The 144,179-nt window shown below is 39.8% G+C and overlaps 1 protein-coding gene across 3 annotated transcripts; it reads right to left on the reverse strand.

The window, feature by feature from the left end:
- Nucleotides 1-19,925: 19,925 nt before the first annotated feature.
- Nucleotides 19,926-63,244, reverse strand: RAB11FIP2 (RAB11 family interacting protein 2). 3 transcript variants are annotated; one of them, XM_040255084.1, is made up of 7 exons: nt 62,300-62,945; nt 59,890-60,033; nt 56,343-56,785; nt 55,169-55,634; nt 35,703-35,764; nt 30,546-30,591; nt 19,926-24,281 (listed from the first exon to the last, which is right to left on the reverse strand). In XM_040255084.1, the coding sequence occupies exons 1-6, from the start codon at nt 62,650-62,652 to the stop codon at nt 30,581-30,583; spliced, it is 1,479 nt and encodes a 492-aa protein (XP_040111018.1). In that variant the 5' UTR covers nt 62,653-62,945; the 3' UTR covers nt 19,926-24,281; nt 30,546-30,580. The 3 variants fall into 3 exon arrangements, with proteins under 3 accessions (XP_040111018.1, XP_040111016.1, XP_040111017.1); XM_040255082.1 differs by lacking the exon at nt 35,703-35,764 and having other exon boundaries at nt 62,300-62,941; XM_040255083.1 differs by lacking the exons at nt 35,703-35,764; nt 59,890-60,033 and having other exon boundaries at nt 62,300-63,244.
- Between the last annotated feature and the right edge of the window lie 80,935 nt (nt 63,245-144,179).

Below are 144,179 nucleotides of genomic sequence, written 5' to 3' on the forward strand. Positions count from 1 at the left end.
CAGGAGAGTGGACGGGGTGGGCAGCTGATGTCTGTGTCAGTCAGCACCAACTCAAGGCCCGGGCACAAACAAAGTGGGAGCAGCAGCTGGTTTGGCACAAAATGCCAGGTAAGTGAGAGCTGAGCCTCATCCTCTGTCAGAGATGGGGTGGGATGAGGGCTGTACATGCTTATTTAGATAGCGCATTTGCCAGGCACAGCTGGGTGGTCAGCCCAAGCTGGCTAGGTCTTCTAAAAGTAGTTGAAAAACTGGATTTTTAAATCTTGACAACTTTGCATAGGCCAAACAAAATATAACTGAGGACCTGATTTGACCCATCTGTCACCACCTTGCAATCCTGTGTGTGTGTGTGGTGTGCGTGCATGTGTGTGTGTGTGCACGCACACACTGTAGTTAGGGGAAGGCCAATACTTGAAATGCAATGATCTGAGTTCATCACTCTCAGTTAATAGTACACCATTACGCCATACGTTATTTATTGTTCCATGTGTAACCAATTATTTCATATTTTTAAGTTACATTGTTTATTCTTTATTCCCTGCTCCCACTGTCCACAACTACCACATCCAGTCCCTCCAACTGACTTAAAACTTTTGTTTGTAGGTATTCTTGTAAAATGCATACTGTTTTGCATGTAAATACTGCTGATTTAAATAAATAGTGCTATTATATAGATGTTACTCTGTGCCTCGCTTTTTATCAGGACTATGTTTTTCAAGTCGATCCATGATACAGTGCAGACATCTATTCTGTTATTCACAACCACTGCATAGCATCTGTGGTCCTCCCACCCCCGTACCCCCTTTCTCCAGTGGCTTCATAGTTCTACTATCAGAAACAATGCTGCAGTAAACGTCCTTGTACCAGTCTCGTGAGAAACCTGTGTGAGCATCTGCTTGGAATACACTCTGAAAGGCAGAACTGCTGAGTCATAACTAAAAAGCCTCTTGTTGAGGGTGAAAGAAGAGAGTGGAAAAGCTGGCTTAAAACTCAACATTCAAAAAGCTAAGATCATGGCATCCGGTCCCATTATTTCATGGCAAATAGAAAGGGACAAAGTGGAAGCAGTGACAGATTTTATTTTCTTGGGCTCCAAAATCACTGCAGACAGTGCTTGCAGCCGTGAAATTAAAAGATGTGTGCTCCTTGGAAGGAAAGTTAGGACAAACCTAGACAATATATTAAAAAGCAAAGACATCACTTTGCCCGACAGGGTCTGTATAGTCAAAGCTATGGTTTCCCAGTAGTCATGTATGGATGTGAGAGATGGACTCTTAAGAAGGCTGAGAGCTGAAGAATTGATGCTTTCAAATTGTGGTGCTGGAGAAGACTCTTGAGAATCCCTTGGACAGCAAGGAGATCAAATCAGTCAATCCTAAAGGATATCAACCCTAAATATTCATTGGAAGGACTGACGCTGAAGCTGAAATTGCAATACTTTGGCCACCTGATGTGAAGAGCCGACTCATTGGAAAAGACTCTGATGCTGGGAAAGATTGAAGACAAAAGGAGAAGAGAGTGGCAGAAGATAAGATGATTAGATAGCATCACCAACTCAGTGGACATGAATTTGAGCAAACTCCAGGAGATAGTGAACGACAGGGAAGCCTGATGTGTTGTAGTCTATGGGGTCGCAGAGTTGGACACGATTTAGTGACTGAAAAAGAGCAAGATGTGCAGGCTTACTATGTACTGTCCTGCCTTCCAGTCTCACAGGCAGGGTAGGAAGGTGCATATATTCCTACATCCTCACCAACACTTGGCATCATCCAACTTTCTTCTTTCCAGCCTAATGGAAAATGAAACTTCATGGCTCTGAGTCCAGTGGGTACTTCCAGAATTAACACAGTTTATCTTGGGAAGCTCAACAGACTTTAAAACTCTTGTGTTCATCCTCAGACCCACAAGGTAAGTGATTCTCCTCCACTTTATAGTTGACTCACTACACAACAAAAGGCAAAGTCAGAATCTGTACCTCTGAAACTGTGAATTCCACCTACTGCCAAGGAGGGATGGATGAGAACTGCCTTTCTAGCCATTGTATTCCCCCATCTATTTAGTTCTGTATTCTAATCACTAGAATGTACTTCTTGGGTGGGAATAATAAGACATATTTGCTACTATGATGTTTTGTCAAATTCAAAGAATAATGAAAGTTACATAAGTAGAAGTCCAAAGCATAGTCTCTAAAATGAACTTTTTCAAGGGACTTAAAAAAAAAGTCAGTCCCAATTTGGAGATGAAATGCACTATGGTCACAGAGAAGTTACTCTAATAAGAGCATATTATCATCTAGTCCAGAGTCTTGACTGATGCTGTCTTGTCATTATAGAAGTTGCTTTTTTCCCCCCTCCTTTTTGTGTGGCATAATATATTCCCCAATAGTTTGGTACTTAAAAACATTTTTCCCTAAAGCAGCAGGAGTGATTATCATGAATGATAAGTAAATTTGTCAGCATTAGAGCAGCAAAGTAACTTTCATCAGTCAATGCGAGACTTGTCTGAAGGCTGGCGGGCGTTGCTGACACACAGGCTGTCAGTTCCGGAGCTGGGCTTTCGAGTGTATGCTGTATTTTATTTTCCATTCTGCCGTTGTGAGAATATTATGGGTAATTTAATATTTTCTAAAATATTGAAAGTCCTTTTAATTGAATAAATTTACTGAAAAGCTTCACAGATTTAAATGGTCTTATGAGTCATTTTCTAGGAAAGATTGATTTCTTTAAGAGGATCCAGCTGTAACTTGCCTGAAGCATTGTACAAATTCTTCAGGAGAACTGATGACTTTTTCCTTGTCAGCCTAGTTGAAAATGATACTCAATAGTTCTATTTATCAGTGGGGAAAACTTGTTTAAACACATTCAGAATGCTGCTCCTGTTTTTATTAAATCTAATCCTTCTGTTTTCTTTGTTAAGAAGGTTTAAATATAAACACAATCAAATTTGTTCTGTGAGCTGTTAAAACCCAACAGTAATACAAAAAGGACCGAAATAGCTGAATCATAATTCACATTAGAAACACAACTGCCATTTTCTTATTTACAGGACAGAATGATAACACCCAAAGAGATTAAAAAAAAAAAAAAAAAAGAATGAGGAAAGACCCTGGCCGCAGTTAAAACGAATGAAATTGACTTTGGTAATCCTAGACTCTAGGTTTCTCAGGACAGAGACCAAGACTTAGCCTTCTTTATAGACTCAGTTCCTGGAAACGAGCCTGTCTGCCAGGAGGTAACTTACTGCAATTGCAGCCACCACAATAAATAACATCTTCTTCCTCCCTACCTGAGATGCACAGAAGAGTCAGACAGCTGGAGAGAAAAATACCAGCTTTGTTCAAGATAAAGCTAAATTAGAGGGCATGGCAGCATTGTGAATACAGAGTGGACTTCTGAATCCTTCACCCTGAATTAGATGGAGTTGGCCAGTCAGCTCCTGCCAACTGGAGGTCCCCCTACAACTGGGAGCCTGTAAGTTCACTGCCCCCCAGAAACTCGCTGGAGCTGGAGCTGAGGAGGTGCGGCTCCTTTCCCAAACCCTCAATCAGGTAAGCCACGCCCATTTTTTGGTGGGGGATGGGGTGGAGAGAAGCTGGAAGTTTTCCAAAGGCCTTTATCGTTCTGGAAGCAGAGTGGGAATTGTTACCCCTCTACAGAGACATACAGGCTTTCCTGGTGGCTCACTGGTAAGGAATGCATCCGCCAATGCTCGTGACTCAGGTTTGATCCCTGGGTCAGGAAGATCCCCTGGAGAAGAAAACAGCAACCCACTCCATTATTCTTGCCTGGGAAATCTCATAGACAGAGAGGCCTGGAGGGCTGCAATCCATGGGGTCTCAAAAAGAGTCAAACACTACTTGGTGACTAAACAACAAATACAGACATACACTGTGGAAGTGAATGCCTTGTTGTTTAGTAGCTAAAGACCAGCTCTTTTTTGAGACCCCATGGACCAGACCGCACCCACGGGGCTTTGTGGTTTTAAAACTATATGGGCTTCACTACTCAACTCTATTCTTGTTGTGGTAACTGGAATATGTATTAGCAAATACCCCTCCAAATTTAAAATTCATCTCATTCTTTAGATCCATTTTTAAAATCTGCCTTCTATTGAGATTGAATCACGTTATTGTCACAGGAACTGCTTGGTCATCTTTCATTTATATGTTTTCATTTTCCTTCGGTTCTGTATTATGACTTGGTCTACTCTTTCTCTAAGCTGTTGCTAGGGAAACTCGGGAGCTCTAAGCATAGCTACTTGAATCAGGACAATGTTCTTAATGACCTTAATTGGCTAGGAAGAAGAAGTGTTTTCTATTCTGTTTGGGGTTTTAGAATTTCCGGATTGTGACAAATATTAAACAAACGATCACTTTGATTTGGGATTTCCTGCTCAGATCAAAGTCACCATTGTCAAACACTTAAGGAGAGGTGATGACACCAGGGAGGGCTCTGTGGTATAGAATGCAGACATGCAGGCATGGGCATCCAAGGGCATATTTTGCAGAGTGGCTCCCCAGAGGTTCAGATCAGTACGGAAGACACCTGGGTGTCAGTGCTCTGCAGGTGTCTCCCCAACACTGTGGTCTTTAATTTTCACACAGTTCTTTTTGTATCATCTTAGCCCTGGGTTCGGATCAGGATTGATGGCTCAAAACTGAGCTACTCGAATTACATCCAGCTACTCCTCTGGATGTTTAGAAGGCATTTTGTGATAAATAGAGGCGAAGAATGTAAAACTTTAGATGTGCCGTTTTAGAGCTGGAGGATCATCAAACCTACTAGCCCTGCAACCCACATCCTTGATCTATGAAATGGGGAGACAGAAGCAATCAAGGTTAGGAACTTGAACAAAATTACAAAGCTCATCAGTGACCAGGTCAGAGCTAGAACTCAGTTTTTCAGATCCTCTGTCCATCTTTCATCATCTCTGCTTCTCAACTGTAGGGAACTTCCGGGAAGAATAGGCCAAGAGTCAAGAGAAGAAGGCAGTGACTGCTACCTTGTTACCTGTACTCTGTGTTTAGTGCTGAAGTATTTCACCAAGGTCAGCAGGAAGTTGTAGATTGCACATTCTGGTCCAAAGCATGGCTGTCTCTTGGTTCTCACATTTTTCAGCTTTTATTTCTCTTCACAATACACTTTATACTAAAATCCAACCCCCCTCAGAGAAAGCAATGGCACCCCACTCCAGTACTCTTGCCTGGAAAATCCCATGGACGGAGGAGCCTTGTTGGCTGCAGTCTATGGGGTCGTGAAGAGTCGGACACGACTGAGCGACTTCACTTTCACTTTTCACTTTCATGCATTGGAGAAGGAAATGGCAACCCACTCCAGTGTTCTCGCCCAGAGAATCCCAGTGACGGGGGAGCCTGGTGGGCTGCCATCTATGGGGTTGCATAGAGTCGGACACGACTGAAGTGACCTAGCAGCAGCCAACCCCACTGGCCAGATCAGAACTCAAATCTGTGAAATACAGGTAAGCGGTGATCCCTAAGTGTGCTTCCTTGCTTTAATGGACCCAGAATGTAAGTCATTAAGTTAGCCTTGACTATTTAAGATTTATTTGTTTGGGGTATTGTTTGGAGGATCCTTGGGATTCCAGCAGAATAACAGAAAAGTTTTGGTATTACATTTCAAAGTGTGAAAGTGATAAGGTCAACACCATGGTGAGAAAGGGCAGGAGGGCCCCCAGGGAAGAAGAGGCAAAGACACATTTACACACATACCCACACACACATACCCCCCCCAGGGAAGAAGAGGCAAAGCCACCATTTACACACACACACACACACACACACACACACACCCCAGCTCCAGGGATCAGACTGATTACAATCATCCGCCAGGCACTCCTGTTTGGAATCTCTGTCTGGAAAGGCACAGGGCAGGCCCAATTGGGTCCTTCTGATTTCTGAAAAGGCCATCAGCACGTTCCATCACAGCTAAGAACTGGACACCTTGGGGCAGCCACAGAGCCAACTCAGGGGAAAGGAGGGTGGGAAAGGCCAAGGATGCTGACAAGAAATTCATGACAGCCCCCGAGGGGGGAAAAGGAAAAACCCACCCGAAGAGGCCCAGGAAGGAAGGCTTGACCAGGTGGCACGGCTTCAGTTTAATTAGACAAAGGGAGGGGAGAGGGAGGGGTCTGAAAGCAAAGACACCTGGGGAGCCAAGGGGGGACGGGGCCAAGGCTGAGAAAAACAGGCCACCTGGGACCCTGATGGACACACTCTCCAGGGGGATGAGGTGTAAAGCAGGCAGGTCAAGGAGGCTGGCAGAAACCGGAGGGCAGAAATGGAGGCCGCGGAGGGGCGGGCACTGCCCATCAGGCAGTCTGCCGTCAGTCAAGAGAGGTCAAAGGAACTAGGAAGGACAGGGATGTTACTAAGAGAATGTCCTCAACTGGGAATAAGAAGGGATAAACGTCAGGTCAGCAGATGGCACAAAGTACAGGAGTCTAACCTAAAAATGTCTTTTTTTTTCTCTCTCTCTCTCTCTTTTTCTGGCTATAACTATCTGTTTACGAACAGTATGATTTTTAAAAAATTGAGATATCGTTGATTTACAATGTATACATTTCTACTGTACAGCAAAATGATTTAGTTTTGTATATGTATATACATATACATTCTTTTATGTTCTTTTCCATTATGACTTATCTAGTACTCTTGCCTGGAAAATCCCATGGGCAGAGGAGCCTGGTAGGCTGCAGTCCATGTGGTCGCAAAGAGTCAGACACAGACCCGACTGACCGACTTCACTTTCACTTTTCACTTTCATGCATTGGAGAAGGAAATGGCAACGCACTCCAGTGTTCTTGCCTGGAGAACCCCAGGGACGGGGGAGCCTGGTGGGCCGCCATCTACGGGGTCGCACAGAGTCGGACACGACTGAAGCGACTTAGCAGCAGCAGCAGCAGCAGCAGCAGCAGAAACAGATTGAACATAGTTCCCTGTACTATACAGGGGGACTTTGCTGTTTATCCATTCTCTATATATAATAGTTTGCATCTGCTAACCCCAAACTCGCATTCTATCCCCTCTCCTCCCACCCTCCGCCTTGACAAACACTAGTCTGTTCTTTCTGTGAATGTTTCTCATACAGTATAATTTTATGAAAGTCAAATTAGATTTTTTGGTCTCCATTATTTTTTTCATTGCAAAATTTCAAACTCTCTCAGAAGAATTGAAAAAAAAATGCACTTTTTACTTATATATCCTTCACCTAGATTTACAATTGTCAGCATCTTACTCCATTTACTTTTAGCTGTCTAACTGTAACCTTTTCCCTGTCATTTGAAAATAAGTTGCAAACACCAAAATGCTTTAAATTTTTTAACATGCATCTCCTAATAATAGGCCATAACTATCAATATACCTGGGAAAATTAACATTCATTTTATTTAATATATAGTTCATATTTAATTTTCTCAATTGTCCCTCAAATATCTTTTTTTGGCCATTCTTTCCTAATCCAGAATCTAATATTTGGGCAGTAATATTGTCCAATACATTTGGTTTTATTTCAAGAGCAAGTTTTAATTTGGAGCAAGTTTGTTGTTGTTATCTATTGTTTTCATAACACTGAGGTTTTAAAAGATAACTGACTAGAATAAACTATGTTGTGGATTTGTCTGATTGCTTTATCATGATCAGATTAAAATTAAATTATCTTTGGCAAGAATTCTATGCAGGAGATACTGTCTTTCCTTGAAGGAAAACACACCTTAAAAGTTTCATCTCACCTACAGGACAGAAAAGATTCTAGTCAGAGTAGCATTAAGCCTGTTCATTTCTTTACAACCTACATTGATGCCATGGTTTCACCAAAAAAAGGATTTTCAATAATTATCTTAGTCATAAGCAGATCTTTAAAATAGTTGTTAAAAAGCCAGCTATGAATGGAACACTGATTTTGATGCTAAAATTCCAGGCAAAGAAAGCAACGTGGTAAAGAAAGGCAATTCTAGAACTTCACAGTCCATCTCCTATAGAAAATTAAAAAAGAGATTCCTGGACTGAATTCTACCAGAAATGTATCATAAGAAACATGATGAGCAGCATTTTCCTGTGGTTCTCCAGCAGAAGCAGCATCAATCTTCACAGAGAGCCTGGGTCACAGGGATTCTGTGCTTTGACAGGAAAGGCCCCATGTGTTCTGGATGCCAGATGTGAGTGAGAAAGCTGGTGGCTCTGCAACTGGAGGAGTCTGACTCCTCTTCTTGACCAGATGGTGAACCACTCACTTCAGCAGGGCAGTGGTTTATCTCGGGCTCTGATACAGACCCCCAAATTATATAAGGGTGGCTAAAGTCTACAATCAGGCTAAATAGTCAAATATTCCTAAATTAATCAAAAGATGTATCTTATTTAATTCTGAAAATGGCACATGCATAGAAAACTAAAGGCAAAAAGGATTTGTGAGAGACTAATCTGTCTCCTATGTAAACCCAATTGTATTCTTCAGAAGTAACCACCATCTCAATATTCTTCCAGAAATGTTCCTACATATGCATACCTACCCATACATATTTTAAAATGCAGATTACTAGTGCTCTCTACAATTTTCTGTTGCTTTTTTCTTACCACTTCACAAAGTAATTGGGTATTTTGGCACACCAGCTTATGCAAGGATCTCATGCTTTTTACTTGCTGCATAGTATTCCATTAGACACCATCATGTTTGACTAGCAGCCAATTTCTAGTATTTTGTCATTATCAAGAGTGTTGCAGTCAACATCCTGAAAAATTCATGTTGGTATATACTTTCCAGGATATTTGTAAGATAAATTCCTGGAATAAAATTGCCGGACATCAAAAGGGATGTGCATTTAAGATACTCATGATAAAATTGGCCTTCAAAGAGTTTGTTTCAAGTTACACCTCAAATAACCCCTTCTCTTGGCAAGCCTGTGCTTTAACACAGCTGAGTCACCTGACAGGTGAAACATGGCATCTTCCTTTCTTTTCTAATTTGCAGATGTTCATAAGGCTATTTGGATTTTTCTTCTGCCTGCCTTCTGAGTATTTTCTGAATGGTCTTCTTATGGGTATATGAAGGCTTTTTATATTATAGAAAAATCAAAACTTGTCTGTCATTTGTGCTGCAATGTATTCCCCTCTTTTCTGCCTTCTGATTTTGTTTGTTGGATTTTTTGGTGTTGTTCAAATGTTTCAAAAGTCGTCTGTGGTCAAATATATCTATCTTTTCCTTTATAGCTTTAGATATTGTGACGTGAATACAGAGGCCATCTCCACTGTAAACCAAACAAGACAGAAAAAAATTCTCACACTGTTTTGATACATCTCATATTTTATGTTTAAAATTTTAATCTATATAGAATTAATTTTGGTATAAAGAATGAGGTATGGATTTGAGCTTGCATTTTTTTTTCCCAAATGGAATTCAGGTGCCTTAAGTCTATTTACTGACTGACCCACCTCTTTCCCATTACTTTGATGTTTGTTTTTCATCTTTTGAAGGTAATTATTCTCAATTAAAAGGCTAGATCAGACTCATTAGATCCTGGGTATGAAAAATTTTCAGTTAGTTTATTCAATTTAGAAGCTACTGGCAAAAAAATTCCTTTTATATACAATTCTAAATCCATTCAGCAGATGGTACTTATTTTTTCTCCAAGCCAAAAATTCATGTGTCATAAATGTTGATGAAGTTTTCTTAAATGAAATTTACTCCCATTCATCTTTCATTTCTTAGCAATAAGGCTGCAGTCCAAGTGGAGAAGGAAAATGAATTCTCTGCAATGCAGAAAAGGATAACAGACTATTTGCATCATTACCTTTAATTACCCAAGAATTGGTCCGTTACTGGAGATTATGCTGTGTTTTTTTGTGTGTTCCAGTCTTGCTTGGGATACCTTCCAGGTTTCAACTACATTAAAAAAAAAAAAAGTTAATCTCATGGGTTAAAAAAGAGTGTCATGGAAAAACTGCACATGAGCTCATCATTAGTTCTTTATGTTACCAGATACCTCTACTGTTAACTCACTTCTAGGATCTGTATTTGTCAGATGACTTGAATTCTACCCTCACGAGAAGGTAATATTCAAGTGCAATCAGTTGGTACTGCTAAGATAAACTTGAGAATACTTTGCAGGCTGCTTCAGCTTGACCAGTCCTTAAAAAGATTCAAAAATTGCTCCTTAAAAAATGGCGGTGGGGAGGGCCTATGGACTTCATGAGCCCTAGGTACACATCACTGATGGAACAGAATCCTATTTCCACTTGTCCATCTCGTTCACCTCTGTGTTACCATTTAGAACAGTCCTCTGCACGTAGCAGATATTCAGTTGGTTGAGTGGAAGGATGGAAGGAAGGATGGATCAACAGGTGGATGGGAGAGTCCAGATGTAGGACTCACCAACTTCCTCGACACAGCAGCAACTGTTGATGGAGCAATTAAACACTCAAGATGAAATCTATTTTCCGTACTACACTGAAGTTTTATTCTTGACTCATTTTTCCTGACTATTCAATGAAAGACATGTATATTAAAGAAAGTATTTCTCAGAAAAGCCTACCTTGCTTGGTGTTCTCATCGAATTGCATCATGCTCATTTTTGCATCATGATATAATTAAGAAAACTTTTTATATCTCAAGTTGCCATAAGTCTCCTAAACAGAAGTGGATAGATGTACTCCCTGTTTCAATTAGGGACCACTCAAGGTTTCTTTCTTTCTCATTAATTACAAATATAAGCCAAATGAGAATGGGAGCTCCTCCTTTCATCAAGGACAATGGAAAGTGTTTTTATAATAGCCATGGTTGCAGTATTTTAAAGTACAGATAATTAAAATCTCAGCATGCTGCCATCCAAATCATATACAACAAAAAAGTAAAATCTTCTTACACCATATTTCAAAGCACCAGCCACTTGGCTCCTTCCTCCCCTTCCTCCTCTAACAGGCTCTTCTTACTCGGGACCTGGAATGTGACACATGACCTGTAAGTGGGAGCCGGCACCAAAGGTGAGCAGCCATTTGGTTCTGTTGGGCTTGCATACAGATAAGCAGGGCGTGTACACAAGCAAACAGACAGTGAGAGTGGCTGATGACAAGCTCTTACTAAAGTCAGGGAAGGACAGAAGAAGCTGCTTCTTACATTTTGTTAGACTGCCTGTAATTTAAAATGAACATTTATTTCTGCCTGTTTCCAGTTTACACTGTCAAGCTTTTGGTAGTAATCATTTCTCCTCTAGATTCAACTTTCACTGCTTGTTAAAAACCCTTGCTTTTATTCATTTCAAAGGAGTTGGCTTCCTTAGGAGATAACATTACTGTTTATAACAGATATTCATAACAACCATATGGACCTTAACAAATCATCTGATCACTCACTCAAAAAATATTTATTGAGTACCGACTAAATACCAGGCACTGTGCTACATCAATGTCAGGGCTACAATGGCTAGAGGCTCAAACTCTTTGCCAGGAATTCTTTGTATATATTTTTAAAATTACTAGTAGACTTAAAAACATAGACAAATAAATGCACAAGACTGCGGATTGCTGGAGGTCAGCAAAGCTCAGATAGAGCACTTTGCATGCAGTAGAAGAAATGCCAGGAAAAAAAAAATCATTCATATGATGTCTCATCCCACAAGAGGTTTGAGGTGATTTACAAAGATATATGAGCTTCCCTGGTAGCTTGGCTGGTAAAGAATCCACCTGCAATGCAAAAGACCCCAGTTCGAGTCCTCAGTCAGGAAGATCCCCTGGAGAAGGGGTAGACTACCCATTCCAGTATTCTTGGGCTTCCCTGGTGGTTCAGGCAGTAAAGAATCCACCTGCATTGTGGGAGACCTGGGTTCAGTGACTTGGTTGAGAAGATCTCCTGGAGGAAGGCATGGCAACCCACTTCAGTATTCTTGCCTGGAGAATCCCCATGAACAGAGGAGCCTGGTGGGCTGCAGTCCACAGGGTTAAGAGTTGGACACGGTTGAGCAACTAAGCACAGAACAGCACAAAGATAGATACAATTCAAAACGATGAAATAAATGAGTCAGTACAAAGAAATATGGATATTAAAATAATAAAGGTGGGAATAAATTTACCATTTAGATATGCTTCTGAAATTCATTTAGTTACTCAGGAAGCCAACCACTGCTGCTGCTGCGGCTGCTAAGTCGCTTCAGTTGTGTCCGACTCTGTGCGACCCCATAGACAGCAGCCCACTAGACTCCTCTGTCCCTGGGATTCTCCAGGCAAGAATACTGGAGTGCGTTGCCATTTCCTTCTCCAATGCATGAAAGTGAAAAGGGAAAGGGAAGTCGCCCAGTCATGCCCGACTCTTAGCAACCCCATGGACTGCAGCCTACCAGGCTCCTCTGTCCACGGGATTTTCCAGGCAAGAGTGATTGCCAAATGGAAGAGAAATGTAGGTGAAGCCTATTTAACACTATTTCTTCTGCAAATAGGAAGAATTTAATGCACAAATAAAAGGCATTTGTAAGACGATTGACTGTACTACATAATGGTCATGCTCAGCAAGAACACATGGAAAAGGTATTGTTATTGAAAGAACTGAAAAATTATGTTTTTTTAAAGAAACATTCTTTTATGTGTGAACAGATGTATTTTCTACTGCAGGACACGACAACATGCTTTTTAATTAAAGCATGCATCAAACTAAAAAAAAAATGAATAAAATGATTAGCCAGTCTGTGGAAATCAACAGAAGGGATAGTCCCAACCTACTTTAGGTGGATAATAATAAATACCTAGGTGTCTGAAATCATGTTGAAAAGAGTAAGGATCAGACAAAAGGTGGAACTAAGCTAGTATCTAAAAATAGTGAGTTCTATGCCATCAGTTCAGTTTAGTTCAGTCACTCAGTCGTGTCCGACTCTTTGCGACCCCATGAATTGCAGCATGCCAGGCCTCCCTGTTCATCACCAACTCCCGGAGTTCACTCAAACTCACATCCATCATGTCAGTGATGCCATCCAGCCATCTCATCCTCTGTCGTCCCCTTCTCCTTCTGCCCCCAATCCCTCCCAGCATCAGAGTCTTTTCCAATGAGTCAACTCTTCGCATGAGGTGGCCAAAGTACTGGAGTTTCAGCTTCAGCATCATTCCTTCCAAAGAACACCCAGGACTGATCACCTTTAGAATGGACTGGTTGGATCTCCTTGCAGTCCAAGGGACTCTCCAGAGTCTTCTCCAACACCACAGTTCAAAAGCACCAATTCTTCGGTGCTCAGCTTTCTTCACAGTCCAACTCTCACATCCATACATGACCACTGGAAAAACCATAACCTTGACTAGACAGACCTTTGTTGGCAAAGTAATGTCTCTGCATTTTAATATGCTATCTAGGTTGGTCATAACTTTCCTTCAAAGGAGTAAGCATCTTTTAATTTCATGGCTGCAATCACCATCTGCAGTGATTTTGGAGCCCCCCAAAATAAAGTCTGACACTGTTTCCACTGTTTTCAGAAATTAAGATGTGGTCGATTGCTATGGTCTTATTAAGGCTTTGACAATTGTGTTTGGGGGACACCCATGAGTGAGGTCACTCCTACTATTGTGACACCAAAAGATAACAGTCACTAAACAAAGAGAAGGGTTAATTTTGAGGACATCTGCTTTAGACATTAGAACACAAAAGCTGAAAGCAGAGAAGGCAGGGCTGAAGGGTGAGCACCAGGATTAAGATTTACCATTGGCAAGGCACTCCTGTGGCCTGGGGTGGGGGACTAAATTTTGTCCCATAAAGATATCATTCTAGCACATTTTAGAGGCAAGCAGCATCATGACAGGTGTCTAGGCTAGATAGTTCATCAGATGGTGTGATCCTTAAATAACAAGAAGCCTCCTTGAGTGGGTGAACCTCCTTAGAACCACTCCTGGCTAACAGGTGGGTTGACTAAGAATCCAGGTATCTACAGGCAGCTGAGTGGCTGAGAAAAGCTTTCAATCCTTCATAAGCTCTCTTGCTCTGGGGAGACCCACCCATGGTGCCAACCTGCCCCCATCCTTCACCAATTCAGAGGAAAGAAACAAATAGCTTCAACCGGATTAAAGTTTCCTCCAGCACCCAGCTCATTGTTTCCAAGACTACCAAACTTAACCTGATGCTCCTCCCGAACCTGTCCTCCAGGGATGACCCCAAGACACCCAGGTTGTCCTAGTCATGGTTTCCCTCTCTGGTACACTTCACAAAGCAGCCTGCTTGTCCTGGTTCTCACACGGCTGCCACTGGTACTCTGCAGTAGCTTCTCACACTTAGTGAAGGAAGCACAGAAGCACAATTCTAATCAGTACTAATGCCAATATTTTTATTTAAAATCTATTCACTTAAGGTCAAAGTGACATCTTAATGCCATTCACAGTACTGATGAAAATGCCACTCAGCATTGATTCACTTGATGAAAGTGAAAGACGAGAGTGAAAAAGCTGGCTTAAAACTCAACATTCAGAAAACTAAGATCATGCCATCCAGTCCCATCACTTCATGGCAAATAGATGGGGAAACAGTGGAAACAGAGACAGACTTTATTTTCTTGGGCTTCAAAATCACTGCAGATGGTGACTGCAGCCGTGAAATTAAAAGATGCTTCCTCCTTGGAAGAAAAGCTATGACCAGGCTAGACAGCATATTAAAAAGCAGAGACATGGCTGACAAAGGTCCATCTAGTTAAAGCTATGGTTGTTCCAGTGGTCATGTATGGATGTGAGAGTTGGACTGTGAAGAATGCTGAGCACTGAAGAACTGATGTTTTTGAACTGTGGTGCTGGAGAACACTCTTGAGAGTGCCTTGGACTGCAAAGAGATCCAACTAGTCAATCCTAAAGGAAATCAGTCCTGAATATTCATTAGGACTGATGCTGAAGCTGAAGCTCCAATACATTGGCCACCTGATGAAAAGAACTGACTCACTGGAAAAGACCGTAATGCTGGGAAAGATTGAAGGCAGAAGGGGATGACAGAGGATGAGATGGTTGGATGGCATTACTGACTCGATGGACATGAGTTTGAGCAAGCTCCAGGAGTTGCTGATGGACAGGAAAGCCTGGCATCCTGCAGTCCATGGGGTCACAAAGAGTCAGACACAACTGAGCGACTGAACTGAGAATTGAGAATGCCACTCAGCAAAGTAATTTGCCCAGAATAAGAAAAGAGCTTCATTTTTGGAAAGACATCCTGCTAAATTTCCGACATTTTTAAAATTAAAATACAAGGATTGTCCTCACAAACTCTTCCTGAATATTTCATGTGTTTTCTGCTTTATTTGCTGTGCATATCTTCACAGTGAGCATATTATTTTTAAGTATTCCTAACAGATGGCTTCAAGTGCTACATATTATATAGCATTAAGTGAAGAGCTTGGTAAACAAATGAGTCAAGGATTAAAATATTTTACAGCTTACAAATCATGAAAGATGTTCAATAACAGTATACTAATAAAAAATCTTTAAATGTAAACATAAAACATTCAATACTGCTATTGGATCGGTCAACTGTTTATGACGAATTATTTCTTAAAAGAAGTGCTAGACCTATATGGTCTCAGATTATAACCTAAATTAATCTGAGGTTGGCAACTAGTTTTCCTATGAGCTTGGCCTACTCCTGCTTTCTCCATCCAATTCCCCAGGCTTCTCTGCCATTTCCCCCTCATTAATGCCTCCTTCCTAACTAGGAAAGGAAATGAAATTTGTAAGTCAATTTGTTACCATTTGCCCAAGTTTAGCAAAATTTTGCTGAAAGAAGTTGAAAGTGCAGCTTCAAGTTGAGAATTCAAAATAATCAGCTGTGATTTTAATGACCTATGCTAATTCCTTTTCTGCAAGAGACTAATCTAGTGGTTGGCACTAGTTTCCACTGAGGGTTTGTGTGATGATTGAAACAAAGAAGACCAAAAAACCAGATAACTTTTGCCAGTGTACAGATGTCTTTGAATCCATTTTACACTGTTAACTTTCTAGCCATTATTCCACCGAGGGATAAAAACCAATGAAATATTCTGCTACTGAATGTTTCTCTCTTATGTGTGAAAGAAAGCGTTAGTCGCTCAGTCTTATCCAACTTTCGCGATCAGGTGAACTGTAGCTCCCCCCAGGCTCCTCTGTCCGTGGAATTCTCCAGGCAGGAATACTGCAGTGGGTAGCCATTCCCTTCTTCAGGGGATCTGCCCGACCCAGGGATGAACCTGGGCCTCCAGCATTGCTGAAGCAACTTAGCAGCAGCAGCTCCAAATTGCAGGCAGATTTACCACTGAGCCACCTGGGAAGTCCTCCTCTCTCACACTACCCTTATTTTAAATTGTTATTTTCAACCTAGTATATAATGGTCTTTTCCTAATTATCCAGTGTTTCCAGAATCTGATGCAAGATCTAACAAGACTCTTACATTTCATCCTTGATTTCCCCAGAAATGAGAACTGGACTCAGTTTTGATTGTGAATATAATGTAAGCTTTTTATGAACGATTTAACAAAACGATTGTAACTAGCAAAGTTACAAAGTGCCTGTTAAATAAAACCTCCCACCTTCAGGTCACAAGCTGGCTTCACTGGTATCAAGGTTCACTGCACAATTTCATACGTAACTTCAAAAACTTTATTCTACTGCATTCCATATGTGGCTGCATTGTTTCCTTTCTACGCTAATATCTTGTACCTCACTTTTCCAGACCTCTGTGAGGCTGAGAAGGATGCCCTCCTGAATCTAGCTTAGCCACCACATCAGAACAAAGGAAGACACTCTGGCAGTTTCACATTAAGGCCTGTGCACATTTTTGCCTTCCCCATCACAGCAGCAACTCTTACTGCACAACAATCATTTAGAAGCATCAGCAGTATGAACTATGGATTCTGCATAATGTATTGTGCATATCTTATAAGCAAGCTATCTATATGAAGTTTAGTCAGAGAAGTTTCTTTAAAACACAAAATATTCACATCATAAAAAAAAAACTAGGAAAAAAAAAAAAAAGAAAACCAACCAAAACATGTTCATAAATAAATTCAGGACTGGCAAGAAAAGTTGCTTAAAGTTTCAAAAAAAAAAATTCTCTAAAATACATTAAGAAGAAAGGGAGTGGGTCTCTATCTCAGTGGTACTCAGATTTGAATATGCATTTGAACCACCTGCAGTTCTTGTTAATAGAGCTTTCTGGGTCCTGTCCCTGGAGTTTTTAATGAAGTGGGTGTGGAACTGGGCCTGAGACTCTGCATTCTTCCAAGTTCCCAGGTGCTACTGCCATTGCTGCTCTGGGGACACCACTTTGAGAACTAGTGATGTCACCAAGCAGCTTTCCAGATCTGGTTGGCCAACTCCTTTAAAAGTACAGCAGAATTTTAAACGGCTGATGTACAAAATCAAAGAGACTATGGAATCAAGGACCACTGTATTTCAACAGAAAAGTGTATTTTACATCCCCAAAACACATCACACACAACCACACTGACTTTAGATGACTGGAAGCTGTCACATACCACATGCGACATGACCTTAACACAGGACAGTATTATGTGCTAAACTGACCGTTGGGATACTTAGTTTTTACCAAAAAGCAAGACCATCATAAATGACATTGAAGAGTCACAGTTACCACAAAGGGGTGTGTATCAGCTCCTAGGTAACATTCTGGAAGGCTCTAATCACCTGAGCAGCAGTCCGTGGACTGTAAGTCCAATTACCTGTACTGCCAGGCTCAGGGGCAGGTGTACCTGAGAAAGGCTTTTTCTTTATTGCTGTAAGAACATCTCACATAAGCTCTGCCTTCTTAACAGATTCTACGTGCACAATACTGTTAACTGTAGGTACCATGCTCCATAGCAGATCTCTAGGACTGATTCATCTTGTGTAACTGAAACTTTATAGTTATTGAAAGTTACCTCCCGCCTCCCGCCCAAGAGTCTTGAGCTGTGGTTCCACATCACACGGGCCCAGCATGCTCCTTGGCCAAGTCAGGTTTTGATTAAACACAAGATCATCTGTGCATGAAGTAAACAAGTACACTCTGCACTGTTCTGCTGATAATAATGATAGTGGTATATCAGAAATAGGGACACATTGGACTTCCCCGGAAATCCAGTGATTAAGACTGTATGCTTCTAACGCAGGGGGCACCAGATCAATTCCAGGTAGGGGAACTAAGAGTTCACTCATGCTGGTGCAGTAAATTTAAAAAAAAAATTAAGAGATTCACTTAGGAAGAGACTGTGTACTAGTGGCCTGCAGTTTTCTTAGAAACCAGTTACTAACATTTGGACATCATATTTCACATAAAAATGTGTATTGTCAGTCACTGAGATACCAGGTTTAGCAACTCTGGCCTCATGTTCATTTCTATTTGGCCACCATGAGCTGGAGCTGAGCAGTTCAGCTCTCCCACATCGCCACTGTCCCCAGTAACCCCTCCTCTCCTGCCCCTGGCCTGCCTTTTCCTCCACTGCACCTAACCGGCTCTATAAACATTTCAGTTTACAAGCCCTGCCCCAAGCTTGTGGTATAAATGAAAAAGTTTGCTGAGAACTGTAAATAACCATAATCTCTGTCATTCACCAGAGCACAAGAGAATGCGCTTTAAGGTAATTGCAATAGTGACCATCTTTACTCTCTTTTTTTTTTTTTTAATCACTTTCAAACTTTAGTTCTAATATTAAAAAAGTGGACCATATCTCACACTTGACAACACACCCCTGAATACCTCTGAGAGAGAAATTAGATTTCATGCTTCCTAGCATACATTCCAACTTTTGAGTATGTCTAACAGATGATGAAACCCTTGAAATTTCAAGAATCAAATTTTAGGGGTATAAGAACAGAATCAAGCACTTCTAGTTCATGTAATTATAGGTATATAAGAATGTGGCTTGTAAACATTTGTACAATCATAAAAATGTGAAAATATGACCTTTGTTTTATCATGTAAAATCATTTAGGGGGAAATGTCGAATGCTGGGCATCCTACAAGCTTATTACTTGAAAAGCTGAACAAAAACATTTCTAAGAGGCACTGCCATAGAGCAAACCTACATGGAAAATAGCCACTTTAACAGAACAACAACTCTCTACTCCAATATCTTTGTCTCAGTAGACTAAGGAAAATAAATGTGAGTGCTAGGGACAGGCAGAAAGGGGAACAACCTAGAGAAACACTAGAGGAGGTGATGAGATACATTAAGTGGACCTCTAAAACTGAGGACAACTAGGGGTGAGGAAGGTATGCTGTCTGCAGAGAACTCCCTTGTTGCAAGTGTGTATTCCTTACCTTCACAACGACGACGTGTGGATCACGTGTCATCTAGAATTCAACCACTGAACATACTGCCACACCCCCCCATCATCCCACGCCCTTCAATTCCTGCTGCCCTCGGATGGCATCTGGGATGGACAGGAGTTGTATACCTGCACTGCAGGCTGAGAGGGCTGGAAGTGGGCAGGAGCTAGTGGTCTTTGCCAAGACCTAGACCAGAAACAGTGGTGAGAAGTGCTAACTCTAGTCTACTGTTGAGTTCCAGAAGTAGATATTCCGTTAATCGTCTTCTATTTCCTCTGAAAGCTTGTACAGTCCTTACCTTAGAAGGCTGTTGTGAAGTATAATAAGATAATGCATAAAGAGAAGGCACTCAGTACAGGTCTCAAGATTCTATACAAACACTTAAGATGTAATTTTCCACCAAATTGTTAGATTCTGTCCCTGTGAGGGGATGATGTATTTATATATGAAGGGCTGCTAAACAGTGTCCATGCTGAGGTATAAGCCACTCTCTCAATGACTTTTCAAAACTATTTTCACAGTGAAATGAGTCTGCAGGTATTATAGAATCCTTGTTGCGACACATCAAATGATAAGGCAGCCAAGTACTGCATTTTTAGAAGACAAGGAGGGCTCACGGACAAATGCATATTCATGCTGTGCTATCTACAATAAGAAATTATGACAACCAGATCAAGATTAAACACTTTAATCAACTACAATAAACCAATAATCATATATAAAAATTCTGATTCATGCATCAGATTACATGAATTACACAACTGCACATTATGTAATGCTTACATACTTTTGAGTTTGTACCTGCAAAAATGTATACAAGTTACTAGAGCATTTTCCTTAGTAATTGTAATACTCCTCAGTTATAAATAATGCTTGTATCTTTCAAATACCTGCTAAATATATACATTTCTAGATCTGCAGCATTTTTTTGTACCTCAAAATACAAACCACCTAGAAGACTTCAGATTATAAGCCCATTGTATCATTTGTTACAGACTTCAGTTCCATTATAAGAGTGGATTTTTTGACATGGAAAATAAATGAAATAAAATGTCAACTCTAGTTTAATGCTTGAAGAGCTTCTACACTTCTTATTAAATACATCAGAAAACCCTTCATATGCAGATTAATTAGTTAAGGTGCTACCTATTGCATATTAAATACTTCCAATGAGTGCATCTGGATTATTAAAGTTATAAATCTGTGAAAATGGGGGCTTTCGGTGTGGGCTGACAGACCCTTCCAACTACAATCATGAGCCAGCAGCACTGCGATCCTTTTCCTTTTACTTCAAAGAGATTGAGGAAATGAGCATGCTTCGTATTTCACTTACACACACGAATGACACCAACCATATCTATAAGACATACGAGCACACAGACATCAGAAAGTTTCACCCTGTTTTGCAAATCCAGGGTAGGCTGCTTTTTCTAAAAAGCAACAGAGGAAAATAAAAGCTCTAGTGTTAACAATAAATACATTAAAGGCAGCAATTTTTTTCTTTCTTTCTTTTTTTTTTGAGCTCTCTTTGCTGAAGAATAAGCACTCTTACGAGGGTGGAGGAGTTGGTGAAGGATGAGAAGAAAGCAAGTCTGTCACTAACAAGCTGAGTTTTACTTTAGGTTTCCATTCATGAAACCCCTTTAAATACAGGGCAACATTTTCACAGCTGGAAAATTACAACAAAATCTTCATTTGCTGTTAAAAGCAACAGACATAGTTATGTATAATCTATGGATAATACTACATTCATGGGAGGATGGCAGAACTAGGCTCAAAGCAGAATACAGCAGCAAAAAGCAATACTTGAAAGAGTTGTGAATGGGTGACACGTTATTTTATATACAATTCTAAGATTTACTCCCTGGTATTCAATAACTGAACCTGAAGCCTAAATGGTAGGAGTGTATGTTCAATACTTTGAAGCTGAATTTTAGAATTTGGAGGGGAGCTGGTTGTATAACTACACTATTTAAAAAATATTAGCAGAGGCATTTTTAATTACATAACAGAACTGCATTAGCTTAAGACAGGTTTGAGACTATCACAAACCAATTAAAAAAAAATCCTCTTTTTTGTGGAAATATTTTTGAGCATGCCTTTTTTAAGCATAAAAGCAGAAGGAATCTCTGTCTATAAGTCTATTGTGCTGTGCATTAATGAATATATATGTTTTATTTCCATGTCTAAGTTACTAAAAAAACATACCATTATAATACTTAAAAGTTACAGTTTGGAAAAATAAACCAATGTGATCCTTTGGCCTTTTTTCTACAATGCTAGAAATTAATACTACTTCACTTGCACTTCCACTCACAAACACAGGAAACACTGGTATGTTTACTTAGGAACTCATTTTTACTTTTCATTTTTAGTTCATTATATTGACGAATTGATTATGAAAATACAGAGTAAGTCTGACTCTAGGTCATGAATGAAAGAAAGTTCATAAACATCAGAAAAGAACATTTCAGGCAGTGATAAATGCAGATTCAGTTTTCAATACAGTTCTTGTCTCAGAATAAAAGATAAAAATATTGATGCAGTTATAGCCAAATCATTCACCAAGGATAAGTCTAATCCTTAACAGTTTTCATACAGGCCAAGATTCTCTCCTTAAAAATGAATTTCCTCATTAAAAAAATAGTAGTCCCTGAATCATACTTTTTCATGAGCTTTGTTTATATAAAACATATCCCCAGTATAACACTGGTATCGTGCGTCATTCTATAGAAAGTAAATTTGGCCAAAGCATATTAAAATATCTGCAGATAATGTCATAATACTGAAAACACATGGATTCTAATACTTTTAAAAGTGTAAGAAGAGCCTCAATTATACTAATAGAAAAACTAAGAATTGTGCAACATTTAACAAATGTTAACTAAAAATGGCACCATGTTAAAAAATAAGAACTACTAAGACCTCAAATGAGAAAATAAAATTTTACACCAGACTGTGAGGTTTACTACAGAAATTTAGAAGTGAAGGAAAAAGTTGGCAAGAGCTATTTTTCCTTCTCTATTTCCTCATATTAAAAATTATTTTTGTATTAATATTTGGGATTTTTTTTTCAGAATTTCAAAATTTGTGCTCTCATAGGAAAACTTAACGCAACTCAGAAAAATACAAATAATAAGGAATTTTAGCTTATGAATATAAATTTGGCCAAGTATTATCTGACTCAAAATATTAAACTGAGCAGAACAATTACATGTGCTTTGTTATTTAACTCTCAATGAAGTCTTAGTAGAGACAAATATTAGACAAAAATGTATTTGGTAAAAGATTGGGGAATATATGTCTCTGTATACAGGTGAACTTTTCACTGCAAATTTCCTTTAGAAGAAACAGATTTCAGTATTACACAGTATGTATTTCAGACTTTTAAAGTTAAAAAATGAGCAGCAGACGATTAGTAATATTTTAATATCACTATTTTTCACTTTAAAGACTAATTTTGTACACATATATAAATAAAATTCATGAAAGCAGTCAACATTTTGGGGGAGCAGACTTTAAAAAAAGTTGACATACAGTTTTGTGATACTGATTTATTTTTAAAGGGTTTTGAGTATGTAGAACAGTATAAATTGTCATCCTAGTCAAGATCTGTTCTAAGAACTCACCCCTCCTTTAGTAAATCTTATTGTGGCTAAGAACCCAAATGCAACCATCTGTTCCACTATTTATGTAACTTGAAACCAAGCCTAATTCATCATTCCTAGAATTTGCTCATTGCTCTGGGTTACCAGGCACCAGAATGATCACCTACTCCTCCCTAAATTATCTTCGGATATAACTTCCTAGTATTTTCTTTGCTAGTATTTTAAAGACATTCAAAATCTCAACAAAACAAATCATATTTGCTTATCTTCTGCTTAAAGCTTAAACAAAGCTCAGATATTAAGACAAAAAACTAATTTAAAAAACTCATGCTGTTGTGAAGTTAACGAAGTTTCCTAAAATACATCATTCTTTAAAAAGGGACTTTGGGTCATTACTTTGGAAAAAGAGAAAGGATCTGATGGTAAAATAATATATAGTAGCAGCTTATTTTGAAACCAAGGTTCATATAGTCAAGAGTGATTTGAAGCAGCTTCTCTATAACAAACCATTTAGACTATTAATAGCAATGCTGATTTGTTTTGCATCGATAGAGCACACATGTATTTCCAGATTAAGAAACCCTAATTGGTATCCTATCATTTTAGAGGCAACCAGTTGTTTTTAAATGTTCTAAAAACACGCGTATATATGAGGTATATGCACGTATTTTACATACAAAGATACATGAACATCTAGATATTCATGTACACATATATGTATATAAAATGTGAACCAGTAGTGTTTATAATGATCAGTACTCCTGCAGCTAAATGTCTATAAATTGACTTCTGAGAAACCAACCAGTTTCAATTTTGCTTTACGAGAAACCTGTTCCTGAGGAATACGTCATGTACTTCTGAAGATACTTCTAGGCCTAAGGGAGATTAGTGGGCCAGCACCAGCACCTAAGTGAATCCTAAGGAACGGCTTATTCACGAGGATCTGGCCCACTTTCACTTTAAAGGTTTAAATTATTGAGCTCACTTCAAAGGTCACTCTTGATAGTCCCTGCTAATATTTACAGGTGAAACGATTTTTCACAATGAAGGAGAGTACGTAATGAAACCTGATAGCGTGGTCTCTTTTTCAGTACCACGCTTTTCTTCTACTTTTCGTCCTTTCGTCCTTTCTTTCTCCTCCTCTCCCCAGCCCCGCCCCGCCCCTGATTATAAGCGCAGTACCACGGGCTTGTTAAGTGTTGGAGAACTTGCCAGCCTTCCTGGACGGCTCGTAGGGCACTCTGAGAATACTGGGCGTCTCCTCCATCACCCTGACCAGGAGGTTGTCGATGTAGTCCTCCAGCTCCCGGATGTGCGAGTCCTTCCTCCTCAGGAGCTCCTTGTGCTTCACCAGCTCCTGCAGCACCTCCTCGTAGGTCAGACTGCGATAGCCTGCAGTGGCGTCAAAGGGGTTGCTCTCCTAGGACAGGATGAAGACGGTCACTTCAACAGAGTATCAGGGGCAGGTGATGAACTATTTTGAACTTCAACTTTTTTCAACCCGCGTCCCTATCCTTGGCGAGAACCTGTGCGACAGTTCACAGCGTGGCTAGCCAGTTCTCCAGAGAGGGCGATGACACCCGACTCCAGTACTCTTGACTAGGAAATCCCATGGACGGAGGAGCCTGGTGGGCTGCAGTCCATGGGGTCGCCAAGAGTCGGACACGACTGGGTGACTTCACTTTCACTTTCCACTTTCATGCACTGGAGAAGGAAATGGCAACCCACTCCAGTGTTCTTGCCTAGAGAATCCCAGGAACGGGGGAGCCTGGTGGGCTGCGGTCTATGGGGTTGCAGAGTCGGACACGACTGAAGCGACTTAGCAGCAGCCAGTTCTCAGGAAAGGACTAGAGCAGATGTACCCACGCCTTGATTACAACTCTAAATTCTTCTAAAACCACTTTTTACACTGTGTACAAATATCTTAGTGTTAAGAAATTGACCATATAACTTAAGATTAGATTAACAGATAAAATGTTCTATAATAAATATAATTTAAGAAGATGAAACCAAAAGACCTGTAGGAATCAACTGTAGGAAATATAAGAAGCTATTGAAAACTAGACCTTTGGACATTAATTTAGTTCTCATGGAATTGCTTCCATCAAATTAGAGTTTAATGTTATACCTTTGCCTCTTTACTGAAGATGGTTATAAGAAACAGCATTATCAAGTCTGCTTCAGATATTTGTTATGAAATGTTGCTGGCATTCAGAACTACTATATACTATTATATAATATTATTATGTAATAATAGTATATAATAATAATAAATCCATGGGCAATCCTTCCAAGAAGCTCCATGGAAATAACTACTATTTTAACTTATAGGCAAATAGACCTTTTCCTCCTCTGGGAAACGAGTCTATTTTTCTCCTCCTAGTGCTAATACCTGTATAATTTATTTCCCTTTTTGCCCTGGTTGTCAGGAAACTCAAGAGTTCCACTACTATCATGCTAACAAGATTAGTATATCTGCACTGTCTCCCACTTATTTTGTTTAATCTTATTCCGTTGGTGAAAATTCTTTTAACACAAAGGCAAAACATAAGCCAAAAAGGCAATGATTAACGTTTATTATAAAGCATCCTAATGGAAAATATTTCTCAGGAATTTCATCAAAAAAGCACTGTATCATCATCTATTTAAAGTGTGTAATATTGAGATTTTTCATTATGCAAAATGTAAAGTAGCAATCTTTATGGCATTTTATATATACTTCTATCACTACATTCAACGACTGGAATTGGTGTTCATCACTTTCTTTTCAAACATTTCCTTTGGGCTTTAAAGAAAATACACTAAAATCCTGAGGAAACGGACCTTGCTCTTAAGGACTAACAGGACCTAATCTATTCAGTAGAGGACTGAGAACCAGGACTGATAAATATAGACAGGTCTTTTTCTTTTTTTCTTGTCATAGAAATTAAATTTGTATTCATTTTTTAGGATCTATTTTAATTTGCTATGCATCCAGGAGTTTTCATCGGTAAAGTCAAAGTGTAACTTTTCATCCCCTTCTCCCCCAGACCTTGTGACTGTGCTGCATCAAAGTGATAAGCAAGAACACAGATACCAGTATGTTTGTGTTAGCCAAGCACACTCCCTTCTCTAGCTAGGATAAAGGCAAAAAAATATTCTGGGCTGAAAACTTCTCCAAGCCACAAAATCCCTAAGGTGTTTTAGAGAAGACATAGCTTGCACTAGACCTTCAAAGATTCTGGAAGGTACAAATGTGTACGGGAACCTCAAGCAGCGGGCTCTGCTTATTTAAAGGAGGAAACAAAGTTCAAGGCCCGGTGGTCAATAAAGGTGATCAACAGAGTATGGCTGGGAAAGAAGGTTCAGGACAGGGCACACACAGAGAGAGAGAGAGGCTGAAATGGTGGGTTCCAAACAGGCCATCAAGGATGTCTAATGCTATCAGACTTAGCGCTATGGGAAACAGAGCCTACTGAAGGTTTTGGAAGAGAGGAAAGATGAGTAAAGCTAAGTTCTAGCAAAATGGTATAGCAGTGGGTAAGACCATTTGGAGGAACCAATATTAGTTACAAGGTTATTTAATAGTATGTGGTACACACATCCTCAGTTGTGTCTGATTCTTTGTGACCCCATGGATTGTAGCCCACCAGGCTCCTCCGTCCATGGAATATTCCAGGCAAGAATACTGGAGGGGGTTGCCATTTTCCTAACCTAGGGGATCTTTCCAAGCCAGGGATCAAACTCGAGTCTCCTGCCTTGGCAGGTGGATAATACTGCGCCACCTAAGAAGACCTCACTTAATAGTACAGACAAGTTAATAAGAGCCTCTACTAGGTTAACAGAATAGAAAGGATGCTAAGAGGAAGTAAGTTTAAATTCTGTTGGACATATTAAAAATAATGTATTTTGCCATTAGAAACTGGCACAGATACAACTTTATGAGCTGTGCTATCTTTGTCCCACAAACATTTCAAAATACTGTTTTACTACAACTAAAGGACAATTCTGGAGATATGCTGGTTTACTTTGTAAACCGGAGCAATTAACCTTTTGTTAGAGTAAGTACACACACATAAGTTTATCTAATTGCTCATAAGTAGTCTAGAGATATAAAAGTTATCATTTTCTAAACACATTCTTACTGACATTTATTACACTAAGCATGTTTCTGAAAAAAAAAAAAAAAAGTAAGAAATACCGTATAGGTAAGTATATTTAAAACATTAATTGAAAATAAGCTACTCTCTTACTTTAACCAAAATAATTCTGTACAAATTTGAGACAGAAATGCACATAGGTCTCACTTTTCCTTCTCTCATAAATGAGATGTTCTCCAACTTCCCTTTCAACTCTAACATCTCCTGGTCTACAAAGTGATTTTTCTGAACTGCATTTAAAAAAAAAATAATAATGTTCAACTAATGTGATTTCATTTTTCTAATACAACATTTACTGAAAAATAGCAGTTCTTCTGAGAACTGCAGGGATTAATGAAATTAAACTAAATGAGATTCATTATCAATTGATTGTTTTACTTTTTTTCTTAATTTAACATAATAATAGTGTTAGATTGAGACTCTCTTAATCAAATTATACATTTATGAACTGATTTCTCCAAATTAATTAAGTGATAATATACACTTAGAAAATCATTTATATTGTTACATTTAACACTATACCAGCACTACCAGAGAATGTAGCTTAATTTTTAACATTTCTCTAAAATGGGGATTAAAAATATCAGTAAATTCTTTTATTTTGACATAAGTAGCTTAAATCATGCCATGATACAAGTCAATCTAAAATTTAATCTCTCAAAATAATCAATTATTAACCCACAATATTGTTCAGTACTTTACCATAATCTAGAATATACAAATCCACTAACTGGCATATTTTTCTCTTCATAATCATCTAATAATTATGGGGAAATAGATTTCTTGGAAATACACTTCTGAGCTTTTCAATAAATTTTCCATTTGTCCTTTTATGTGAAAATTTTACCCCAAATTTCTTTATCAAGTTTCTATGCCAAAAAAAGAAAAATCTTAGAAACACACATACTATAAACTATGTTCTGGAAAATAATAAAAAATAATTAAAAACAGTTTTATGCATAGCTCCTGATTTATCTCGTATTTGACAATCATATAAACCTAATTTTAAGCATAAGATTCTTAACTGACTATACTCAATAAATACAACTATCTGTTTTTTATACAATTCCAAATTAAATAAAGATTAATACATACAATAGGAAATAAAAAATATTTTCTAGTTTCAAAAATTATTTTGCTTATTAACTCTCAGGCAAATATAAAAATGAATTATTTTTTCAAAAGACATTTTCAATACTATTTTTGGAAAAGCTAAAATTGAGAAATCTCCAAACTGGTAAAGATTCAAATAACTAAACACAGGCCTCCTAAGTACTCAATATTTTTCCTCTAGCACTCCATATAGATGGCACATATGTTTTTAAGATGTCTTCTTATATTGAAATTTAATGTAAATTTTTCTCCTCTATTCCTCTTTCATAACCAATCTTTTTTATTACTACCCGACCTCTGTTAAAAATTTCCATACACAGATATAAGAAAATAAGTATTGGGTGAGAGAAAAGAATTACTACACGAAGCTTTCTAACTGGAATTTTAAATAACTGTTGTGCAAACGACTTTGAGAATTACTAGTGATTTATTTTTACTTTACTCATAGTCTAGCCTTTTAAACTAGGAAACGTATATTTTTTACAATATTTAAATTTCAACAAAAGCAAATTATCAAGACTCAAAATAACTGAAGATTTAAAGAAAGGTTGTCCTGGTAACCAAATATTGGTGGGGTACTAACTGACATCCAAAGCAACTAGAGGAGAGAGAGAGAGATAAGATGAAGGCTTGGCATTCTCTGATCATCTCATTATTGTTCTAATGAGCAACTTTGCTCTGGGAATATCATCTCAGCTACTTTCACATCTTTTGTCCTACTCTCTTCATCTCCCTTTCAGTTCTTAATTAGGCCTTAAAGAGCTCACACTGCCCTTTCAACTGGCTACTGCTCCTGTTTAAACACTGTGCTTTCACAGACAGGTGTTGGCACTAGCATATAAGACATACAAACTTAATTACAAAATACTGCATCCAGAAGGGGGAGAAAATATAACTTAGTGCATTGCTATTATTGGAGAACTTAATGTAAATTACTTCAAACATCTTATAATCTTCAACATAAAACTTGTTCAAATACTTTTTTTCAATAACGATCAGTAGGAGGATGAGCTTTCTCCTCTTAATTGTATCTTGCAGTAAATTAACAACACCTAGTAATCCTTTAACTGTCATTTAGAATAGTTAGTATTCCAGAGAAAAATAATCACACATCAAGGATTCTTTTATCACCTTTAAATCCCTTAACTAAAACAATTTTCACATTTTATTTCTTTAAAGAATTCTAAGGATGCTTTTGCAGCAATAAATTACAAGATTTGGAAAAGTACATTTACAAGCACACAGAAGTTGTAATTAAGGTTACTTAATAAACAATAGCTGCACATTAAATAGATTTTTTGATGTTGCATTTTGTTTGAGATTAAGTAACTGCCTGATAGAATTCATTTTACTATCTGATCAAAGGCTGACTTCATATATTCTGACGTTTCTTGCCAGAGTGCCATAATATAAAGACTTGAGTATTTATGAAACATCAAAACGTACAAATCATTTACATAAAACAGTGAAAACACAGTACAAAGTCCTCTGCGTCTATAATGTTTCCTACCATTTTAAAGGCAACTCTGTTTAGAGTGGTTTACACACCACCATGGTTTCTTCTAGGCCCATCACATCACAGAAAATTGTGATATGTTACTGCTTTGAAAAATTCTTATTATACATCTGGATCACACACATTAAGGACAGATGGTTCAAACAGCAACCACCAGCCTCTTGGAATAAAGGCTCTATTTCTGTTACTCAGTGAGAATGTAGTTTCCTACCAAGACATGTGCCCATATTTTATAAAGTAACTTATTCTCTAGGTTTAATATGGTATTTAGAATTGACTGAAGATGTTACTGAACCTCTGAACAGAGACAGAAAACTGAACTTGAAATAACAATGAAATGAAGTTAAAATATCTGAATAATCCTTGCAAAATATGCGAGTTAATTTAGCAGGTTGCTACCAAGTCTGTTAACATATTTGGTTTCATTCTGACTTAGAAGGTAAATGTCCTACAGGTTCTTTCAAACACACTTTTCTGATTAAATGGATCTCTTGCCAGGAAGCGTTTCCTATTGTTAAATATTAACAAGCAGTTTTATTTTTCCTTCAATCTTTGTCACAACAACAACAACAACAAAATGCTAGTTTTCTCCACATGCTCTTATTTCCTATTATAATGTTGACTTTGACACATAGCTTTCTTATTCATATTTAAAGAACCTGCAAACAAAATCTGTATATTCTAAATGAACTTCAATTCTAACTAAAACTGTTTGCTTATACTTCCATAGATCATACTTAAGTCATACCCTATGGTATATTTTGTATTTCTTCTTTCTCTGCAGATTACTACACTAGACCATAACCTGTAGGTAACGGAGGGATTCACGGAGATGGAGGCCTTTTTAAGAATGTGCCGAAGACAGAGAGCGTGCGGCTTGGTTTTTGGTAATTCTCGAACTGTCGATACAACTTACCGGAATCTTCCTGAGGTCCTCATGACTTGTCGGATTCACATGAAAACTGAGCAATAAAAGACAAGCATAAATGTTAAAAGCTTATCACAGTCCATGTGGGAGGAAACATAAAAGCAGAACATTTCAACCAGCACTGCAACAACAATTTCTAAACTCCTACACCACCTGGGTGACTGACATTTAATCCAGGATGTAAAAGAAAAACAAGATTTATGCAACATTCTATACTTTTAAACTTTGAGGGAAAACCCTTCAGTTAATACTAGAATTAAAGAATTGTATCTTTAAATACGTAGTTTCTAAATATGTTTAAATATAAGCAAATTTACCTAGTCAGCTACTTTATAAAATTAAAGTTTGTAATATTATTGTTCATTTAACACACACACACACATACCTTAGGCCTTCTGAGATAAAACTAAGGAGGATTAAATAAATTTAGGGTGGGAAGCGTGTAGAATGAAAGAGTTGAAGCCATCTTGTAAAACAATTATTCCTATAGGTGTTAGAAAAATTAACCTTTAAACATTTTCCTATCAAGGAGAATGAATTCAGAGCTGTGTGAACCATTTCTGTCATTAATGGATTTCTAAGTAGCTGGTCTTCAAAATTTAAATACCCAAATGGACCAAAACAAAATGGATTTCTTCCATGCAGAGGACGAAAACATCACAGCTGAATGTTATAATCATTTTCCTCTTTAACACGTGTCCATTAGGAAGCAGACTGCAACCAAAAAGAAGCTAAACTTCAAAGCCATCTGCTGAGTAAATATTTCATCGTTGCTATTCAAGTTTAATTTTTACCCAGCACTTAACGACTATTAGCCGTCAGAACCTCTACAAAGCATTAATGCCCTAGGAACCTTTTTAATCCCCACAGCCCCCTCAAAAAGACTTCACTGTAAAAGATACATATATATTTTTTTTTTTTTTGTTATCTGTGCAAGTAACTGGAATCCTTTGAAGAAATTCACTTTGAAAACTTTTGACTGCATGCATGAAAAGTCTGGACACTGAAAAATACCTATTTTCACAAGTGTATGTCCCAGGCTGTAAATCCACAGGGCACGTGGTGCATGTATGACCACCTTGAGACAGTTTCTCATATATCCAAGGTTTCACTTGTTATGACTAAAGGTTTGTGGTAGTAGCTACCAGAACTGGTTGTTGAACTATTCCGCCTAGAACTCCTGTGGATAAATGTGACATCTCAGTAAGGCCTGGTGACATGGTAGGGAAGATTGAGACATATTTTAAATACCAACGATGCACCATTTACAGGCCAGTTTGGCTGACACATTTTCTCATTCCCGGTACCTCACTGTCTTTATGGTGTCCTGTGTGGTCCCAGACTAGTCACTGTCCTGGCAAAGCCGCGAAAGTCTGACAAAAAAGTGGCTTAGAAGAAAACAAAAACAAATCCAAAATACATCATCATGTGGTACCCCTAGGCCTACAGTGCCTCGGGAGCAGCTGATAACACGCGCGGTTCCCATCCTCCCCGGTTTTTGGTCCAAGGACGTCAACATCAGGGACCACAGGACTCTTTCTCCTTGCCCATTATCTCAGTGTGCTGTTCTCTAATAGGTCAAGAAACACATTCTACGGTGGCTTTCTCCATTTGACTGTGATACTCTCGAGGACACAACTGATGGGCTGACAGCACACCGCAGCGGTTGCAGGCAGAGAGGTGGTGGTGTGAACTCAAATCCTGCTTCTTCCCACTACACACTTGCCTTTGAGTGTGTCTGGGTTCCCTCATCTGTGAAACGGGAATGCTAACAGGAGGAGTGCTAACAGTCCCATGTAGGACTCCTGGAAGATCAAATGAGATGATCCCAGGTAAAACACTCAGCACGGTGGCTAGCAGACAGCACAGGTTCAGTAAATTAATTTATTGAACGAATATTTGCATATCGCTTATACTGTGCCAGACACTGTGCTAATAAACACTTTAACCAAAATTAACTCATTTCATCTTCATAACCCTGAAGGGAGGCATGATATTCATTTTCTAAAGAAGGAAATGAGTCACAGAGAGGTTAGGCAGCTTCTGGGAGGTGGTACAGGAGGCAGGTGGTGGAAGTGACACAGGCCTAGCCCTGTTTTCTGCTCATGGATCCACCTAGTGAGCACCGGCTACACCGCTGAGCCCTGAACACACAGGGCATGAGGCATGAGACACACAAGGTTCTGAGTAAGCACACAGGAGATGTGCCCTTGCAGGGGGAAGAGAGCACTCCCAAGTTAAATTCTTAGACCACCTACAGGAAGGAGGCATTCTAGCACAGCAAATTAGCCAAGGAGAGTCCAAGTCCAGGAAAAAGTAGGACTTAACACTGCATGAAAGATAGGCTTGGCAGGCCAGAGAAAGAGCACAGGGAGGCCCTATATCGTCTGCTACGGCAGGACATCAAGGAGACCGGCGCACAGGCAGCAGGGTGGGAGGGAGCCCTTGAAGGGTAGTCATGAGGCCCCTGGAGCTGATCCACAGAGCAGTAGGTCACTTCCGACAGATTTCATCTTTCATAAATGCTACTCGATGTTTCACAGGCGCTTCCCTGGAGGCTCAGATGGTAAACAGTCTGCCTACAATGCAGGGGACCAGGATTCGATCCCTGGGTCAGGAAGATCCCCTGGAGAAGAGAATAGCAACCCACTCCAGTATTCTTGCCTGGAGAATTCCAGAGAGAGAGGAGCCTGGCGGAATACATCGATCCCATCACATCCTTAAAGAATAAACAGTATTACAGCTGTATAAATCTCACTACATGTCTCAGGAATGCATTATTATACTAAGAAACAGAAATGCTCATATTATACTTATTGTAAGAAGAGTTTTAAAGGAACAAGACATTTAGGACAAAAATTTTACCAAAATCACAATGCTAACAGTAGGTACAATCCACTGGCATTCGCCTGTGGGATGAAAGTGAAACTCACAGACAACCTGCAAATGGTCTGTGAATTGTCAAGAAGGGTCACAAGTGGAAGGGAAGGAGGCGTGGCACACAGAGCGCCCTGGTCTTCGCCACTGGACCTGCGTGTAACCTGAGTGCGCCCACACTTGCAGCCCAGGCAGCCATCTGAGGCCAGAGCTCTGGGACTGGCCATTGTCTGAAATCCGTAGGCAGAACCCGTCCCCCGTGGTCGGCTTTATATTCACAAACTGACGTGTCAAACACACGACCAACCCAGTCATTCACAGCTGCCTTTTTTGGTCTGTCCTTGAGGGGGGAAAAAGAGTTAACTGAACTGGATTGAATTAGCTTGGGGAGAAATAAAATGTCTCCATTCACTGACGTGTGGCGATGATTCGTGATGCCTTTCCCCCGCACTGCTGTCCTCGTGCCAGACAAGACACTGAGGAATACAGGCTGACTGCTCCACTGAGTTGTTGACAGGTTAAGGAAAATGTTTTTTAAATCAGGTGTAAAAATAAACAGACATGCTCATACTGAAAAGGTCTTATACAACTTTGAACTTCACAATTCAAAAAAAATTATTTTTCAAAATCAGGACTAAAAGAGTAAGGTGGCAGCAGGAGATTTTAAAGTACCTTTAGACTGATAAAAACATTTTTTAAATTCATATTTTTAAAAATATTTTAAACTAATAAAATGCTTTAAGTTAACATTCTGAGGTTTTTAAGTTTAATAAAAGCTTATTTTTTTATCTTGTGGTATTCCCAAATTTTAAAGAATTTTTAATTAACAGTACTCAAATATATTTCAAGGGATCATTAGTAAAAAAATTTACTTTGCAGTTAGGATAAATACGGAGTAAGTAAATTAGTGAAACTTAAAACTGTCCTTCAATTTCTGCTATGGACTAGCTTCCCACAGATAAGCCAGAAAAGCAAACCAACATTTATAAAGTGATAAAACTACAGAAATCACTAAGGCATTTGGCAGTGACCTAGTTTTTTTCTTTGTCATTCCTTTTCTCTTTTTAAAACTCCTTTTGTTCTCTTTTGGAGTGAGAATACCTAAGAAAGGGCAGATACAGTTAACAGTGAAAAAGTTTATCAAGACAAAAAAAAAAAAAAAACCCACAGAAGAACAAAGATCTATTAAAACTGATTAACTAGCTGCCTTCTCAGTATAAGACAATACAAACTGGAAATTCCTGGCTCTACGATTTTATATCTTTCAAGGAGAAGTCATATAACAACACTTGAAGCTCTTTTGAAGGCATTTAAAAAAACAAGTATTATTACATCTTCCACGATACATCTTTCCAAGATCTGTTACTCTGGAATTATAAAGCTAAGTCCATTTTAGCCTACAACTTGACCACTTTTGTATTTAAGAAGTGAATTCAAGTTATCTGCAAAATTCAGGAGGTGTCCTGCTTGTCTGGGAGGCGGGGTCAAAGAGAGGAACAGGAGTAGAGTAACTTTCTTAAAAACACCATTTAGTTCCTTACGGTGTACAGAAGTAAGTACCACTTTAACTATTGCAGAACCCCTGACATGAATTCTCTTCAAGGGAGGGTACCCTAATATTGATCTTCCTGTCTAGTTGAGAGAGGGGGCTCTGCAGACCTGGAGCTTCATTTGTGGGAGAGATGTAGTTCTGGGGGAGAGGTGTAAACTGAGAATTATAATACAAAACCTTTAATGAGTGTGAAAAGAGGAAAAGTAAAACATGCCCTTTACAGAGAAGCAAGGGCAGGAAGTAACGACACTGGTCAAGCCACAACTGATATTATTGGACTTTAACCATGATACCGGGTACCTCGGTGAGCACTTTACATGCTGCCCCACTTAATCCTGAACATTACAGAGGAGGAAACAGGCACAGCAGAGTCAAGGTAACAACAGTGCTCAAGGTAACACGGTTACTAAGGAGCAGAGTCAGGATTCAGACGAAAACAGCCAAAGGTCACCATCCAAGCTCTTAGTCACAAACTGCACCTCCCACTCAGGGTTCCACTGGGAGCTCAGAGAGGCGGGTCTCAAGGCAGCCAACACAATTCCTGAGCATTCTTCCAATCAGGATGACTGAGAAAAGTGCAAGACCCAGACATTCTTACAGACAGAACAAAGGCTGAACATTAACAGGTACTGAACTTCTTTGTCCCCTCCGAACTCCCCCGCTCCATCCTGCCCATCTCTGCACCCAAGATGGCTGATTGCTGGAAAGTACATCACCTGGGCCCCCTTGCCCACTGGTTTCCAGTTGTGCTTGACCACTGGGAGATACTTGCAAGAGACTAGAGGACAGAAAGAAGGGGATACAGTATTTACTTCAGCGCCCCAGTCCCAGCCTACCACCTTCTCAGCCCCGTGGCACTACAGCTTTGCCAGTAGCTTCTGTACAAACAGCCACAGCTGTTCCTTCACACCTCTCTGTGGCAGTCCCTTCCAGACACGGCAGGTCCCTAGCACTGTAATACCCCTTCCTTGGTGTCCTAACCCCGGCCAGCCCTCCATATGTGGTCTCCTCATTCAACTTTCGTCGATTATTCACTTTGAGTGTGTCATCTGTTTCCTGCTAGAACTGATGTAAGAATACACAATAAACGCCATACACTGTTCACTCAATAATTTAAAATAGGAGAGAAAGAAAGAAAACCAAACTGCAGTTCTGAAATGGTATAACTGAAGTGACTGGGATCTGAATACTACTACTATACTTTATTATGGGGCCTTCCAATTTATAGCACATTTTCACAAACAGAATTCCTTTAAACATGTTTCCCGAGGAACAGGAATCAACACACTGGAATACAGTCTCCCACAGTAAGATCTCATAGTTGAACTCCCGTCTGATCCACCGCACCTTTGGATTCTCCCACTCCCTTGCTCCTATCGGACCTGCTTTGTGGACCCCCACTAACATCCCAATTGTTTCCTAATCCATCTGTATTTACTCCCCCCCCTCACCAGAGCATACTCACAGCCCATCATCCTGCAGACGTTCCCCCACTTTTATTTTGCCAATTTCTAACTCCTCCCAAGCCCCTCCTGCTGTCTTTGTTACTTTACTGACTCACCTTTATAACTAACCTGAAACACATCCTCACCACCCATCCTCACCGCCGCTTTTATGAAGGTTAACAACAAATCATTTTTATTTACGGCAACAGCCTCATTCTCTTTAACTTCTCAGTTCTCTATGAAGAGTATTCTCTCTTTCTAAGATCTGTGATCTGTGATTGCCTAAATTTTCTTCTATGTTTCTGATTACCTGTCATTTTCCTCATTCTGCCCTAGGTGGAAGACACTAGCTATTTCTAAAGGTTCTGCTTTCAAACTTCTTTTTCCACTCTACCCTGGTGATTTCGTATCTTCCCATTTCTTCAGCTGCCACCACTATATGGACTGATAATGGCTACATCTTTAATCTTCAACCACAACTGCTTTATCCTTTGTAACAATACCTCCTCCTTTACAAAAGTCTGTTCAGTCTCAGACTGGGTTTCTTACTTGCACCTCAAAGTTGTCCCTAGCCAATCATCACCTTGACTCTTCTATCAGTTGTGTCTGACTATCCTCTTCTAGTACAAAAAGGTGAAGCCTCAGAGGCACCCGTGACTCCAGCCTTCAGCTTGCATGCCTCATCAGTAAGTAGCCAGCTTCTCCCCACTCAGCTTCTGGACGTGGATCTCTCATTGTTTCCTTGCTACTCATTTCCAATGCTGGTTACTCATGGGACCACATGACGACCTACACTAAAACAGCCTGGACCACAGTAACAGCCTCCTCTCAGGCTCTACCACCCTCCCTCCATGCCATCTAGCTATGCAACAGGCGTGGGTAGGATATTCTAAAGCTCAAGTCTAACCCATCATCCTTCTTTCAAAAAACTGGCCTCCCACCTCCTCCAGGACAATAACAAAATTTCTTAGCCTGGCTTTCAAAGCCTATTGTACTTAATTATATCTTTTCAAACTTACTGCCCACCACTCAGCAATAGGTACAACCTATTACATTGCCCTACATTTTGTATTTTATTTTTAATTAGGAAACAAAAATGTCATCACCTATTTCAAAAAATTAGGATTAAAAGAGATTTTAAATGGAACTTATTTTTAATGACAAAGTGCTAAATCCAATGTAAAGTGTATGAACCAAATACAGACCTTACATCCTTCATAAAAATTAACTCAAAATCTATCACAGACCCAAATGTAAAGCACAAAATTACAAAACTCCTAGAAGATAACACAGAGAAAATGTAGATGATCTTGGGTATGGTAATCATTTTTCAGATACTACACCAAAGACATGATCCATGAAGAAAGAAAAATTTTACAAGTTGAACTTAATTAAAATTAAAAACTTCTGCTGTACAAAAAAAAAAAAACCCCACAGTTAATAGAATGAAAAGTCAAGTCACAGACTGAGAGAAGATATATGAAAAAGATATTTGATAAAGGACTGTTATCAAAATATACAAAGAACTCTTAAAAGTCAACAACAATAATCCAATTTAAAAATAGGCCAAAGATTCCAACAGATCTCATCAAAGAAGACATACAGATGGCATTAGGCATAAAAAGATGTTTGACATATGCTACTGAGGAAAAACAAGTGAAAACAATGAGATAGCATCACACACCTACTGGGACGGCCAAAATCTGCAACGCTGACACCACCTAAGGCGGACAAAGGGGTGGAGCAACAGGAACATTTACCCTACAGTCCAGCCACTGCGCTCCACGGTGTCTACCCAGAGAAGCTGAAAATCATGCCCACAGAAAAACCTGCACACAAACGCTTACAGAAACTTTATTCCTAATTGCCAAAACTTGGAGGCACTCAAGATATCCTCCAGTAGCTAAGTGGATAAACTGGTGCATCCAGACAACGGAATATTATTTGGTGCTAAAATAAATAAATAAGTAAATAAACTCTCAAGTCAGGGAAAGAAGGTGGAGAAACCTTAAATGCATGTCACTAAGTGAAAGCAGCCAATTTGGAAAGTCTACAGACTGTACGATTCTGACTAGGTGACCTTATGGAAAAGGCAAAAACTATAGAAACAGCAAAAAGATCAGTAGTTTCCAGGAGTCTGGGAGGAGGGACCAGTCAATAGGTAGAGCACAAAAGATTTTTACAGCAGTGGAAATACTCCATATGATACTATAAAGATGGACGTGTATCACTGTAACACTCTATATGATACTATAAGGATGGAGGCATATCATTACACATTTGTCAAAAGCCACAGAATATACCACACCAAGAATGAACCCTAATGTAAATCATGGACTATGTATAGTTCTGATGTGTCAATGTAGGTCCCTCAATTTTAACAAACCACTCTAGTGGGGAATGCTGATAATGGAAGAAGCTGCATCTGTGTGATGGTAGGATGTATATGGGAAATCTCTGTACCTTCTGCTCAATTCTGCTGTGATCTCAAGCTGCTCTATAAGTAACTGTTTCTTAAGTCTGCATTTTGGGTGGCTATCTTAATCCCTGAACTCTCTACTCCTTTCTACTACAGGCTGCTTGAAGAAAGGAACAATATCTCAATCTTTTCAGTCCAAACATCTGACACAGTACCTAGGGTATGGCAGATGCTTAACAAATGTATGCTGAATTAATTAACAGCCCGTGCTTAATAAAAATTGAGCTAATAATTGACTGAATAAATAGTTGATCAATAAAGGCTTCGACAGGAAATAATCAAGTCCCCAAAGAGCAGAGGAAATCAATTTTCTCAGTAATGAAGATCACTTTAATCTAGACCTGACAGCCTATTACTGGGGGGGACCGGGGCAGGGGGGGTCATTCTTTTTAAGATAGAATTACTCTGATACTTAAAATTGCCAATATGAATTGAAATAAGTTTCAAACTGGTGACTTTAATAAAATCCATTCCACTAGCCAGTTTACCAACCAGGTCTACTGCTTTGGGTATTTGATCCCAATACAGATTAAATTGAAAATTCTCTGGTAAATCCTGAAAACAATTTATAGAGGTTCAATGTTAAAAGAGTTCAAAGAAATGTTAACAATTCCTTTTATAAAAGCCTTTAAAAATGAAGTGCTGGTAGAGAGATTCTACTAAAAAACAAAACCTTTGGCACATTTCAATTATGTCTATTACACATGCAAACAGGGCTTAAGAGTCAAGGTGCAACTCAATACTGCTTTTTTTCCTTTCTTTTGAAGGGGGAGTTGGGGGAAGTGAGTACCAAATCAAATTAATGTTACTAGAGATTAAAATACTCCATTATCTCTCCCGGGACTGGGCATGCACACTGATACCTGGATGGCAAAACAGAACCTAACACATAAATGTCCATGGGGACTAACAGTAATTTACTTATTATTATTCTCACAGGGTATCTTTTATGAGATCTCATAGGCAAGATAATTAAGAAATTGTGGTCAGTGACACCACAGATCATGGACAGCAAGCTCAGACCTAGCTGCTTCTCTATCGTGATATGGTAATCACTATGTTATTGACGAAGTCCTAAAACATTGAGGACTGAAGGATATCCATGAAATTAAGGCATGTTTCATCAAGAATATTATGTTTGATCAAGTTTAACTTACTGTTTTTTCCTGGTGAAAAAAGAATTAGTTATAAATAAAATGTAGTTAAACTGAATAGCAGAAAACAAAATAAAAAAATAATCAATTTACAAATTTTCAAACACAAGCCCTATGAATTCTGAGAGTTTGCCATTTCTTTAAAACTAAGCTTCTCAAACTTTCTTCTCATTAGTACTCTGCCTGATGCACGAGAATAAATCTGACAACAAGCACAGAATTGCCTTGACATCTCAAATTTAACTTAAAAATTCAGGTAGATTTTTACATTTTATTCCATACCATAATCATGTTTGTCTTAATACAAAAAAATCTTTTCTCCTTAAAGTTTTGGGAACCTTGTCACTCTGGGAAGTTGTGTTGTGATTATCCTGTTGCTCTGAATAGACCGTGGCCCACTGTCTGTCATATATTCACTGGAGTCTCTTTGAGGGTATGGGGAACGGGTAGGAAGCAAGTTCTGTTTACTCCGGAAGCCCAATAGTGAAACCGGGCAGGAGTGATGGAACAAGGCACCAGGGCCCTTCACAGGGCCAGACCCAGCACAGGCTCTCTCTGTGATCAAGACCAACCCAGCCTTGATCAGCCTTTCCCTCTGACAGGCTGAAGACAATCTAGGCAGAAGTAACTCTTCCATGAAGGAGGGGACAAAAGCAAGTTGGCCCACAGTGCCCTTGGCCAAAAGTACCAAAAACTGGCCCTGCACCTAGGACAAAGCCAAAAACAAAGTGAAAAGCTGCTTAGTCGCGTCTGACTCTTCAACTCTATGGACTGTAGCCCACCAGGATCCTCTGTCTATGGGATCACTCAGGCAAGAGTGGGTTGCCATTTCCTTCTCCAGGGATCAAACCTGGGGTCTCCTGCATTGCAGGCAGATTCTTGACCATCTGAGCCACCAGGAAGCCCAAGTGCTGAAAAGACGGCCTCCAAAGTTCAAGAACATCCTGCAAGAGGTTGTGGCCAGAAAGCACCTGCTTCCTTAAACCATCATCTCTGCAGAGCTTTCAAGACGAGGTACGTGAGGCCACCAGGCTTCCTGTGGCCTCTCCACAGGGTGACACAAACCCCAGGCTTTGTGTATGTATGTATCCTGCTTGGAAGCAGAGCTGCTAGGGTGACTGGGAGATTTCTGGCTATGCTATACCTTAGGCTGAAAAGCCCAGCCTTAAGAAGTCTTGGCAAGTTAAGAGCTGGTTTTCTAGGACTCTAACATTGTGCAATTTTGCCAGAAAAAAAATTATTGTTCCATGTAAAAATACACTTTCTAGCCTCTTCTTCCAAACAACAACTTTTAAAAGAAAATAACATTTATAAGACAAGTACCCACTTATTTGGTTAGAAGGGATACACTACTACCTGTGTGAATTTCCTAAGGCAGGAACCCTTTTCCCAAAGCAGACTCAAACTTTGAGGAGTTTTCCATAAGCAGCAGTTATCCTTCTTACTGTGATAGCTTTGAACAATTTAATTTGAACTCAGTCATGTGAGTTTAGAAAAACTCATCAAGCTTTAAGGTAAAGCCACAGCTTAGATATTTACCCTGCACTGTTCTTATTAGTGTTATGTAATAATTTCTGAACACAGGATTATACACTGCCTTCAAAGTCATAAATTTTCTACTTAAATAGGGAATACTTTTACTTAATTTCAATGTGGTATACAGTTTATTTCATCAAAGATTATTACTGAACATACACATTGAAAAGAATTTTTATGTCTATTTCTTTTTACCAAATGTATGTTCTTTATCAGTCAGTGAAAAGCATGAGCTCCTAAGTTCTTTTATTTATGATTTATGATTTTTAAAGCTGAGAATATTGTTACTTGTAAATAATTTAACTTATTTAAAGCAATTGTTACTGATTCTATAGATGCTTTGACCATAGCAAGAGCTACCATTTCCAGCTTACCATGTGGCAAACCTACCTTTAGCACTTTATGGTGCCTTACATAATATAATTTCTTCCACAACACCAAGGCTGCTATCCCATTTTACAATGAGGCTTAAAAGGCTAAGTAAGGTCAGACAGATATTCAACAGACTCAAATCCAGACCTGAGTCCTAAACCTGAATTCTTGATACATATCCTATACTTGCTTTAGGATATTCTACTATGACTATATTTATACTTTTATATAACACTGAAAAGTCCTCTGGTAGAAGTAGTTAATCAAATATATCTTCTGAATCAAACATGAAGTTATATCGGGTATGATCTCCACTTTTAACTTATTTGGGGAATCTAATTTCTTTGAAAGTGAAAAAATCTACATGAAACAATATATTGTACACCTCAAGTAAACAAAACATGTGATTAACCTGAATATCCCCATTCCCACACCAGGCTCCATAACAAAGAGGCTGTTACCCTTAACGCAGAGCTGCTGCAGGGCACTCACTAATTGGCTCCTGGAAGCCTAAAGGAGCAAACCCACTTCCTCAGGAGCCTACCAGGCAGGGAATGACAGACTGAGACCACGACTCCAACTGGAAAAGCAACGGTAAACTTACTGAGTAGTCAGCAGACAATTAAAGATAAAACAGTATATGGTCACTGTTATCAAACATTCTTTCAAAACGCATCTCTTAATTTTTAAAATAAGCTTCCTTGCTATGTACTAAAAACTACTTTGTCTACTCATTCCCCGAGGTGAAAAATCTCGTTCAATGTTGAAGAACAAAAGTTCAAAGGCCTCTTCCTTGAAGAAGCATTTACCAATCTTAAGCAAGCTCTGCCTCTCCCTTCTCATAACAAACCGTATTCAACACAATTCACTCGGCCTGGATTACTGGTCACTGCTTACACGTCCCTCTCCCTAGCTTAGGAGGCTACTTGTAACCTATGAATCTCATCTTCACTTATCCACCTCCAGCCCCCGTAGAGTTTTACAAACATGTTTGTTGAAATGACCTTTAAAAATTGGCAATTTGAATTAAGTTTTATTCTGGGTAAACTGACCCATGTAATTGCTATTAAGTAGTATTAGCATTTTTGTCAGAAAGATATCTAAGCTTAAAATAAATATATAAAATACATAAAACATTTTTATTTGCTGTATACTATATTTAACATAGTTACATAATACTGTACTTTAATATTTATATTGACTTGTATACATTTACATTATAATTATTATGTGTTATATGATGTGTGTGTGCATGCTCAGTCCACTAAGTCACACTGGACTCTCTGCGATCCCATGGACTACAGCCCGCCAAGCTCCTCTGTCCATGCAATTGTCCAGGCAAGAATACTGCAGTCGGTTGCCATTTCCTCCTCCAGAGGATCTTCCTCACCCAGGATCAAACCAGCATCTCCTGCATTGTCAGGCAGATTCTTTTCCACTCAGCCACCTGGGAAGCCTCTGTTATATAATACTGAATTGTATTTAGCATATCCAATCAAAGATAAATAATTTATCTTTAAAATGTAAGTTCAAGGAGACAAATGTCAAATGTCTGAATCCTAATATTCTTAGAAATTAGCTAAATGCATATAAGGAAGATGATTTCCAAATCAAATTAATTGCTTTCTATCAATTCCAAATCAAATTAATTAATTTCTATCACCAGCAGCTATTTAAAACACTCTGGCCACAGGTAACACTACCATCACATCTTAAATATATAGAAACAGCACCTGTATTTAAAAAATTAAAGCTTTATTATTATGAAGGGTAACCACAGGTGATGTGGACACAGCAGTCCAAAAAGAAATGCTCTAAACATCAAAGCAGGAGGCCTACAAAAGTGGTGCCCAAAGAAGGGAAAAGCGTAAAAGAAAGAAAAGTTATTCTCTTAGTGAGAAACTGACAAAGGGATCCCAAGGGGGCAAGATTGGTAAAGCCAAAGCCACTGGAGAGAAACGCATGTAGTAGTAACAGTGTTAAGGTGAATACACTTTAAAGGCATCGAGTCCGTAAGCAGTCACAGAAATGTGCATTCCTGAGTTCAAAGAAGCCAAAGTATTTTCCAGGGTTCAAAAACAAACTCTCATGAACTGTTATTAGGCTGATACTAACTTCCTTGTCTCCAATAACTCAAAATATGTAATTCCTATTCTCCAAAAACAAAATTCTAAAATAAACAGCATCCCATTAAAAACACAAAAAACTCAAACCTCTTCATCAAGACTGGAATGCCACGTTTGATTCAAAGACTAAAGATCTGACATTGCTACCATACAGTTTTTACAGTACTGTGATTCATCAAATTTAAGACACTGATTAAAGACACATCACTGAAATGATCCGCCTCGTTTTTTCTTTACCAGTCCCCCAGCATCCCTCCCCTAGACACACACACGCACGCACGCACGCACGCACGCACGCACGCGCGCGCGCGCGCAGAATGGTCAAATCCCATCTATGTTAGTCCAGAAATGTATCTCAGAGATATTCCCTTCTTTCCATCTTCACTGCCAAGTGACCTCTATCAAATTCATCAAACTCTCACCTCAACAATCATGGTAACTTCCTAACTTGTTCTCTTGTTCCAAGGCCTCCTCCCTGCTGTCACTCCTGGCCCCAGGAAATCTCCATACTACAGAATACCGAAGATATTACTCTGATGGTATCACAACCCAATTTAAAAATCTTTCATAGTACCCCAATGCTGATACAATGTCCAGTTCTTAGCATGGAATTTAGACCTAATTTTTATGTGCCTGTTTTGATGAGCTCTTAGAGCAGGATTTGTATCTTAATAACCTCTGCTATCCTTATATACAGCAAATATGAAAGTGAAAGTGTAGTTGCTCAGTCATGTCCGACTCTTTGCAACCCCATGGACTGTAGCCCACCAGGCTCCTCCTATATCCCAGGACGAGACATAGTTCTAGCTTATTCATCCAAAAATAATGAAAACTGAAAACACCATTTGATTATGAGATCTGAAATTCGGAAAAAGTCATCCTGATGGACTTGAGCAGACAACAGAGGAAGCAATGGAATGAATCAGAAGACCTGCAAGGGCTTTCTTCATATTCTTAATCTTTAGAGTATAGCATGTTTTAATAAAGGCTTACAGACTGGGGGTTTTCTGAACCAGATCTCAACTCATACCCCAACAATTTCAAATTTACATAGGAAATAATTAGACCAAGCATCTGAAATTGAGACCATCTAATCTCAGACTTAAAGGTATCCTAAGAGCATGATGGAAGGGACCCTTACGTATTATGTAAAAACTAAACTGATGAAGGACAGTCCTCTCTGCCCTAGATCCTGACTGTTTTAAAGTGGTCAAAGAAAGTGGACTACCATTTGGAACAGGCAGTTTTAGTCAACAGTCCTTAGGTGAAAAATAAACAGAATATAGTCTAAATTTAGAGCCTGGGGGGCTACAGTCCATGGGGTCGCAAAAAGCCGGACACGAATAAGCAACTATGCACAGCGCACAGTACGAATCACAGAAGTTATGTCCTTCCAACGTATTGTTCTCAAAGTTCATTAATGGCAATTAATGAAATTATTAATCTATATGTAACAAGCTTCCTTGCTTGTTCATTTTACAAAGAAATAATTATCTCAAATTCTATCTTAAAGCAAAAAATTTACATACTGATTTATAAAAATTAGTGCATTAAGGTCACTAGAATATAATCTTAATATTTTCCTATCAGAAACTTCAAGACTTACATTCTACATCTTATATTTGATCATATCATAACAACCTGTTCTCTTTAACTATTGGACTCGCTATGTGTTATCCTGTGTCCAGTGCCTAAGAGCTCGTTAATTACCTAAACTATATCTCCATAGGTCTTGTTAATTACCCGTCTCCTGTCTCAGAGGACCTTGTTAATAACTTGTACAGTCTCTCTAAAGAGGTCCTAACAACACATTAAAATTAAAGATGCTTTTCTTTTAGCACCTGTCAAGTGCTGTAAATTGAGAAATTTTCACATCAGTTTATTAGCCTACAGTAGTTTTTATGGATTTTTTTTTTTTGGCTTGTTTTCTTTTCTCAACAGATTCTCTGTGTATCTCAATCTCTCAGCTCAAAATAATAATAACTTAGCAAAGTTTGTCCTTTTCTGTCAGGGCTTTTTTTGTTTTCAATTTTGAAGTCTATAAATATCAATTTGCATTAGAAAGTTAGCAAAAGGATAGCATGGTTGGTATCTTCAAATTAACCCATTGGGAGATGTACCAATTAATGAGAGCTATTATAATGAGTATTAGGATGACAAAGGGTAGAAAAGTTTCAAGTCGTATCTGGGGAGTTAAGCATAAAAGTTCTAGTTAGTGTTAAGGGAACTAATCACATCACATATTTCAGGCTCCCAGTCATCCTTTCATTAGTTACATTCTGTAAATCCCTGGGCACTAATGGATTAATGGCTCTAAAAATCATTTCAAAAGTTTTTGTTTTCTGTCTCATAAATGAAGCTCCAATTGTCAGCTGTGTAAAAAAGATTTATAGGCTGCCATGAATAACAGGCAGATTATCTTTAACATTAGACAAATATGGACAAAAAGTAAACACTGCTATTAAATAAACCTTATGTGGGGTGAGGTTTATTAAACCAAAGACTGTGCTTTAAATTTAAATAGGAAAAAAAATGTAAGGAAAATTATAAAAATGATGGCTTTAAAACTATGAATAAGGTCTTTTCTTTAGGATGATTTGTTTACTATAACTTTGAAAAATAAATACATATGTCTATTTTTAATGGGCATATTATACAACTTCATAATAATCATTACATGCTCAAAAGCCTGTGGTGATTTTTGCTGTGAAAATTAGAAACATATTTAAATATGTACTCTAGGTAACTCTTTTTTTTTTTTGCAGCTTCTAAGAAAGGCGTGTGAGAATCATCAAAGATACTGGAAAAGACCCTGAGGCTGGGAAAGACTGAAGGGGAAGGGGACGACAGAGGACGAGATGGGTGGACGGCATCATCGACTCAATGGACATGAATTGAGTAAACTCCAGAAGTCGGTGATGGACAAGGAGGCCCGGCGTGCTGCAGTCCATGGGGTCGTAAAGAGTTGGACACGACTGAGCGACTGAACTGAACTGATACTATTATGCAAAACTGTAAAGTACGTATGATAAATATGATATCTTGATCTCAGACATTATGCACTGCCCTAAAAAATAACTGGCTTAAAGTTCAGAGCTAAGAAGTGGACAGATTCTTCCACAGCAAATACTGCAAAGGGAAACACAGGCATACACACAAGGATTCTAGGAATGGTATTATACAATACACCATTAAGTTGTCATAGCACAACCAAGAGTCTGTTTACATGGTTTTCACAACTACAATAAGGCAGAAAATAATGAAGGGAAAGCAGGTTCTTTGTGCAGGTCTTAAAGAGGATGTTCCCAAAACAAACTTCTCTGGTAAAAATATCTCCCATAAGGTCTTGCTCTTCAACGAGCTGCCTCTAACCTCAAACAGCACTAGCTCATCCTACAGAGTAGGCTTATGTTCTTGACTATATATATTTTTTTAATTTCAGAATAAGACATACACTACAAATTTTTTTCCTTGTATGAATGACTTCCCTTAACCAGGAGGAGTTCTTCAGTCCTAAACTGGAACCTCAAAAGAATACACATCACAAATCGAGGTTCTCTTCAATTTCTTACAGGTAGCGTACAAACACAAGCATGTTTTTAAAATGTTGTTCATCACGACTGATGCCTAGGTGTCACCTGAATCCTAAAAATCAATCCATCCATAGAGGCCATAAATACTCAACAGTCAGACCTTTCTGCTTGCTCTTCAATGCCTACTATAGTTTAGTTGTTTCTTAGCCATTCGACCAAATATATACTCCTTTCCACATCCCTGTTTTAGTCAAGCTGATCTCCTCACTGATCCCTCTACTTACTTAGGGCCCTGCAGACAAAGCTAACATGACTAAACTGTCTCTTCAACTATGAGTTTACCAGCACAACTCCTGATTCCTGTTCATATGTAAGTACTTAGTGAACTTTTATGAAATAGACGATATAATTCAGATCAACAATTTTTAAGCCTGAGAATCAGCAGGAAGTCTTTTTTTCTAACACTGACTTTTATTTCTGGGCTTACCCACTGAAGATTCTAATTTAGCCTTGCAGTAGGACTCAACTAAGATTTAAGCAGAACAAAACAAAAAAACCCCAGGTGCTCCTGACGGTCAGCACTGAGGACGTGCAGTGATCTAGGTGCTACGTGCATGTGCTCAGTCGTGTCTGACTCTCTGTGACCCCACGGACTGTTGCCCGCAGGCTTCTCCGTCCCTGGGGTTTTCCAGGCAAGAATACTGGAGTGGGTTACTATTTCCTTCTCCAGGGCATCTTCCCGATCCAGGGATCTAACCTGCCTCTCCTGTACTTGCAGGCGGATTCTTTACCACTGAGCCATCTGGGAAGCCCCTGGGTGCTGCAGGCACCCACAAAAGAAGATATAGCACAACTGTGCAGTAGTTTACACAGGTTAGTTGGGAAAACTAAAACCGAGACAGAATAAACATTGTTCGGCAATTACGTTCTATATCAGAATTCCACAGAAGGGAACACTATGTTATCAATCAAGATAGGATTAAACAGTTTTCAACATCAAGGATAGTCTGAGGACACTCAGAGACGAGTGAAGAGTGCATTCCACAGCTGAGCCAAGGAATGGAACTGGCAGGCTTAGAGACCTCAGGGTAGAGAGGTGCAATAAGGAAATGAACCCACCTGGAACAGAAAGGTGAAGTACAGTAAAAGAAAAGCTCAATAGTTGAGAAAAGCCTAAAACACAGTAATCCTTGACTATCAGAAACAGAAGTTTGGATCTGGTGTTGCAAACCAGTGACGCTGAAAGTGTTTTGAATTAGGCTTCCTTAAACAGAACAAGTGGAGAAGGAAATGGCAACCCACTCCAGTGTTCTTGCCTGGAGAATCCCAGGGACGGGGGTGCCTGGTGGGCTGCTGTCTATGGAGTCGCACAGAGTTGGACACGACTGAAGCGACTTAGTAGTAGTAGTAGTAAACAGAACAGGAGGCATTATGACCTAAACTCTAAATAACGATGCTATGTGCTATAATACATAAACGCAAACATCACAGCAATATTCTGAAAAGTTATTATTCACAACAAGGTTCAGCAGTTGTTGTTGTTTATGAGGTGGCCTTCCACATGCATTCAGGGACCCTATCTATGGCTCTCCAAAGACCTCCATCTAGTTAGTACAGGTTCAGCAGATTATCTGCGTAAAAGGTCAAGTAATAAATATTTTTGACTTTGTGGGTCATACAGTGTCTGTCATAACTACTCAACTCTACTATTACAGCACAAAAGCATCCATAAACAAATGGGCAAGTTGCAGTCCAATAAGACCTTATTTCCAAAAAACAGGCAGCAAGCCAGATTTAGCTCACAAGCCTAGTTTGCCAACCTTCTGTCCAGGGTATGGTGGAAGTGAGGAATATGGAGGGCTGTGTAGGAGGTTTTCATGGACTAACCCTAAAACTGGTATACAATCACCCCCCTGGTATCTGTTGGGTATTGGTTCTAAGACTACAGATTATTCCACTCTCTAGATGTTCAAGCCTCTTATATAAAAATGCCTAGTATTTGCATGTAACCTACAAACATCCTTCCTGTATAAATTATCTCTAGATTACTTATAACACTCAACACAATGTTAAGTGCTATGTGAATAGTTGTAAATACTGTGTAAATGGCTGCCAGCAAGCAGCAAGTTCGTTTTACTTTCTGGAACTTTCTAGAATATTTTCCCCCAAATATTTTTGACCCGAGATTGCTCGATTCCATGGATGCAAACCCAGGGATATAGAGGACAGACCATTCTTCTTTTCCACTAAGCCTTCAGTAAGCCAGAACTTGGTCACCTGTCCCCACCTAAGAGAACACTCTAGCTGTGACGCTCTTCTTTAAAAAAAAAAAAAAGGCAAATCTGCTTTGGTGAACATACCTACCTATTTCCACTTTCCAGAGGGAAAATAGCCCAGTGTTGAAGAATTAGTCATGAACAAATTATTGAAAATGGTATAACAAACACTCAGAAATATTGGTTTTTGCAAAGTTAAATATTGCTGATGTAAAAATATCACTATTTTTTTTTTAAATTTAACTGTAGGGTTGGTTAATCACGTAACATTAGCTGATACTGATGCTGCTAAACCATCTGTGATTTGTAATTAAAAACAGGAGCAGCAGCAATTTTAAAACACAAACACCACCAATAGTTAACTGATAAAACATTCTTCTGGAAACGATAAGAATTCCAGCTACACTTTCACATACATGTCTAGCAGGACTTCTACAGCACATCAAGTGTTAGAATGTTATCCAGACTTGCTAGAGCTGGCATCCAGGACACACACACTACTGTGCACTCAAGCCCAGTACTCTTCTCTGGGTCTGCAGCTAAACCATGTTTCTTAACTGGCTGCACTCAGGCTAGGCCATGACTGAACACTGCCCAATGGAACACCAGTAGAACAAGTAATGGACACCACTGCCAGGCCTGGCACATGAAGACATCCACATGATCCTCCACTCTTTTTCTCTGCTGCACAGCCTTGGGGAACGCACATTAAACAGCAGTATTACAAAGGAAGGAGCCTGGTTCCTGAGCAACCGTGTGGAGCCAAGAAACAGGATGGAACAAAGCACTCACGTGTCATGATAAGGAGGGAATAAACTTTTACTGGAACAAGCCAATGAGATCTAAGGTTGTTTATTGCAGCTGGTAATCTATCCTATTATAATACAGAATTCTTAACAAACTTCAGAAATGTGCCAGTCAGAATATGAATATTACATTTTAATAGTCCTTTAAGACTCATTTAGATTTCCAATCATCTTTTGTTGTTGTTGTCTGACTGTTTTGCATCCCTGTGGACTGTAGCCCACCAGGCTCCCATGTCCATGGGATTTCCCAAGCAAGAATACTAGAGTGGAATCATGTTTAGTTGTAAATAAAAATACACACATCTCCATTTATGGATCTGTTGTTGGTCTATCAGAAAGACCTTCACAGCCCACACTGAGCTGGAAGCAGGGGGCTAAGGGGATGATACTAGTTATTTTAGGAAATCCATCTGCTATACCATACTCATTTATTCAAAACCTGCTTTCCAATACCTGCTACCTACTATTACGCTGGAGATTAAGGGTTAAAAGATGAATGAAAAGGAGGCTCTGTCATCACGTTGTTCATGGAGGTGAGAGGGGTAAAGTGGTCAGATTAGTGAACAGGGGGATGCCCACAGGAAGGCAGGCCTAGGGAAGACCAGGCTGCAGCACTTCTGTTCAGAGAAGTGGGGGTAGGTAAGAGGAAAGAGACTGAGAATTGGCGATTGCGGGGAAAGGGATTTCAAAGAGCCCTACTCTTTGTTGAAGTAACCCAACAAAGCTAGCTCACTTCCTCTCTCAGTTTTACCTACGCCTATGGAATCTATTCCAAGAACAGAAGCAAAATGCAGTAACCTTTGTGATTACTAGCTGATTTCTTCAGCTCTACTTTACTTATGAACAAATAAAAACTCTAACTTTCAAGAAAGTATTCCTTAGTACTTAGTACAATTTTTTTGGCATAAGGAAAATTCTCCAGTTGTGATCACACACATTATTCAGCCAGAGGGTAACAATATGGTTCCCACGTATCTGAGATCACAGGGAACCAGTTTACTCAAAGAACAAAATTCAGTTCCACACCTATGTATTTTAATCTTCACTTTGTTCAGCTTTCTCACAGACATCGGTCACAGGCATCCTGAAGACTCTGTAAAGAGATCTATTTAGCGTTACTGGGAAAAAAAATAATTCACAGCATGTGTCCTAGTGATGCGAGTCTGTAGTTTCAAAAGTGCATTTGGTTTAGATGTTAAGGTAAGAAATCAAAAATGTCCCATATAACTGAGGAATGCTACTGGAAGGAAAAATATGAACAGACCAAACTATCTTAACTATATCCTTTCTGACTCCACTTGAGACAAAGTTGCTTTCCAAAAATTAGAACTGCACTATCTTTCTAGATTTATTTATAGTCAATCCTTCTATTAATTTACCTCTAAAAGACACTTGCTCCTTGGAAGAGAAGCTATGACAAACCTAGACAGTATATTAAAAAGAGACATCACTTTACTGACAAAGGTCCGTACAGTCAAAACTGATTTTTCCAGTAGTCATGTACAATGTGACAGTTGGTCCATAAAGATGGCTGAGTGCTGAAGAATTGATGCTTTTGAATTATGGTGCTGGAGAAGAGTCTTTAGAGTCCCTTGAACTGCAAGGAGATCAAACCAGTCCATCCTAAAGAAAATCAGTCCTGAATATTCATTGGAAGGACTGATGCTGAAGCTGAAGCTCCAGTACTTTGGCCACCTGATGCAAAGAGCTGACTCATTGGAAAAGACCCTGATACTGAGAAAGACTGAAGCAAAAGGAGGGGGCGGCAGAGGGTGAGATGATTAGATAGCATCACTGACCCAAAGGACATGAATTTGAGGAAGCTACAGGAGTCAGCACAGGACAGAGGAACGTGCTGGGCTCCAGTCCATGGGGTCACAAAGAATTGGACATGACGTAGTGACAAAACAACAAACCCCTTTACCTTCAGCAAATGTTTTCCATTTACCACAAAGATGGTTTGTGACATAAAAAGAGTAACTTCGAAGGAATCTACAGATGTTTTTGTCTTCATAGTTGGCATCTTATGAATATGAAGAAGAGAAAATTTTTAAATGAAAAAAACCTACTGTTTTTTCACTACTTGCAATCATTTTATACATATATCATCTTGCTGTTGTTCAGTCACCAGTTGTGTCTGACTCTTGCAATCCCATGGACTGCAGCATAACAGGCTTCCCTGTCCTTAACTATCTCTCAGAGTTTGTCCATTGAGTCGGTGATGCCATTGAACCATCTCGTCCTTTATGTCCCTTCTCCTCCTGCCCTCAGTCTTTCCCAGCATCTGAGTCTTTTCCAATGAGACAGCTCTTCACATCAGGTGGCCAAAGTATTGGAGCTTCAGCATCAGTCCTTCCAGTGAATATTCAGGGTTGATTTCCTTTAGGATTACAACTCTAATTTTGATAGACACCCCATTAATACTGAAGTAACCCAAAACAAAGCCTCAATTTGGCAAAACGCCACACTCACTTTTAAAACATTGATTTTTAAGTACATGTAAATAGACAAGTATAAGGCAATTAAAAATTTGAGGACACCTATTTTTCCACATACTGCCATAATTTAAAAATAATTTTCCTACCATGTCCCATTGTTTTCACTTTTATTTGACTCTAAAATTATGTAAATTATCCAATCTCTAAGTTATCTCAGATAGTTCTTGGCAATAACTTTGTCCAAAAAAAGTTCAGTTGAGGGAGAAAAAAGCAACTACATTTCTATTTACCTCTGTAGTTTCTTAACACAATATGTGAAGTACAGTATGTAAAATAAAAAAATGAAATATTTGAGAATAGCATATCAAAACCATGGACTTCTCAATAAAATATTAATACCATATGATAAAAACATATTTCTTTGAAGTATAGTCTATAAAGAAAACTGAACAATACTTTCCAAAGCTACAGTGAATACCCATTTATTTTGATAAAAGAAGACAAAAGAAATACTAGCTGTCCCTGGAAAACTCTAAATGCATGTTTTAAGAGATCAGAAGACAGGCAGGAGATCACAAGCCTAAAAGGGCGATTATTAGCACTATTTTCTGTTTATAGTGGGACAAAACAAAGCAACATTCTTGAACAAAATATGACATGGCACTATATAAAACGTAACAGCAACCACTGTTTATGGGTTCCCTATTTGGGGCCTGGCTTTATGCCACGTACTTTATCATTTATCGTCCCCCATTCCTACTCAGAACGTCTCATTTTCCTTATTTCAAAGACAGAGATGTGGAAGTTGAGAGAGGTCACAGAGCCACTGAGGTTTCTCACTGGAGTCTGACCACCATACGTTCTTGCCTCAGGAAAGAACGTCTATGTTTTACGGCAAACAGTCTACCATGCTCCTCCATGATAGCTGCACAAGATTCCAATAGATCCATCTTATTTTTTGCTTGAGGTTTCCTTAATCAGCTATTCCACCATTCACTTCTGCAAAATGCATCATCTTATTTAAGCCATACAGTTCCAATCTGTACTAAGGAATTAGAAAAGTACTATTAACATAACTGAAAACTCAAGGATTTTGACAATCTAAACCTTATCATGATAGATTATTTCTATAAGTCATCATTACAGATACTCTGTGATGTACTTATAGTACCCCCAAGGTTCAGTGGATTCCAATAAACATTACTCCAAATAGCCATTTAATAAGGATGTATGTGCATGCTAAGTCGCTTCAGTCATGTTCAACTCTTTGTGACCCTACTGGCAGTAGCCTGCAAGGCTCCTCTGTTCACAGAATTTTCCAGGCGAGAAAGCGTGCGTGGGCTGCCATGCCCTCCTCCAGGGTATCTTCCAGACCCAGGGACTGAGCCCACATCTCTTCAGTCTCCTGCATTGGCAGGAGTATCCTTTACCACCAGTGCCACTGGGAAGCCCTTAATAAGGACAGTCAACACCTACAAAGAAAACCACAGGCTTCCAAGGATAGAGACACATGACAGACTTCAAGTCCATGGGGTCGCAAAAAGTTAGACATGGTTGAGCAACTAACATTTTCACAGAAACCATTAATACTTAACTTAAGCCAGTATTTCTTAAAGAATAGTCTATAGGCTGCTACTGGTTCACAACCAATCAATGAAAAATAACATCTAGAAACCCAACTCATCACTTAGATTTCTGGCTTGAATTAGCACCCACTGGTGATTGCCTCTCACCACACCTCATCAAAAGCTATGTAGTTTTCTCCATAAGTTTCTGAGAGTTTCTGGCCAGCGTTAAGTAGAAAGAAATATAATGCGGTGGGGATTAAGAATCTTTTATCCTTCTAAGATAAAAAGTTCAGTTCCAAAGATGTACACACTGCCTGGCTCCAAAATTAATTATAAAAACAAGATTAGCATTTTTCTCAAAAAAAGTGAAAGGAATTTAAAAAGGATATTTGATACTTTCAAGTAGAATATTTTCCAAAATAGCACAACTTCCCCATGTTTAAGCTTACCTTGAAGATGGCATTATATTTGAAGCCCTGAATTTTGTTGTAAACGGATTAGTTGACTCATAATCAAAATAGTCCTGCCGATGTTCACTAAACGCATTAGGTGATTTCAAGTCACAAGGGCTATCGGCTGCCCCATTGTTAAGTTTATCAGATCGTCTGTCTTTTTTTCCAGTCACTCTTTCAAAGAGGCTGACTTTCTCCCTTTTTTCTCTCTTGTTTTCTTTTCTTACTTCAATTGATTTTGAAAATAAATTCACGCTGCTGTCCCATGATTCACTGCTTTCTTCAAATGGATTTTTCTTCCTTGGCAGTGTTGCAAATTTTTGGGGTAATGAAGCAGTCACATTTGTAAATGGGTCATTTTGTCTTCCGAAAGACGATTCACCTTCATCCACACTGCTGTCAGGCTGGTTCATTTTAGAAGTATCAAAGCTTAATGTTCTTCTGTGTGGAGATTTGAGACTTCCTGCAAACAATTTTGTAGTTAGTACATAATCAGTGACACTTTATATCACACTATTTGACACATCCTGTGTGCATACTGCTAGTTTTAGAATGAGAGCAATTAGCTATTTAAAGATATTAACCTTTTAAAATAATCAAGGAAAACAATCTTAAAATGCTAAGGTACAGCAGTATGTAGGCTAATAACAATTAGTATATTGCTGGACAATTAGTAACTTACTCAGCTCAGAATGAAACAATCACATAAACAAATTATAATGTCAAAACTAAAGGTTCTGCTCAGCATTACAGTGCTATAGAAATTCTCACTGTTTTTTCATCAGTAGTATTAAATTTACTTTCTTACTTCTGAACAATACGATTCTTTTTTAGGAAAATTCTGATGAAATGGAATATTCATTTATGTTTCAGGCTTCTGAGACAGAAGAAATGACAGTTTAAAAAAAAAAAGAAAAAAACAGGCCATGAAAAGAGACCAAGGCTCCTCTAATTCTATAAATACAGTATTGAATTCAGACCAGCTCTGTCTTTAAACTTACCAATTTTCAGTATAGTAGGTACTCAATAAATATCTCATGACTAATTTAGAAAATGCTAGCAAGAAACCTCAATTTTTTTTTTTTACTAATTTTAGAAGTCAAACTTTAAAAATTAAGAAGGTAGTTCAGATCACACAGGATCAACTAGAAAGAACGCATACATCACTTACCACTTTCCGGAACTGCTCCAAAGGAATCTATCTGGCGGCCAAGAAGATGCGTTTGAGCAACGGTGCCAGACTTCAGCTTCTCCGAGCATATGTGGGCCCCAGTTAAATCAGACATTGAATGTGCTGAAGAGAGTCGCTGAGGACCCAAAAGGAAAGGCTTTTTTGGTTTAGATTTCATCTGTATTTCACTACTTGAAAATTCAGTATGGGCATCAGGCATGTGAGAACTTGGAATGATTGCAGAAGATGTATCAGAAAATGTCCCATCATTTTTTCTACCTTTCATCTTATCTTTTAATTTTGCAAAAGGAGATCTTGTTTTGTCCTTCATTGATAAGTCAAACATACTTGCTGTCATATTGTTCCTCATAAATTGAATATTGACCTTTATCTCACCCCTGTTTTTGGCTCTTTTTCCTTGTTTGGATTCTAATCTAAACCACCTTAAAGAGAAGGAAAAACTGGGTTGTAATATGTAATGAAGAGAGGATTATCGAGCTCTGTTGTATACAAATTGCTTTTTAGGTAAAGTTACTCTACATCAAGGCAGTCTAAGCACTGAAGGAGAAACTGTCGGCCAGAGTGCTTCTGGCTTCAGTAAAAAAAACAGGGAGGTCCTCTGCCATGTATCACATGCAGAAGGAACCAGTCTTTTTTGCAAAGCTATTTAGACAACTTTTTCTTTCATGATTTGAAAATCATGCATCAAAATTTCTTACCAATAATAGCTATTATGCTTCCATCTAGTCCAAATGAGGCTCATGGCTGAAGAATATTTTTTAGCATTAAGACACTGAGGTAGAGACCCTGAAATAATTCATCAATACATACTGTTTTTGAGCACCATAAAATAATAAATAACAATCAAACTTTTAATAAAATAATATTCAGCCTCTGAGCCAAAACAGTTCTTCTGTAAAAGCTATTAAAAGAATTTTGTTAACATGGGAGACTACTCCATACAGTTTGCTCATCATGAAAATTGCTTACGATGTAAATTGTGTGTGTGTGCACTAAGTCACTTCAGTCGTGTCCGACTCTGCCATGCCATGGACTGTTGCCCGACAGGCTCCTCTGTCCACGGAATTCTCCAGGCAAGGATACTGGAGTGGCTTGCCATGCCCTCCTCCAGGGGATCTTCCCCACTCAGGGATCGAATCTGTGTTTCCTGCACCTTCTACATGGCAGGTGGATTCTTTACTGCTGAGCCAATGGGGAAGCCCACAATGTAATTTAGATTTATATAAAATGGGTCAAAGCCTCTTCCTGAATAAAATAGGCAAAATAAGTAAAATGCAAGAAGTGACAAATGGTAATAAATCTTGTAAAGTATTTTTAGAGAAAAAAAGAAAGCTTAAGTGCTTCCTTTTAGAATCTCTGTTTCAATAACTTGCTACTGTGACAATGCCAAATAAAACTTATTTTAACTGGACCCAAAACTTATGCTTGTAGTCACTTGAGTGAATTACACTGCCCATTTTCAAATGATGTGTAAAATGCAAATTTTATTTTGGTTTATTTACAGTACTTTTATCCATGAAAACTTCTCCAGTTGTTGGTGTCATAAATGGTCATTCTACAGGGCAAACAGCCAAAAAAACTACAAACTCCAGCAGAGATGAGAGTTCCTACAATGTTTTCACATTACTTAAACAATGAAGAATAATATCCATTTCTGCAGACAGGTCATTATTTAAATACAGCTCTGCATGTGTTAAATTTTCTTAAATAACTCAGATCTAATTTTACAGAAGACACCAGAAGAAGCTACATTTACTATCAAGTGAAACATTATAGTTTCAAAGATCTTTCCAGGCAAATGTAAACTGGCACATAATATATATGTATGTATGTATGTATGTGTATATACCAGCTACATTTTACAAAGTAACATGCAAGTGAAATATTTTCAATGTAATCAGTTAAGATCTAGCTGCATCAAAACAAGCAACTTTTAAAAAACAGAAAGTCTTATAACAGAAAGCCTTAACTTGAGACCCTAAATAGAGAAAACCCTTTATCTGAGGCAAATGGTGAAATGTGAAGACTTAGAGACTAGAAATAAAAAGTGACAGCAATAAACTCTGTGGAATAGAGAACCTTCAACAACACAAGGTTGAACAATCACAAAGCCTGAAAGCAAAGCAAGGTTACATACCCAATTATTAACTCACAGTTTTGGAAAACAGAGCATTTTCGGAGGCGGGGTGTGTGTGTGTGTGTGTGTGTGTGTGTGTCACTAATCCTTCTGATGGATGACCCGTAAGAGATGCTCTGCTAATACTGCAGGTTATTCAGAAAATAGGAGAGTCCACTTTGCAAGAAAATGTGCCCCCTCCCCAAACAAAACAGAACCAAACAACAACACCAAGTATGTCAGATCTGTGTATGTAACAAAGCGTAACAAATCTGAGGGGAAAAAAATCAGTAACAGAATTTTAGTCCAAAATCCTTATTTCACAGAAGAGGAAACTCAGACACAGAGGTTAAGTAGCTTCTTAATGTATGACTGGAGTCAACAAGGAAAACAGACTAAAGCTGACCAGTAACAGCTGCATGAAAATAGTAGTTCTTTTGTATTTAAGGAACCACATATATGTTAATAAGGTTAAACGCATACCAGGTTGTATATCACAGGACACTGTATTTAATCAAGAGACTCAATCACAAGGGCAACATAGGTTTTGTCCTGCCGGAGTGTAAGCTTCTTGAAGGCAATTTTCCTTGCACTAAATAAATGTTTACTGAATTTTCGTTTCTAGAGCTATATTCTTAAAACGACAACACTACAACTCTGTATGTCTGTGTGTATGTTGCACCATTTTGTTCTCTGGTTAAGAAAAGCTGAAGACTTAGGTAAGCTTTAAAGGATAAAAGGAAGTCAGTGTTTGAATATAAACTCTAAATACAGTGTTTTCCATCCTTCTTGACCAAAAAAAGTAAAACACAGACACAAAAAAAAACCCAAGACCCAACTGCAAAGAACTTTAACAAACATACCAACTTAAAATATAGGCATGACAAATAACTCTAGCTGCTTTGTTTGGAAAGTGATATAACAGGGAAGTCTTAATGAGACCTTCAAGAATCATTCCAGAGATAGCACTTGTTTTCCCTGGCTTCTAAAAAGATAAAAGGAAGACACAGCATTTGAGGTTTAGTGGATTAATGCTGATTTTATTTTTTCACCTCTGGAGTGCTAGATTTAAACTGTATATGGCCTCTGTTCAATTTTTGAGTGGGCACAGGTCCATGTTCAAAAACCACCACACATGTGGGAACTATTCCCAAGCAATTGGTGCTGTGTGGTCAGAAATGGGACAAGATTGGCAGGAAGGGTGCCAGAGGCCAGGATGCAGGTGCACCACACAGCCGCACACACAAGTCCTAAAACCTGCATGTGTTTGAGTCATACCTAACTTAGGGGCTCGGATGGTTATTACTGTTCATGAGCATTAAAAACAAACAAAAAAATCAACATCGCCCACTTCTGCTGTTAAAAAAAAAAAAAATCAATCGATACAACATAATAGCATAAACAATTTACCATTCTATTATTAAGTACTGTACTGTTTTCTTAAATCTTGTGCCCGAACCAGCCCAGATGCCCATTAAAACGGGAGACACAGAAAAGTTCTCTTTCCAGGTCCCACTCATCAAAGTGTTCTGGCTCAGGCCCTTTATCCCTCTCCTTGAAAGAAGGAAAAAAGCTTTTAATTTCAAGGTATAAAAATAAATCAAAGGATACTTTTAGCCACCACACGTCTTTGCTTATCATGGAAGACAAGCTGTAAATCCTTGTCTTTAGTGTCAAGAGTAGAAAGTGTCACACCTAGCAGTTCCATGCGACTTCCAAATCAGCTGGTCGCCTTCATCACCCATTCCCATTTTCTAAAAAGCACTTGGGAATATGCTGACAAGGCTCAGCAATGTGCAGAATATTAAATATCTTTCTTGCAATACACCAGTAGCTCAAGTCTGTCTCTTACTGGGCCATATGTATAGTTGTGCTGCAAAAGGAAGCTATTAACTATATTAAAAACTAGAAATATTACAAATAAAGAGATCTCATCAAAAATGTGGTCTCCATTTATCCACAAAGAAAATATTAGGGATTTAATAACCTGAAAATCACTTTGAATGCAATAACATCACAAGCGCTGTTGATAACATTTAAACGCATTTTCCTCCCCAAAAGTTCTAATCCATTCTTTTTAGTAGCCAATAGAGAATTTCTGTAGGGAGACAACGATATTAGAGTATTGCTTACAGCCAAATTTATTGTAACTGTGATGCTGCCAAAGATAAGGAGTAAAACAAGAAGAAACTTTAAAAGTGTATTCCATCTTCAGAATCCCTGCGTTCACAGTCGGGCCTACTTCCATCTGGAACATTTATATTTCAGAGAAGGCCTGTAGTATATCATTCATTAACGTTAAAAGTACTGTAAATGCAGTATCAAATTTGAAGATGCAATAAACTTTAAAAGTTTACATTCAAAACACTTCTAAGTATTATTTAGTAAGGTCATCCAAAATTGGCAATTTGCAATAAATTAGTCAGTGATTATCCATTTTTCAGTTTAAATTTGATGAACTCCTCAGAGGTAACTGAATGCTACTTCATAGGTATCAACCAGTATTATTAAAATCACTGATATATACTCAACTTTACACTTTATTTAAACCATTTTCTCTCCTTCTAAAATATTTTCATCTCTTCAGTCTCCTCTGGCATTCCTAGTATTACTTATCTCTCTACCTTTTTACCTTACATATATTAAACCTTTAGGTCCTTAGGTAAAGAACTGATTAAAAAACATTTTCTCAATGAAAGTAAAAATTTCAATCAAGAGAAGTCTGCAGGAAGGTAGGTATAGAAAAAACATGACATGGCTGTTTTAAAATATAAGAAAATAACATGATCTTCAAGAAAGTTTTTAAAAGCATAAATAAATATCAGTAATAACAGCAAAGCTATTTTTGAAATGTGACATCCCCTTATAAATTCAACCTATATTTTTCTACCATTAATTCCATCCACTTCAAACATTCTTTCAGACTAGAGTAATTATAAGTTTAAGAAAGGGGTATCACTATCTCAGAAAACATACTCTTTTTCAATTTAAGACATAATATCCTAGTTTTAACTTATATTATGGTTTTTTTAAGTTAGAATATATCTAACCTAAGTTTGGAAGTCATATTAAAAAGCCCATGTTTTTACTGAATATGTCATTTCATCACAAGAATTTAATCACTGTTTCCAATCTGATAGCATTTAATACGGTCTAAACACACTGGCTTTGCAGAACTAACTTTGAAGTAACTATGTTCAAGAATGAGGATGTCTGTACATACTTTTAAAACTTTTTTCTTTTAATATCTTTAAACTCCACCACAATGTACTGACCTTGAAATCTGAGCTAAAATAAAAGCCAACTGTGTTTACAATGCTGAAATAAAATATTGAGTTCTAAATTTGGTAATTCACCACTTGACAGCTTCAGAGTTCAACTACGAAATAAATTTTAAAAATATATATATACATAGAAGAGGGCATATTGGCAGATTTACTTTTCTGATGTTCCATTTTCTGAAAATTGTAATGTTTAAAGATTGTAATAATTTAAACTGATCAACAACACTATGGCCCAGTACTCTTATAAGTAGTAAACAATGTTAATTTACTTAAAATCCTGCGCAAAATATTCAATTATTGAAGAGGTTTACCTCAAACCAGAGTAATGGACCATTAAAGACTCCACTTTAAAAAAAAAAATGTGTCTTCACAAGGGCTATTTTTACTTCAGATTTATGCAAATATGGTGCTTAAAACTGGGTCATATTTCAGTCCAAAAACCAATGCCCCAAGTAGACAAATAATTTCCAAGAACAGAAAATCCATTCAGATAATAGCTAAGCTCCCCCCAATTCAAAATAAATTACATAACTTACTCTGTTTTCCTTCTTTGTTTGTCCTCAAAGATGTCATTGAGATTGATGGCCACCTGCCCTAAAAACTTATCCAGACCCACCAGGGACCTGTGCATAACTATGAGGAAAAGGATGTATTTTTCTGGATTCCCCTGCATTAGCAGCCCGGGTAGCTCAAAAGAGGCCTCTTCCTTCCAGACTGGCTCAAGGGTTTTCTCAGCTACAGAGGTGGAGTACTTTTCCTTTCCCAGCTGAATTATAGTGTACGTGTCATTGGTGCCACTTTTGCCTTTTGGCTTAAGATCTTTGGCTTGGAGCACGGTGACCTGCACATGGGTCGGAAACCACTTTTGGGCTTGCTCGGAGAGCATCATTCTGTCCTTTTTCTCTGCACCGAGTTCACCAGCGCAGGAAGAGCCCCTCCCGCAGGGAGAGCCTGATGCCTCGATCACTGCATCCTAAGGGCACTTAACGGAGGCAGGCAAACTCACAGCTGCCCGACTCCCTCTAGGGCTGAGGTCCAAACGCCTGGCTGGGGCAGCTCGGGGGCACGGCTGTTCTGCGGTGCTGGTGGTGGGAAGGGGTCCCCTTTCCTCTGGAGAAGCACAGGGGCCCAGCATCACCTGGCCGCGCCGTCCAGGCCTCGCGTCCGCACCTCCACGCTCCGCCGCACCCCCGCCTCGCCCCGGGACGGGCCCTCGGCAGCGGCGGGCGGCTCCCGGGCCTGCCGGGCACCGGAGGCCCGGCCGCCAAGGCCCCGGCGGAGGGCGGCGGAGGAAAGGAGTGCGCCCCCACGCCCTAATTCTCAGCCCCCGGCCTTCCGCCGGCCTCCTCGCAACCGGGCCGCCCCCCTCCCGCTTCCTCCGCGCCTCCCGCTCGCCCTGCGCGAGTCCGCGCGGGCCCAGCCGGGCTCCTCCTCCCGACCCCGGTAATACGAACCGCCGCCGACTCGCGCGGCCTCGCTCCCTCTAGCAAACCTCTCCCTCCTCCTCCCCCGCGCCTCGGCTCCTCCTCTCGGGCGGGCGTGGGGGCGGGAGCCGATCGCCCGGGGCGGGGTGTGGTGGGGGGCGGGAGTGGAGTAAGGCCTGGGGAGGGGGGCCCCGGCTGCCTCGGCGCGAGAGGACCGCGGGGCGGCGGGCGGCGGGCTGCAGGGCGGTGGGCGCGCGGCTCCACCTCGCCGGGCCGGCGGCTCCTAGCACCGAGCGGGCGGCGCCGGCACTTCCGGGTTCGCCTTCTCCATGTCGGTCTCGAGAATGCGACGGGGCGGGGCCGGGCGGGGCCGGGCGGGGCCCCGGGGTCAAGGGTCAGCACCTCCCCGGTTGCCTTGGTGACTGGGGGCGTGCCTCGCGGGAGCCCGGGAGAGCTCCGCGCCGGTATATTGAATGTTCGTCCTGCTGGTTCGCGCCAGCTTGGGGCTTGGCATTGCGCTGGGTGCTGGGGACGTGGGAACCTGCAGGAGCTGGCAGTTGCGGGGCGAGGAGGCTGGGGACGGGGTGGGGGTGGAGGGGTTGGCGGGCCTCCGGGAGGCCAATCCGAGAGGAGGCAGCCAAGGCCCGGAGCCTGCCCGGTCTTGGGAGAGACCCATTTTCGATCTTTGGAAGCCGTCTTTGCTGTACCCTGGATGCCCAGTATCTGGCACCGAGCGGGCATCGGATGAATGATGGTGAAATGAATCAGTCACCTTCATAGGCCGAAAACATACTTTTTCTCACCCCCCCCCTTATCCACTTTTCTGTTTTTGAAGAGAGAAGGCTGTTGATTGGAATGACATCCCCAACTCAAATGACGGTAGAGGCAAGCAGATAAAAGATTCCAAAGTAACACGGGGGTTAATTAATTATATCCTGGGAGGCACTGGGCTGGAGTCCGGAGACCTGGTTCTAGTCCCATGTCTACCACCATCAGACTGTATGACCCTGGTCAGGTCGTTTCCTCTGCCTGAACCTTGGTTTCTTCACAAGCAAAACGTCTCCATCGTCCCTGAGACTCTATGGACTCAACGTCCAAGAGCCTCCTGGGCACTCAGTCTGGTAGTCTAACTTCAGAAGCCAAACCCGGAGGTGATTCTCGTAGTATTCAACGAAGTCAGCTAAGAAAAGCAAACAACCTCCTTCACCAAGGGGGGGATGACAAGTTCCTTACCTGCCCTGAGGGCAAGGCCTGATGGACACCAGTACATTGTTAAGAGGAAAAAAAAAAAAAAGGAGATGTGCTAATACTGCATTTTTTCCAAAACCATTTTGACCTAGCGGGAGAAGGGCAGGTAATGACTGATGAGTCAGGAGCCTTGTTTGATGTCCTGACTGCCAGAAATTTCTTGTCCAGAGCTCATGATGAGCACTTAGCTTCCTGAGACAAAGAACTTAGATTCTGGGAGCCTGGATTTCCTTGTCCATAAATTGTCCGGAAGATTGCTACTACAGAGTTAGGAGGGTATTAAGAGATAATTCATGGACATTTCCTGGCATAGTATGGAACATAATTCTCAGCTTGCCTTTGTCCCTCTATTTCTCTATTACAGGAGATATTTATATACTACTTTTATTGTATTCTTCCCTGGTGGCTCAAACAGTAAAGAATCTGCCTGCAATGCAAGAGACCTGGGTTTGGTCCCTGAGTCAAGAAGAGCCTCTGGAGAAAGGAATGGCTATCCACTCCAATATTCTTGCCTAGAGAATTCTGTGGACAGAGGAACCTGGCAGGCTACAATTTATTGTATTTATTTCTATTTATGTCTTATCTTCCCAAGCAAAGTCGAATCTCTTTGGATTGCCCTGTGTACTGTGGATCATCCCTTCAGAGTGCTTAGCAGGCAATAGACGGTTGTTGAATAACCCAGTGCCTTTCTCCATTTACGAAACTAATTTGGAGAGTAAAACAGTATGCTAGAGGTACATACATATTTCCAACTCTAAATGACTACAAAAGTGTAAAGTATTATGTTTATCATTTTCAGGTGAGGTTTAAAACGTTCCCACTTGAGAACATTGTATTCTCCATGGTTTTTTTTTTCCCCCCCTCAATGACCCCATGGATAATAGCTGCAGAACTTAAAACTCGTTAAGAAACAAGGTATTTTCATTAAATATTTTTTGAGTGGAGATTTGGGAGAGTCCAATACATTTGTGTCAGAAGAACAACCATACAGTTGAAAAACCTTGGGGGGAGAGGGGATAACATTATATATCATTTAAATCTTGCAGAAAGAAGGTACTCACTTGAGCCTAAAGAAAGTGAAAGTGAAGTGAGTCACTCAGTCATGTCTGACTTTGTGACCCCATGGACTTTACAGTCCATGGAATTCTCCAGGTCAGAATACTAGAGTGGGTAGCCTTTCCCTTCTCCAGGGTATCTTCCCAACCCAGGGATCGAACCCAGGTCTCCTGCATTGCAGGTGGATTCTTTACCAACTGAGCCACCAGGGAAGCCCTGAGCCTAAAGAACAACACCACAAATCTCAAAACCTACTCATGTTCCAGCACATTCTTTCAGGGACCCACTGATACTTGCTGACATCTATAGATTTCATTTATTGGAAACCATGGGGGTTTTTTGGTACTGCTTACGTGCAGTGACTGGTGTGAGTTCTCCATGAAGTAGGCAATCTAAAAAGAGATATTAGATTAATTTGTTGGTGTTTAGTCGCTAAGTTTTGTCTGACTCTTTGCAAACTCATGACCTGTGGGCTGCCAGGCTCTGCCTGGGGGATTTTCCAGGCAAGAATACTTGATTGGCTTGCCATTTCCTTCTCAAGGGGATCTTCCTGACCTAGGGATCAAACCCTTGTCTCCTGCAGTGGCAGGCGAATTCTTTACCACTGGGCCACCAGAGCAGCCCTAGATTAATTTACCACCAAGATATTCAGGGACCCAAACTACAGATAAATCTTGAATCATCTTGAGTCATCTAGGATGAAAGGACCTTGTTTCAGGTCATTCTGATGAAAGTTAAAATCTAAAAAAGAGGCAGAATTTTTCATCTCTGAGAGACAGTCTATGAAAAAGCCTTGTGTGGGAAGCAGAACAAAATCATCATACTGTAAACATTGCCTCTGGACTCCAGAGTGGGCAGTTGTTAGTCTTAAAGAAAAATATTCTGAGGAATTTTTAAAGAGTGCATTGGAATAATCAAGGGTGGAATTTCAACCAGGTTGTCTGGGGAGAAATCAATTGACACCTGAAACTTACAAAAGCAAAACAAACATCATAAAAATAAATTTAAATTTAGAATTGTTATAAATTGCATTTTTAAAAGTCTTCCTCTCTATTAAAAGCTGTAATTAAGTAAGCAACATGCAACTGATTACAATAGTGAATGTGTGTTTCTGAAGAGCTTAAATTGTTTGGTAAGCTTTATGAATGATTACAAACTTGTTTACAAATATCATTTCATTCATCTGAAATATAGCCATCTCTAGGGTGGAAGTTGGCAGTTATGGTTCGCAGCAAAGCAGTAACACACTCTAACACAATTCAGGGAATACTCTAAAGGCAACAGCTGAACAACTGGAATTACTAACATCTCTTCCTGTTGCACCTAAGTTTCTTTTGAGTTTTCCCAAAACTTGGCCAGAGCCAAAATTGTTCAGTTTTACTGTCTGGCAAGTTCACAAATTATGACTTAATGTCCTGAGCCATAATAAGAAAATAGTTTATTTTTGCCCCAGAGGAAGCAAATAAAGAAGCAAATAAACAAGCAAATCAAAATGAACTAAAAAGAGTCTTTAATTGCATTTGTAAAAGTGGTTTCCCATAAGAAAGATTTTTTTCTTTTTTGATTATTTGTATTAAGAGTAAAAACATGTCAGTCAGGTCAAATATATGGTTGGCTCACTGTGAAATATAATGGTAATTATGCAAGATCTGAGATGAAAGTGGTTCTACAAAAATGTTTATTGTCTTACAGTTTAAAGGTTCTTTTTACTAATTGAAAGATATACATGAACCAGAGTTTAGACAGGGAAAAAGGATTGCATATGTTGTAAGGACAACATACCTTACGAATGGACGAGAGTCACTTTTTAAAGTTATCCTATGACTAATGATATGTCCTGAAATGTTTGGTGAAATTCCAAAATTAAGGGTTTGGGAAAATAACATAACATAAAAGAGGAAAACGCTGAAATTTCTAACTGTTAACAGTACTGCTGCAATGAATAAGAACTATTTGTTCAGAAAGTACAAATAATACTCTCTAGTAGTGGAGAATTTCACAGATGAAAATATTTACTAATGCTGCAGCTTTAATAAAATCCCACAAGGAGACTTATGCTAAACTTCATCATGAAAGACCCCTACCCCTTCTTTGGGTATCAACATCTTTAAAATTGAGACTTAAATATCTATTGTAGGACAATAATAGTGCTCTTAGTTTTTAAATAGCCCACATATACATTAAATAACATATACATTATGTAACAGATACTGTTTTTCATGCAGAGGTTCAGAGACGCACGGCCACAAGAAGCTTTCCTGATGTATCATTATAGTCTTCAGATATATGCACACACACACATGCTGCAAATATATATACAACTCAAATATATATAAAATTTATACACATACAGGTGCATGCTAAGTCGCTTCAGTTGTATCCCACTCTTTGTGACCCTATGGACTGTAGCCTGCCGGGTTCCTCTGTCCATGGGATTCTCCAGGCAAGAACACTAGAGTGGGTTGCCATGCTCTTCTCCAAGGGATCTTCTTGACCCAGGGTTTGAACCCACTTCTCTCATGTCTCCTGCATTAGTGAGCGGATTCTTTACCACTAGTGCCAGACATTACTTTGCCAGCAAAGTCTAGCCAAGGCTATGGTTTTTCCAGTGGTCATGTATGGATGTGAGAGTTGGACTGTGAAGAAAGCTAAGCGCTGAAGAATTGATGCTTTTGAACTGTGGTGTTGGAAAAGACTCTTGAGAGTTCCTTGGACTGCAAGGAGATCCAACCAGTCCATTCTAAAGGAGAACAGTCCTGAGTGTTCATTGGAAGAACTGATGCTGAAGCTGAAACTCCAATACTTTGGCCACTTCATGTGCAGAGCTGACTCACTGGAAAAGACTCTGATGCTGGGAGGGATTGGGGGCAGGAGGAGAAGGGGACGACAGAGGATGAGATGGCTGGATGTCATCACTGACTCAATGGACATGAGTTTGGGTGAACTCCGGGAGTTGTGATGGACAGGGGGTGCCTGGCGTGCTGCAATTCATGGGGTCGCAAAGAGTCGGACACGACTGAGCGACTGAACTGAACTGAACTGAGTGCCACCTGGGAAGCCTTTGTACACACACACAATACGGTAAAACTCAGAATTATGTTAGAGATTCGTATGTAGATAATCTCCACATAATCAGTTGAAAAGTAACTTGCAAAACTGATTTGAAATTATAATTGCTATAAACTAGTATTGGAGTTTTTGGTGATTGTCTTGTTTTCATCACTGATTAATTTGTCTCTGGGATTGGGCAGTGTAGGACACTTTGTGATGCAGGAGAAGCAGTGTGGTGTGTAGTTGAAAGTGCTTTAGTCAACAGCCTGATTGAAAACTGGGCTCCCTATTACAAGTTTCATATCTTTAGGGAAGTCATTTTCCTTCTTTGGACCTCTGTTTATTCATTTGTAAAGTAAGAGTCTTTAACAGGAACCACTTAAAGCATTCTCTGTCATTTAATAATTCTAAGTAGTCCATCCAGAACACAAGGAAGCAAATTGCATTATCATTGTCTAATGGAATTTGCTTGGTGTACTAAAGCAGATTCCCTTTTTTATGTAATTTATTAATAAAGGATCTTCTAATTCAGCAGAAAAAGATCTCTCTCTCCCAAATGAAAATGATCATTACAGAAAGGAAGTAAATATAACTTGTGTTTATAGATCCTGCATGAGGAAATTGACACTAACAAGATTTGAAAGAAATTACATAAAGGTGTAAGGGATTTTGAAAAGCCTTAAACTTTTCATTTATGATAATAAACATAACTTCTGTTCATAACGTGTTGAGAAGGGTAAGAATTTGTGGACCAGGATACATATTTGTATGTAAAAATGTTTTATATAGATTTTTTTTTTAATTCCCCTTCATAGTATCATACTATTATGTTATGCAATTTTTGTTCCCTCAACAAAGTCAACTGAGTGACTGACACCTTTAGGTTTTCCTGGTGGCTCAAAGGGTTAAGAATCAGCCTGCAACATAGGAGACCCAGGTTGGATGCATGAGTTGGGAAGATTTTGCAAATGCACAGGTATTTGTCTTCAAGTTGTGATTATCTCTTTGTCATGAGCCTTGCTGAAATCTTCCAGAACATGGTTACTTTTCTGGATTTATGTGGAGGTTAACAAGGGCTCGGTCATATTGATTATTGCTGAAAGAAATGTTTATCAGACTAACATAAACTTATCATCCTTGTACTTTGTAAACAGCTGATGATATTTTTTCATGACCAGTTAAAATCGAAGATGGAGGATTTTAAAAAGCAAATAAAGGATTAGAATTACAATATTTCTGAAACTAACATATATGTTCCTTTGGAGAACATTAAACTGGTGAGCAGCTGGCAAAAGCATTTGGTGGGATAATTTTCTCCCCCTGCATAAGACCTAGCGCCCTTTCTCCCTTTCTACTTATTTAATCCACACAAAACAAAATAGAGGACTTTAAAAGTAGTGTTATATTCTGTGTGTTTGATATAAAACCAGGTGAAAAGCATTGCATTTTGAGGCACAGACCCAACGCTTCTCATCCCAAGGTCAGATTTCAAACTATTTCTCCTAAGCAGTTTTCAATCAGCCTGAACAGTATTTTAGTCCATCTGAATGTCTGATAATAAAGGTAGTTTGGGCTTAGAACCGGATGCTTATCTTTTACATGGTCTGGGTTAGGTCACCTTCCAAGCACTTACAGTTTATGATTCAGGGACAGACGATTTTGACCCTGTATTATAATCATGTTCTCATCATTGAAGTGATCGCTGATGATCTATGTAGCCAGAATTAAGCATCAGACTTAGCTTGGCAGGGCTTCCCTGGTGGCTCAGACGGTAAAGAGTGAGTGAGTGAGTGAAGTCGCTCAGTCGTGTCTGACTTTTTGGGACCCCATGGATTATAGCCTATCAGGCTTCTCCGTCCATGGGATTCTCCAGGCAAGAATACTGGAGTGGGTTGCCATTTCCTTCTCCAGGACGGAGAATCTGCCTGCAATCCAGGATAACTGAGTTGGATCCCCAAGATCCCCTGGAGGAGGGCATAGCAACCCACTCCAGTGTTCTTGCCTGGGGAATCCCCATAGACAGAGGAGAGTCCATGGGTTTGCAAAGAGTCAGACACGACCAAGCACAGGACAACGTTAGTTTGGCAATGTAGACTTGAAAGCAATACTTGCTTCCAGAAAGTGAGGCGATAATGGAAGGGGCACTGAATGAAGAGGGGCCACCTGGCTCAGCCAACCAATGGTGTGTATGACCTTAAGCAACTTAAATTCTTCTTTAGTAAAACAGCAGCCTGTAAATTTCTTCTACTTCCAAACTTGGATCTCACATTATCTAGAACTGCTTTCCAGTAGACTCACGTCAACCTTTTACTGTGGTTGTTGATCAGGCTTATCTAGAAGGATAAGGTATTTAGATTGTGGAACTTGTACTGATAACTATGCTCTTGTAACCTGAGGTCTTAATAAAAATTAAGGACATTTATTGAGAAAGTAGCGTTGAAACATATGCATTACCATATGTAAAACAGATAGCCAATAGGAATTTGCTGTATGAGGCAAGGAGCTCAATCCAGATCTCTGTGACAACCAGAGGGGTGGAACGGGGTGAGAGGTGGGAGGGAGGTTCTAGAGGGAGGGGCCATATATATACCCATGGCTGATTCATGTTGATGTATGGCAGAAACCAACACATTGTAAAGCAATTATCATCCAATTAAAAATAAATTTTAAAAATAAATTAAGGAAGTTTTAAAAAAAAGAAACAACTCCTGTCCAAACTGCAAAGTACATTGTTTGAATTTCTAAGCTCAAGTTTTCACTAAATCATCTTTGTAATTTCAAGGGTTTTTATTTCTCTTTGCTCTTATACATTTGAACACTGGAAAGGAATGGGACAAACCAGCTTTGTAAACGTGAAGTCTGGAGCATGAAACATCTCAGGAATCAAGGGCTGCAACATTTTCTAAAGCACGATTTACTCCAAAGTTCCTGGCATATAGACACTCACTCAGATAGAAACATTCACTCAGCTTTCATTGAGTGCCCATCCCAGGAAAGGTTTTGTCCCCTGGGCGCTACCTACCAGTGTGACCTTTGGAAAATTATGTAAACTCTCTAAATTTAGGCTTTCTCATCTGCAAAAGGAGTTGTTGGGAGGATGAAATGAGGGGTCAGGTAAAGTTCAGCGAGGAACTGGCACACAGGAAGTGCTCAAAAGATGTTCATGGCTGTTGGGTTGGTGGTGTAATTCCACTTCTCTTTGAAACAGTTTTCCTCATATCTGAAGGCAGCAGTCAGCAGCACAGTTGTTCTGGACTGTTCTTCACCAAGGAGTTGAGCATCTGGAGCTGCAGCTGGTGGGAACTCCCTACCAGCTGGCTCAGTGGTAAAGAATCCTCCTGCAATTCAGGAGTCTCAGGAGATGTGTGTTTGATTCCTGGGTTGGAAGATCCCCTGGAGGAGGGCCTGGCAACCTACTCCAGTATTCTTGCCTGGAGAATCCCACGGACAGAGGAGCCTGGTGGGCTACGGTCCATAGGGTCTCAAAGAGTCAGACACGACTGAAGCGACTTAGCACACACACACACACACAGCTGCAGCAGGTGCCTCACTAGCTCAGTGGGTGAGAGTCTACCAGTGGAGACTGAGTTACTTTAGTTTCAAGCCAAACCCGATGTTATCAGACACTTTTTCCAAATAAAAATAAAATAACTCCTTAATATTCAGACCTTCATTTAATATTTAGCATTAACTTTTAAAAGTATCATTTTAACAACTTAATTAGATTTTGAGTTGCAGAAAAATAATGAATACTCCCTAAATTATGTAACTTCTTTCTGTACAAGTAGCTGAATTAGAAACTTAATAGATTATATACCAGATAGTATTTTAATATATTAGATTTTTACTTAGAATTATGATAAATTTAAAAACAGAACCATCACATCCTTTGGTACACCTAGTAAGATAAACATTCAGTGACTGATCAGTGTTTTCAAACTTCCACATACCACTCTAATTTTAAGCATGTTATCTCTATATTAGGGCCTCCCTAGTGGCTCATCAGTAAAGATTCTGCCTGTAATGTAGGAGATGCAGGTTCAACCCCTGAGTCAGGAAGATCCCCTGGAAAAGGAAATGGGAACCCACTCCAGTATTCTTGCCTGGAGAATTCCATGGACAGAGGAGCCTGGTGGGCTACAGTCCATGGAGTCACAAAGAGTCAGCCATGACTCAGTGACTAACACTTTCAATTTCTAATATTCTTGCCTAGAGAATCCCATGGACAGAGAAACCTGGTGGGCTAAAGTCCATAGGGTTGCAAAGAGTTGGACATGACTGTGTGACTGGGCACTCTTGCATCTCTATATTAATAATAATAATAGCCACTATTTGCTGATGGCTTCAGTTCAGTTCAGTTCGGTTGCTCAGTCATGTCTGACTCTTTGCGACCCCATGAACTGCAGCACGCCAGGCCTCCCTGCTTACCTTATGCTAAATTCTTTAACATCACATACTCATTTAATTTGAAAGAGATAAAGCTACAACCAACATAAACATCAATCACCATTGTTTTTTCATATCCCATCACAAAGAAGAAGGACGGTTGTAAGGGAGACTGTCCTCTCAGGCACTGCTCACATCAGGATGAGACAGAACACTTGGAAACCAAATTTTTCATATCCTTAGAACAACTCTTGTACTTCAATTGGCTTTAAGCATTATCATAGCATCCTTGACACAATCCCAGAGCCTAACACTGCCTTAGTGAAAGCGCAGAGGCAAGCAAAAGAGAATCAATCTATTTTGCAACACCTGGCATACTCTCTGAAGCAGCAGCCTTTACTGTGGTGTTTGGCATCCATAAACTGCAGGAGATGAGATTTCCCTGGCAGTCCAGTGGTTAAGACTCTGCCCTTCCACTGCAGGGGATGTGGGTTTGATCTCTGGTCCAGGAACTAAGATCTCCACAGCCCTTTTGGCGTAGCCAAATTAAAAAAAAAAAAAATGCTATGCATAAACTGCAGAGGGATTGACATGTATCAGTGAACCCATCCATTGGGAAAAAAGTCACTTTTGACATCATTTCTGCTTTCATAACCCAATGATGGGAAATTGTTGGGTTTTCATTCAGAAGACCAAGGTTCACATACCACTTTAATCTACTAATTATGTTTATTAGACATTTGCCAGAGAGTAAACTGCAATAGTGTATGGAAAAAGCATGCTGTAAATCACTGCAGATGGTGATTGCAGCTGTGAAATTAAAAGACGCTTACTCCTTGGAAGGAAAGTTATGACCAACCTAGATAGCATATTAAGAAACAGAGACATTACTTTGCCAACAAAGGTCCATCTAGTCAAGACTATGGTTTTTCCAGTGGTCATGTATGGATGTCAGAGTTGGACTGTGAAGAAAGCTGAGCGCCAAAGAATTGATGCTTTTGAACTGCGGTGTTGGAGAAGACTCTTGAGAGTCCCTTGGACTGCAAGGAGATCCAACCAGTCCATTCTAAAGGAGATCAGTCTTGGTGTTCTTTGGAAGGAATAATGCTAAAGCTGAAACTCCAGTACTTTGGCCACCTCATGCGAAGAGTTGACCCACTGAAAAAGTCCCTGATGCTGGGAGGGATTGGGGGCAGGAGGAGAAGGGGACAACCGAGGATGAGATGGCTGGATAGCATCACTGACTCGATGGACGTGAGTTTGAGTGAACTCTGGGAGTTGGTGATGGACAGGGAGGCCTGGCTTGCTGCGATTCACGGGGTCGCAAAGAGTCAGACACGATTGAGCGACTGCACTGAACTGAAGGTGTAAAGAATTTTATAAATATGAAATTTTATACTGTGTACCTACTAGCATTTTAGCATCAATAGTTAGATGAGTTGGACAGATGGAAAAGCAAGAAAATTCTACCTTACCATCATTCAAATTAAGTTCAACTCAATTTAATTTATAAAGTAATGAATAAATAATAACAGCTACATAGATAAATGTACGTGATGGGTCAAATATATTGACAGAATATACTGTGTTTGGACAGACTAAATATAAATGTATTGTGGAATGAAAACCCCCATACACTCTTGGAAAAACACACCTTAACAGACCCGTGTGGCTGTGGGTTCATAATACATTGATAACATCTTCCATGCTTCTCATTCTTAGTTATACAGAGTCCCCTTGAGACTTTCCTCCTGGTTTGAGGCAGTAGCTAGAAGAGCCAGGCTTACAATGCCAAGGTCCAGCATCAACTTTGCCATGTCAAAGTAAACAGTAAGGGAAGAGGTAACAAAAGCCATGGTTTATGCAGTAAATAAAAAATGTTGGAAGAACGCAATTGGTGAAAGAATTAGACTGAACAAAGGTTTTACTGGTCAGGGAGAAGGGGAAAAAAATAAGACTACTTTCACTGAGGGTCAAGCTTGTTGGACATATTTTAATGTCTCTGTGACATTTCTCTTCTCTCCCTTGTTGGAGCATGAGGATTGGGCATATTGTTCATAAAACTTCCAGACCAAAGTAGTTATCACTGGTACCCTGTTTTCCAGGAAGTTCCTTCAAAATGAGCCAGGTACTAGAGCTCCCCAATCCCTTGCACCATGCTGTCTTGGAGCAGCAGCGCAGCAGGAGAACATCAGGTCAGGGGGACTCTAGACAGAGAAGATCCGAGGTAACCCCCCGAGCCTCTTGTTATCAGAGAGGCACCAGAAAACCTCTTGAGAATTTCATCTTCTCTAGAGAGGTGAGAACATGACTAAGAAACCACTGGTAGACCTGAATGATCACCCAAGTTACGATTGGAAAGGTTTGGACCACATGGACCAAAGACCAGGAACTGACAATGATGGTGTGCTCAGCTGCTCAGTTGTGTCCGACTCTTTGGGACCCTATGGACTGTAGCCTGCTGGGTTCCTCTGTCCCTGGGATTCTCCAGGCAAGAATACTGGAGTGGGTTGCCATTTCCTTCTCCAAGGGATCATCCCAACCCAGAGATCGAAGGGGTTGCATCTCACCCCTTGTCTTCTCAAGGTTTTGCATCTTCCATTATTCTTTCTCCCTCCTGCATCCTCAGCTGTTTTCTTCTCTACTGGATCAAAGTCTTGGCAATATGTGTATTCTCTAATAGCACTCATGTTAAAACAACAATGGCTCAGAAAGTATATTGGTATACACCAGGGGCTGGGGTAGGAGGGGGATTGGGGACAGGACAGAGTTTCAGTTTAGGAAAGTGAAAAATTCAGGAGATGGATGATGACAGTGGCAAAACAATGTGAATGTACTTAATGCCACTGAACTATACAGTTACTATGGTTAAAAGAGTATGTTTTATATTATGTGACTTTTACCACAATAAAAATCATTTAAAAAAACAAAAAAAAAATGAAGGAACAACAATGGCTCATTTGACCTTGTGTCCCCTCCAGCTACTACCCCACTTTTCTATTTCTTTTTGGAGAAAAACTTCCTGAAAGCCTTGTCACAGCTTGCTCTCTCTTTCTCCCATCTCGTCTTGAACTGTGCTCCAATAAGATTTTTGTCTTTCCCGCTCTACACGTACATGTTGCCAGGGTCAATTTTCAGTACTCATCTTAGGCTAATTAGCAACATTTGATACAGTTAATCACTTATAGCTTTCCTTCATTAGATAAAATTCAATGTTCAAATTTAAGAAACAAAGACATCTTAAAGGAAGACCAAGGTTCAGAACAATGGCTTACTCTGTTGTAATATTGGGTGTCTTACAGGTTAATGTCGTTGTGCCATACGATGATTAGTAATGAAAATATAAACCAAGTCTAATTTCCAGGACTCATTTAGTATATTTTTCATTTATATTTAAAATATGTTTTATACCCACCCACAGCTCCCACCACAAAAGTTGTTAAATAGCCTTATACTAGGTGTGTCTCTGAAAAGCATAATTAGTAAGATAACTCTTATTTGGTAGCTCTAATACCCTGCCTCCAAAATCACTGCAGATGGTGACTGCAGCCATGAAATTAAAAGACACTTACTCCTTGGAAGAAAAGTTATGACCAACCTAGATAGCATATTGAAAAGCATATTGGATATGAGTCTGAGTGAACTCTGGGAGTTGGTGATGGACAGGGAGGCCTGGCATGCTGCGATTCATGGGGTCGCAAAGAGTCGGACACAACTGAGCGACTGAACTGAACTGAACTGAATAGCCTGCCTCTTGAGAAACCTATATGCAGGTCAAGAAGCAACAGTTAGAACTAGACATGGAACAACAGGACTGGTTCCAAATAGGAAAAGGAGTACGTCAAGGCTGTATATTGTCACCCTGCTTATTTAACTTCTAGGAAGAGTACATCATGAGAAACGCTGGGCTGGAAGAAGCACAAGCTGGAATCAAGATTGCTGGGAGATATATCAATAACCTTAGATATGCAGATAACACCACCCTTATGGCAGAAAGTGAAGAGGAACTAAAAAGCCTCTTGATGAAAGTGAAAGAGGAGAGTGAAAAAGTTGGCTTAAAGCTCAACATTCAGAAAATGAAGATCATGGCATCTGGTCCCATCACTTCATGGGAAATAGATGGGGAAACAGTGGAAACAATGGCTGGCTTTATTTTTCTGGGCTCCAAAATCACTGCAGATGGTGATTGCAGCCATGAAATTAAAAGACGCTTACTCCTTGGAAGGAAATTTATGACCAACCTAGATAGCATATTGAAAAGCAGAGACATTACTTTGCCAACAAAGGTCCATCTAGTCAAGGCTATGGTTTTTCCAGTGGTCATGTATGGATGTGAGAGTTGGACTGTGAGGAAAGCTGAGCGCCGAAGAATTGATGCTGGTGTTGGAGAAGACTCTTGAGAGTCCCTTGGACTGCAAGGAGATCCAACCAGTCCATTCTAAAGGAGATCAGTCCTGGGTGTTCTTTGGAAGGAATGATGCTAAATCTGAAGCGCCAGTACCTTGGCCACCTCATGTGAAGAGTTGACTCATTGGAAAAGACTCTGATGCTGGGAGGGATTGGGGGCAGGAGGAGAAGGGGATAACAGAGGATGAGATGGCTGGATGGCATCACTGACTCCATGGACGTGAGTTTGAATGAACTCCGGGAATTGGTGATGGACAGAGAGGCCTGGCGTGCTGCGATTCATGGGGTCACGGAGAGTCGGACACGACTGAGCGATGAACTGAACTGAACTGGGGACTTGGAGCTTGGACTTCAGGGATGAATATCTGTGTGTGTGTGTGTGTGTGTGTGTGTGTGTGTGTGTCACTCCGTCGTGTCCAACTCTTTGGGACTCTTAGCCTGCCAGGCTCTTCTGTCCATGGGATTCTCCAGGCAAGAATACTAGATTGGGTGGCCATTTCCTTCTCCAAGGGATCTTCCTGACCCAGGGATCAAACCCTGGTCTCCTGCGTTGCAGGCAGATTCTTTACCATCTGAGCCACATGAATATCTGTATCCTCGCACTTTCTCTAGTTTGGTGATGTTAAGCGACTCACAGGCCCAAGTCAACTTTTCTTGAAGCAGGGCATATCAGAGTAGCTCTGACTCTATCCCTGTGGCTGTGGCTTGGTGGAGGGAAAGAGCTGGTGGTCCCCACAGTCTGTATAGAATTTCCACTTTATTAAAGATATAGCCAGAGCCAGTCCTCTTGGACTAGGCTGTTGTAGGCAGCTACAGTGAATGACATATAAAACATTAAAATACAGACTTTAAAGACTTTTGGTGTGGTTCAAATTTCAGGGTCAACCTTCATTTAGGAACAAAAATCATTTTACCTCTCAGTTTAAATGAATTAAAGTGTTCAAAATCACTAAATATATGCTCTTCTCATGTCAATGTTGTATGATCGAAGCACATATTATTCCAAGTGTTTATTTCTATATTCTATTAATGTTTGTAGATTTTTTCTTTCAATTGTTAAAATAATAATGACTACAAATTATAATTGCTAATATTCTCTAGAGTAGAAAGCTTTCAAATCACCTCCCAGCATTAATACCTTTAAAAAAAAACTGAGTTGCATTTGGAATTTCCTGGATTCTTCGATTTGTCATGCAAATATTCAGTTCTGCTCTTTTTATGATAATATGAAATAAAGTAGTTTCTCATAGTAACATTGTAAATCATTTGCTTTCTATTACATACAGCTGGTTTTGTTACTGTAATGATTTTCTATGAGTGCACATTGCAGAATGCATAAGATGCAATGTGATATTCTTTTATTCAGAATTTATACATAATTATTATTTGTCCAGAAATAATGAGCCAATTTGGAAATATAGTAATTTATTGTAATGCATTTCTTTTTAATATGTATCTATAATGAGGAAAAAAATCTTAATTTCTGAAAATGAGATGCCATCTCTTTTTGTTGTAGAGACCAGAGTTTTCATCTCACTGAAAATTCAGAATCAAAATCAAAAACAGCTGAGGTAGTTACTCGGGTGCCTTCCTTCAGCTTATTCAAAGGAATATAGGATGAACGGTAAGAATTAAGTAAACCACAAATTATTTTGGAGTGTCTGGTTTGCATTATAAATAAATTTTTCACTGCTGGTTGTTTTTTCAAAAATATCGCCTGTATTTTTGATATTCATTCCTGTGATCTAATGTAAACTATGTCCTACCAGTTTAATGTATTGTTTGTTCATGTTTACATTTTTTATTACACTCATATGCTATAAATATTTTTCACTCTGCTCTTTTGGCTCTTCCCCAAATACCAATCATCTTTAAGACCTGTTGGAAAAAGTGTGATTAAGAGAACAATCCTCCTTTTGTGTTGGCACATACTGATTTCACACCTTGAACAGAGTCTAACCACATCAGCAACAAAGTATTGGTTTTTAAGACATGGAATTAAAGATTATCTATTAAAAGGAAACAGCAACAAAAAGTCAAAATAGAGTCACTCTGGCATAAGTCAAAATAGAGTGTCAGTCTGGCATCAGAATTTTCTTCCTTATTGGTCTGGACAAGAATTTTTAAATACTTGATGGTAAATTTGCATTAGTTTGTACTTTGAGAAAATCAAGGTAGGTTAGTTTTTGGTTTTGAAGTCTAAATGCTTGTGAACCTTTTCTTATATACTTGAAAATGGTAAATTTATATAATATTCTCATATTTCATTCTTAATTACAAAGGTAGTATCACCCTTCACAATGTATCACATATGAAAAGGAAGAAAGAAGACTTCTAGTCATTGTCTGAGGGCCACATATTTTAAAAGTGTGTCTCATTTTCGCTACAACGTTCTGTTTCATTCTCGTTTTCTTGGTAGTTCTGTGGCTCCACATGAAGAAGCAGAAAGTTTATGAGAGGGGGCAGTGCACCAAGAAAGGTTTTGGGAGGCAGGTATGATGGAGAAGATTGTCTTCTTGGAGAAGGACATCAGTGGCGGAGGGGCCAGCATGATGCAGACTGTGCCCAGAGAAAGCCACAAACACCATCTGCATGGGGGCCACCATGTTGGTGGACGTAGGGACACGTGGAACCAGTCAGAGCAGCAATATGAGAAAAACCTCTCCATGCAACCAGCTAGTGACCAGTGAGTTACCTTCCTCCTCCCAGGGATGTTAGTCCTTCCAAGGCGGAAGGGTCATCTCAAGCCATGTCCCCTCCCCCTCTTGCCTCACTTCCATTTAAACGGAAGGACATTAAGTAGAGTTCCCTGTGCTATATGGTATGTTCTCATTAGTTATCTATTTTATGCATAGTATCCATAGTGTATATGTGTCAGTCCTAATCTCCCAATTCCTCCCCACCCCCGACCCTGACCCCCTTGGGGTCCATAAGTTTGTTCTCTGTATCTGTGTCTCTATCTCAGCTTTGCAAATAAGATCATCTAAAGGAAGGCCAACCCACCTCTCACTCCCCAGGTTCCTTAAGCCACCCAGCTGGGTGAGGGAAGGTTGGGTGAGTGCTTTGAAGAAGATATAAATTGGACTTTATAAACTAGATCAGAGAGGCTTGTGTTTTAATTCCAGAATGGCCAGAATATTATGAGAGCTGCTGAAGTTATTCTGAAGGGATGTGCTGGCCATTAATTTCTTTAAAAACCACCAGAAAACCTATTGATCAAGCCAAGAGAAGTTTATTAAATCTACTGCAATAAAAGATCAGACAAGAGTACTGGAGTGAGTTGCTATTGGGGAATCTTCCCAAGCCAGGAATCGAACCTGGGTCTCGATTGCAGGTAGGTTCTTTACTGTCTGAGCCACCAGGGAAGCCCAAGAGAGAACAGCACCTTGACAAAGTCTCAAAGGGGTGCCTCAAAGAGGAGCAGTTAGAAAAGGGCCTAAGGGTCTGGGCTGCTAACATTGGGGCAGGGGCTGCAAGGCAGGAGTAGGGGTCACTGGGTAAGGGCAGGCTGTTGGTGACATATCAGCTTTGGCTAAGGGCAAATAAAGGCTCCCATCTTGGCATGAACCTTGTTGAGCAAGTAGCTAGTTTTGATCAGTAAGCTATTTTGTTTACTCTCGTCTTTCAGAATGGGTTTATGGTGTTATCTTCCAAAACAAGTCTTTTCTGGACCAAACAGCCGAGTGATTTTGCTTGATCTCAGTAATATTTAACACAAGGACAGGACATTTTCCCTGGCTTATTAAAGGGATAAGAAATTACAAGCTTTCCAATGAGGAAGAGAATCTTTCCCAAAGTAATGTTAAAAGCAGTGGTTGAGTTAGCATAAATCCATTTCATGTGTATGCCCTACTCCGTTGAGACTTTGAAATAAATCAGTTATACTTTATCATTATCCTCATTTGCAATTACAATCTAAACTTGTCCAAGATCACAAAATGAAACAGTGAAAGTGTCAGGACTCAAATCCAGGTCTGTGTAAGAACCCTCTGGCTGAGATATTTGTCCCCTCCCCTCCCACCCTCACTGATTACCTGGATTGGTACTCTGACCTTAAAAGTCTTTCTTCCCTGGCCCTCGCCCCTCACTGTACCATACTATCTCTAATGAAGGTTGACCTAAGTCATTTTTCTTAGCAGAGCTACATTATAACTCCCCCCCTCCCTTTAGTGCTTAAAAGAAGAATATGTCCCTGGCAGGTCACATGTTGAAACGTCCTTATATGCTCTCTTGCATAGTCCCTTATTTCTGTCTTTTCTCTTTAATAACATTGCAAAAAGCTAAAGCTGCTTCTGATACTTCTTTGATATCTTCCAGCACTTATAGGGTGCTGAGCACCCTGCTTATTTAACTTATATGCAGAATACATCATGAGAAATGCTGGTCTGGAAGAAACACAAGCTGGAATCAAGATTGCTGGGAGAAATATCAATAACCTCAGATATGCAGATAACACCACCCTTATGGCAGAAAGTGAAGAGGAACTAAAAAGCCTCTTGATGAAAGTAAAAGAGGAGAGTGAAAAAGTTGGCTTAAAGCTCAACATTCAGAAAACGAAGATCATGGCGTCCGAATCCATCACTTCATGGGAAATAGATGGGGAAACAGTGGAAACAGTGTCAGACTTTATTTTTGGGGGCTCCAAAATCACTGCAGATGGTGATTGCAGCCATGAAATTAAAAGATGCTTACTCCTTGGAAGAAAAGTTATGAGCAACCTAGATAGTATATTCAAAAGCAGAGACATTACTTTGCCGACTAAGGTCCGTCTAGTCAAGGCTGTGGTTTTTCCTGTGGTCATGTATGGATGTGAGAGTTGGACTGTGAAGAAGGCTGAGTGCCGAAGAATTGATGCTTTTGAACTGTGGTGTTGGAGAAACTCTTGAGAGTCCCTTGGACTGCCAGGAGATCCAACCAGTCCATTCTAAAGGAGATCAGTCCTGGAATTTCTTTGGAAGGAATGATGCTAAAGCTGAAACTCCAGTACTTTGGCCGCCTCATGCGAAGAGTTGACTCATTGGAAAAGACTTTGATGCTGGGAGGGATTAGGGGCAAGAGAAGAAGGGGACGACAGAGGATGAGATGGCTGGATGGCGTCACTGACTCGACGGACGTGAGTTTGAGTGAACTCCAGGAGATGGTGATGGACAGGGAGGCCTGGCGTGCCACGGTTCATGGGGTCGCAAAGAGTTGGACACAACTGAGTGATTGAACTGAACTGACTGAACTGATCATAGATTGGGCTTTCCAGGTGGTACTGGTGGTAAAGAACCCACCTGCCAATGCAGGGGACAAGAGAGACGTGGGTTCAATCCCTGGGTCGGGATGATTCCCTGGAGGAGGGCATGGCAACCACTCCAGTATCCTTGCCTGGAGAATCCCATGGACAGAGGAGCCTGGTGGGCTACAGTTCATAGGGTCGCAAAGAGTCCAACGTGACTGAAGGGACTTACCATGCACGCAAGCATAGACTAGGAACACAGTGCTGCATTAAATGGACTTGAAATGTTTACCACTCCTTGGGTAATCATATCTCCACGACAGGGTTGTAGCTACTATTTAAAACACAGTTGCTCTGCCAAATATTTGTTGTGAAGAATAAGCAAATATTTCCCAAAATGTTCAGGCAAGCACATTACCACTGTAAACAGATTTTTCACTGGGAAGTTTTTCTCTTACATTCAAAATCTTAAAAAAAAAAAAAAGTCATGGTGTCTCATCTACATCAGAAATAAAGATAAAACTACAGATGCATTTGTAAAACAGACCAACTGGCATTTCAGCTCCAAAACACAGGGTGGATTTTGTTTCCATATGTTAATCAAACATGGTCGCTTCAGCCCCTGCCCTGTGGGACCAAGGCAGCAACTCTTGAGATGGTGGAGGGTGCCCCCCAAATATGCTAAAACAAAACAAGCAAAATAAACCCTGTTATAGTACTGATGTTGAAGCTGAAATTCCAATACGTTGGCCACCTGATGCAAAGAGCTGACTCATTTGAAAAGACCCTGATGCTGGGAAAGACTGAAGGCAGGAGGAGAAGGGGACGACAGAGGATGAGATGGTTGGATGGCATCACTGACTCAATGGACATGAGATCTGGTTCCAGGAGTTGGTGATGGACAGGGAGGCCTGGCGTGCTGCAGTCCATGGGGCTGCAAAGAGTCAGACACGACTGAGCGACTGAAGTGAACTGAACTGATAGGAAGTGGGGTGAGGATGGAAAAATGTATGTGTGTGTGTGTGTGTGTGTGTGTGTGTGTGTGTGCTGGGGTGGGTGGTGGTGATGGAGGTACTTCTTACCCTAAGAACATTCTTCAGAAGCTGTAGCCTTTCAATGCTCCTCACCTGCCCTTCCTCACCTCCACAGACTACCTTCAGACCTTCTGGCTGAGCTTCTACTGTTTAGGGTTGCCACAAAGATTCACATCAGTTGATATTTTTTACCTGAATTAAAAAACATGCAATCTGGGACCTTATGTTACATTGTTTCCGGAGGGTCACTGTCATCTAGGGGCAGCCAGAGATCAACCATTTTCATGGAAAGTATTTGCTTTCCGTAAGATTTTGAATTGTTAAAAGATGAAGGAAACCAGCACATGGGTGCCAGAGGTCACTGAGTGCTTTTCACGGTTTATTTTGAAGTTTAGTGACACAGATTTTCCTGTCAGCATTTTAATGATGCTCACGCACTGCTTCTTCTCTGAGGAGGCAGTGAGGTAGTTAGAAGTGGTCCTTAACCACGAGGAACGGATAGTGCGTCCACCCAGTTAAAAACTTCAAAACAAAGGGGCCATGTGCATTTCAGACTCTGAGAAACCATTTGTTCTGTTTCCAGTGAAGATCAACCAGCAGAGCAGAACGGAAAACCGGGCAATCCTTTCAGGTCCAAAAGCTTTGATTTCAGATTACCTAGAAAATATATGGGTTGCATTTTTGTGGTGGTGTCGACACTGAAGCAATTGTTGGAGTCATTTAGCAAACAGCTTTAATTATCTATTTTGTTAAGTGATCAGACACAGCAACAAACATGCAGGGAATTCAGAAAAAAAAAAAATCCATTCTTCCATGAGAGTAATCTGATGCAGAAACAGGCTGTTTTTATCTGACAGGTGAAACATACTCCCCTGTTTTGGACAGAAAACACATTCACCCCCTCTCTCCCTGCTTTTTACTTCTTGTCTCTTCTTTGGTTTTTACATCTCTCCACCTACCCTCTACTTCCTGTACAAACTCATTGTTTTACTGCTCTGAGTTCAAAATGCTTGGAGCTATATAGACAAAACATTTCACGGTTTGATAAAGAAATTGCCCTTTTTAGACAAGGCCACGCTCAAGTTACTGCCTACAGTGTCATTATGGTTTCTTCTACATTTCCCTCTTTGGAGCCTCTCATTTCAAACGATACCCTTTTAACCAAAAAAAAAAGAAACGAAAATGACTTGCTCTGGGTGGGCTTTGAGTAAGGGCCTTTTCTCACAAGACCCTCCATGAGGCCACATGGATGTCACAAAGACTTTTCAGTTAAGGGGACTGACACTGTCTAGATACAGAGGCTCTGCAGAGAAATTTTTCTCTAAGCATTTGTGGGCTAGGAGGGAACGAACACCTCGATCCTGAAGAATGTCACCTGTTCCTCAGCTTTTATCTCTGTTTGGTTTTCAGGGAGTTGGTCTCCGACTTGATAACAGGTCCTGCGCTTGTCCTGTGACCAGACCTTCTTGTACCTGATCCCCATGTTTTGCCTTCTCATTGCCCACCCTCTCCTTTGTCTCCTTGCTCTGACCTTGGTTAATTAACCTCATTAGCTCAGGCGACACACACCTCTAGCGGAGGCCAGCTGTACCCTTCAGGCACACGGCTGCCCCCTCCCAATGCGGCTGCTGGGAGCCCGGGCCTAGCTAACCCAGAACAGACACCTTCTCTTGGTTAGTGTCTTCCCTCAGGGAGCCAGAGTTGAGTTCAAGCAGGTTAAAGCCTTACATTTGTAAATTTGTAAAGGATCAAGTTGTGAGAAGAAGGGCAATCTTGTTCTTTGAGACTTTATTAGCCAGTAAATGCAATATGATACATTTATAGGAGTGAAGACCCAGATTTTCTGAACTTCACTGAGCCAGAAAGATGTGTTTTATTTCATAGAGTTTACGGAAGAACTGCAGCGCAGGTATGGTTTTACAAGACACGACACTGACTTGAGGTAATCGTAAAGTAAAAATGGAAAATGACTACCTTCAGGTCTAAGTATAATTTATATACAAATTCACCCGATCAAGTGCAAAGACCCCAAACCAGATGTTTTTAATTTTTGCTTTAATTTTTAAGCTCTTTAGTTGCTTTCTCGATGTAAAATAAGCTGCACAAACCTTTATAAAATTATTGCTTACAAGCTGGTATCATAGTAGAATGCACTGACTATCGCAACAAACATGCATATCAGTAAAAAGTGGCGTGAGGTCATGTGACAAAATAGATCAGAACACTTTACAGCTTGTTATCATTTTCCTAGGAAAACAGAGCTACCGAACCTTCTAGATGGAGAAGCTGAACATTGGCAAGAATAGCGTTACAGATGATCCCAAAATTCTAGAGCTCTGTGAGTGACACAGGTCTTCTTTAATATTGTTATTTTTATTGTGTACTCTTGCTATTTTCCAATACTCTTTTAGTCTTTTCACGGCTTCTGAAAACTAAGTGTTCTCAGGGGGTTGTTGTTGTTCAGTCACCAAGTCATGTCTGACTCTTTGTGACCCCAAGGACTGCAGCACACCAGGCTCCCTCGTCCTTCACTATCTCCTAGAGTTTTCTTAGATTCATGTCCATTGAGTCAGTGATATTATTTAACCTTCTCATCCTCTGCTGCCTTTTTCTCCTTTTGCCTTCAATCTTTCCCAGCAATCAAGGTCTTTTCCAATGAATCAGTTCTTCGCATTAGGTGGCCAAAGTAGTGGAGCTTCAGCTTCAGGGACAGTCATTCCAATGAATATTCAGAGTCGATTTCCTTTAGGATTGGCTGATTTTATCTCCTTGCCATCCAAGGGACTCTCAAGAGTCTTTTCAGGGGAAAAACTTACAAATTTTAGGACCAGCATACGCTAAGTTGCTCAGTCATGTCCGATCCTTTGTGATCCTATGGACTGTAGCCTACCAGCCTCCACTGTCCATGGGATTCTCCAGAAAAGAATATTGGTGTGGGTTGCCATTTCATCCCCCAGGGGATCTTCCTGACCCACGGATCGAACCCGTGTCTCCTGTTGTTCCTGCCTTGCAGGCTGATTTTTTACACTTGAGCCACTGGAGAAGTCTAGAGAGATAGATGGTTACCCTTAATTTCAGATCTCTTGTTTATCATTTATATGCTGGAAAATTAGCTGACTCAGCAAGAAGTTTGTAAGGAAGGGCATAAACTTAGGTACTTAGCTTAAAATGTTTAGTTATTAAAGTGCTTTTTCCATTTAGAATGTGGTAGCGCTTCATTTATTTCTACTTTTATTGTGCATTCATAGTGCACACGGAATAAATCAAGTGATACAAAACAAACCATGAGAGTCTCTGATCACCCTCGTACTCAAGTCCCACTCAAAGGGGGGTGTGGTCAAGAGCTGGATGTATGTTCCTTCAGTTCCCTTCCATGTGTTTCATACATATATGAACATCTCTCTCTATATATAGATCTTGTTTATATACAAAAGATCAACACATATGACAAACTTAAAGTATTAAAAAGCAAATATACCACTTTGCTGTATAGTCCATATAGTCAAAGCTATAGTTTTTCCAGTAGTCATGTATGGATGTGAAAGTTTGTCCATAAAGAAGGCTGAGTGCTAGAGAAATGATGTTTTCAAATTGTGGTGCTGGAGAAGACTTTTGAGAGTCCCCGGGATTGCAAGGAGATCAAACCAATCAATCCTAAAGGAAATCAACCCTGAATATTCTTTGGAATGACTGTTGCTGAAGCTGAAGCTCCAATAATTTGGCCACTTGATACAAAGAGCCAACTCATTGGAAAAGACCCTGATGCTGGGAAAGATTGAAGACAAAAAGAAAGAGGAGGCAGAGAATTAGATGGTTAGATAGCATTACTGACTCAATGGACATGAATTTGAGCAAACTCTGGAAGACAGTGAAGGAAAGGGGAGCCTGGCGTGCTGCAGTCCATGGGGTGGCAAAGAGTCAGACATGACTTAGTGACTAAATAACAACAAAATATATACAAAATATCTCAGTTTTTTTTTTTTAAACTCCATATGTCTTAGAGCTCTTTTTAGGCAAGTACACATAAGTCAAATTTTAAAATTTTATTGGTCTCATAGGATTTCATAGCATGAATCTAGCATGAATCAGTTCTCTATTATAACATATTATTGTTATTTTCAGTATTTTACTGTTATAAAATTCTCCGATGAATATCCTTGTGAATTGCTTTTGAAAAAGTGGGAGTACTTCTTTAGGATAGTTTCCCAGAAATGAAATTGCTGGGTCAAATAGTAAGTCTTTTTAAAATTTTATAGGTTTTCTAAACAGCCTTCCAAAAACCTTATCTTTTCAATAAAATGTATGAGTGTCTGTTTTCTCACCTCCTTAAAAGCCCTTGAGATTGCAAATATTTCTTTTGTTTGTTTTTATCTTGCCAATTGTGTGAATGAACATTTATATTTTGTTATTGTTTTGATAATCTACTTAATTATAAGGGCAATTTAGCATTTGCTTATTTACTATATATCTTTGTGAATTGCTTATCTGTATTTTATCTATCTTTCTTTGGGATTTTTTATTTTTCTGCAGAGATTTGTTGAAGTTTTTATTTTGGATTTTGGATTTAAGTATTGGATTTGGATTTAAATCCAAGTATTTTGGATTTAATCTTCTCTCTGTTAAATTTGTTGCAAATATTCTCTACTAATATGTTGCTTTTCTTTCTTTTTTTTTTAACTTTATTTCTGGACACTGTTGGAGCATGTAAAACTATTGCTAATACTTAAACATTTCAAGATCCAAGTTTTAAATAATTTTTAAAACTTGAATTGTATTTTTTATATTCTGAGAGTGCTGAGTGCCTTTTAAAGTTTTTCTCTTGACCTTAACTGTTTCCCTATTAAAGACACGGTTCTATATTATAATTTTCAACTTTTAAGGTGCTGTGCTGTGCTTAGTCGCTCAGTTTTGTCCAACTCTTTGCGGCCCCATGGACTATAGTCCACCAGGCTCCTCTGTCCATGGGGATTCTCCAGGCAAGAATACTGGAGTGGGTTGCCATGCCCCCTCCAGAGTTTCTTCCCTACCCAGGGATCAAACTCAGTTCTCCCACATTGCAGGTAGATTCTTTACCAGCTGAACTACCAGGGAAGCCCAACTTTTAAGGTATGTCAATGTAAAAATATGTCAAATATGAAAAGTTTAGTTTAGCACCTGTGGCAGACAAACCTTAAGGTGACCCCCAGTGAACCCTGCCTTCTGATGTTCACATTCTTGTATAATTCGCTGGCTTTGAGTGTGGGCAGGACCTGTGACTTCTAACAGAATATGGCAGGATAACAGGATGTGATTGGATGTGGCTTCTACTACATTGCTTTATATGACTGTCTTTCTAGCTCTCAGTCTCATGCCACTCTTAAAGAATTAAGCTTCCATGTTGTGAAGCGTATGGAGTTCATGTGGCAGGTGGCATGGACAGCCTCTAGGAACTAAGGGCTTCAGTCGTACAGCACCAAGAAATGAGTTCTGTCAACCACCAGAATGAACATGGAAACAGATTCCTCCTCAGCTGAGTCTCCAGATGAGATCACAACCTACCAGTACTTTGACTGTAGCCCTGTAACACTCTTAGCAGAGGATCCAACTATGCTATGCCAGACTTCCGAACCGTAGGAACTTTAAAATAATAAACATATATTTCTTTAAGTTGCTGGGTTTGTAGTAGTTTGTTACACAGTAGTAGGTAGCTAATATAGCACCCACATTTGAAATACAGCCAAATATCTTCAGGGAAAACAAGTAGTAAGGACTAGAGAATTGAATTATCAGTTCTTTGGCACTATACATAATCATTTTAGAAAGTTATGTGGTAAAGTATAATGCTTTATGAAATAGAAAATGGTTGTGTTTTCCTAGCCCTTATACTGTAGTTTCAAAACTTTAATATACTGTTAATGTGCTAGAGGAAGCCCAGAAACTAGGGGAAACTGTTAGACTAAGTTTTTTAATTCCTGGAAATAAGTTGAATAAATTGGGTAAAATTAATGATGAGTCTGATTAGTGATAGTTCAGCTGCGTGCATGCTCAGTTGCTTCAGTTGGGTCCAACACTTTGTGACCACATGGACTGTAGCCTGCCAGGCTCCTCTGTCCATGGGATTTTCAGGCAAGAATACTGGAGTAGGTTGCCATTTCCTCTTCCAGGGTATTTTCCCAACCCAGGGATCAAACCCACGTCTCCTGCATTGCAGGCAGATTCTATTACAATTGAGCCACCTGAGAAGCCCAATAGTTCACCTATGTAGACATTAAAACCACTGCACTGGAGCTTTCAGATTCACAGATATTTATATGTTTCATGAACTGTAAGTGCCAATAAGAAGAAAACAAAACCTTGTGTTCAGTGGAGGAATTTCTAACTCTCTTCCATCGCCAGCCTTCCTCTGCTTCCTCACCAGCCCCCTACAGCTTACAGTGGTAACTTTCCTGATTTGTCTTTCCTTTCACATTTCCCTTTTCTTTCTTGCTTTTTTCTCATCATGTATATAAGTCCATATATTGAGATACTGTCTTTCTTTCTTTCTTTTTTAGTTTACTAGCTTTAAGGATTTAGCTTTAAAAAAATCTAATATCAAATGATTCTGTGGTCAGACTCAATTTATTTTCAGATTTGTTGTTGTTGTTCAGTTGCTCAGCGATGTCTGGTTCTTTGCAACCCCAAGGACTGCAGCATGCCAGGCTTCCCTGTTCTTCACCATCTCCTGGAGCTTGCTCAAACTTATGCACATTGATTCAGTGATGCCATCCAATCATCTCATCCTCTGTCATTCCCTTCTCCTCCTGTCTTCAATCTTTCCCAGCATCAGGGTCCTTTCCAATGACTCAGCTCTTCAAGTCAGGTGGCCAAAGTATTGGAGCTTTAACTTCAGCATCAGTCCTTCCAGTGAATATTCAGGATTTATTTCCTTTAGGATTAACTAATTTGATCTCCTTGCAGTCCAAGGAGACTTCAGATTCAGCATGTAAAAAAAGTGTCACTGCTAAACTGCTTAGGGTACAGAAATAAATGACTTCATTTCCTTTGTGCTATAAGGGTTCCCCTAAAACACATGTTCTGGTTCACGTCTGAGCCCCTTTAAACTTGCTCTGTGGGCTGCCGTCTATGGGGTCGCACGGAGTCGGACACGACTGAAGCGACTTAGCAGCAGCAGCAGCAGTGTAGTGCATGTTTATTTCAAGTTAAACAGCTTTGCCTTTCTCCAGCCTTCACTCTTGTCAATCTTGATATGAGGCTCCCTTTCTGCCCAAAAGGTCTAGCCAACAAATTTTATGCCACTTGACATTTCACGTCTCACCGTTTCCCGCTTTGCCTGTGTTTATAGGTGTCAGAATAAACTTCCAGCTCATTTTCCAAACTTTGCACAGCACTTTCCAGTTTCCGCCTTGCATTATTATTATTATTTCTCCACCTATCTTATCTCTGGTTTCTGAAGAACAGAATCCCATAATTCCTGTAATGATGCTTTGACAATAATAGGCAAAATAAATGACTAAGTGTTCGAGTACCAGTTAAATATTAAAGATACTTTAAACACATTTAATCCAGTAGTTATTGGATGTGCGGTTTTTACAGATTGGGGAAATTAGAAGCTGGGTGACAAATTGCCAGTTTTTATTTTGCCAAGAAGTATAAAACAATTATCTCCTATTACCATTTCATAAAACACAGTATAAAAACAAAATGGGGTTTATTAGTAATGTTCAGCAAGCACAAACAAAATTCAAAAAGGTTATAGTGTTAGGATAAAAGATTGGTCGTCCTCCCAAGGGTATGTCAGCTTTAAAATGACTTGTGTACTTTACTCTCCTTGCTTTTCTCATTCAGCACCAGACAGCTGAAATTCTCATGTTGTACTAGCACAGTCCGTGTATTTTGAAATCACTGAGCTATTCTAACCTCCCACTCAATGAAAGCATCTTCTTTAAACAACTTTGGATAAGATCCACTCATTGCACATCAGCCTTCAGATAATTTCTTGACCCTTGATTGTGATTAGTGATAGGTGGAGAACAAGACCACAGCAGGAGGTCTCCCCTAAACCTGCAATCTACCTTGGTGGCGCTTAGAGAAAGTCAGATGTGTAAAAGAAATCCAGGCTTTCTATTCTGCATTGGAATATATACTAAAACAAGGTGCTATTGAAAACTGAGACTTTTCTACACTCTTTGTTCCTTCATTTTTCCATTTCAGGCAGAGGGTAAGAATGGGTGTATCTTAAAAGTGGTCACTACCAGTAATGCCCACTAAACTCCAGACTCAAAAAGATTATTCAGATGAGTTTAGAAATAATGCATATATATTTTTAACTTTTTATTCTGAAATAATGTAAGAATCACAAGAAGTTCCAAAAATTGTTGGGTTCTCGTATATCTTTCACCTATACTTCCCCAAAGATCATACCTTATATAACACTGTATATAACCATAGTAGCTCAGGAAACTGACATTGGTACAATGCTGTTAACTAAACTACAGGCCCTATTCAAATTTTATCAGTTTTTACATGTGTAGTATTATATTGCATATATAGGTTCATGCAACCACCACCACTATCCAATACAGAACCATTCCATCACCACAATGAAACACTCTTGGATACCCCTTTACATTACACGTTTTAAATAATTTATTTATCAACACAGAGAGATCATAACTATATTCATTTAAACTAAAGAGGTGAAGGGCAGAACTTTCTGAGAGCTGGAATTCGAGGGTGCACTTTGAGCCACAGAGAGCCAGTATAATATTGGAGTCTTCTGCTAATGTGCTTACTGCCTTGCCCAACCTTAGATTTACCCAAGGCATGGATGGTGAATCAGAGTTCAGGGGAAAGACAGTGAATGAGAGATCACGGAAAAATTTTTTGAGAAGGAAATTAACCAACCCCAGTGGCAAAGCCATAAACCAAGAAGAATTGTGCTGGAACCTTTTAGACAGGAATTGTTGGGGGTCATTACAAGTTTTGTGGGGCTTAAACATAAACGACTTGGGTAAATAGTCATTTAGAAGGTGAATCAAGTAAATGAAGGGCCCTGAAAGTTAAATCAATTTGCCTCTGGATTAGTCTAAATGAAGAATTCTTGACTAAATAGATTCATTTATTTGTATACATCTTTAAAAGTAAAATATCCACCCAGAAAGATTTAAGCAGACACTTGCTGTTTATGATGGGATGAATTAATTTCAGCAGTTTCTCTGGATCATTTGTTGGTTAAGGGGAGGATAGGAGCCATTTTTCAGCATCACATATGGAATTCTTGGGACTGTCATAGGAGACTCTGGGGCACAAACACTGCAGTCACTGGGGACAAGGGAGAGACATACAGAAATATGGAAATGACAGGCATCTTTGCCTCTTTTACAAAAAGCTGGGCTTGTTTTCAAGGAAGCACATGGTTAAACTGCTGGACATCAGCCACTTGCACACACTAGAAACATTTGTGGAATGTTTTTGTCTAAGGTAAAGACATTCAGTGAGCAGGTCTGTCCACTAAGAGTCTGATATCACAAAATCTAAAGTCAAACTTCTCGTGACTGGAAAATACCACCAGCTAATGTTTAAATGAACAATAGGGTAGTTACAAAAACATTCTACTTTTTTCAAAATGAAATTAAATATAAAGTATATAAAACACAAAGTCTCTCATGTAGCAGATCTTTAATAAACAGCATGTATTATTATCATCATTTTATTTATATTATCTCCTTTGGTCCACCTGAAAACATTGGGAACTATCCCTTATTGTCTCTATTTTCACAGAAGTGGAAGTAAGGTAAGAAAAAAACAAACAGTTTCCATTAGATCACAGAGCACAGTGAGATTCCATTTCAGTCTTCCAATTCTAGTTTTAAGTCCCTTTCCCTGCGGTACAGCAGTCTCCCAGACTGAGAAAATTTATCTTCTTGTTTCCCTTGTTATTGTAAGTATTTTTTTTACTCATTTCTTCCATCTTTCAATCTCAGATTATGTGTATTCTTTTCTATGCTATTATTTAGTAACCTTTTAAGGAAATGATGAAACATGGGCAAAGGCTCACTTGGGTTTCTATCCAAGACTTCCTCTTAGCTCTGGACCTATGAGCAAGAAAGTTTTACTCACCCGTGTCTCAGCCTCATAATCCGTTTTGCATCACCTCTCTGCTTTCAATTCCCTTTCCCCAGTTTTTTATTCAATAAACCTTTATTGAACACTATTATACCCCTCTAGACTTAGATCCCTCTAGACTTAGATGAAAAGATGCAAGATGAGGTCTTTGCCTTCTACGATTTTGAGTCACAAGACAGGCACCTAGACAATTAACTGCAATGCAAGGTAAGGGAGCTGATGACATGGAATCAATGAGAAACCAATGGATGCTCACTGGACGCCTGTTACACTTAGGACAGGACATGTGAAGTGCTATTTTAGCTGGTCCTTGGAAAAAAAGGAAGAATAAAGAGAAAGGTTGTTCAAGCAACAGAAATAAAGGGTGAGAATACTTAACATCACAGGCCAGCCCATCACAGGCGACCAGAGCATCCCCGGAGGCAACGAATCCAGAGACACAGGTGGGACAGAATCACAAAAGCACCTCAGCCTTAGCTTGGGTAAGCAGTGGGAGCCTGGCAAAGGATTTTAAGCAGAGATGTGATATAATCACATTTTTTCCCCCTAAAAATAAAGACCATTCTGGTGTTAGTGTGGAGAATGGATTAAAAGGGTGAGAGATTGGAAGCTGGAAGATCGCTTTAAAGGCCTACTTTTACAATAGCCTCTTCCCTCTAGGAAATAAACTCATCTACCTCCTGGTGAGGTTCAAATTAGGAAGAAAAGGGTGAGTTCTTTTTTTTTTCTCTTGTGAAAAACTAAGGATGAAAGTGGAGATGCTTCACCACAACGGGTGCTTTAATTGAAATTTCTTACGGAAAGGACAGTTCTAAAAACTGCAAGTCCCTGAAATTTGATTTTTTTTTCGTCAGACAACTTTTTCTGGGACCTCTAGACTTCAAACACCTTCCCAGGGCACTTGAGGGGAAAATGGGCAAGAAATGCTATGAGAGAATCTAGAGAAGTTTGTCATTTTTTTCAGGATGACATAGCCCTTCACTAAAGTGCTAGAAGAATGATTATTTTTAAGCAGAAGAAACAAATTTTAGAAGTGATTCTTTAGTTTCAGCTAGAAAGCCTGACAATCGCTGTTCTGCTTGATGATGTTGAGGTGTGTGTTGTTTTTTGGTATTTATCTATTTCTGCCTCACTGAGCCACATTAAAAAAACTATCTCAAATACCTAGCACTAACGGCTTAATTTGACAATTTGTAGATGGTATTCTTATATTACCCTTTAGGACCTTAATAATTAGTTTTTCTTTAGTGCAGTATTAAAGCATTAAAGGTCATAAATTCCACAGTCACCTGTATCCATTTATTGCTAATTTATTATGGAACATATCATAAAACTTTCCTTGACATACAGGCCTCTTCATAACTATAAATCTTTTTTCAACTGTTTAGATAACTTATGCTTAAGTTCAAGAAGAGACCTCTAGGAGCAAATATTTAAAACATCTATTTATTTCCCATTAACGGTGCTGGGTGGATAACCATGTGAAGTATTCATTTCCATTCAGTATATTTATCACTTCGAACCCTTTATAAAGATAAATTTGTTTTCAAGAGGAAAGAATGTTAAATGTCAAGTAGCTGTTTTACTAAGTGCTTTAAAATGTCCAGCTGAATAAAGCGATCTTTCCAGTTAGTACATAACATACAGAAAAATGTTTCCATTGAGATTAGATTTGTCACTAGTAACCTCCGTTAAGCTTAAAAACATTTCCAACTTGAAGGTCGTCTCTTCAGATGACGAATGCATCATGTTATTTGACAGAGATGTTGTTTCCTTCTGTTTCAGCTATGAAGATGATAACACAGTAAAAAACTTGAGTTACTGAATGCATTTACCTTACTGCTTAAACTTCTGTGTGGATGCACATTTATGGAACACACACATCCAGAGAGGGAGAGGAGAAAATCGACTTGCTGGAAAACAGATTTGTCAAACGAGCAATTTGCCGAAAAGTAAATCATTTCCATTAACTTTGTCTAATATTATCAGTAACCATGATGCATGGTTACTGGTTGCAGTACCTTTAGGAAAAATTTTTGCTTTCAAAGCTTTCATTTGGCTTTAGTTTTCATGCAACTGCAGTGGTGAGCCAAACCAGAAAATCATAGGTTTTACTGTAGTAGTCTGAATTTGGGGAAGAAAAATATGTATTTCAAATTACAAATGTAATTGTATTGACTATCTTGATGATTTATAATCAATGGGATAAATTTTTTTTAACATATTTTCAGTCTAACCTTCTCTACTTCTTTCAATCCTCTATTCATCAGTCTGTGTGAGCGTTTTACATGGGTTTTAAACTTTTGAGAAGTACCCAAAGTTTCAAATGTTAAACACATGAAACGACCTATAACTGAGCTACACTGACAAATCCACTACAAATGGCCAAGGAGGAAAAAAAATACAACAAAGCTAAAACTGAATGAAAGCTCAAGCTTTGATAAACTCTTGACACTTGAGCCGCATGAGGAACCATGGGGACCGCATGCCTATATGCAGGAAGGAAGTGAGGATGTGAAGAGGGGCCTACAGTAGTTACTATGATCAGAAGAACCTCAAATTTAAAGTATTAGTACATTAACCATGAACAAAGAATTACACACGAAAGAGTACCATGGTAACAAGTCTTTAAAGAATTCTAAAAGATGAAAACATATTAAGACCCAAACAAACAAATAACTAGGGGGATATGGGAACCTTCACATTGTAAATGACATTTTGGCTTCAACTTCATAAACCTAACAAGTTGATGCTGCTGTGTGACAGGAAGTTAGTGAGATGATCTAAAACAGGCTAAAGTGTCCACCTCAATTGAAAAAAAGAAATTTATAAAAAAAACTTTAAACTTGTGTTAGTTGACTTGGACTGCCATAACACAATGCCAGCAACTGGGTGGTCTAACAGAAATTTATTCTTTTGTAGTTCTGATGGCTAGAAGTCTAAAAATCAAGGTTCTGACGGTCTTGGTTTCTTGTGAGACCTTTTTTCCTGGCTTGCAGGCAGCTGCCTGCTCAGTGACCTCACATGGCCTTTCCTCACTGAGGGAATGTTCTGGGGTCTCTTCCTTTCTTTATAAGAACAATAGTCCTGTTAGATTCCCAAAGAGTCAAACACAACTGAGCGACTATGACTCAGTCCTGTTAGATGAGGACTCCTTCCTTATAATCTTATTTTGCCTTAATGACCGCCTTAGATATCCCATCTCTAAATATGGTCATACAAGGGGTTAGAGCTTCACCCTATGAATTCACTGGGGCTACAAATCAGCCTATTTAGCAGTATGAACTACAACAAATCTATATATGTTAAAAGTCACTTATCTTCACTGATTCCTTTACCAATAGTTGCTGAAATTTTTGGTTCCTTTTCCAAATATTATATTCACAAGACTAAATCACTCTATGATCACTAGCTTTTGATAAACTTAACATTCTTGTTAAAACTAGACATCAGCCCCTCTGTTACTAGTTTATGTAAACTCTATGACAGGCAAAAATTTCAAATTTTGAATAATGTGGGTGATGGTAAATTTTATAAATTTGTCAGATTGGTGATTCAGAGTTATCATTATTTGTAAATTATCCTTTGGTCACAGAAAAACACATTGGAAGGGCTATAGTCTCACCAAGATCACATTTGGCGGCAGAATGGTCTTATGTGTGCTGGTGACTAGCTACATGATGTCTCCAGAATTCTTTGGATATCATTTTAAATATCCCCAAGTGTTGTATGGTCCTAGGAATAAGAGAGAATACAAGATTCTATCAGATTATATAGAAAATGCATTTATATAGCAAAGGCTCTTGTTGGATCCAGAGGTCTTTAGTATTTTGGAATATGTGTATAAACCTCATAAGAGCCAAAGAAATGAAAATCTAGTCAAGGGCGCAACTTGGGCAAGAGTTTCAGATTTCTGTGAGTAGACAAAGAAGTAGACAGTATGAACTGAGACCAATCACTTTCACATTTAAAGACTATTTTTCAGAACCTTTTGATGTATAATTCCTTTATGATACAATTCATTCATTTAAAACATACAATTCAGTGGTTCTTATTTGCAGATATATGTAACCATCACCACAGTCAATTTTAGAACAATTTTATCATCTCAAAAAGAAATCTTGAGCCTTTAGCTATCAGCTCCCTATCCTCCCCAAAATTCTACTCCCCACCCAGCCCTAAGCAACCACTAATCTCCTTTCAGTCTGTGTAAATTTTTCCTGTTCTAGACTTTCATACGAATAGAATCATATGATATGTGGCTTTTTGTGACTGACTTCTTTCACTTAGCACGACGTTTTCAAGGCTCATCTATATATGTATCAGTACTCCATTTTTCTTCTGTTATTATGTTTTTTTTTTAAACTCTTTGATTTTCTGCAGTTAGAATAGGATATGCTAAGGCATAGTACTTTGGGCATTTATCCTGCTTGGTATTCTCTAAGCTTCCTGGATCTGTGATTTGATTTCTGACATTAATTTAGGGAAATCCATCGTGATTACTGCTTTCAAAGTGTCTTCTGTCCCTTTCTCTCTCCTGTTTTTAGTATTCCCATTATGCATATACTATGTTTTCTGTAGTTGTTCTCCCTGTTCCACCTTTTCAGTGTTTTTGCTCTTTGCCTTTCAGTTCGGGAAGTTTCCATTGACATATCTTCATATGATAACTCTACATTTAGTCATCTGAGGAACTGCCAGGCTGTTTTTCAAAGTGGTTGTACCATTTTACTTTTTCATTAACTAGGCATGTGGTTTCTTATTTCTACACATCCTCATCAATGCTGGTTGTTATCTAACTTTTTGATTCTGAACATAATTAAAAATACATTTTAATTGTGGTAAGAGATACACAACATAAAATTTACAATAGTAGCCATTTTTAAGTGTACAGTTCAATAATCTTAAGTACATTAGCATTGTTAAGAAGCTAATCTCCAAAACACTTTCTATCTTATAAAACTAAAATTCTCTATACCAAATAAATGTCAACTTCCTATCCACCTACACTCCTGTCTCTTGGAAGCCATCATTCATACTTTCTGTCTCTATGAATTTGACTCTTCTAGGTACCTCACATAGGTAAACTCATATAATATTTGTCCTTTTGGTGACTGGTTTATTTCACCTAGCATAATGTCCTCAAGTTTCATTTATGTTGAGGTATGAATCAAAATTTTCTTCCTTTTTAAAACTGAATAATATTTCATTGTATACATATACCATTAAAAAATTAATTTATTTATGATAATTGGAGGCTAATTACTTTACAATATTATAGTGCTTTTTGCCATACATTGACATGAATCAGCCATGGGTGTACATGTGTCCCCGATCCTGAACCCCCCTCCCACCTTCCTCCACATACCATCCCTCAGGGTCATCCCAGTGCACCAGCCCTGAGCACCCTGTCTCATGCATCAAACCTGGACTGGAGATCTATTTCACATTGGTAATATACTTGTTTCAATGCTATTCTCTCAAATCATTCCACCCTTGCCTTCTCCCACAGAGTCCAAAAGTCTGTTCTTTACATCTGTGTCTCTTTTGCTGTCTCGCATATAGGGTCATCGTTACCATCTTTCTAAATTCCATATATAAGTGTTAATATACTGTATTGGTGTTTTTCTGACTTACTTCACTCTGTATAATAGGTTTCAACCACCTCATTAGAACTGATTCAAAGGCATTCTTTTTAACAGTTGAGTAATATTCCATTGTGTATATGTACCACAGCTTTCTTATCCATTCGCCTGCCAACAGACGTCTAGGTTGCTTCCATGTCCTAGCTATTGTAAACAGTGCTGTGATGAACATTGGGGTACTCCTGTCTATTTCGATTCTGGTTTCCTTGGTGTGTATGCCCAGCAGTGGGATTGCTGGGCTGTATGGCAGTTCTATTCCATTGTGTACATATGCCATGTTTTATTTATCCATTCATCTGTCAGTGGACACATGGGTTGCTTCTAGCTTTTGATGATTATGAATAATATTGCCATGAATACAAGTGCTCAAATATCTCCTGGAGACCTTGCTTTCAATTATTTTATGTATATACAAAGAAGTGAAATTCCTGCATCATGTAGTAATTCTATTTTAATTTTTTTGAGAAACTGCCATACTGTTTTCCATAGTGGCTGCACCATTTCACATTCCTACCAACAGTGTTTAAGTGTTCCAATTTCTTCCTCATTCTTGCTAGCACTTGTGATTTTCTGTTTGTTTGGTTTGACACTAGCCACCCTAGTGGATGTAAAGTGTATCTTGAAAAGTGAAAGTGAAAGTGAAGATCGCTCAGTCGTGTCCGACTCTTTGCGACGCCATGGACTGTAGCCTACCAGGCTCCTCTGTCCATAGCGTTTTCCAGGTGATAGTACTGGAGTGGATTGCCATTTCCTTCTCTAGGGGATCTTCCCAAACCAGGGATTGAACCCGGGTCTCCTGCGTTGGAGACAGACACTTTACCGTCTGAGCCACCAGGGAAGTCCTAAGTATATCTTATTGTGGTTTTTATTTGCATTGGGTTTCCCCAATGGCTCAGCAGGAAAAGAATCTGCCTGCAAAGCAGGAGACACAGGAGATGCAGGTTTGATTCCTAGGTCGAGAAGATCCCCTGGAGGAGGAAATGGCAACCTATTCCAGTATTCTTGTCTGGGAAATCCCATGGACAGAGGATTCTTGTGGGCTACAGTCCATGGGTCGCAGAGTTGGACATGACTGAGCAACTAAGCAATGATTAGTGATGTTGAACTCACTTTTACAATTTGAAGCCCATGATATTTCAACCATAAAATAAAATTCAGCAAGACTCATTAGAGTCTTAACAAAATTCCAGTCCCCATTCAGACCAAAATCTCCATTCACAAGTGACCTTGGGATGGCAGCAAGCTTCCCTCAGTGGTAAGAGTCTTTTAACTCTGGGTGGGAAGGTTTGGAATTAAGTATATAAAGGATTACAATGGTTAAAATTGAAATATTAATGTTTGTGGGCTACAAAGGGGATTGTTTACATTTGTTATTTTATGTATTTGGCCTACTTGAAAGGACAGTCTTATAACTTCAATTTAAAATGGTCATTGTGACTTTCACTTGGAGTGACCAACTTGTCCTGTTTACTCAAGACTATCTCTGTTTTAAAATGAAAAGTACTTCATCCTGGACACCCTTCAGTTTAGTGTAATTGCTCATTTTATTTTAACTTGAGTCTTTTGAATGAAATCTTACTAAATTAATATATAATATTGTATCACTTAAGAGAACTTTAGTGTCACTGTCTCTATAATGTATTAAATATATATACCTGAATAAGTATTTATTGGATTTTCTGTAGTTCAGATTACTGAGGTTCAGATACTTAAAATTAAAATGTAATATATTAAATGTATAAACAAAATTTTACAGGTTTAAAGGTTTTTAACTAATGAAACCAAACATTATTCAAAACCCCTTTTAAAATTTAATATTTTCTATACTTACACAAGGAGAGATAAGAAAGCCTTCCTCAGCGATCAATGCAAAGAAATAGAGGAAAACAACAGAATGGGAAAGACTAGAGATCTCTTCAAGAAAATTAGAGATACCAAGGGAACATTTCATGCAAAGATGGGCTCGATAAAGGACAGAAATGGTCTGGACCTAACAGAAGCAGAAGATATTAAGAAGAGGTGGCAAGATTACACAGAAGAACTGTATGAAAAAGATCTTCACGACCCAGATAATCACGATGGTGTGATCACTCATCTAGAGCCAGACATCCTGGAATGTGAAGTCAAGTGGGCCTTAGAAAGCATCACTATGAACAAAGGTAGTGGAGGTGATGGAATTCCAGTGGAGCTATTTCAAATCCTGAAAGATGATGCTGTGAAAGTGCTGCACTCAATGTGCCAGCAAATATGGAAAACTCAGCAGTGGCCACAGGACTGGAAAAGGCTACTTCTCATTTCAATCCCGAAGAAAGGCAATGCCAAAGAATGCTCAAACTATCACACAATTGCACTCATCTCACATGCTAGTAAAGTAATGCTTAAAATTCTCCAAGCCAGCCTTCAGCAATACGTGAACCGTGAACTTCCAAATGTTCAAGCTGGTTTTAGAAAAGGCAGAGGAACCAGATATCAAATTGCCAACATCCACCAGATCATCGAAAAAGCAAGAGAGTTCCAGAAAAATATCTGCTTCTGCTTTATTGACTATGCCAAAGCCTTTGACCGTGTGGATCACAATAAACTGTGGAAAATTCTTCAAGAGATGGGAATACCAGACTACCTGACCTGCCTCTTGAGAAACCTATATGCAGGTCAGGAAGCAACAGCTAGAACCGGACATGGAACAACAGACTGGTTCCAAATAGGAAAAGGAGTACATCAAGGCTGTATATTGTTACCCTGCTTATTTAACTTCAGAGAAGGCAATGACACCCCACTCCAGTACTCTTGCCTGGAAAATCCCATGGATGGAGGAGCCTGGTAGGCTGCAGTCCATGGGGTCGCTAAGAGTCGGGCTCGACTGAGCAACTTCACTTTCACGCATTGGAGAAGGAAATGGCAACCCACTTCAGTGTTCTTGCCTGGAGAATCCCAGGGAGGGGGGAGCCTGGTGGGCTGCCGTCTATGGGGTCGCACAGAGTCAGACACAACTGAAGTGACTTAACAGCAGTAGCAGTTATTTAACTTATATGCAGAGTACATCATGAGAAACACTGGGCTGGAAGAAGCACAAGCTGAAATCAAGATTGCCGGGAGAAATATCAATAACCTCAGATATACAGATGACACCACCCTTGTGGCAGAAAGTGAAGAGGAATTAAAGAGCCTCTTGATGAAAGTGAAAGAGGAGAGTGAAAAAGTTGGCTTAAAGCTCAACGTTCAGAAAACTAAGGTCATGGCATCTGGTCCCATCACTTCATCGCAAATAGATGGGGAAACAGTGGAAACAGTGGCTGGCTTTATTTTTGGGGGCTCCAAAATCACTGCAGATGGTGATTGCAGCCATGAAATTAAAAGACACTTACTCCTTGGAAGGAAAGTTATGACCAACCTAGATGGCATATTCAAAAGCAGATAAACTGTAGTGATGTGTACAAATGATCAAAATGAGCTTCAAAGGTCTGTCTAGTCAAGGCTATGGTTTTTCCAGTGGTCATGTATGGATGTGAGAGTTGGACTGTGAGGAAAGCTGAGCGCTGAAGAATTGATACTTTTGAACTGTGATGTTGGAGAAGACTCTTGAGAGTCCCTTGGACTGCAAGGAGATCCAACCAGTCCATCCTAAAGGAAATCAGTCCTAGGATTTCTTTGGAAGGACTGATGCTGAAGCTGAAACTCCAATACTTTGGCCACCTCATGGGAAGGGTTGACTCATTGGAAAAGACCCCGATGCTGGGAGGGATTGAGGGTGGGAGGAGAAGGGGACGACAGAGGATGAGATGGCTGGATGGCATCACCGACTCGATGGACATGAGTTTGTGTAAACTCCGGGAGTTGGTGATGGACAAGGAGGCCTGGCGTGCTGTGATTCATGGGGTCGAAAAGAGTCAGACACGACTGAGCGACTGAACTGAACTGAACTGATACTTACACGTAGACTAAGGAGATTTGTGAGTCAAGCTTAAAGACTACTGATGCAGAGGAGACTAACTGATGATCTAGATGACAAAAATCTCATTTCATTCTGTGTTGCACAATCTAACCTTAACTATATGGTTTTCCCTACATAAATTGAATGCCAGTGGCTTAAACCAAAAGTAAATGGAGAAACAGTCTTTTGAATATGCTAGAGCTATTGTAAAGGACACCAAGAGCTGACATCAACTGTAACTCAAGATTTTTGAAAATATCTCCATTTAGGGGGTTTCAAAAGGTGTCAGTAACATGAGGTAACATGAGGCCCATTAATAGTTGTCAAGTTAATGCGTATGTGTGTGCGTGCTTAGTTCCTTGATTGTGTTCGACTCTTTGTGACCCCATGGATTGTACCCCACCAGGGTCCTCTGTCCATGGAATTCTCCAGGCAAGAATACTGGAGTGGGTTGTCACGCCCTCCTCCAGGGGATCTTCCCAACCCAGGGATCAAACCCATGTCTCCTGCATTGCAGGTGGATTCTTTACTACTGAGCCACCTGGGAAGCCAAATTAATCAATGGAACATGTCAATTACCATAAATATACACACATTCAGGATGAAAACACATTCTTTTTGAGACTGAGATCAATCCAAACTGCTTTTTCTTGTTGCTATTTTGAGACAGCTAACTTAACTGTTAAGAAACCAACATCTACTAACATTTTCAGCTAAAAAATGGATTCTGCTCTCATTTTTTATTAATGCAGTGCTTCCCCTGTCATGTGATTAAAGGCCAAAGAGGTTCAAAAGCTCATTTTGATCATTTGTACACATCACTACAGTTTATCATAAAATTGCATATATTTATGACCAGGTTGGAAAGGATTAAAACTCACAATTGTTTTTTGCCTTTTCACAATTGTTTTTTGCCTTTTCTGTGACAAAAATTATCTTCAGGAATGTAGTTTCTCCTTCCACCTTTCCCAGCATGGTAATTTCTGCAAGAAGGCTAAGAAAACATGACGTCTAAAGAACCACTGAGGTGTAGCGAGCAATACTTACAGGCACTTGGATTCATGCAAGCTCTTTTCAGGCTATGACAGACTTCAAGCCAAGTTTGAGCCTGTTATCCTATTTGGGGAAAGCTGGTATTGAATACTTGCTTGAGATATCATGACCAGATGACCAGTGACAATTACTTCCTAGCTGTTTCTCTTTGTTATATACTTTCTCTGGAATGTGTTCCATCCCAAACCTGAATCATGGCTGTTGGCCTCTTTAAGTTGAAAAGAAGGGAAAGATAGCATTGTGTTTTCATTTGCAAACTGTGACACCACATATAGTTTTCCTGTTGCAGAGTTACAGAGTAGCCTTGCAAAACTCAAAGCCTGCAACCCACTACCACTCTATTAACTCCAGAAAACACTAACCAACAACCTGGAGGACAAATATCTCATTTTACTCTACATTGTCAAAACCCATCCTTAAGTATTAACTACTTCTAGGAGAAAAAAAAATACCATCTTAAAAGGCGTCTTATTTTATTATAAGAGACATGCTACTACAGTAAAGACAATTGCAACCTTTTAAATTAGTTCTTAGTTTAAAAGTATCATGGCAAAAGAGAAGCAGCTGGGTTAATAATATGAAGACATTTTTATCAACATGTATCTGAAATGTCTTTGAAAATCCTGCTATATAGCTTATATTAGCGGACAGACTTTCCAAAACGTTAACCTTTATTCTTACAAAGAATGATTTCTTAAATTACAGTCTTAAAACATTAATAATTGCCAGTGGTTTCAAACAGATCTCCTTTTATCAGGGAGCTGGAATCTTTCGATTCACTAGACCTCCTTGATCTTAGTCTGTATGAATTGTTTAGTTTTATTTGGTGCCACAGTGACTCCACCAAACTTATCAGAAGCCTCCGTTTCATACAGAAAAAGAGAGGTTCAGAACATGTCAATATAATACTGTTAATGTTTTCCACGTTTATGATTCCAAGGTCAAAGTCAAACCTCTTATTGTATTAATAATAGCAAAGCAAAAATAAGCTTTGTAGTTGTGAATTCATGGTTTTAAAGAATAATTTCCCTATGTTTTTATTAATTCAAGCCATCCATTGAACCATTTGAGGATTCCATTATGGATTTCAATGATATATCTCATATTGCATGTTGTACCTTTAATTTTGGAAGACTATGAGAATGGATGTGCGTGTGATTCCTTACAGCCATTAACATAAGAGATTTCCTTTGTTCAAATTTATGTCAACATATAACATTAAAAGTGATATTTAGTAAAATAAAGGTTAAAGCTTAGTAGTGAAATAATTAAAAACCAGTTTTTTTCTACTTGTTATTTAAAATAGTAGGATTAGCACTACAGTTCATATGCTGAGGATTACAAAGGGGACCAACATTCTGGATTCTGATACTATCTGGTTTATAGTCAGCAAGAATCAGAATTTTAATAAAAAGCAAAAAAAAAAAAAAAAAAAACTTCCAAGGAAAACCTGGACAGCCTCAGCTCACCAAGCCCTTTCCTTCTGAGAGCATATTGACTCATGTTCCATCCAGCAGTAAGTAATGATAAAGTCAACCAAAACTGTCCATGTGTTACAAGAGGAATTTGCTTGGCCAAAGTTCTCATTTAGGACAAAGCTTGAATTGATGTTTGTCTCAGATGACTGAGCGAGAACAGGGAGTGACTTGGCAGCTTCTTCTACCTGTGGAACATACTTCTCCATCGTTCCTACCTGCCACCCCTCCCTACCTTAAACTTGATCTCAGTGGCTGGGAATAGGAATTCAAAATAAGCTAATGATGCTCGAAGCTTCTGTTCTGTGTGGCAGACCTGGACTGAGTGCCTCTCAAGGGACAAGCTCATCTCCCGTAGTCTCCTAAAAAATACAGCCTTACCCAGTCAAACCTACTTCTCTCACTTATGCAGGTATGTGTAAACAAGAAGTGTTCTACATTCGCCTTTTTGCAGTGGGGCCCATTTAGATCCCTCTTGGTGGCTGTGAGAAGGACTCTGGCAGTTGGAATGGCTCATGATTACATGGGAAAGCCCAGGTTTCAATTACTTTGAAGAACTAAACATTTCTTAGTATTCTTTCATCATGAACTTCATGGTTTGATCAGTCATGTTGTTTTGCCAGCGATGCACTTTTGGAATAGTTCTATTTGGTTTGTATCTCATGAATAGCAGCTAATCAAAGAAGCTAAGTTTTACTTTTAAGAAATGGCAAAGACTATCTTGCCTCCTTCCCTTGTTTGATAAGCAAGTTAGGGGAAGGAGGAGAATTTAAACTCAATCCATATTCACTTCCTCCAGAAATTAGGAGAACTCTTATGATCATAACTCATTTTCCTATTTCAACATTTTTTTTCTGTTTTTTTTTTTTTTTCCCCATGCCACGTGGCCTACAGAATCTTAGTTCCCTGACCAAGGATTGAACCTGTGACCCTGCATTGGGAGCGCAGAATCTTAACCATTGGACTACCAGGGAAGTCCCTCCTATTACAACAATTTGACTTGTAAGGAACCAAAGAAATTTTCTGCTTCAGTGTTTACCATGTTTTGTTCTAGACATATTGACTGGTATGTCCTGGTCACATAAGATTGGGAACATTGGGTGAAAGAAAGCTGAAGGTATGTCTTTGCTGAGTCTCAGAAGGAGTAGTTCAGAGCAGTCAAGAGTCTGAACTCCATAGCTCCTGCTGACTTTGACTCCTGACTCCACCCCTAAGTGTCAAGTCACTCAAACTCTCTACCTCAGTTTCTTCACCTGAAAAATAGAAGTAGAGGTCTGTCTCTCAGGGCAGTTGTGAGAACCACTTGAGCTGATATATATAAAACTCTTAGAATAGATCCTGACATAAAATAAGCACTTTACATGTATTTAGCTATTATTACTATAATTATTACGTTCTCAAAGAGGAGATAAAATAGTTTTCCCCAATCTCATTCATTCATTCATTCAGTCTGTCATTTTTTTTCTGCTCAATATAAACATCCGTTTGAGAATTCATTGGTTAAGTTGAGGGGAAAAAGTGCTTCCTCGCTTATTTGGGCTTTTTACTGCTACTGCCTGCTTTCCTGGATTTGCTGTTTCATTTTTTGCTGGTTTCCACGGTAAGATCAGAGCGCAATTTGAAGGACATTCTATAGAAAGACTGAAAAGATTACACTGTTTCTCAGTTAATCCCTGCAGGTTTTCCCAAAGCCTGAGAGAGAGAGGAAGAACATGGACATTTTACGAATATGAATTCAAAACCATATTCATTCCTTTTATTCATTCACTTACTAGTCAAATTTTGTTCAAGGGTCTATGTGTGTCAGGGACTGTTCTAGACACTGGAGATACTCTAGTGGGTAAGACAGTCAAGCATCCAACCTTTGAACTTGGATTCTGGTGGTCAACAATATGTAAACATCCAGAAACCAATAAGAGTCATAATCAAGTCACTTCTGTTTCTTTAGGCTTTTGAATACATTTTAAAAAGAAGGAAGAAATGGCAACATCAGTTTCTCTAAACTTTAGTGAATTTTAAATGATCATATATAACATATTAATGCCTATGGCACAAAATAGAATAACTGTATGTTTAATCTCATTTAGAAATAACCTCCAAAGTGCAAATACAAGACCCCAGCTTGGATTAAGGGACTCCAACAAACCCCTACCCCCGCCTTTACCCCACCCCAAGCCTATGCTAAATCCATCAACTCATCTGCCTTTATCAGCCAAAATAATGACCTCTCTGCCTTTGTTCAGGATAACCTGCTTAGACATATAGTTTGTATTTTATGTAAACATTTTTCAGTTTAAGAAGCATATAAAATAGCATATTAACATTGAAGCCGTAAGTCAGAAAGAGACACAGTTGCAGTGGGTTTTTTTAAGTTTAAAGAGAGGCAGCCGAATGTATCTCTGTCTCAGACTGGACTCAAACCCTGAAATAAAACATACGAGGTGGCTACAATTTAGCTCATTAGTTTTTTTGTTTGCAGAACGCAATTTTGGTGACAACATTGAATAGTTATCATTTTTTATTACAGATTTTAAAATGACGATTAATTCGGTCAGTCACTGGACCTGAAATCATTTTAAGACAGAAAATTGTGACTATACAAATATTTAATGTAGAGACCACAATTTATTAATGAATTAATAGGTACATATTTTTTCTGATGTTTCATGTTTGCTTCTTTAGTAATCTCATCAACACTAACATATAATATTTGATATCTTTGAAAAATATAGGTGCTCAGGATTATAAACTTTTAGAGCTAGAAGGGAATTGGAGACCCTCTTCATTGAACCCACTCCTCTTACAAATGAGGAAACTAAGGACCTGCATGGGTGGTCTGTTGTCTTCAGCCTGAATAAAGATTTTTGTATGAGCAGATTATTTTATTTAGGGTTTATTTAAAATAGGATCATTGTATCTTACTTAAACCTCCTCTATTATGCATAAAACCATCAGTGTCAGCAAGCTTGCTAAACAAAATAAACATCAAGTTTAAAAGTGAAGTTTAAAACACTTTAAAACTGCTTGTTTTTGACATATATTTTAGGTATAATCTTCATCGTAAAAATAAATCAGAACAAAAAATTTCCCATTTTATTGTGAAGCTATTTTCTAGCTAAACTAAGAAAACTAAAGGGAATAAATGATACTCACTTTTAATTTTTCTATATTAGTATCTGAGGAACTGCCATATTTCCAAGTCCATCTCTAGCTTTCTAGGTACTCAAATAAGGTGAAATGGAAGATTAATTTCCCAGTGATAAAAGATAGCTTTAATTTCTGTTGGTGCTATTGTTAACAAGAGATACTTTCTATCATTGTCTAAATGTGCCTTAATTTATTATTTCAGTGAGTAATTAAAAGAGAGTCCTAAGTGTAATTTAAAAATATGGTTTCACGTTTCCAATGTGTTGATGGCCATGTGTAACCAACAAACAATATCATAGAAGACTGGACATCCAGTAGGATTTGAGGATCCTATTCTCAATAATGAAACAAGATTTTGGTAGAGTAGTCTGTTTACTCTCCTTTGGGAATGTGAACATGTCAGAGTTTTTTTGCGGGGAAACCCAGATTATATGTAGCCTCTGTGAGGTAAGGGATAGAAGGGAAAACACGGTTGTTGGTGGAAATGATGGAAAAAATCATGACAGATGGAAAAAACAAGAAAAGGGAGCCATCAAGCCAAAAAATAAAAAAAGGAAGGCATCAATGAGAGGCCCCCCCCCCACAGGATCCCATGGGTTTCCTCACCCAAACTTTTTAACTTTTTCTTTTCAAAAGCTACTTTCTGATAACATGAATACAATGTTTCCCATAGTATATGCCTTCAGATCAAAAACATTTTTTCTAGAGCATTTATATACTTAATATGTAATGTTTCATAAAAATATATATTACATGTAAATATACTATGTACATATTATTAAATATTTCTAGATCCTGACATATATAAAAATAGAAATATAGAAATATATATGTGAGTAGCAAATCTATGAATGATAGTGAAAGAAATCTCCCCTTAACAAAATAGATTTAAGTTTTCTTTAAAAATAATCAAATTTGTTAACAAGGATCAAGTAAGTAATAGGGTACTTGAATATGCCAAAATTCTGAAGATCATATACAAACGACACATTTGAGGAAATTTATCCCTATAAAGGCTTCCCACGTGGCAGTGGTGGTAAAGAACCCACCTGTGAAAGCAAGAGACTCAAGAGACTTGGGTTTGACCCCTGGGTCAGGAAGAGCTCCTGGAGGAGGGCATGGCAACCCACTCTAGTATTCCTGCCTGGAGAATCCCATGGACAGAAGAGCCTGGTGGGCTACAGTCCATGGGATTGTAAAGAGTCAGACACGACAAGCAACTTAGTACGTCAGTATCCCTATAAAGAGTTACTCTTTGTGTGTTTATCTTTCAGTCTTTTGAAACTAACAGTGAAGTGGGAGTAACTCTGAAAAGTACAGGTGTAAATTCTTAGCAGAGCTGACTGTTTCAAAGTTCACAAGTACCCTGGTCAACTCTCCCTCTCAAACATTCTGACAGGTCTCATCCCTCTGCAAATGGCATGGAGGTAGTAAAGAACGAATGAATCCTGTCTCATCCAGGTCCAGGGAAAGCAGAAAATATTAACGCCAACAAAACACTCCCCCATACACACAATCGCACACATTCCTCATCTGATGCAGGTCATTCAGTATAAAGCAGGAAAAAAGATCTTCACACACAAATGTCCACTTGGAAATAACATGTTTGGTTAGTTGATCAATTCTATAGTTTTACATTTTGTGAACAAGGGATTCCAAGGTAGAGGTCATAATATATTGGATTGGCCAAAAAGTTTCACTCCAGTTTAATCTGAACAAACATGTTGGCCAACCCAATATTTTGGTCTAGTATCAATAAACTCAGATATGCAGATGATACCACCCTTATGGTAGAAAGTGAAGAGGAACTAAAAAGCCTCTTGATGAAAGTGAAAGAGGAGAGTGAAAAAGTTGGCTTAAAGCTCAACATTCAGAAAACGAAGATCACGGCATCTGGTCCCATCACTTCATGGGAAATAGATGGGGAAACAGTGGCTGGCTTTATTTTTCTGGGCTCCAAAATCACTGCAGATGGTGATTGCAGCCATGAAATTAAAAGATGCTTACTCCTTGGAAGGAAAGTTATGACCAACCTAGATGGCATATTCAAAAGCAGAGACATTACTTTGCCAACAAAGGTCTGTCTAGTCAAGGCTATGGTTTTTCCAGTGGTCATGTATGGATGTGAGAGTTGGACTATGAAGAAAGCTGAGCACCGAAGAATTGATGCTTTTGAACTGTGATGTTGGAGAAGACTCTTGAGAGTCCCTTGGACTGCAAAGAGATCCAACCAGTCCATTCTAAAGGTGATCAGTCCTGGGTGTTCACTGGAAGGACTGATGCTGAAGCTGAAACTCCAATACTTTGGCCACTTCATGTGAAGAGTTGACTCATTGGAAAAGACTCTGATGCTGGGAGGGATTGGGGGCAGGAGGAGAAGGGGACAACAGAGGATGAGATGGCTGAATGGCATCATTGACTCGATGGATGTGAGTCTGAGTGAACTCCGGGAGTTGGTGATGAACAGGGATGCCTGGCGTACTTCAATTCATGGGGTTGCAAGAGTAGGACACGACTGAGCGACTGAACTGAACTGAACTGAACTGAACTGAACATTTCAAGAAAGTAACAGTGGTTTAAGAAACAGCTCCAGATCCAAGCAGGTTCATTTTTTCAGAGGAACAAAACCCTTGTGGGCATTTTTGAATGCTGCCTTCAAGATTGAGATGAATCCAAAAGGGGCTTGACAGATGTGATTGTCATAGTGAACTGGGACCGAATTCCTCTGAGTACAGAAAACCGAATGTTAAAATTTGAAAGTTCTTTCTTTTTGTGCTGTACCCTTCTCCAAATCTCCAAAGCATTTGTTTTGTAAAATCCTAAGTGGAAACACATTTTGGTGCCATAATTTCAAACAAACCATCTCTTTTTGAACTCTACAGCCTTGATGCATTAACACAATAGCATATCAATTTCACAAAATTTCAGATAAACCACGTTCAAGCTATAAAAATGACTGAAAAAAAAGTCCTAATTTTTCCCACATCTCATTTCATTTCCCACACTCCTTTAAGAAAGTCCAGCTTTGGTATCTCTTTCGTAAGAGGGGTTGCTGCTGACACATAGACTGTTGTGTGCTGGCTGAATCTATTCACAATTCAATGTGAGTTACTTGACCGGCCAAGGCAAGGTCATCTTGATCACACATACCAGCTCATGAGGCAAGGTGTAGGCCAGTAGTGAGTAACTGCATCCTGCAAGAAATAAATGACTGGGTTAAAATTGGAGCGCACTAACTTTCACATGAGAACTCTGACCAAACTATTTTTTACAACTCTCTTCTGAGATCGAAAGAAAAATAAATGAAAATATAAAAGTATCACCGTCCTGAGTCTTGTATTTTGGCTAAATTAATATGTTTAAAGCAATTAAACTTTTGCCAATTTGCTTTTTAAAATCCGTGTAAAATATTTTCATTCAATAAAGTTTATTGAAAATTCAAGAAGATGAAGACGATGATGATTTGGATAAACATGACCATTTTTGCATTAATTTGCTGAAAATGGCATCATAATAAAATAACCTGAATAATCTACCTGAATAAATAAAATGACCTGAAAATAGGCCAAAATAATTGCAAAGAAGAGTGAGAACCCAGGATCCTTCCTCTTCAATCAGGTACGAATATGTTTCATTACAGCACAAATGCTTCATAAATGTCTTACAGTAGTTTCAAATTTCAGAAAATATGGACATTCTTGGGGCACAAAGGTGCACATCTCTAAGAGATAGAGAATAAAAAATGATTTATTCTGTTTTTCTAGCATTGCTAGTTTCTAGGTGTTCACCATTTTACCCGGCTGCAGGCAATGATTTTCTGAAGTGGTTTCTGATGGTGTCTGACATCATTTATAGCACTCTTGAACCATCTTGTAATGTGCTCATTTCAGTTCAGTTCAGTACAGTCGCTCAGTCGCGTCTGACTCTTGCGACCCCATGAATTGCAGCATGCCAGGCCTCCCTGTCCATCACCAACTCCTGGAGTTCACTCAAACTCGTGTCCATCGAGTCGGTGATGCCATCCAGCCATCTCATCCTCTGTTGTCCCCTTTTCCTCCTGCCCCCAATCCCACCCAGCATCAGAGTCTTTTCCAGTGAGTCAACTCTTCACATGAGGTGGCCAAAGTATTGGAGTTTCAGCTTCAGCATCATTCCTTCCAAAGAACACCCAGGACTGATCTCCTTTAGGATGGACTGGTTGGATCTCCTTGCAGTCCGAGGGACTCTCAAGAGTCTTCTCCACCACCACAGTTCAAAAGCATCAATTCTTCGGCGCTCAGCTTTCTTCACAGTCCAACACTCACATCCATATATGATGCCTAAACTACACCAAATTAAGCGGGTTAGTGGCCAAAAAAGAGTCCAATAGGCCCATGGGTATCATGAGAGTTTCTCAACTTGCTGCCTGTTAAAGTCACAGCTCAGAGGGAAGAAATGAAGGTTTTTGAATTTCTTCAAGTGGTGAATTTGGTGGAGAGCAGAAACAGATCTGGGACAAGTAGGAAAGGAGGATTCAATAGTCTTAAGGATGTGGGAGTTTACAATTTGCCAGATTTTGTCCTTTATAGTCATTTGCTTATTCATTCATTCTTGTCAGTCACCAAATATCAGTTGAAGTACCACTCTCTGTAACATCTGGCAGTGTATGTTAGGTGGGAAGTAAAGATAAAAGAAATTTGATCTTGAACTCAGGAGATTATAGTCAGTAAGAGAGATGGCATATTGAAATGAATTGATTTAAAGATAGAATAGTGTGTTGACATTTAAAGTGATGTTGTGTATGGATTCAGAGAAGGAGAGATTTCCTCCAGCTGGGGGAGCCAAGAAAATATTCAGTCATTTATACACTGATCGGAGCTTCCCTGGTGGCTCAGTGGTAAAGAATCTGCCTGCAATGAAGGTGACCCGAGTTTGATTCCTAGGTCAGGAAGAACCCCTGGAGAGGGAAATGGCACCCCGCTCCAGGATTCTTCCTTGGAAAATCCCATGGATAGAGGAACATGGGATCACAAAGAATCAGACACGACTGAGCAACTAACACACACACACACACACACACACCACTTTGATTGATTCATACCTGTACTTAGGCAAGGACTGTTGTGAGCAAGATATAGGTGAAGTAGTTAAAACTCATTTATCTGATCATTAACAAATATATATTTAAGGTCTACAATATATCAAGCCTTGTTCTAGACTCTGGGGGCTGTTTGATGAATAGGTCATACTCTATGGTGGATTCAGGATGGGAAAAACTAACCAGGGAAGGGGGTATTGAATATCTAGAAGGAAAAGTGAATAATGAAGAGATCCTACAAGGCCTGGAGAGAACCCTTAGGCAGAAAGAGACTGTCTCCTCCCTTGCATCTAAAGGGAAGAAGCCAAGGCTGATGGCTAAGATAGATAAGGGCTTTCCTAGTGGCTCAATGGTGAAGAATCTGCCTGCTAATGCAGGAGACACAGGTTCAATCCCTGATCTGGGAGGATCTCACATGCTGAGGAGCAACTAAGCTCATCCATCACAACTATTGAACCTGTGCTCTAGTGCCCAGGAGTTGCAACTACTGAACCTACATGCTGCAACTACTAAAGCTGGCACACCCTAGAGCCTGTGCTCTTCAACAAGAGAAGCCACCACAAAGAGAAGCGCACACACTGCAACTGGAGAGGAGCCCCCACTTGCTGCAACTAGAGCCAAGCTCACACAGCAGCAAAGAAAGCCCAGCACAGTCAAAAATAAAATAAATACAATTCTTTTTGAAAAAAGAAAGTTACACCCCAGAAATTAACTGAGTCCTATTGTGTGACATATTTCCTAGCCTGAAATATCACAGAGGACCTGAGTCTAGGTGAACAAAGCAGGCTTTGCCTGCCATCATTCCATGAGAACTGCTCTTGTCAAGGTCATCATGGCCTTCAGTGCTGCTAAAGGTCAGTTCTCATCTTACTTATTAACAGCATTTGGCACAATGGATCATTTCCTGTTCTCTGAATCACTGTCTTTTCTAGCTTGAGAAGATATACATTATGCATTACCTTATGCTATATGGGCTCCACTTTTGACTCTAGCCATTGCTCTGGGGACCAGTAACATGAAGGCTTCAACCAACCTTGTATATGTGACCATGTCTTGCCTCTCCTGCTTTCTGCCCTGGCACTACTCTGACACCATGGAAGGGGACATCTTATAAGATGCAGGTGGAAATAACTCATGCGTGATCCAGAAGTGTGAGGGAGTTAACACACCTTGGAGCCATCCTTGATTAATCAGGGAGAGAAGCCACTGGGTAAATGCTTTTTCCATTCTTCCCTAAGCAGACACTGTGAAGATGCCTTTCATAAGACGTTTGTGAAAGTCCTACCAGATTGAGCCATGCAGAGTGGTTTTCCCCTCCGTCTATGTTTTCCTATGGGCTTCCCAGGTGGCTCAGTGGTAAAGAACCTGCCTGCCAATTCAGGAGACTCAGGAGACAGAGGTTCCGTCCCTGAGCTGGGAAGATCCCCTGGAGAAGGAAATGGTGACCCGCTCCAGTATTCTTGCCTGGGAAACCCCATGGATGGAGGACCCTGGTGGGCTATAGTCCATGGGGTTGCACAGAGTCAGACACGACTTAGCGACTAGAACAAGTGTTTTCCTATACTCCCTTACTCCTGCTTCATGGAGTTCATATTCCAAGATAAACCACCAAGGTAGGCCTTTGTTTCAGTCTCTTCTTTAAAGGAATCCAAGTAAGAGTCTTCTTTTTCTTTTTTTTTTAATGAAGATGCTCTTATTCTCATTTGACCTCAGACTGAAAAAATGTCACATGAGAATATGAGAGAATTTTTGGAAAACTGAGGTGGTTTTGGAGCTTAATGAAGATTATAAAGGGTTTATCAATCAGCTCTCATCAAATTTTGCTGTAATAACAATCTCAAAATCTCTGTGGCTAACAGTCATAAAAGTATTTAAGCTGAAGTGACTTATTTGCTGGGGGTCAGACCAAGCGACTTCACTTTCACTTTTCACTTTCATGCATTGGAGAAGGAAATGGCAACTCACTCCAGTGTTCTTGCCTGGAGAATCCCAGGGATGGGGGAGCCTGGTGGGCTGCCATCTATGGGGTCGCACAGAGTTGGACACAACTGAAGCGACTTAGCAACAGCAGCAGCAGGTATGGTTTTGCTCCTTGAGGCTTCTTCATTGTTTTAAAATTTTATTTTATTGAAGCATAGTTGATTTACAATGTTGTGGTAATTTCTGCTGTACAGCAAAGTGATACAGTTGTATATGTGTATATAATTTAAGATTTTTGATATGAGGCAGAGCTATAAACAAGCTTAAATGCACAGCTAAAACAGGTACCTTTACAGCTCTTGCCCTTCACAGAAAGATTCAGGGTCCAATTTTCAACAATCTTTTCTGTGGCTGTTGAAGAAGTAGAGCTTCTTAATGTGTCCTTGAAGATTTCACTGCATGCCTTATGTTGATAGTTGGTGAGCTCATTGTTTCCCACGCTTCCCCAGATTTCTAAAAACTTTAACAAATGCCAGGCCACTCTGTAATCCACATCATTACTATTGCCCCCAGAACATTCAAGTGCCACAGATACTTTTCGCCTGTCTACTTGCCAAGCATTATTACCACCCCACTTACCACTAGCAATGGGATTCTTACTGTCATATGCTTGGTGAGTGATCCAGCTTTAAAATCCAACCCAGAGAGTCTGCTTCCTAGGGTCACTCTTGATAGTAAGAGTCTTAGCCTGGACTCCTTGAAAACTGATCCTAAAAACTGAGGTCCATATCTAGGTAGTTTATTTTGAAATGTGAACGAAGGAATCAGATGAGAGGGACAAGGATAGTAAAACAAGAAAGGAGGGGAAGATCACTCTGGATGACTCAGTTCTGAGTCATCTCATTTCATGAGAGCACTATGAATTACATCTCTAAGCTGTTCACTCAGGAAATCACTTAACTGTTTCAGTCTGGAAGGATGGTGGAAGATGCTTCATGAGCTCCCTGGGAACCATGGACATCTAGACTGGCAAAAGCCCTTGGTCATCAGAGACAAGAAGGATGTGATGGCTCACATGAGTTGAAAGGCTGGAGTAATAATCAGGGTGACTTGATTATACAGGAATCTGTGGCAACATGTGAAAGGCCCACTAGCCAGTTACCCAGCTGGAATAATAATTTTAAAATGTGAACTGCCAAGCAGAAAGCTTTTAATCATATGCTTTTAAATCATAGTCCCTCACCCAATTTTCAGATCTAAGTCAGTTCATAGGTCCAGAAACCTTTGGTTAAAAGAAGGCTGGGTTCTCTAGAGCAGTTGTTATCAACTGGGGACTCCAAGAGACATTTGGCAACATCTAGAAACACTTTTGGTTGTCATAACTTGGCAGAGGGTGGGGGGATGGAACAGGATGCCACTGGTATCTAGCGGGTATAGGCGAGGTAAACCGCTAAAATAGCAAACAATTCATTGGCGTGGCAACCAGTATTCTTGCCTGGAGAATGCTATGGACACTGGAATTGGTGGGCTACAGTCCATAGGGTTGCAAAGAGTCAGACATGACTGAAGCAACTTAGCACGCATGCACACACATCAGAAGTAACTACTACATCCCAGGGGAGTTGCTAGGATCACCTGCAAAGACTGCAGGTCACAGGGTTAGTGGTCTCCATTATAACCCTGTGCATTTCACCTGTCTGGCAAAATCTGATGGACCTTGGTGAATAAGTGGACACGGGGGATAAGGTTGGGGTTCCCCTCAGATGCCCTCAGTTCTCTTCCTCCCTCTTTTGTGCACTCACTCTCGCGTTTTAGCATACTTTTTTCTTAGCAATGGTTAGTTGCTTCATTTAGAATAATTTGATTTGCAGAACTGCTTTTTACACAGAACTTTTGGTAAACTTGATAGCAGTTTCTCATCTGAATGCCTTCAAAGAAAAGAAGGTAGAACAAAACCTGTGGATATTATATCTTGGTACATACTTAGACTATTCCAATTGCAAAAAGCAAAGATAGCAAAGCTTCCAAAATAACTCTTACCACTTTCTGACTGAAAATATTGTCTAAGTTAGATGACTAAATTGGACAAAGTATCCTATTAGGGCCTTCCCAGGTGGCTCAGTGGTAAAGAATCTATCTGCCAAGGAGCAGATGTGGTTTTGATCCCTGGGTTGGGAAAATCCCCTGGAGAAGGAAATGGCAACCAACTTCAGTATTCTTGCCTAGTAAATCCCATGGATGGAGGAGTCTGGCAGGCTACAGTCCGTGGGGCCACAAAAGAGTCAGACACGACTAAGTGACTGCTGCTGCTGCTGCTAAGTCGCTTCAGTCATGTCCGACTCTGTGTGACCCCATAGATGGCAGCCCACCAGGCTCCCCCATCCCTGGGATTCTCTAGGAAAAAACGCTAGACTGGGTTGCCATTTCCTTCTCCAATGCATGAAAGTGAAAAGTGAAACTGAAGTCACTCAGTTGTGTCTGACTCTTCGCGACCCCATGGACTGAAGCCTACCAGGCTCCTCCATCCATGGGATTCTCCAGGCAAGAGTACTGGAGTAGGGTGCCATCACTTTCTCTGGACCAAGTGACTAAGCAACAACAAATCCTACTATTAAGGGAAACCTATCATTTTCCTGTATCTAATATCACTTCTCTAAACAGGTTATTTATTCATTTCTCCATACTGCCTGTACTAGCAATTTCTTAAGATACTAATTGTTGAACTTTAACGAGTTTAATCAAAAAATTTAAGTTTTAAAAGTTAAAAATTGAAGGAGAAATCCAAGATTCTATAACTTAACTCTTTTCCAGAAGCCACTAATAGATGACAGATATGATAAGCCATGGCCAATGTTTTTCATGACACTGTCTTCAAATGATCTACTGTCTTGAAACAAATCCGTCCTGTGTTTTCACCTGGGACAATTTCCTCATCTTTGGCATCGTTAAGAAGTACTAAGTCAGGCTGCATGCCTTGCAAAGCTGTGTATCTATAAAAAAATGTAACACATTGGCTCAAGATCCATCATCTGGAAAAACACAAACTATATTCCTTGCTAAGTTGGGGAGTGCTCCTTGAGACTGAGAGTTTATTGGTCATATTGGAGGAGAACATGATGACTTATGATGGTGATGCCTCACATAAAGGCTGGGCTTCCAAACTGCCTTCCTCTTGTCTGATCCCTTCTCCCTACCTGACACTCCCATTTACCTCAGTAAGCCAGCTAGTCCTGGGACTCCTGGGAGAGTTGACCACATCTCCAATTCCACTGCAAGGCAAGACATACAAATGAATGTTGAATCATTTCAGTTCAGTTCAGTTGCTCAGTCTTGACCGACTCTTTGAGACCCCATCAATCACAGCATGCGAGGCCTCCCTGTCCATCACCAACTCCCAGAGTTTATACAAACTCATGTCATTGAATCGGTGATGCCATCCAGCCATCTCATCCTCCGTTGTCTCCTTCTCCTCCTGCCCCCAATCTCTCCCAGCATCAGTCTTTTTCAATGAGTCAACACTTCGCATGAGGTGGCCAAAATACTGGAGTTTCAGCTTCAGCATCAGTCCTTCCAATGAACACCCAGGACTGATCACCTTTAGGATGGACTGGTGGATCTCCTTGCGGTCCAAGGGACTCTCAAGAGTCTTCTCCAACACCACAGATCAAAAGCATTAATTCTTCAGTGCTCAGGTTTCTTCATAGTCCAACTCTCACATCCATACATGACCACTGGAAAAACCATAGCCTTGACTAGATGGATGTTTGTTGGCAAAGTAATGTCTCTGCTTTTTAATATGCTGTCTAGGTTGGTCATAACTTTCCTACCAAGGAGTAAGCATCTTTTAATTTCATGGCTGCAATCACCATCTGCAGTGATTTTGGAGCCCAGAATAATAAAGCCAGCCACTGTTTCCACTGTTTCCCCATCTATTTGCCATGAAGTGATGGGACCAGATACCATGATCTTCGTTTTCTGAATGTTGAGCTTTAAGCTAACCTTTTCACTCTCCTCTTTCACTTTCATCAAGAGGCTTTTGAGTTCCTCTTCACTTTCTGCCATAAGGGTGATGTCATCCGCATATCTGAGGTTATTGATATATCTCCCAGCAATCTTGATTCCAGCTTGTGCTTCTTCCAGCCCAGCGTTTCTCATGATGTACTCTGCATATAAGTTAAAGAAGCAGGGTGACAATATACAGCCTTGACGTACTCCTTTTCCTATTTGGAACCAGTCTGTTGTTCCATGTCCAGTTCTAACTGTTGCTTCCTGACCTGCATACAGGTTTCTCAACAGGCAGGTCAGGTGGCCTGGTATTACCATCTCTTTCAGAATTTTCCACAGTTTATTGTGATCCACACAGTCAAAGGCTTTGGCATAGTCAATAAAGCAGAAATAGATGTTTTTCTGGAACTCTCTTGCTTTTTTGATGATCTGGCAGATGTTGGCAATTTGATCTCTGGTTCCTCTGCCTTTTCTAAAACCAGCTTGAACATTAGGAAGTTCATGGTTCACGTATTGCTGAAGCCTGGCTTGCAGAATTTTGAGCATTACTTTGCTAGCTTGTGAGATGAGTACAATTGTGCAGTAGTTTGAGCATTCTTTAGCATTGCCTTTCTTTGGGATTGGAATGAAAACTGACCTTTTCCAGTCCTGTGGCCACTGCTGAGTTTTCCAAATTTGTTGGCACATTGAGTGCAGCACTTTCACAGCATCATCTTTCAGGACTGAAATAGCTCAACTGGAATTCCATCACCTCCACTAGCTTTGTTCGTAGTGATGCTTTCTAAGGCCCACTTGACTTCACATTCCAGGATGTCTGGCTCTAGGTGAGTGATCACACCATCATGATTATCTGGGTCGTGAGGATCTTTTTTGTACAGTTCTTCTATTCTTGCCACCTCTTCTTAACATCTTCTGCTTCTGTTAGGTCCATAGTATTTCTGTCCTTTATCAAGCCCATCTTTGCATGAAATGTTCCCTTGGTATCTCTAATTTTCTTGAAGAGATCTCTAGTCTTTCCCATTCTGTTGTTTTCCTCTATTTCTTTGCATTGATCTCTGAGGAAGTCTATCTTCCTTCCTGACAGAATGTGGTCCACTGAGAAGAGAATGTCAAACCACTTCAGTATTCGTGCCTTGAGAACCCCATGAACAGTATGAAAAGGCAAAATGATGGGAGGCTGAAAGAGGAACTTCTCAGGTCAGTAAGTGCCTAATATGCTACTGGAGATCAGTGAAGAAATAACTCCAGAAAGAATGAAGGGATGGAGCCAAAGCAAAAACAATACCCAGTTGTGGATGTAACTGGTGATAGAAGCAAGGTCTGATGCTGTAAAGAGCAATATTGCATAGGAACCTGGAATGTTAGGTCCATTAATCAAGGCAAATTGGAAGTGATCACCAGGAGATGGCAAGAGTGAACATCGACATTCTAGGAATCAGCGAACTAAAATGGACTGGAATGGGTGAATTTAACTCAGATGACCATTATATCTACTACTGTGGGCAGGAATCTCTTAGAAGAAATGGAGTAACCATCATGGTCAACAAGAGTCCGAAATGCAATACTTGGATGCAGTCTCAAAGACGACAGAATGATCTCTGTTTGTTTCAAGGCAAACCATTCAATATCACGGTAATCCAAGCCTATGCCCCAACCAATAACTCGGAAGAAGCTGAACGGTTCTATGAAGACCTACAAGACCTTTTAGAACTAACACCCCCAAAAGATGTCCTTTTCATTATAGGGGACTGGAATGCAAAAGTAGGAAGTCAAGAAACACCTGCGGTAACAGGCAAATTGGCCTTGGAGTAAGGAATGAAGCAGGGCAAAGGCTAATAGAGTTTTGCCAAGAGAACACACTGGTCATAGCAAACACCCTTTTCCAACAACACAAGAGAAGACTCTACACATGGACATCACCAGATGGTCAACACCAAAATCAGATTGATTATATTCTCTGCAGTAAAAGATGGAGAAACTCTATACAGTCAGCAAAAACAAGACCAGGAGCTGACTGTGGCTCAGATCATGAACTCCTTATTGCCAAATTCAGACTTAAATTGAAGAAAGTAGGGAAAACCACTAGACCATTCAGGTATGACCTAAATCAAATCCCTTATGACTATACAGTGGAAGTAAGAAATAGATTTAAGGGACTAGATCTGATAGATAGAGTGCCTGATGAACTAAGGATGGAGGTTCATGACATTGTACAGGAGACAGGGATCAAGACCATTCCCATGGAAAAGAATGTTGAATAGAACCTTTTAATACCAGGGTTAATTTTTGATGTGACTCTGGCACCTTCCAATGGAATAATCGAAATGAGGATCTTAGCAGCCTAGTTAAGTCAAAGATTATAGAAGAAGAAGACAGACCAGCAATGATGGGTAAACTTTGAACATGTCTCCAATAAGGAGCATATCTTTTCAATTTTAGGGCATTGAATGGAAATTACTGCAAAAAGAGTAAATCTGGGCATATCATATAAGTTCTTATGTACATTTTACTTCAAAAGCAAAAATCCATGTCACTTTAATGTGCTTATTGGCTGGTGGGGTTCTCTTTGCTTCCTGTAAAGCTCTAAAGAACAAAGGGTCTTCCATTTGCTGCTGCTGCTGCTGCTGCTAAGTCACTTCAGTCGTGTCCGACTCTGTGCGACCCGATAGACAGCAGCCCATCAGTCTCCCTCGTCCCTGAGATTCTCCAGGCAAGAACACTGGAGTGGGTTGCCGTTTCCTTCTCCAATGCATGAAAGTGAAAAGTGAAATTGAAGTCGCTCAGTCGTGTCCGACTCTTCACGACCCAACGGGCTGCAGCCTACCAGGCTCCTCCGTCCATGGGATTTTCCAGGCAAGAGTACTGGAGTGAGTTGCCATAGCCTTCTCTGCTTCCATTTGCAGTGGAATGGAAATGAGTCAGTGGATCATTTAATGTGGAATAAGACTTTCTCTCAGCAGCAAGAGCACTTCTGTATATTTTCACTTGGTTATTTAAACTAGTCTGGAAGCATAAAGATGAGGTCTCAGGGCAAACTGTTCACTATGGTTGCAAAAGACCTTCTGGGGGACAGACAGAAGCTCCCGCTTCTTCCTTCCAGGGCTTTCTGAATGTATTGCTCCAAGTTCTAGATCATTGAGTCAACCAAATCCAGCTTATTTCTGGGTTCAGTTTGACTGAGAGACAGATATCTAACTTTCATTCTGCTCCTCCATTTCTGTGCCTGACAGACTAGTGGCATTTCTCTGAAACAATAAATATCTGCATAGAATTTTGTTTATCGTTCAGTTGGATAAATTGAAAAATATTATTGGTGACCTGCCTCCTCATTGGTAGTTGACTTTATTGTTGGAGAAAAGTCTTTATCTGAGATTTCTGTAAAGAGGGAAATGAGAGTCTTAATCATATATATTTGGACTTCCTTGGTGATTCAGATGGTAAAGAATCCACCTGCAATGTAGGAGACCCAGGTTCAATCCCTGGGTTGGGAAGATCCCCTGTAGAGGGAATGGCAGCTCATTCCAGTATTCTTGCTAGAAAAATTCTGTGGACAGAGGAGGCTGGCAGGCTATAGTCCATAGAGTGGCAAAGAGTCTGACATGACTGAGTGACTTTCACTCACTCATACGTATATTGATATGATGATGATGATTCATGTCCATTTTAAAGCCTTAACACCAGAAGTGACTTTACAGATTATTTATTTTGCAAATAAAGAAACTGAATTCAATAGAATTTCCCAGTGCTATAGAACTGTTTAGTTGTAAAGTCAGACTTAGGGTCAGATCTCTTAATTCTGTCCAGTACTCTTTTGCTCCTTGCTATATCATCTTTGTGCCATCTGCTTATTTAACTTCTATGCAGAGTACATCATGAGAAATGCTGGGCTGGAAGAAGCACAAGCTGGAATCAAGATTGCCGGGAGAAATGTCAATAACCTCAGATATGCAGATGACATCTCCCTTATGGCAGAAAGTGAGGAGGAACTGAAAAGCCTCTTGATGAAAGTGAAAGAGGGGAGTGAAAAAGTTGGCTTAAAGCTCAACATTCAGAAAATGAAGATCATGGCATCTGGTCCCATCACTTCATGGCAAATAGATGGGGAAACAGTGGGAACAGTGACTGGCTTTATTTTTCTGGGCTCCAAAATCACTGCAGTTGGTGATTGCAGCCATGAAATTAAAAGATGCTTACTCCTTGGTAGGAAAGTTTTGACCAACCTAGACAGCATATTAAAAAGCAGAGACGTTACTTTGCCAACAAAGGTCCGTCTAGTCAAAGCTATGGTTTTTCCAGTGGTCATGTATGGATGTGAGAGTTGGACTATGAAGAAAGCTGAGCACAGAAGAATTGATGTTTTTGAACTGTGGTGTTGGAGAAGACTCTTGAGAGTCCCTTGACTGCAAGGAGATCCAACCAGTCCATTCTAAAGGAGATCAGTCCTGGGCGGTTCTTTGGAAGGACTGATGCTAAAGCTGAAACTCCAGTACTTTGGCCACCTCATGTGAAGAGTTGACTCATTGGAAAAGACTCTGATGCTGGGAGAGATTGGGGGCAGGAGGAGAAGGGGATGACAGAAGATGAGATGGCTGGATGGCATCACCAACTAGATGGACATGAGTTTGAGTGAACTCCAGGAGTTGGTGATGGACAGGGGGGACTGGCGTGCTGCAATTCATGGGGTTGCAAAGAGTCAGACGCAACCAAGCGACTGAACTGAACTGATATCATCTCCAACCTATGGGCATTGGAAATGGAAACCTTAACCTCAGATGACTTAATTTTTTGATTAGCCTTCTTATCCCAAGAAACTATTGTATCAATAAAGATACTGATGTTTGTTCTCATAATTGCATCTATCTGTTCATCTCTGCTTTTGGATGTATCTAAGTAAATGTTTTCTACATCCATCAGATTTTGGCTCTGATTTCTTAAGTAATAGTGACAATAATATGCAAAGCTTAGAATTTAAGGTGCATGAAATCTGGAAAGATGTATAAGAAACTTTTGTAAGAAAAGAATAATGACTTTTGATATCTCCTAATGACAGCTCAGATGGTAAAAGCATCTGCCTACAATGCAGGAGACCAGGGTTCAATCCCTGGGTCACGAAGATCCCCCTGGAGAAGGAAATTGTAAGCCACTCCAGTACTCTTGCCTGGAAAACCCCAGGGAGGGACGGAGGAGCCTGGAAGGCTACAGTTCATGGGGTTGCAAGGAGTCGGACATGACTGAGCAACTTCACTCTCACTTTTACTTTCACTAATGTCAGTTAACACGGTTCAGTTATCAAACATGATGACACCCTGCCATTTCTACTTAACTGCACCATCCAAGTGTTTAATTTTCTTTGCACACAGAAAGCATATTTACATCCATTTTGGCCATATCAAAAGCACATCAATAATTCTGAATGCAACCAAGCTCAATTTCTCTCTGTCAGACAAAGAGTTGCTAAGTGAGTTGCTAAGTGTTTAAAGACTGAGGGATTATAGAGGAAGGAGAGGGAGAGAGGCCATCCATCCTCAAAGCTCAGATGTAAACTAAACAGAGAGAAAGAAAGACTATTAGGATAGGTGCCCAAAAGCTAGAGGGAGTTCCTGGATTCACAGATATAACTTTCCTTGGATAATCATCAGGTTGAACTTAATTATCAAAATTAGAAGAGGGGATTCCTTGGCAGCTCAGTGGTTAGGACTCCACGCTTTCAATGCATAGGGTTCAGATTCAATCCCTGGTTGGGGAAATAGGGATCCCCAAACCATGCATTATGGACAAAAAGTTAAGTGGGAGAACAAAAGGGACATCTTAATTCCAAGAATAGTCTACTCTTTGATCCTGCCCAGGTGATACTAGAGGTAAAGAACCTGCATGCCAGTGCAGGAGATGTAACAGACATGGGTTCAATCCCTGGGTTGGGAAGATCCCCTGAGAAGGGCATGGCAACCCACTCCAGTATTCTTGCCTGGAGAAACCCATGGGCAGAGGAATCGGGTGAGTTACCATCTAAAGGCTGGCAAAGAGTCAGACATCACACACACACACACACACACACACACAGACACACTCTACTGTTTAGAAAATTCAAGCAATAGAATGTATGGTGATTATGAATTTAAACATCTAGGTGGCTATGTTCTCTGATGGTGTCAATTTTGTTCATACTAGGCTATCTCTGTGATTGCTGGGAACTTTCCAGAAAATGTAGTATTTAGGAATTTCAGTAGGTCTTATCTGTATTCTCATGAAAGAGCAGATTATGGTTATTTCTTTAGGCATGTATGTAACATCCTTCTAAAAATAAACTAGAGGATTTCCTGTTATGTAAAACATATATATTAAAAGGGAGAAAAATCCTCTCTCCAGCTAACATTTTTCCACTCATACTTTTTGTATTTTTTCTAGGCTTACATTCCTTGATTTATATACTAATTAATCCTCCCTAAAAAGGCAGTTTACTATAAAACTATGCTCTTCTTTAGAAATAATGAAATCTATATTTTATGAAAAACAGAACTTGTATAATCAAACAAAAATATATAACAAATAAAAAAGACATATGGAGTTAGGTTTTGGAACTAGCCTTGGAGATAGTTATATCAGAAAATCTGTAATACATTTCAGCTAAGACTGTTTTTCTAGTTTTATGAATGAGAGGCACTCTACATATTATTAATTTTTCTGAAAGACATTTCTTACCCTCTGTTTTTATGTACCTTTCCCTTTTTTCCCATAGGTCAAAGACACTGACTCATTCATAATGTGAATTCCACAAATCTGCTTTTTAAATAAGCAGCCTTAACATTTCTGAAACAGACGGGTGTAAAAGAGACAGGATCTGTAGGAAATATTCCCATAACTCTCTTTCTCAAAAGAAAAGTAAAATAAAAATAAAACTTTGCAATGCCACTGACATTTGAAGGATTTTTCTCCTAAAAGGAGAAAACAAGAACAATAAAAGTGTCAACAGTTAAGTTTATGCAGGAACAAAACAACTAATTGAAAATCAACACTTGAGAACTTTTGTCTTCATAGAGCCAAAATGCCAGTTTATTTTAATGGTATCTTCAATGATTTGAGATTTGACTTTTTCCTACAATGTTTACTGAATTGTCAATGTAGACACAGGTTCAGTACTTTATTTATATGTTGTGAAGACTCTTTCCTGGATCGGGCACTGCTGGATTATATAATAAGGTCTTCTGGTGAACCAGAGTGGGTACTTAGCTGGAGAGGCTGTTTGAATTGGTCCTTTGATATCCTAATATGTCATTTGCACCTATAAAGACTTATTTATCTGAACATTAAATTGAGACGTTCTTGCCATTTTGGAGAGCTGTTTTTAAATGTTATCAATATTCCTATTTTGTAATATAGTTCTGGCGTATGCTTTAAAACCCTTCAGAAGGAGGTGAAGTGATGGACTGTGTCTTCTCCCAGTGCCCTGCCCTTAGGTGCTTGGGACACCCCCTGACTGCAGTCTCAGTGACACAAAGTGGCACTGGGGCCTGAGGTGGGAGAGGAAGCGTCTTCAGACTGGGCTCTCCACTACACTTGCCTGCATTTCTTGGTTTCAGTCATGGTCCTCCTTGTCCCGGCCCTTTGAGACGTGGTAACCTAGTCCTATTCATTACCCCTCCCACTTAAATCCAGAAAATGTGAGCTCTGAAGTTTGCTTTCAGACATCCTTGTCCGTAACCTTCCTTGGCCACTGAGGTTGCTGCTGTTTGTCCCCAGAGAGGCCAGTTAGAATGGAATAATAACACAAATGACAACAGCAGCAACAATGTGGACCACAACAGCAGCAACAATAGAAGCAGCAACAACTTCCAGCATGTTTACTACGGTCAGACATGAAGCACTTACATGTATTAACTCATTTAATTTTCACAACAACTAGATGAGGCAGACACTAGTATTATTGCTGTTTTACAGGTGATGAAACTGATGGACAGGCAGGTTATCAACCTTACCAAAAATTAAAGAAGCAGTGAAAAGCAGAGCAAAGATTTGGACCCAGAGAGTATTGCTCTGGAGTCCACCACACTGTAACCCACTTCTTCATGCTGCCATAATCTAACTAAATTAAATAAAACATAGACTGTATGTTTGTGTAGCTATAAACATTCATTCACATGACTTCTACAAGACCTATGAAATGGCTATGACTATCACATTTTGGGGGCTTCCCAGGTGGTGCTAGTGGTAAAGAATCCTCCTGCCAATGCAGGAGATGTAAAAGACGTGGGTTCGATCCCTGGGTGGGGAAGATCCCCTGGAGGAGGGCATGGCAACTCACTCCAGTATTCTTGCCTGGAGAATCCCATTGTCAGAGGAGCCTGGCGGGCTACAGTCCATAGGGTCACAAAGAGTCAGACATGACTGAAGTGACTTAGCAAGCATGCACATTCCAAAAAACATAAAACATGTCCATTTTACAGGAGTTTAACATTCTAGGGAAGAATCTTACACTTAGGGAGATCAAACACTAACATTTATCAAGAGAATAAAAAAGTTAGGAGAAAAAAAATGATACAATAACACCACAAAATGTTATAATCATTTTTATACAACCCTGTGGTAAGCAACCCTACAAATATTTAATTACTCATATTGATCTTCTTCCTATATCTAGGGAATTTTTATTTCCAGCTTCCAGATATTAATTGAAATAAAGATTGTTCAATTTGTCTCCTTGATTGTATTTGATTATAGCTTTGAAATTATTTTTTAAAAGCCCTCTAAGGTAACCCACAGTAGTAGATATAATGGTCATCTGAGTTAAATTCACCCATTCCAGTCCATTTTAGTTTGCTGATTCCTAGAATGTCGACGTTCACTCTTGCCATCTCCTGTTTGACCACTTCCAGTTTGCCTTGATTCATGGAGCTGACATTCCAGGTTCCTATGCAATATTGCTCTTTACAGCATTGGATCTTGCTTCTATCACCAGTCACATCCACAACTGGGTATTGTTTGTGCTTTGACTCCATCCCTTCATTCTTTCTGGAGTTATTTCTCCACTGATCTCCAGTAGCACATTGGGCACCTACTGACCTGGGGAGTTCCTCTTTCAGTATCCTATCATTTTGCCTTTTCATACTGTTCATGGGGTTCTCAAGGCAAGAATACTGAAGTGGTTTGCCATTCCCTTCTCCAGTGAACCACATTCTGTCAGACCTCTCCACTATGACCCGCCTGTCTTGGGTGGCCCCACAGCACATGGCTTAGTTTCATTGAGCTAGACCAGGCTGTGGTCCTAGTGTGATTAGATTGACTAGTTTTCTGTGATTATGGTTTCAGTGTGTCTACCCTCTGATGCCCTCTTGCAACACATACTGTCTTACTTAGGTTTCTCTTACCATGGAAGTGTGGTATCTCTTCATGGCTGCTGCAGCAAAGTGCAGCTGCTGCTCCTTACCTTGGACGAAGGGTGTCTCCTCACCGCCACGCCCCCTGACCTTGAACATGGAATAGCTCCTCTAGGCCCTCCTGCGCCCACACAGCCACCGCTCCTTAGACGTGGGGTTGCTCCTCCCGGCTGCCGCCCCTGGCCTCGGATGTGGGGTAGCTTCTCTCGGCTGTTCGTGCACTGTTGCAGCCTGGCACTCTTGGCCACTGCCCCTGACCTCAGACGCAGAGTAGCTCCTCCCAGCTGCAGCCCCTGACCTCTTGATGAAAGTGAAAGTGGAGAGTGAAAAGTTGGCTTAAAGCTCAACATTCAGAAAACGAAGATCATGGCATCTTGTCCTATCACTTCATGGGAAATAGATGGGGAAACACTGGAAACAGTGTCAGACTTTATTTTGGGGGGCTCCAAAATCACTGCAGATGGTGATTGCAGCCATGAAATTAAAAGACGCTTACTCCTTGGAAGAAAAGTTATGACCAACCTAGATAGCATATTCAAAAGCAGAGACATTACTTTGCCAACAAATGTCTGTCTAGTCAAGGCTATGGTTTTTCCAGTAGTCATGTATGGATGTGAGAGTTGGACTGTGAAGAAGGCTGAGCGCCAAAGAATTGATGCTTTTGAACTGTGGTGTTGGAGAAGACTCTTGAGAGTCCCTTGGACTGCAAGGAGATCCAACCAGTCCATTCTAAAGGAGATCAGCCCTGGGATTTCTTTGGCAGGAATGATGCTAAGGCTGAAACTCCGGTACTTTGGTCACCTCATGCAGAGTTGACTCATTGGAAAAGACTCTGATGCTGGGAGGGATTGGGGGCAGAAGGAGAAAGGGATGACAGAGGACGAGATGGCTGGATGGCATCACTGACTCGATGGACATGAGTCTGAGTGAACTCCGGGAGTTGGTGATGGACAGGGAGGCCTGGCATGCTGCAATTCATGGGGTCGCAAAGAGTCAGACACGACTGAGTGACTGAACTGAACTGAACTGAAGGTAACCCAGCAGAAAGAGTAAGTCTATTCACTCAAGAAAACTGAATGCCTTCAGTTCCTTCAAAGAAATTTGAGACAGATGTGCTTTTCTTCTTCTTCTTCAACAAATCCAGAGGACGGAAAATGTATTTTATTTCTTGTGAAATGCATTTTCCTGTTCATCTCAGTATGTGGGACTGTCAAAGTTTATAACTTTGGCAGTGTTCTAATGTGCCCATTCTGTTCTCCTTTAGAAATTTATTAAATCTACATTTTTATGAAAAACAGAATGTGGTAGATTTTTTTCATCTTTTGACATTTACTTGTTGGTTAGTGTTTTTAAGTCATGCAAGATCTCAAACCAGAATGACAAACCATCCAAAACTTAAGTGTTTCCAAAGCTGATTTTGAAAGGGGAGAAGCATTGTGAGCAACGATGCTCGGCACTTCTGTACAATATTTTATCTGAGAATCAACAACGATTTGAGAGGTGTAAACTAATTCCTTAAGGTTGAGGTAGATTTTTCAGAAGGGAAAACAAATGGATTACTTCTTTCTCTTACAACAATGCTACTAAGTTGCAACGTATAAACTCTATGGAATTTTTATAAGGTTTGGTGTAGTCTAACTTAAAGGCAGGTGGGCAGACTGGGTGGGAGCCACAGTTTCCTCCTGGACCTGAGATCCTAAGATATTTTCTCCCCAGGTCATTTCCTAAAACTCAAGAGGCTCCATTCACCCACCAAGACAACCGCCACTGAAAGCATGAGAGCTCCTCCACAGCAGTCCAATCTCTGATTTATCAGGCCTGTTCTTGCTCTAGTTTTAATATCTCGTTGCCTGATACACTGGGCTTTCCTGGTGGCTCAGATAGTAAAGAACCTGCCTGTAATACAGGAGACCTGGGTTCAATCCTTGGGTCAGGAAGATCCCCTGGAGAAGATACACTAGATATTTTAAAGAGCTTCTGAGTTGGCATTAGTTGTGTCCCAGTACATCAAAGAAGTTATTCTAGAATCTCCAAATTATAATACAGGATGACTGAGTCTCTAAGAGGGTTCACTGAGGTCTTAGTCTCATTCCTCTCTGATCATGATGTTTTATTTTTTCATTTGCTGAAAAAGTGTTAAGTGGCTCCATTGTGTCTAACTCTTTGTGATCCCATGGGCTGTAGCCCACCAGGCTCCTCTGTCCATGGGATTCTCCAGGCAAGAATACTGGAGTGGGTTGCCATTTCCTTCTCCAGGGGATCTTCTCCATCCAGGAATCGAACCTGGGTCTCCCACATTGCAGGCAGATTATTTACCATCTGATTTGCTAAGAAGCTTTCTGTGATAGAAGAAATGGTTGTTTAGTTTCTTTATTTTTTTTTTTTTTGGCCACACCACATGGCATGTGGGACCTTAGTTCTATGGCTAGGGATTAAACTCATGTCCCCTGTATTGGAAATGTGGAGTCTTAACCACTGGACCACCAGGGAAGTCCCAATAATTGTCTAATTCCTATCTTTGGCTCATTTTAACTTCTTTTTTGGTTAAATATCTATCTTTAAGTATTGTGATTTAAGAATGATAATTGTGTGTATAAACCATGTTAACCAAATCATAACGCTGGTATGTATATATCTGCTCAGTCGTATCTGACTGCGGCTCCTTGGACTGTAGCCTGACTCCTCTGCACATAGAATCTTCCAGGCAAGAATACTGGAGTGGGTTGTCATTTTCTACTCCAAAGGATCTTCCCAACCCAGGGATCAAACCTACATTTTTTTGTGTGTCTCCTGCATTGACAGGTGTGTTCTTTACCACTGGTGCTACCGAAAAAGCCCTAATACTGGTAGTAGGTGAGATTTAATACATACGGCACATCATCCCAGGAAATTTGGCACTGGATATGATTCCCATCTTGCGGTCCATCTCTTAAACCTGCTGCACTGACAGGGCACAATCTTGAGGGGAGCATGGAAAGATAGAAGAGAAAGAATTCTCCACACATGTGCAAGAACATTCATATGATGGAGAAAAAAAAGGAACGCTCTAAGCACTTTTCTACACTCCCTGCACTTTAATGGGCTGAGTTTTCTCATGCTCCATTATTTTCCTGTTGGGCATAGGAGAAAATAACTATTCTACAGATAACTCACAAAAGAGTGGCCAACAACTACAGTTACATAGAATGCTTTTACACAGATTTTTCCAGAACCCATAACTTGAATGAAAAGCTCTTTTTTCCTTTGCTCCACTGTGATGAGAACAGTTTGTTTGACTCATACCAAACCAAATCAAGCATTTCTGTGGGCACAAAAAGGAATGTGAAGCAAAGAAAGATTTTCTTCCTAAAAAAGAATATGTGCATGGAAAACAAAATTGCTTCAAATTTCACAACATCCTTTAACCTGAAACCTCGGAGGCAGAGTCGGGTCAGTCCAATTTCCTTTGCAGATATTTGACTTTAAAAAATCACATAATTCAACTTTAAAAAACGGATCTGTGTGAAATGACATATAAAAAAATTCCATGGTATATAAGTCATGATGAGCTTCAGCTTATGTTTACCCTCTGCCTCTTCATCTCTAAGAGATGTAAATTGGCCTCAGGCAACAGTGAAAATGTCTTGTCCTAGTTCTTCTAAATCAGCCCCTAAAGACGTTTACATTAAGAACTCAGAGTGAAGATGAAATAAATGAGTTTCTTCAAAAGGCTGGCTGCCCCCTATCTAGGAAATTAAAAGTCATTGGGGAGAATTTTTTTTAAAGAAGCAATAACAGATAAGTACACAGTCCTTGGTTTCTTAGCCCAATTGGATTTGTACATTTTAGAATCACAAATGACTGATCCAGTTAACTGTGAGGCGAATTTTAAGAGAGAAAGCGAAACTTTTTCTAAGGATCCAAGTCTCATACGCTTTCAGTTGTTCCAGGACCTCAGATTTGTGACTCTACGTATTCAAAGAATGTCACATATTTGCTTTTCTCTTGAAGAATGTAACATTACAAATATATTTTAGATAGGATGTGATTCAAAGCTACAATAATTCTTTGCATGCATCTGAGAATGATACACGCTGGCGTGAGAGTCAGAAGAGAGTCTCTGTTACTTTACTCTCAAAACAAAGAAAACATTACCTTGCCCACTTTCCCACAAGACTGCTGTCAAAACAGTACAGAGTGAAAATCAGATAGCAAAATCTTAAAAACTCAGGTCACCGAAACGTAGATGAAACCCGTGATAGTTGTCTGGGACCTACTGCCCTACTTAACCTTGCAACAACTCTGGTGATGTAAGGAGGACAGATATTAACATTATTAGTTCTATTTTCCAGACAAGGAAACTGACGCCTAATAGGGAATCGCTTGCCATTATCATAGAGTTAGTAAGTATGAGAACCAAGATGCAAGTTCAAAGCTTTAAACCCATTAAATTCTTTATAAACTAGACCTTAGCCTGTCAAGTTCCTCTGTCCATGAGATTCTCCAGGCAAGAATACTAGGGTGGGTTGCTGTGCCCTCCTCCAAGGGATCTTCCCAACCTGGGGATTGAACCTGTATCTCTTATATTTACCCACATTAGCAGGCAGTTTCTTTATCACCAGTGCCACCTGGGAAGCCCAATAAACTGTAAAGTGCCTTACAAATGCAAAGTGTTACTTAATCACATCCCTTAAACCTTATTTTTGACCTTCTGAGGCCAAAGTCAGGGAAAGTAGGGGAAATGTTGGAAATCTAAACCACTGGACTTTTCATAGAACAGTTTAGTAGAGAGATCAAGCAGAAACAGTAGCAATATAGCAGATCTGGGGAGCAGAAAACTCAACTGTAAGACAAAAACTGGTCTTAATGGGATGGTTAGAATCCTCCAAGTGATAGAATCTCAGTGCCTGTATTCAGACTCTGATGGGCTGTGGGCACTTGCACAGATTCCTTCCAGTCCTACCATTGGCTGCACTCTCCCTGTCTCCCAACTTCCAAGCCTGGTACCTATCTACCTGAGGGAGTTTTCTGGTGAGCAGAACCAATTCTGCTAAGCATGGGTAGGCAGGAAGTGCCCAAGAATTAAAGCCCTCCTTTCATCTGAATGACAATGGCAGTTGGTGTGTAAATACCCCAACTCTCTCTCACCCCACAGAGCTTAGTACCTCTTTGAGCTCATATTCCGCTTTGGTTCCCAGAGTTCCCTGTAGGGAAGGTCCACTTATTGACTGTGGTAACTTGCTTGGTCCCTGGAGAAGGGAATGGCAGCCCACTGGGATGGCAAAGTTGGGCATGACTGAGCGCCTAACACAACAACAACTGCTTGCTTGATGATGCTCCTTTGGGCTCGAATTACCTCTCTGCCTCTTTTCCCTACTTTCCTACCCAGGTTTCCTTCACCTCCCAAATAAACTACTTGCATCTGAATCCCTGTTTCAGAGTTGGGCTTCTGGATGAGCCAAAATAAGACCTGTCTTGCTGAGGGGTCTCATTGCCACGTTAGGGAATAGCAACAGCCCTTAGGAACTGTCAGGGACCAAGGAAGCTAAGGCAAGGACCCGAAAGATGGAAGAATTTAGACGCATGAAATCTTAACCATAGCTAAGAAATGCACCAGAAATAGAAGGTGCGTGTGCTCAGGGACAGCAGATTGGATCCAGAAGACATAACAGAAGGCAACTGAGGACTCATCATCCAAGCAGTCAAGGGCCACAGACCAGGCAAGTTAAGCGGGGAGGAAGAGGCATTAGCCCACTAACGAGAAGCAGCTGAAGCCCTGAGGGGGAGGAGTAGGGTGCTCAGGGACTGTTTGTACATTCCTTAATAGATAGAGTCTATTCCCAAAAAGGGATGGCTTGGGTTCTACAGGGAATGTCGCTGGCTACAGTGGCTGTTGCCAGGAATATTGGGGCAGAGAGAAATTCAGTGCTTACTATAGTTGAACATGAGTTTGATGAAGATACAGTGCAGCCTCTCATTCTGCAGATGAGAAACTGAGGATAAATGTCTTAAGCAAGGGCAATCCCACCACCCTTAGTTAAAGAGTCAGGACTAGAGACTACCACAGCACTTGCCCGCCATTCCATGCTACAGCGGCAAGGGGTCAAGTCAGAATGCTGATTCTCAGGCTTAACGGTTGTTTCTAAAAGGGTACCTAGTCCTCTAGAAATGGAAAATTTAGAATTAAGTCTCAATTTCCTCCTGAATGCTGACATTCACATAAAAGGCCGGACTCCATGGTCTAAAGTCTATCTGTCTTAGAAAGTATGTATAATAACCCTTTGTCACCTAATGGGAGTGCTGCTGTGAGTTTTAATTACTATTCATTAAGGGCACAGATGTGATCTGCTAAATGAAATGCTCTAAATGAATTTCATTATAGTTTTACCAGGTATAAAGCACTTACAGACTCTCAGGAACCCAATTATTTTGGTCAATATTGATGCTGTATTCATATTATCAACAACATTATATTACATATGCCATCACATATTACATATAATGTCACATATATAACATTTATACACAGTAATATATAAATACTTAACATGGTATATGTGTACACATACACACACATATATATATATAATCTTTTCAAATTTTAAACTTTTTATTTTGTGTTGGGAGTATAGGGCTTCCCAGATAGGGCTAGTGGTAAAGAGCCTGCCTTCCAGTGCAGCAGACATAGGAAAACAGTTTCACTCCCTGGGTCAGGAAGATCCCCTGGAGGAGGAAATGGCAACCCACTCCAGTATTCTTGCCTGGAGAATTCCATGGACAGAGGAGCCTGGAGGGCTACAGTCCGTGGGGTTCCAAGAGTCGGACAGGACTGAGTGACTAACACTTTCACGTTCATAGCCGATTAACAATGTCGTGGTAGTTTCAGAAGAACAGTGAAGGGACTTAGCCATACATATCTTAACATACTATCTTAACATAGTATACATACTATAACATCAGTGTTGCTGTTGTTCGGTTGCTGAGTCAGGTCTGACTCCGCAACCCCATGGACTGTGTAGCACACCAGTCTCCTCTGTCTTCCACTATCTCCTGGAGTTTGCTCAATAACATTAATATATAATATTAAGAAGCTATCATTATTATTGATAAATAATAATACATGCTGTGTTTTATTGTCTGTTCTCTTTTTAAATTTGAGTATTTGAGTACCTAGTATTGGATAAAGAAGTATCTTCCTAATGAGTTCCAACGTTGATTTCAAACATGAAGTTTGCCCAGGGACTTCCAGGGTGGCCCAGTGGTTAAGAATCCACCTTTCAATGCAGGAGACGTGGATTTGATCCCTGATTGGGAAACTGAGATCCCCCATGCTGAGGGGCAACTAAATCGGTGTGCAGCAACTACTGAGCTTGTGCACCTATGACGGAAGATCCTGGAGCAGGGTGCCGCTTCCTTCTCCAGGGGATCTTCCTGACCCAGGGATCTAAGCTGGGTCTCCTGCGTTGCAGGTGGATTCTTCACAGTCTGAGCCACCAGGAAGCCCTCCACTAAATAACTCTAAGAAGACTCGTCCCTGCCCCCACATCTGCTTGACCTGATGAGCTTGGCACTTAAGGCTCAAAAGCTGCCTTGTCTTGACGACCCCTACAGTACACTGTCTGCCACCAGAGAGCTCCTCCAGGAACCTTTGTAAGAGAAGCACTGAGGCTTTGGAAGCCCCTCTGCAAATGGATTTCTGCACAGAGTTGATAGTAGGTGAGAGCTAGGCAGAAATGGAGGGCTACCTATTTATAATAGATGCCAGGGAAGGTTGGACCATTTCTCCTGATATGTACTCAGTCCTAGAATCATAAAAAGGTTTTGCTCTCTATGGATGGATTAGCACCACCCGGGTTCTGAGGCTGAATGAGGGAAATGAGGTAATGGCCTTAGATTTGAAGCACATGAATAATACAGTCTCTAGAACGGGTAGCGCCCCTGCCCTGGCTTCCTTTTCCACATAAAATAGAAGACCTGAGTCTCTGGGCCATCCAAGGTAGCACTTTTCACAAATATCAAGTATAAATCATTTAAAAGGCAATGTTTAAAAACAGGAAAGACAAAATCCCGAATGAATTTGCTGCTTATCACTGTGCCTCTGCCCTCTTGCCCATGAGGACTTTGAAACGCTCTTGACACCTCATTTAAATTCTTTCAGACACGTGTATTTTTGTCACTGTTTCGAAGGGGGTCAAATAATAGAATAATCAATTTCAAGTTAAGTTACCTACTTAAGTTGACTACTTTAATAAAAAGATGAAAACCAAAATGTCCGTAATTTTCAGGAAGAAAAGTTCTTCCTCTATTTGGTAGTGGATTGACTGCAATAGCTCTGTCGGACCCTCAGTAAATAGAGAAGAGTCTAGTACAATACAAAACAGAATTAATTGACTTCCACACAAATTATTTATTTTTATGGTGATGATATTGATTAAAGCTTTGAACACAGCTGCCCACACAAAACTCTTTTCACATCTAGATGTAGTATATAAAATTGAGAAACCTTTTAATTTCTCTAACAATCTCAAGTTTGAAATTAGTGATAACCTTCCTAAGCCCCAGTCACAGCAGAGACATACAGTTAGTTAATCAAATTAAAAGTATGAGTCTGATTTCGCATTTGTCAGATATGCATTTTCATTAAGTTAGATATGCCCAAGAGCCGTGATGACCAGGCCATGTCAAGACTACGTGGTGAACCATTTAAATCCAACATGTTATACATGTGTTTATACAATTAATTGGTTATTCAGTGTTTAAAATAAGAATGCCAAAGACATATAAATTATGCCACACCACCTAAATCCCTTGTGTAACAAAGGCTTTCCTGCATGAAATGTTATGCCCAACAAAATCATGTTTCGTTAGGACAAACAGGGCAAGAAAATATACAATATAAGTGAGGCCCAAACCATGCATGAGGCCAAAATCAGATTAGATGTATACCTCAAGCAACAGAGTAAAATTTCTGATCATCTCTCATCCATTGTGACTGAGAGATAGGATCCACTCAAAGCCTGAAATGATGTGATGATAATAGAAATATGGTCATGCCATGAATTTGATCAACAAGTAAAAACACAGTGCCAATTGCATGCCAAGTAAATTAAAACATAGATAGACAGCAGTACTCGACTGGGGAGTACTGCTCCCCAAAAGCATGGGGAGTGGGGGAAGACAAGATGGCAGAGATTAAAAAAAAAAGACAACTCTGCAACATCAAGGCAAAACAAACTGGGACTGTAGAAGCCGAATCTGTCACAGCTGAGGCCTGGGCGTGGTATTGTCATGGCCGGGTCACTGTTGAGTGTGGACCCCACCATGGGTTGCGCCAAACCTTTGAAGAACAGCCTCATGGTGGGTCACGGGGCGGTCAGCTGCGCATCTCTGCTGTTCCAAGTGGCCCACCTTGGCCTCTATGGGAAGGAAGGAATGATTTCTTTAAGGAATTGGGCTGTTTATAAAATAAATATAAAGTCTAATATCTATTATACACAGATGATAGTGGAGGAGCGCTCCGGCAGCTGGCTATTTGCTGAGCATCAGCCTCCTATGCGTCTAAATTGCCCCGTACTGAGAAGAAACACAATACAGTTCACCAGAGACTTGGCTGCAAGGTAAAGCCGCTTGTCTGTGGGCAAGTAATGACTTGCGTTTTCAGCTGCTTCTTGGTAAGAGCTGGAGTAATTGGAATCAGTTATTCAAAACATCGCTAAATGTGATTTAAATGGCAAGGATTTAATAACAGAGAAAGAAGCCATTAAAGGGGTTCAAGCAGGGGAGAAGGGAATTCCGTTTTTTAGAGCAGAGGGAGAAAAATAAAGCAATTACTTGATGTAAAGGCCAGAAACAGGACTCCTGCTGTCAGGGAGAAATCAAATCTGTCAGCAATTAGTGGGATCTTAGGAGGTAAAGAACTCTGCAGTGCTGAGCAGTGAATAAGGGGTTAGCAATTATATGAACTGATAAAAGTGCTCTGGTTTCCAAACAGCAGGTTAACAAGCCTTACTTTTTTCATAACTTGATGCAGACGTGATGAGTCACACTTTAGGATATTTTTCAGTGGTCCGCCAGGAAAGTTCCCTAATAAGCACCTTGGGCAGCCTCTTTCCAGTCTCAAACTGGGTTCAGGCTACCTAGCTTGGAATGATGTACAGAAGAGCATTTGGAGAACGAGGTTCTTTAAATAAAAAATGGAATCATGATTTCCACGAACATGCTGTTTAAAGAAATCAAATGGGAAATCCCCCTACTAGTGCCCACTCTTCCACGGGGGCTGGAAGTGACTGGTGCTTTCTGTCCGAAAAGTACAACATTGCATGGTGTAAAATAGAAAAGCTTTTCATCAAATAAAGAAGTTAACTTTATTATGCTATGCTTCTTATACTTTGTTGTGGTAGGAATAAAAAAGATCTGTTACATCTATTTATATACATACGTGGCCCACACATGACTCCTATCTGAGCTCTTTAAAAACCACTTTGTATTGATGTAGGTGGGTTGTGAAACTCAGTATGATATGCAAAGTCATATCAGAAAGAAAAATCAATTGTTCTGTCACAAAAACAGTTACAGCCTTTCAATTCAAGGAGCCACTCTCGGTGCTGAGAGAACACTCAGATGTCAATAAAAGATGAGTGTTTGAAGGAAGGTCATCTGAAGAGACTCCCCTAGAATCCTCTTTGAGTAGCTATGACAGTGACCTACTTAAGTTTTTACTGACAGGTATTCTGCTTTAAAGACATAAGCAATTATACCTGAGCAACAGGACTGCAAAGTGAAACCTCCCATCAGTGCATGCTACAGATTTGTTGATGGACAACAGACAAATAAAAACAATAATTTTTTTCTTCTTTTTTTTCCCTGTGAAATTCAGTCTTAATATATTTGGGCACTGAGGACTTTCCTCCTTCTGCTTTAAGTGCTGCATAAGCAAATAACTCAATAATTTAAAAATAGCCAATCAATGGATCTCAAGGGATTTTCCATTTTGAGCAAAACTCCTCTGACCAGAAAAACATTACCCCTCCTCTCTGGTAAATCACTGTTGTGGGTTTGCATGGCTCCCACGGACACACTAGCTAAGTGCCCTTAAAGGCCAATGATCACGAAACATCCTTAAAACCCAAGGTGATTGGGAAATGTAGGCTGGGCAGAGTGGAGCTTTAAGAGCAGCTTTTAATCCAGCTCTAAAGTCAATAGAAGTTTTGTTATTTTTCTCTTATGCAACATGGCTTTCAGTTTTATATTATTATTCTTTATCTAATAGTGTATGTAATATAGGTTATTGCTCAATTTTCTTAAATATTATATTTGTCTTAGGCAAATTTACAAATAGCATCTAGCAGACTTGTTGCGTAGGGTTGAAAGAAGAGCATGGTATAAAATTTGGAGGGATGGGACAACAGTCAGAGCCACTACAATTCTTGGCAGAGCATAAGAGCTATGCTTTTGACATTCCTGTTAAATACCATATAGGCTTACAAAGATTCCATACCCCAGAAAAAAAAATCTATTTCCTAAGCACCTAAATGTGCCCAGACCCTGTGCTAAATGTATTTATCTGTGTTTATATTTCAACTGCTAATAAGATATAAAGCTTTTTTTTTTTAAAGACAAATAAGAAACACTCCCATTACTGACTTGGTCATGTATATACATATATAATTTTTTTTAATTTAGATGACTGCAAATTTTGGACCTCTTTATTCCTGAGATTTTTTTATTATCATGTATAATTTTGTATTAGTTTTAGGAGTACAACATAATGATTTGGTACAGGTATATATTGTGAGGTGATGACCACAAGAAGTGTAGTTAACATCCACCACCACACGTAGTTATAATTTTTTTGTGTGTGATGAGAACTTTGAAGATCTACTAACCCTGAATTTTTTAATCATCTCCCATCATCAGATTACAAAAGTCACTTAATTCCAAAAGACACTGAAAGTTAAAAAAGTACAGATGAAAAACACCCGTTTTTAAAAAAATCCAACTGAGGAAAATACTCCCGTGGGAGAGTTTGCCTTGTTGTTGCTGTTCAATCACTAGGTTGTGTCTGACTCTCTGCAACCCCATGGACTTCAGCACATCAGGATCCTCTGTCTTCCCCTATCTCCCAGAGTTAGCTCAAACCCATGTCCATAGAGTCAGTGATGCTATCTAACTGTCTCATCCTCTACTGCCCCCCTTCTCCAGCATCAGCGTCTTTTCCAGTGAGTCAACGCTTCACATCAGGTGGTCAAAGTATTGGAGCTTTAGCACCAGTCCTTCCAATGAATATTCAGGGTTGATTTTCTTTAGGATTGACTAGTTTGATCTCCTTGCTGTCCAAGGGACGCTCAAGAGTCTTCTCCAGCACCACAATTCGAAAGCATCAATTCTTTGGCACTCAGCCTTCTTTCTGGTCCAACTCTCACATCTGTACATCACTATTGGAAAAAACCATAGTTTTACCATGTACAATTGCAGTTTTTCCATGATGATTACACTGAAATGCCACCAATCCCTTCCCTTGAAGACAGGTTGATTGGATGCTGAGCTCTGGTCTTGTCACAGTAAAGATAAACTCATATGTGGCTGGTTTTAACAAGCAAACCACTGGTTTTCCTGTGACCTTACATAGCTCTGCCAGGAATGAGCTGTTTTTCCTTCAACAACAACGTCCCTGGTTTCCTCATCTAGAAGCAATAACAGTAACATTCATCAAAATATAATTGGAGATCTCTTCATTTCCTGGAAATTAAAAATGATCATATAAATTTGCTTAAGAAAAAAGTTGGATCAGTGACATCTTTATGATACGGGAGAAAAAAATACGGTGCTCTTCAATGGGTGCGGATTCCCTGGTGGCTCAGAGGTAAAGAATCTGCCTGCAACGTGGGAGACTTGGGTTCGATCCCTGGGTCGGGAAGACCCCCTGGAGAAGGAAATGGCAACCCACTCCAGTGTTCTTACCTGAAGAATCCCTATGGACAAAGGAGCCTGGCCGGCTACAGTCTGTGGGGTTGCAAAGAGTCAGACACTACTGAGCAACTAATACTTTCACTTTCACTTGATGGGTATAGGGTTATCCAGTAATATCTTGTAGGCTTTACTTAGTTAAGGTTTAGTATTAACTCTGGTTTCTCATTCGAACACCTGTAGAGGGACAGAAGTAATCAAACATCTGGTTTGCTGCAACAGAAGCTAGTTATGGGACACAAAGGTTTTTAAAATGTCTTACATGACATCACTGGGAAAGCTATAATAAAAGTGTTTAAGGATGTCTATGAGTGACTTGATATTGTTCAGAGCAGTGTATAGAAAGCCCAGGTAAACATTCTACATGATTCACCAAGTTCACAGTAGTTGTGGTAATCTCTTAACTCACAGAATCATGAAAGAATCTTCTTTAAGCTGGAAATAAATACATCCCAAGGAAGGTTTAGAATCCAGCTCCTTTGAAAGCTTCTTAGGAGTAGAGCAGTGCCCTAAATTGCCTCACTATATTCTGGCCTGAGGACGAAGCTTCCAGAACATGAGGCAGGAAGAGAAGTGACCCCTATGTGGGTGTCAATGACACCCCGCAGCTAAGAGTCCTGACCGGGATGCAGTGTACCCTTTCCTCAAGGATCAGATGTCGGAGCTGTCTTGGTGATCACGCTGTGGAGCATGGCCATCTGGAAACTCCGGTTGGAGACTGCATGAGTATTGTCACTCTTTGCTTCCTCTGAACTGGGCACCACTGGAGCAGTCCCATCTTCATGAATCTGCCACTAGTGAGTGTCAAGTGAGACCTGAGACTGCTGCCAAGTTATAAATGAGTACGTCTCCTGGGATGTAGTGTGTGAATCTGATGTCTGTCTTACAATTCTTAGGAAAATATATCCTAGCAGTTCTCTGGCATGGCAGCCTTACTTTGCAGTAGGAGGGAAATTTTGGTGAACTGCACTCTGGGGGAAGAATGGGGTAGGAAACTTTAGGGAGCTGGGATAAAATGGTTTGCTAATCACCTCCATCGGATTAGTGCCTTCCACACTTCCACACCCTCTCCATATCCTGCCTTGGGCATGTAGTAATTAAGACATTCCTTTTGTTAAGGGATATGGTTGAACTCTGCCTTTTAATTTTGTGATTTTGATCTCCTTGAATTACTGATTAATCAACTTTCGAAGTAGGCATTCACCCCCTTCAGTTCAGTTCAGTCGCTCAGTTGCGGCCGACTCTTTGCAACCCCATGGACTTACCCCAGCCTTAGGGACAAATAGTAAAGAATGATGGTGTTGTTAGGCTGGGTGCCACCAGTCCTGTTCTTCTGGTTGGGACTGTGCCTGAGAAAGCAAAGTGGGACACTTCCATGCCCGATGAACTGCTTACCTTCTCAGCAGCCACATTGCATCAAGGACTTGGCTTCCTCACTGCAATCTCAGCCACCATGAGGGTGGGTGGACCAGTAGCTTCCTATGGTCTATTGAACATGGCCACCCTTCTGTAAGGGATGCTCATCTTTATACTGTCGGTCTCAATGACAACCCAGAGACCAGCGTTTAAAAGTAAGCTATGAATTTCCCCCTATTTTAATAAAAACAGGCTATCTTCAGCAGAGGAATTTGTTTTATAGTATTATTCACCGGTCTTATAACAAAAGTTTTCTGTGGAACAAATCATAACTACAATGTTGGATGGCCAAGTGTAATTTTGCTGGTTTTGCTTATTTTCACGTAGAAGCAATGTTGAAATGTATATGTGGAAATGGCAAAAACTGTGAGATTAAACACAGAGAGATTAAATGTCATTGGCTTTGGCTATTCTTTTAACAAGAAACTCAGATTCTTAGATTGTCTTTCTTTCTTCAAGTGGAATTCCTCTTAGTATAGTTCCTATTCTGTGAATAGTAACAT

Source organism: Oryx dammah, unplaced genomic scaffold (genome assembly GCF_014754425.2).
Source record: "Oryx dammah isolate SB20612 unplaced genomic scaffold, SCBI_Odam_1.1 HiC_scaffold_14, whole genome shotgun sequence".
In the NCBI taxonomy this organism is placed as follows: domain Eukaryota; kingdom Metazoa; phylum Chordata; class Mammalia; order Artiodactyla; family Bovidae; genus Oryx; species Oryx dammah.

Excerpts from the sequence above, each read along its gene's own strand:
- RAB11FIP2 (XM_040255082.1), bottom strand. The coding sequence starts at position 62,652 with ATGATGCTCTCCGAGCAAGCCCAAAAGTGGTTTCCGACCCATGTGCAG. Across the intron at positions 56,786-59,889 it reads CAGTACTTAATAATAGAATG|GTGGTTTAGATTAGAATCCA; the intron begins GTAAATTGTTTA and ends CTTCTCTTTAAG. Across the intron at positions 30,592-55,168 it reads AATATAATGCCATCTTCAAG|TTTTCATGTGAATCCGACAA; the intron begins GTAAGCTTAAAC and ends TTTATTGCTCAG.